We start from the raw sequence: 144,179 nt of genomic DNA on the forward strand, positions 1-144,179 counted from the left end.
GATGTGTGTATGTGTGTGTTATGCAAAAATCATGATGCAGGGGGAACTGTGAAACCAGCCAATGCCTCTACAGTACATAGCTCCATCCTGATTTCAGACATCATGATATATCAGTATATTGTGATGTTTATATGGTGATATATCACGATGCTGAAAACCAGATACTGCCTAGTTGTGTGTCACACAGAGGCTGAACCTGTACACTGGCCATCTGCAAAACATTACAAATGTTGAAGAAGTTTGTTGTCTCTAACTATTGCTGTAAGATAGAGCATGTGACTGTAAGATAGAGCATGTGTAAGATAGAGCAAGTAGACTAGACATTATGGGGTGGAAAGCCTGAACTTGATTTGAACCAGTGACTTAAACTGATCTTACATCCAGATACCCTGTTCTAACTGAGTGTGGACTGGGCTGTATATTTAGGTTTAAAGCCAATAAAATGTAATTAGCTGCAGACTGAACCTGACTATTAAACATCCCTAAAGTGTGTGTTTGATTGAAAGAGTATGTTTGACTTAACCTCGCACTAACACTGAAAAGCCACATTAAAGCCAGTCATAAACTTGTTATTTATTTTAGCCTGTAACATTGCATGCCAAACTTCCTCAGGTTTCATCTCAAGGAGGCAATAAGGCTTTTAAGGGTGATTCTTTTATGTAAAATCAGATACTTGTTCACATTTGTGAGATACCCTGAACTTTTAAAAAGTAAGCATTCAGAAAGGTAACAGTCTTGCTCTCCATTTCTGGCCATTTCAAGCTACAGGAGTTTTACCTTTCTCATCTCACTGAAGAGGGATATTGGCTACCTTCTATTCAGTTTAGAATAATGAGTGCTGGTAGTTTGGGAACTCTGGAAATTTTTAGTGAATTACTTTTGTTTCACATTGATATTTTTTTGTGTTCTAGGCAAAAAGGTTTGTCCAAGTTGCAGGGCGGAGAGTTCAAATCTCTCTCCATCTCTTCTTATCCCCCCACCCACTTCTCAGGCAGGAAAGGCAGCCTGATTCTACTACAATGATTGATTCATTGGGTGGCGTGGAGGTGGGCAGCTGTTGTGCTTAACTACCCGGCTGAAGAAGAAGGAGGAGGAGGAGGAGGAGGAATTTGGATTTGATATCCCGCTTTATCACTACCCGAAGGAGTCTCAAAGCGGCTAACTATCTCCTTTCCCTTCCTCCCCCACAACAAACACTCTGTGAGTGGGGCTGAGAGACTTCAAAGAAGTGTGACTGGCCCAAGGTCACCCAGCAGCTGCATGTGGAGGAGCAGAGTTGCGAACCCGGTTCCCCAGATTACGAGTCTACCGCTCTTAACCGCTACACCACACTGGCTCTCTAGAGGAGATAAGGAAGGGTTTTGCCTGGCAAGCTAGAATGTGCTCCTCTTTCCTACATGCTCCCCAACCAACTCCTGCTTTTACATATAGCTCCATCATTGGGTCACACATAATCTTGGAAACTGGCATTGTATAGAGAGATTTGAGTTAAACTTTAAAATGCCATCATTCTTTTCTCTCCCCATGTCCCTTATCTTTGTCCTCTATAAAAAAAAACTCATGTGCTCATGGGCATAGCCAGGATTTATTTGGGTGGGTGTGTTACATTGAGGGGGCAGAACTGAGTTATCTGCAACACAGTTGGTCAGTTAGTTAAATATTTCTATTTATTTACTTGATGGGAGGCAGCTGCCCCCCCTCTGGGTATGCCCAGGCATATGTTTCCTTTTCCCACTCTATCCTGTTTCGCTTGCTATTCCACATACTTCAGACTGCTTTTTTCTTGGCTATCATTTGACTCCTGTTGATGTGTACTCATTTTTAAAATACACCTGTCTTTTTCTTTTTAAAAAGCAACAACCCTTGGTTCTTCTCCCTTGTATTCTAAAACAGATCTTCCGTCTTTACATTTTGCATTTCCTTGTGTACCTAGACTTTTAGATTGTAATCCTGAGGGCAGTAGTTGAATCTTTTGCTTTATAGTAGGCACAGCATTTAGTTACTGCAAGCACACAAGAAATAATGTCTAAAACAGTGCCAGGTTAAGAGGTTCTGTAATGGATTTTCTGTGAGCTAGAGGTTCATCCATGCTTTTGCTTGACCCACATTCTGATTTATTACCCCATGTTTCTCTGTTCCACAGCTGCACCATAGGTTTCTTGCAAAAATCCAATCTTGCCAGATCTGCAGAAAATCCAAAAAGAGATTGGGCCTGCCTGATAAGCCGATTTTGGAGGGGCTCGTGAACAGCTTTCTCCAAAGTTTCCATGAATCTGCAGGTAGGGATGGTTTCCTTCCCTCCTTTCCATGCCACCCTCAATGGTCAGTTTTTCTTTACAATTTCCAGCTATTGAGCAGCACACTTCCAATTATTGCTTGGCTGGGACCAAGGATTTCCCACATGACCCTGTTAAAAGAACCCAGTCACACTCTGTTCTGATTACATCATATGTTAGCAGAATCACAAAACCTGTAATCTAAAAAATAAAAGGAGAGACAATGCAAAAGTTTCTCTTGGCAGCTGCAGAAAGAACAGAGTGAAAGAAAAACAGTAGCATATTCTCTGTTCTGAGCAATGCAAAAGTTAATCAAATGAACACAGGAATTTAATCCTCCCTGCTCCAATTTGCTGATAAACTTCTAGTAATTGTGCTGACTGCCCTATAATACTGAGTATTTACATGGAGGCTAATTATGACGATCATTTCAATCTTCTAAAAGAGATAAACTTTGAAGGGGTAAGCTGAGAAATAGCATGTTTTGCCATGTTAGAAACATAATTTCCCAGTTTTAAAATGAAAGTCCTTCAAGTAATCAATGTTTGCAGCTGTATTGAATCATGACAAATATAAATACTATCAGTGGATACTTTTATCTCTGTGAGTGTACTTTTCCCTCAGAACAAAGTATGTTGCATGATGCCTTCTGCACAACCAGCTTCTTTGGGTGAGACGGTTTATTTGGATATCAATGATGCCAACTTACCCTGCAACTTGCAAGGTGCATATTTTGAGGTGTTGAAGACAAGGGGTGGTTTGTGTGGCTATCAATTGGTTATTGATAGCATGAAAGAAACAGGTCCTAGGGAGACAAGGTTTCCATTTGTCAAACACGTTTCCAGATTTCAAACAGATAAGCAGCTATGTGATTTTTAAAAGACATCTGAAGGGAGCCCTCTTCAGGAAAGTTTTTAGTGTTTGATGTTATATTGTGTTTTTACTATTTTTTGTGGGAGCCACCCAGAGTGGCTGGGGCAACCCAATCAGATGGGCAGCAAATAAATAACAAATTGTTGTTGTTCCTGTTCCTGTTGTTAGCAGTGTTGTTTTTAGTGCAAGAAAAGAGGATTATTTCTTTCTGTGCCCTGTGTAAGCTGCCCTGCTGCCCTCAAGTGTGTTGGAAGATGCTGTCCTGTCACCACTGTTGAGGAAATATTCAACTGCCAGCCTAGGTGGACATGGAACGGGAGGAGAGTGCAGTCTTGTCCTTCATCTCATGCAGCATAAAGATTCAGGCTAGCTCTGTTCGGGTGCCAAAATAATGTGACCTGGCTCTTGGTCCTTTGCATCTTGACTGGAGAAGCCCAATTTTCTAATTCTCTTGTGGCCTAGCACTGTTCACATGGGAACCATCTGGGGAGACTTGTGCTGAGAGTACTGTACTTGAACAGAGACTCTGCAGAAACAGGTCAAGCTGTCTTCCAGGGAAACTTTGACTGTCATTACTATTCTTATTTGTTGAGGAACTACTAAGAGGCTGCCAAGAACCTTGCTAGACCATATTTTGAACAGCACTGCCTTAGCTTGAAAGCAGAGGAACGTTGTTCATTAAACTAGAAGGTGCCTGCGGGTTGGTGATTACCATGTTTCTTTTAATTAGGGCATGCATGCAGTCTTATGAATCATGATAGTGCCTGAAGATATGAGAAAATGTGGGAATTACTATACACAAGCATTGGTTTCTAAGATAAGGCAAGTAATTTAAAGAATGGTTTTTTGGGGGTGGGGTGATCCTTCCCTTACGTTGGTGCTTACTTAAGAGAGATTAGAGAGGATCATGACACACATGTAAGGCTTTAAAAAAACCACCACCTGCATCTTAAAAATTCTTGAACAGAAAATGTACTGAAATTAAAATACACAAACTATATGATGATGTCCTAACATAACCAATGATGACAAACACAGAAAAAGCATAACTGAATAGAATAGTTCAACTAAGCTTGCAATCACTTACCTGGGATGAAGCCCTATTAAACTCAACAGAACTTAGTTCTCAGTAGACAAATGTGTTCCTTTTTTTGAAAAAGGTGATGTACTCTGGTGATGTGAAGAAATAAGACACATGCAGAATACAGAATTGGGATTCAAGATGACCTTAACTGATTGGAGAACTAACAAAATGAGTTTCAGTATGGACAAATGCAAGGTTCTGCACTTAGGTGTCAGGCTTCTCTGACATTAGGCAGGAATAACCAGCTGCACAAATTTAGGATGGGGGAAACCTGGCTTACTAGTAGTGTATGTGAAAAGCATCTTAGGGGGCTTAGTGGACCACAAGTTTAACATGAGTTAACAGTGTGATGCAGCAGCATAAAAAGCTAATGCTATTCTAGACTGCATCAACAGAAGTATAGTGTCCAGGTAAAGGGAAGTAATAGTACCACTCTATTCTGCCTTAGTCAGATTACTCCTGGCATCCTGTGTCCAATTCTGGGCAACACAATTTAAGAAGGCTATCGAGAAGCTTCATGGTTCCCCTTCATGGATCACTGCCTTGCTGTGGCGAAGGGGCTTGAATAACTAAGAGAAGCTATGAGCTATGCCGTGCAGGGCCACCCAAGATGGACAGGTCATAGTGGAGAGTTTTGACCAAACGTGATCCACCTGGAGCAGGAACTGGCAAGCCACTCCAGTATCCCTGCCAAGAAAACTCCATGGACAAAGACAACAGGCATATAAAAGTTATGACGTTGGAAGATGAGCACCTCAGGTTGGAAGGCGTCCAACATGCTACTGAGGAAGAGCGGAGGACAAGTACAAGTAGATTCAGAGCTGATGAAGCGGCTGGGCCAAAGCCGAAAGGACGCTCAGTTGCGGATATGTCTGGAAGCGAAAGGAAAGTCCAATGCTGTAAAGAAAAATATTGCATAGGAACCTGGAATGTAAGAACCATGAACCTGGATAAGTTGGATGTGGTCAAAAATGAGATGGCAAGAATAAATATTGACATCCTGGGCATCAGTGAACTAAAATGGACGGGAATGGGCGAATTCAGTTCGCATGACCATCATATCTACTACTGTGAGCAAGAATCCCGTAAAAGAAATGAAGTGGCTCTCATAGTCAACAAAAGAGTGGTGAAAGCTGTACTGGGATGGAATCTCAAAAATGATAGAATGATCTTGATATGAATCCAAGGCAGACCTTTTAACATCAAAGTAATCCAAGTTTATGCACCAACCACGGGTGCTGAAGAAACTGAAATTGAGCAATTCTATGAAGACTTACAACACCAAAGAAGGATGTTCTTCTCATTATAGGGGATTGGAATGCTAAAGTAGGGAGTCAAGAGATAAAAGGAACAACTGGCAAGTTTGGCCTTGGAGTTCAAAACGAAGCAGGGCAAAGGCTAATAGAGTTCGGTCAAGAGAACAAGCTGGTCATCACAAACACTCTTTTCCAACAACATAAGAGACGACTCTACACATGGACATCATTATATTCTCTGCAGCCAAAGATGGAGAAGTTCTATACAGTCAGCAAAAACAAGACCTGGAGCTGACTGTGGCTCAGATCATCAGCTTCTTATAGCAAAATTCAAGCTTAAACTGAAGAAAGTAGGAAAAACCACTGGGCCGGTAAGATACAATCTAAGTCAAATCCCTTATGAATACACAGTGGAAGTGAGGAACAGGTTTAAGGATTTAGATTTGGTGGACAGAGTGCTTGAAGAACTATGGATGGAGGCTTGCAACATTATTCAGGAGGCAGCAACTAAAACCATCCCAACAAAAAGGAAATGCAAGAAAGCAAAGTGGCTGTTCAACAAGGCCTTACAAATAGCAGGGGAGAGAAGGCAAGCAAAATGCGAGGGAGATGGTGAAAGATACAGGAAATTGAATGCAGATTTCCAAAGAATAGCAAGGAGAGACAAGAAGACCTTCTTAAACGAGCAATGCAAAGAAATAGAGGAAAACAATAGAATGGGAAGAACCAGAGATCTGTTCAAGAAAATTGGAGATATGAAAGGAACATTTCGTACAAAGATTACCATAATAAAAGACAAAAGTGGAAAGGCCCTAACAGAAGCAGAAGACATCAAGAAGAGGTGGCAAGAATACACAGAGGAACTATACCAGAAAGAAATGGATGTCTCGTATACCCCAGGTAGTGTGGTTGCTGACCTTGAGCCAGACATCCTGGAGAGTGAAGTCAAATGGGCCTTAGAAAGCACTGCTAATAACAAGGCCAGTGGAAGTGATGATATTCCAGCTGAACTATTTAAAATTTTAAAAGATGATGCTGTTAAGGTGCTACACTCAATATGCCAGCAAATTTGGAAAACTCAGCAGTGGCCAGAGGATTGGAGAAGATCAGTCTACATCCCAATCCCCAAGAAGGGCAGTGTCAAAGAATGCTCCAACTACCGCACAATTGCGCTCATTTCACAAGCTAGCAACGTTATGCTTAAAATTCTACAAGGCAGGCTTAAGCAGTATGTGGACCGAGAACTCCCAGAAGTGCAAGCTGGATTTCGAAGGGGCAAAGGAACCAGAGACCAAATTGCAAACATGCGCTGGATTATGGAGAAAGCTAGAGAGTTCCAGAAAGACATCTACTTCTGCTTCATTGACTATGCAAAACCCTTTGACTGTGTCAACCACAGCAAACTATGGCAAGTTCTTAAAGAAATAGGAGTGCCTGATCACCTCATCTGTCTCCTGAGAAATCTCTATGTGGGACAAGAAGCTACAGTTAGAACTGGATATGGAACAACTGATTGGTTCAAAATTGGGAAAGGAGTGTGGCAAGGCTGTATATTGTCTCCCTGCTTATTTAACTTATATGCAGAATTCATCATGCGAAAGGCTGGGCTGGATGAATCCCTAGCCGGAATTAAGATCGCTGGAAGAAATATCAACAACCTCAGATATGCAGATGATACAACCTTGATGGCAGAAAGTGAAGAGGAGTTAAAGAACCTTTTAATGAGGGTGAAAGAGGAGAGCGCAAAATATCGTCTGAAGCTCAACATCAAAAAAACGAAGATCATGGCCACTGGGCCCATCACCTCCTGGCAAATAGAAGGGGAAGAAATGGAGGCAGTGAGAGATTTTACTTTCTTGTGCTCCATGATCACTGCAGATGGTGACAGCAATCACAAAATTAAAAGACACCTGCTCCTTGGGAGAAAGGTGATGGCAAACCTAGACAGCATCTTAAAAAGCAGAGACATCACCTTGCCAACAAAGGTCCGTATAGTTAAAGCCATGGTTTTCCCAGTAGTGATGTATGGAAGTGAGAGCTGGACCATAAAGAAGGCTGATCGCCGAAGAATTGATGCTTTTGAATTATGGTGCTGGAGGAGACTCTTGAGAGTCCCACGGACTGCAAGAAGATCCAACCTCTCCATTCTGAAGGAAATCAGCCCTGAGTGGTCACTGGAAGGACAGATCATGAAGCTGAGGCTCCAATACTTTGGCCACCTCATGAGAAGAGAAGACTCCCTGGAAAAGACCCTGATGTTGGGAAAGATTGAGGGCACAAGGAGAAGGGGACGACAGAGGACGAGATGGTTGGACAGTGTTCTCGAAGCCACAAACATGGGTCTGACGAAACTGCGGAAGGCAGTGGAAGACAGGAGTGCCTGGCATGCTCTGGTCCATGGGGTCACAAAGAGTCGGACACGACTAAACGACTAAACAACAACAACAACATTGAGAAGCTGAAACATGTTCAGAGGAGGGCAACCTAGTTTATCAAGTCTAGAAACCAAGCCTTATGAGGAATGGTTGAGGGAGTTGGGTATGTTTACCATGAAAAAGAGGAGACAGAGAGGCCATATGATAGCCATCTTCAAATATCTCATGGGCTGTCACATGATAGAGCAAGCTTGTTTTCTCCTGCTCCAGAGGGTAGGACCCAAGCCAATGGCTTCAAGTTACATGAAATAAGATTCTGGCTAAACGCCAGGAAGAACTTTCTGACGATAAGAGGATTTGCTACCTGGATTTGCTATCTGGATAGTCAGCTGGGAAGAATGGGCAGAAGAGAAGTAGCACACACACACACACACACACACACACACACACACGTCATTAGACTGTATTGAAAACGTTAACTGCAGAACAATCTCCCCTGCCAAACCCCAACAACAAAAATAGAAGTACACACTGATAAAACTGGAAGGTAATTAGCAAAATAAGGCCCAAGTGATATGGTACACAAAGCAAAGATAGATGCATCTCTGACTACACCGCTTAACAGCTTTTTAATGCTATGGAAACACTTTGTGTTTCTGCTTTTCCATTAAAAATTAAACCAGAAAATGAATAGGATGGACTGAGTCCCATCCCTTCTGAGAACTGAGATGGACTGGACTTTAATGGGTCTGTCCATCCCTAGGAGCAGGCACCTTAAAGCGGGAACTGTCCCCCAGTAAATAGGGATACAGTATTTTAATCATAGCGGGACGCAGGTGGCGCTGTGGGTAAAACCTCAGCGCCTAGGGCTTGCCGATCGAAAGGTCGGCGGTTCGAATCCCTGCGGCGGGGTGCGCTCCCGTCGTTCGGTCTCAGCGCCTGCCAACCTAGCAGTTCGAAAGCACCCCTGGGTGCAAGTAGATAAATAGGGACCGCTTACTAGCGGGAAGGTAAACGGCGTTTCCGTGTGCGGCTCTGGCTCTGGCTCTGGCCAGAGCAGCGATGTCACGCTGGCCACGTGACCCGGAAGTGTCTCCGGACAGCGCTGGCCCCTGGCCTCTTGAGTGAGATGGGCGCACCAACCCCAGAGTCTGTCAAGACTGGCCCGTACGGGCAGGGGTACCTTTACCTTTTTATTTTAATCATGTTAGCACTTTCTTATGAAAAATCAAAATTACTCTCACTGCAATGGAGAGCAAATGTGATTCAGCTGGGAAATGGTTAAATTTTAAAAGGCTTCTCTTGTGACTCTTATCGTGTTAGCACAGGGTGAGAGACCCCTTCTAAGAGCTTACTTTTCTTATGCACATTGCCTGCAAGTGTCAGAGACTCATGAATATGGAAATGTTTGTGAATAAGGCTTTCATTGACATTAATCCCTGACTTTGGAGCTGCAGTTGCAAGAGTCTTGAGGCAAGAAATCAGATTTCCACAATGGGCAGTCTCTCATTAGCCATGAAACACTCAATTTTATTTTATTTTTGAAAAATCTGATCGGTGTTTTGTTTTGATCACAGAGATGCATCTAACTCCAAAATCCACTGCAGCTTGCTGAGTGACTGCTCAGTCCTATTGACTGTCTAGTTAAAAGCAACTATGAGTGGACAGACATTTGATAATACAGTGGTACCTCTGGTTAGAAACTTAATTCGTTCTGGAGGTCCCTTCTTAACCTGAAACTGTTCTTAACCTGAGGTACCACTTTAGCTAATGGGGCCTCCTGCTGCAGCCGCACGATTTCTGTTCTCATCCTGAAGTAAAGTTCTTAACTCAAGGTACTACTTCTGGGTTAGCGGAGTCTGTAACCTGAAGTGTCTGTAACCCGAGGTACCACTGTATGGAAATGGAGTAGGCTACTTCTGTTTGTTTTTTGACTGTATACCTTTAGCACACCATAAAATGTCTAGTCGCTTGGTGGCTCAGGCAATGAATTATGATATCAGGTATTTCAAAAGTCAAAGCTCATATCTACCACAATCAGTTAGGTGGCCATAAATAAGCTGCTATCACTGTGACAATAATGGAGAGAATGCATGTGAATTGCTGTATAAATGCTAACATCTCTTCTGTTATTCTTAGTCCATGGAAATGGGACCCATGGTCTTCTAGATGTGGTCGTAGTCAATCTCCAACCAGCATAGCCAAGGGCAGGGAGCTGTGATTCAAAACCATATGGAGTGCATGAACTTGAGATTTTTATCTGTCTATAGCAGCAGGTGAGCTCCCGTTGCTCTGTCCCAGCTTCTGCCAACCTGGCAGTTCGAAAGCATGCCAGTGCAAGTAGATAAATAGGTACCACTGTGATGGGAAGGGAAATGGTGTTTCCATGTGCTTTGGTTTCCATCACGGTGTCCTGTTGTGCCAGAAGCGGTTTAGTCCTGCTGGCCACATGACCCGGAAAGTTGTCTGTGGACAAACACCCTTGGCCTGAAAGCAAGATGAGAGCCGCAACCCCACAGTCGCCTTTGACTGGACTTAACCATCCAGGGATCCTTTACCTTTTTTACCATACTGGTCCCGCTAGCTAGGGATGATGGGTGCTGTGGTCCAAAGACATCTGGGGACCCAAGGTTGAGAAAGGCTGTTCTGTAGGTTCTGTCAAAGCAACCCTTTCTGTCTATTCCATGAGGTCCTAGAGGAGAGCATAGAGGTCTTTTGATGTAAACATACCATCAGTTGCTCATTTGTGGATGCTGCAGCAAAGCAATCCACAAGCAGTGGCATAGGAAGGAGTGTGCGGGGTGTGTGCTGCCCAGGTGTCATTACTGAGGGGGTCACAAAATGGCAGCTCCCAGGCTGCTTCCTGGCCGGGGGGGGGGGAGCTGTGCTGCTTTGCCAGCGGCCTTCCCCCCTCCCACCTTCGTTTTGACTGCTCGGGGGAGGCTTGGGAGGCTCCCCCCCAGGAAGCAGCCCAGGAGCACGGGGCAAAGGTGCGCCACTGACCGCGACTCCCAAGCCTCCCCTCAGTGTCAAAACATGAGGCAGGCAGAGCCGAGCTTTTCAACACTGGAAAGAACTTCCTCGGGAGGAGGTGGTCTCTCCTTCCTTGGAGGTCTTAAACAGAGGCTAGATGGCCATCGGTCAGGGATGGTCTAGTTGAGATGCCTGCATTGCCCCAGGGGGGTTGCTAGATGACCCTCAGGGGTCCCTTCCAATTCTACAAATGTCTGGTGCAGGTTTGTGCAGATTTTTAGGTAACAAGTTGGATGCAAGGGGTGCATAGGATTGCAGCCCATCTTATGCACCGTCGGCTCGGGAAAAAGTCCCACTGATCACGATGAGACTCGAAGGTGAGTAGATTGCTGCTGTTCAGTCTTGCTTTTTAAATAAATGTTTTCCTTTTCAGATAATATAGAGCATGGTGAAATCACAATAAATATAACGTCCCCTTCAGTAGTTTCAAGCACTCCTACAGGTTCCACATACTATCTGTACTACATTGTTTGGTGAGGGAGCACCTGCACTTTGGAACTCCCAGCCTCTTGCAAAACAGTCTTTGCTAGACTCTTTTCAGGCACCTGCTAAAAGCATTCTTGTTTAGGAAAGCATACACAGATGTTTAGGAAATTGAAGTAATTTTAATCTGTTTAAATATTTAATTTAATCTGTTTAAATAGGGTTGTTAATTTTTCTTGATTTTACTGCTGTGGTTTTTTTGTTTCGGTAAACCACTTTGCAGGTTGTTTTTTAAAATAAATTTTATTAAATAAATAAACAATAAATAAAAATAAATTAACACAAGCCAAACCACAATCCATCCTGTAGATTTAAGTATCTTTCCACAGTCGCCTACTTGTTATCAGACACCCGGAATCCACATTCCTTTGTAAGAGAATAAGAAATAAAGTCAAACCATTTTTGCAGGCAAATGATAATGATAATGATAATAATATCAATGTTTGTGGCGGTGACAAGAAAATTTCAACACATGGTACCACCTGACCGTGCTATGCCACTGTCCACAAGTCTTGTAAATATGCCACTGAACATTCAGTGACGGAATGTTTTTTGGGGGTTTTGGAGTAGATTGTGGCTGAAGTGGGTAAAAGAAGGGAGTGTAAAAATAGAAATGACCAAGGGAAAATATAGGATTCCTGGGGCGGGGAAAACATTTCACCAATAGATTCCATGAGTCCTCCACCCATCACACCTCCAGGATTTTGAACCAGTCAGCTCTGCAGGGTTGAGACCCTTAAAGCCAGATATTTTTCTTAAGAAATAAAAGTAAGCCAGATCTAGAAATGTTTGCTCAGCATAATCCCTTACTTGTCAAAACATTTTCCTAATCAAGTACTGAATAAAATCAGCATTAGGATTTAGTCCAAATTGCTTATTTCATTTGAATAAGTGATTGACTGGGTTCTTGGGTGATTTATGCAGCTTGTCCAACTGCACAGGGAGGAAGAGGGTAAGGGAAGGGGAATCCATCATTTTCTCCTTCAAAAGACCATCAGTCTTTCTCATTTCTCTTTTCACATATGGGGTCATCTAAAAATTGGCAGTGTTTCTGAGCCAGTGGCATTTTTTTGGGTGCTTTGAGTGCTAAGACCTTGAGTGCTAAGACCTTCTTTGTGGCACATTATCTCAGGGGTGGGAAGCCATTTGTATCTGGCCTGACTCCTGTTAAATTGAAGCCAATATATAGTGAAACGGATTAATAGTCAGCAGAAAGATGTGAAGCTGCTTTAATCCTGAGTAAGGCCACAGGTCCATCTAGTCCAATGCTCCCTACCTGAATTGGAAGTGGCTTTCCAAGGTATTAGGCCAAGGTCTTTCATAGCCCATCAACTGGACACCATTTTTATTGGAACTGACAGGCATTTATCTCAGGATTTTGAGAACATAAGAAGAGATCTACTAGATCACTCTGTAGGCCCATTTGGTTCAGCCTTCTCTTTCCATAGTGGCCAACCAGATGCCTGTGGGAAGCCCAAAAGCAGGACCTGAGTGAAACAGCACTCTGCACACCTGCAGCTCCCAGCAATGGATATTCAGAGGCCTTCCACAGACAACTGAGCTATTGCACTGTCCCCACAAGGGAAAGTTCATGGACCGGTTAGTTCTACACTTTACCAACAGCTGGCTGGTGTTGTGCATGCTGACTCCCCACCTGAAATCTCTGGAGTCATCAGTGCTAACACATTAACATTGCATAGTCCTTTGGTCCTTATAAGCCTCTCTATTAGGATGATTCTGGGTTATTGGGTGGCAGGGGCAGCGGGGGGGGGGGGCAGGGGTAGCTAGGACAGTGGTAGTATTTTTCCAAGGCATATTTATTGGATAAACAACCATTTAATAGCATGAATTTTAATGCTGCTTTTTTGGCATTTAACAAGAGCTTCTATACTTTGTGCTGCTATTGATTATTTGTTCATTTGTTAAAAATGTGTATCTCGCCTTTCCAACAAGTGGAATGGTGTGATGTTATCTAAAACTGAAGTGTAGGAGACAAAATTCCATTTTTATATAATATCATTTCTCTCCTACATATGGATCCGTTTCAGAAGAAAAGAGTTTCCACTCCTTTGTTCTGTGATTGAAAATCAATCTCTTACAGCCCCCATGGAGTTGTAAAGTTTAGTTATGATTCCCCCCCGACACCCCCCTTGTGCTGTCCTGGGATCAATGCTCTGCTGGTAATATTGAGTACAGAACATCTCTATCATCAAGCTGGCAATGATTTCCTCCACTCTCCATAATTCCCAGTGTGCTGAGGTGCTTGCTATAAAGGAGGGGGTTGTTTGATATTTCATGAAGTTTAAAATCAACATGCAGCTGGTGAGGTTATTTTAAGCTCTAAAGTATGATGACACGTTATGATTTTCAAGGATTGCATTCCATTGCTTTTAAATCACGTGACTAGATCCAAACTTTAGCCGGTTCTTGAGAATGAGTAGAAAGTACTTTGCACCAGAGATGGGCAAATCTGGTTGCTTATTTCTTTCTTGCTTATTTCTTTCACTTTTCTCACCTTAAGTGTCATTCATGACATTTCTGCATCCATTTGCATTTTTTTAAAGGCTTCACAAAAAAATTGTCAGCATTTTAGCAAACGTTTCTCATAATATGCTCATTTTTGCAAGCCTAACCCCCAATATAAATCATTTGTATATGTTATTTTCATGAATATATATACACTTCCCTAATATATCCATTGCTCTACAGATTTTTGGGTTAGAGAACTGCAGTCCAAAATTTGAGGAAGTGCAAATTTTGAAAAATAGCTACATTTTGATGCAAGTATTGTTCTGGGAAGTGCAAATTAGGTAGATGTGCATGAAAATGTGAACTGAAATTAATTTTCCTCCATCCCTATTTTTGTAGTTATTTAACAAGTACTGAATTACTTCTCCATTCATTTTCAGATATTCTAATAATGCTCAGCTCAGATTGAAGTTGCACATTCCAGAGTGCATATGCTCCAAGCGCCCTGATCAGAGGTGAAGCTAGTTTCTCCGGCACCCGGAGTGGCGCACATGCTGTGTGTGAGGGCGGGGAGAGCGTTCCAGGGGGGCGGTGTGGCAATGTTACCCCCCCTCCGGGATGACACCTGGGGCAGACCACACCTACCACACCCACCTTCCTCCACCAGTGGCCCTGATAATACTCGGATAATCACAACCCCCTCTTAAGCCATCATGGCTTGCTCTTTCCCACAGAGTCCCAAATTCCCAAGGGGCCCTCCATTCAGTACAGTGTTCCAACTTGACTGGCAGTTCAAATGTGCGAGTCTCTCCAATACATTTCTTAGGTCTAAGCCTCCAGCTCTGTTTCCCTCACCATATGGTTTCACTTCCTGTCTTTATGAAAACGGATCCGGGTCACTTGAATGTCCCTTATTACTGTGTGTTGTTGTTGTTGTTACACCACCCATCTGGCTGGGTTTCCCCTGCTACTCTGGGCGACTTCCAGCACATAAAAACATCAAACATTAAACATCAAACATTAAAAACATCAAACATTAAAAACCTCCTGATACAGGGCTGCCTTGAGATGTCTTTCAAGACAGTTAATGTCTGGTTTGGGGGTTAGTCTCCCCACTTTTACCTCCTTCTTCATGGATTCCTTCTCACGCCCTAACATTCTATCTATCCAATCCCTTGTCTTCTCTGCTCCAATTTCTATTTATTTCCTCTTTAGGTCATTCATCTTGCTATGGTGTCTTCCCATTCTATGTAGCTATTAGTTATTTCTTCCAGCTTTGCCCCTCATTAATTACTTGGGCATCTTAGATGTTCCTAAGATGCCTGTCAGCAAAGCATCCATCATCCTGTTCATTCATCTATCTTTTGCAAAGAGCTCACCCACATTCAATTTCTCTTGTTTTCCAGCTTTTCTTTCTAAGATTTATATTTATTTCCCTTCAAGCCTAATCATCCAGTTAGTAGTAAGCATTAGAAGAAGAGATAGATACCCCAATATTTCTACCTAAGCACTCACTAAAACATGGACAGTGTATATCTTGCAGCCTACTAAGTAGAGGTTCCACTTAATGTGCCTTATTCAGGCATTCAGAAGACTGCATGAAAGCACAAACGGGGGGTGGTGTGGGGTGCCTCATGCTAGTCCGACTCCTAATCAGCTCTGCCCTCCACTCCTGATTTTTCTGCACTGGGTGTGAAGATCAAATGAATGAGTGTTCAGTTCATTCCCATGCTCCAGAATGCTGCACAACCAGAGTTCCTGATTATAGGAATGAATCTAGGTGTGCTCAGCAGAACATGTTTGGATTCCCCCTTTCAGGTCTTCCTGCTCATTGCGGGAATGTTGTGGGTAGTGTAAGCATCAGCACAGCACATGGGATGTTGTGGACAGGGCCAGTAGAGTGCCTCCACACCCCCAGCACATATTATTATTATTATTATTATTATTATTATTATTATTATTAACCTGTCCTTTACCCTAATGTCCCAAGGTGGGTTACAGCATTAACTTACAATATTAAAAAGTCACAAAAGTAAAGTGAGCCCTTAAAATTGAATAATAATAATAATAATAATAATAATAATAATAATAATAATAATTTATTATTTCTACTCCACCCATCTGGCTGGGTTTCCCCAGCCACTCTGGGCAGCTTCCAACAAAAGATTAAAAATAGACACCTCAAGTGTTGAAAGCTAGGGTAAAGTGTAGGGGTATCCTCATATGTTCTTTGAGTGCCTGAATGGAGTTATACAGTAAGTTCTACTGAAACTAAAAGAAACAAAAATCATGGGACACAGGTTTGTATATATGTTCCACAGTTAGAAAGTGTGACTAGATTTTCAGAGGATAAAGGGAATGTGAGTTGTGTAGAAGTCATCAAGCTTTCTGCTAAAGTTTCCAGTGAAAAGTCCTAATTAACGAGATAAGGGTTTTATGTTGGTAATACCTACTTGGAAACATTAATGAGAATGCATGTTCACAGTTCTGATGAAATGTTCCTGCTGGTTTATCCCTCTTCTTTAAATATGAGTCACACAGAATGTCATCTTAACTGTTGGTTTAGATCACTCAGCAGGTGTGAAATAACACCTACATGGTTCATTCTGCAACTTTTGAAGATGGTGGTGATGATGATAATAACAAAGTTGTAGCAACCTGGTTGTGGAACTCCTCCAGATGTTGTTGGATTGCAACTCTTGTCAGCCTTACCAGCATGGCCAAAGATGAGATGATGGCAGCTGCAGTCCAATAATATCTGGAGGGACACAGCATTTCTTCCTCTGACTTATACTTTAGAGCTATACAAGTTGAGTGGTGTGTGTGAAGAGTAGGGGAGGGGAGGGAGAATGCAAAGAGCCAACTACATAAAATAAGCCCTGGTCTTTAGCAGCAGTTTGCACACATCAACACCTTCTTATGACATCTCCCTCCACTACCAGAATCAGCTCCATGGTTAAGCACTGTGACATGCCCACTTCAAGCGGTACATTATGGGATATCATCAAAAGACAGCAAGAATAGTCAATTATCTAGTTGATTTTATTACTGCACCCCTAACCTCCCCCCAAAAAAACATTTCCCAAGCTGGTTAACACAGCAATTCTAAACAATATACATGTGAATATATATGAAAAACCAAGCACATTCAGCAAACAGCCTATGTGTAAAATCAAATAAAATCAATTTTAAATTAACTTAAACCTGACCTAAAACTTACCAGCAGTTGAGAGTATCCTAAAAGCAATTATCCCCCTTTGCCTTCAAAAATATAACCAAATAAAATTGTGTTTACCTGTTGTTGTGGGTTGCCATTTAGATTTTCTGCCTCAGGCACCAAAATGTCTTGGGCTGTCTCTAAGTAGTACTGTGTGTATGTGGGGGAAGTGAATGTCTGTTCATGACAGAATGTAATAATGCATCATTCATAAGAGAATCAATAGCATCAAATCAAGATACTTCAGAGCTAGTCCAGAAGGCAGCCAGGGACATTCAGACATTAAGCGCTTCCATTTGCTGGCATTAAAATCAAAGAGGAGCTACAGTTGTTAGAGATATGAATGAGAAATCCAAGTCTGGCAGCAGGAGAAAGAGAAACAGGGAAAAGGAAATCATAGAATTCTATCCTATCAAAGCAGTCTGTTTTGACATTTTCTTTTAACATCCTTATTACTGTGTGTTGGTAAGGGGTCTCCCAAAGCTCTTATTTCCCATCCTGCCCATAGAAGCCGTGACTCTTCTCTACCTCTTTCTGCATCAATTAACATCTCAGTCAACAAAAGTAGACAACGTGATATTTGAAGAGCCAATATTTTGAGATGAAAGGGAAGTCAAAAGTGAAAATCAAGCCACAAAATGTTTATTTTGTATTGAAAGATGGGTAGATGTTAGAGGGAGGAGCAGAGAGCCATCCCAGTGTCTAGATATGATGTGCTATGGGTTGTTCTAGTTTTATAGCTGACAATTTGGAGCTTCAACGACCTAAGACTTAATTTTGATCCATATCATACAAACATATGACGATCTCATACTGCTTCAGACCACTGGTCCACCACTCTGGCTGGTGATAACTTTCTGGCGTCTGATGTATCTTTCCTGGCCCTGCTGCCAGTGATTCTGTTTGGATAAAGATACTGCTCAGTATGTAGAATCAGAAATATTGTTCTTCTTGAGAAATTAATTATATGTCTTCTGAAATATGGTATGTGGCAATTGTTCTGCCTGCTTTCTTTCTAACAAGGCATCTCATAGCAGGAAGGGGGGGGGGATTTCTTCCACCTAACAATAAGTGGTAGCTTTTGTTAATTCAAGTATGAGTTATTGTCCTTCTGTAACTCAAAAAAATCACCTACCTTGAGGTTTTGGTAACACGCCAATTTATTTAAGTTTATCACTTAATAAACTGATAACTTAAAATGCAGATGATTAATCACCTAGCAATTCTTTAATTGGTTGAGAGTCCTACCACATGCTGACAGGGTCCTACAAGCCAGGAGCGTTTTGCATAATCCTTATGCAGTCCTAGACCTGCCAAAACACCTCCTTTAAAGTAATTTGGACGTTGGTCAGCTTCCTACTTGAAATGAAGGAGTAGACCTCAATGGTTTAGAACAAGTTGTCTGAGTTTGTTGGTAAATGAAAGACACATATGAGTAACATTCTTGTAACAGTGTGTGAGCTTCATTCCCAGAGTCACTGCTTTTCTGTAGGAACCACAACTCCATAACTCCATTTGGAAATTGGGAGCCCATTTGTCTGTAATGTGAACAAATGTGAATTGTAATGTGAACAAGGATGTGAACACTCAAGTATCATAGAACAAACACATGTTTAGGTGACAATTCTGTTTTTCAGATTTAAATGCCATTTCAATCACTACACCCATTTTCGAAAAGGGCAGGAAGAAAGGCTTATTTGATTGTTATTTTTAAGAGTTTTCTTTTGTACATCACATTGAAGTGGAACAGACTCCCTCAGAAGGTGGTGGACTCTCCTTTCTTGGAGGTTGTTAAGCAGAGGTTGGATAGCCATCTGTCTTGTATTATCTAGTCATGGACTTTGAAGATGCTCAAACTCAGGGAGAAAGGGAGAAACATGCTAAGAGGAAGGCGCATTTGGCAAATCCTCACGGTGATCAACTCCCACCTGGAAACCAATGTTCCCACTGTGGAAGGATGTGTGGATCCAGAATTGGCCTCCACAGTGACAGTCACTCACTGTTAAGATCGTGTTCATGGAAGACAATATTATTGGTTACGAGTGCTAGTCAAAAAAGAAGAATATTTTAGCAGGTCTCTGAAGTCTAATTCTATACAATATATGTCACATTCTAATTCTATATAAAACATGTCTTAAAATGGGTTATCTGGCAATCTAAGGTAAAGGTAAAGGTACCCCTGCCCGTACGGGCCAGTCTTGACAGACTCTGGGGTTGTGCGCCCATCTCACTCAAGAGGCCAGGGGCCAGCGTTGTCCGGAGACACTTCCGGGTCACGTGGCCAGCGTGACATCGCTGCTCTGGCAAGCCAGAGCCGCACACGGAAACGCCGTTTACCTTCCCGCTGGTAAGCGGTCCCTATTTATCTACTTGCACCCGGAGGTGCTTTCGAACTGCTAGGTTGACAGGCGCTGGGACCGAGCAGCGGGAGCGCACCCCGCCGCAGGGATTCGAACCGCCGACCTTTCGATCGGCAAGTCCTAGGCGCTGAGGCTTTAACCCACAGCGCCACCTGCGTCCCATCTGGCAATCTACACAAATCAATTTATTTTCCCCTAGTTCTCTCTGTACCTTAGGGAAGAAATGTTTGAGGAGTTAATGGAGATCATTTGGGGTTTATCTGAGAAACAGGTACTTCCAAGGACTTCTAAGGAGCTGTTATTTTTCCCAAAGTCCTGATAAAGCAGTAGTAATTTTCAACAGAGCTTGATGTTTATTCTCCGTCCCAGCTTCTTACCAAAAACAAGCAAACATTAAAACTGGAGGAATATACTACATTGATTGTTTTTATGGATGTTGTAAGCAAACTTGTCTAAAAATTTTAACTCCTAGTTTGACCACAGATTACTTTTTGTGCCATATGTTGAGCCTAAAATCACTACCTTTACAAATGAGCAAAATTAAGCATGACTAAGCCGCTTCTGGCGAAACCAGAGCAGCACACAGAAATGACGTTTACCTTCCCGCTGGAGTGGTACCTATTTATCTACTTGCACTTTGACGTGCTTTTGAACTGCTAGGTTGGCAGGAGCTGGGACCAAGCAACGGGGGCTCACCCCGTCATGGGGATCCGAACCGTTGACCTTCTGATCAGCAAGTCCTAGGCTCTGTAGTTTAACCCACAGCACCACCCGCACCCCCAGAACTAGATTATAGGTTCACAAAAGAGACCTGATGGATCAAAACAAAGGCGCGTCTTGTCCAGCATCCTGTTCTCACAATGGCTAACCATTGTGTAGTCTAGGCTGGTCTAGATGGACACATAGTCCAAGCTGGCATAACTCAGCCTCTGTTGTCCTTATGTGTAGCCTATTCCACTTTGACCCATTGTCTTCAGTGGGATCCACAAACAGCTAAGCCAGTTTCTATTGACATAGTCCTACTTCCTCAGCTGAATACTTCCACCCTGCAAGCAGTTTCTTTGGTGCGAAGCATCCTCTGTTGGTGGCACTTCTACAGATAGATTTGTGTAGCTGCTGCTTTGAATGTCAACCTATACGGCTAAATGAAGTGTTCCACATCCAAATCTGTCTCATTAAAGCACATGCAACTCTTGCTAACCCCTGTAGATCAACCAGTTACTGAGTGTACTATCCTGCTAGAAGTCCGAGAGCAGAAGAGGCAACCTGTCAGGCCCTGGTCCAAGGGGCCCAGTGGCGTAGCGTGGGTTGTCAGCACCCGGGGCAAGGCAAGTAATTTGCGCCCCCTAACCCTGGATTTGCGCCCCCTAACCCTATCCCTAACCCTAACCCCCAGATGTTGCGCCCGGTGCGGCCGGCCCCCCCTGCACCCCCCACGCTACGCCACTGAAGGGGCCAGAGCACCCATGTTGCTTGTTACTTTCAAATGTTGTTTGAATATCTCCAAAGGGTTGAGGTTGATAGTCAGGTCAATCTCAAATTATTTTAATGGAAGATGCAAGCAGCCCTCAGAAACATTTGTTTCTTCTGTTTGCTGTAGTAAAAAGAGAAAGAGTCATTTCCTTGAATTCTGATGGCACAGTCCAAAAAACACACCAACACAATTTAAGCTTTGATTTAATAATATAGAATTGCTCCCTTTTTCAGTGAAATGGCTTGGAGATATGAAGTATTACTTAGTTAATATTACTGTCTCATTTATAAATGACTAAGTGGAGTTATGCTTAAAGGCATTTTTATGTGTTTCTAAAAACAAATACATGCAACATCGTGAAATGAAGACTGCAATCTTTTCACCTGCTTACTTGGGATTAAGTCCTATTGGACTCAGTAGAATTGGCTTCTAGATAAATATGCATAGGCTTGAGTTTCTTTGAGGAGCATTGCTGACTTCGGAAAAATGGTTGGGAACTGGAAAAATTGCAACTGGATACCAGTCCTAATTCAATCGTTGTAATAAAATAAAAAATAAAAACATATGTGTTTAAGATTATGAATGATGTGGAGAAAATGAGTAGAGAGGGGTGTTGTTGTTTGTTTACTTCTCTCATAATTCTAAAACTTGATGTCCAATAAAGTGCGCGCTCTCGCTCGCTCGCGCTCTCTCTCTCTCTCTCTCTCTCTCTCTCTCTCTGATAAATTTCAAACTGATCCATTTTTATGTTTGCAGCTGATTGTTTATTTATTATGACAATAGTCAGAAACAGAGTTGTTTTTATTGACTGAATAGGTCACCTGTAACCTTTAAAAGAGTTTAATTTGGTGTCCTGTCTGTGCATATGACCTGGCCATGCTATACGAATCGACATGATGTTTTTAAGGATAGGTAGCTAAATGTTCAAATACTGAAGAGATACAAACAAGTTGCAACTCATTGTGTATCATGGTAGAAATAGGTTATTAAAAATATATACCTGCAAATTATTACATTTGACTGATTGGATGCTGACAAAGGATCTTCTGGGATCAAGGGTGGTCTAGAAATATAATAGTAAAAATAACAACCCAACAGTAATAATAATGCTCATTAGAACAGGAAAACTTAGATGATCTCAGCTTTATGTCACCAAGCACATGCTTTAATTTTACCTGTTACCTAACCTCAGTCACACGGGAGCCTGGGCAGTATCTGTCTTTTCCCATGCCATTCCAGTATGCTTGGATCAGGGGCACAATGGCCTTGCCGCCTGGAAACGATAGTGCCAGCAGCAGCCCTGCTGAGTACCTGGGTACTGGCAACTACCTGAGGATGATGAATGGTGATGCTAGGCCTGGTAGCCACCTAAATTTACCCCCTCAGTTGAATGTGTGAGTTGGTTTAATGCTTCAGAAGACAAGGAACAACCTTTTCCTCCCCTTCAAGAAAGTAATGCAGCACTTCTTACTTCAATTCAAAAACCTCCTCTCATGGGGAAGCTAAACTGCTCATAACCACCTTTGGAAACAAATGCTTTCTGTGAAGGTAGAAAATAATGTGTGAATTTTCAAATGAGCTTTGCCATTTATGTCATGCATCACACACATTCTGCACAGAACCTTGATACAACATGATGTTTATGTCTCCTGAAAGTAAGTATACTTGCACTTAGGAGGTTTGTGGATCATTGGCATTTAGCGCTTAATGTCAGCTCTTGCTTGTAGAGTTAATAAATACAAATACATTCTCAATAGACATGAATATTCAAGCATTAAGTAGGTGAACTTTATCTGTTTCGGCCATTAGTGTATGTCTCTTGATAAATTAGGCAAAAGATATCATACTATTGGAGGGTACAGGATATTTTTAATGGAGAGCAGCAGTGCAGACGTAATTTTCCTGAGGGCATCTTTTCTGAGCCATCAAATTCAAAGCCAGAATTTGATGGCTCAGAAAAGAAATACGGACATATACAGCTACAGAGAGCATGTAAATATGCATAGGTTAAAATTAAACTATATAAGTTAGAGTATGGTAAATAATGCAGATATAAAACAATTAAAATATGTAGGTTAAGACCTTAACTGCTAATTTAAAATATGCATGTTAAGATATTGGGCATTAGATTCATTCAGAGCTTGTCTCCTTAGTTTTATAGCAACAGCATGGAACTTGGTCACTTTTAAGGTAATCTCTGGTTTCCTGTCCTCTATTAGACATTTTAAGTAGTGGTCATCAGATCTGCTTGGGGTTCATTGCATGATTGGAGTGATAAATAATGAATGTACAGTATGTTCCTATAGTAATGAGAATATAATAGGACATGAGGAACACTTTAAACTTCCTTCAAACTGCATGGGCGTATTTGCTCTGAATATAGTTTACCTCCAAATCTGCCCTGCAGTAATGCAGATGGTAGGACACTGAATATGGCAAGGGTAAAAGATCTTCTAAATTTGAGTATATCTACCTTGGATAAATACCCACTGAAGTAAAGCCCCACCCATTCTCTTTGATTTCTGGGTACCTGGTCATTTCACACACATGGCATTGCAATTCAGCACCCCAAATATGTTGCTTAATTGTGGATTTGACTTTCTCATATCCACAGGTTATCACAGCCTAAGGTGGGAACCCTTGGCTTCTCAGTTTCTCTTGCAGTGAGGACTTCCACTTTGTTTGATGTGTATCTATTAGAGTTAAAGGGGCCAGACCTACTGAGAAGAAAATCAATTTTAGCCAATAGTGGATCTTCAGAATCTGTATACAGGACATAACTGGGATTTGTCCAACTTCCAGGTGAACTGCTACATTGGGCACACAGGATGGAATCCCCAACAAAGAACAATAAAATTTAATTTGTAAAATTTCAAAAGGAGCAGTGTTTTTATAATTGCATACCTGGGAGCCATATGTGAGTTGTGAAATAACTTTTGCTACAAATACCTGGGTGGCTGCAGGATTTTTGAGCCATCATACTTGTGTTCATTGGAATGTGATTTTCACTTAATTGACTATATATATATGACGCGCGTGGTGCTGTGGGTTAAACCACAGAGCCTAGGAATTGCCGATCAGAAGGTTGGCGGTTCGAATCCCAAGGTAAACGCCATTTTCGTGCACTGCTCTGGTTCGCCAGAAGCAGCTTAGTCATGCTGGCCACATGACCCGGAAGCTGTACGCCGGCTTCCTTGGCTAATGAAGCGAGATGAGCGCTGCAGCCCCAGAGTCGGCCATGACTGGACCTAATGGTCAGGGGTCCCTCTATCTATCTGTCTGTCTGTCTGTCTATCTATCTATCTATCTATCTATCTATCTATCATCTATCTATCTATCTATCTATCTATCTATCTATCTACCTACCTACCTATCATCTATCTATCTATCTATCTATCTATCTATCTATCTATCATCTATCTATCTATCTATCTATCTATCTATCTATCTATCTATCTATCATCTATCTATCTATCATCTATCTATCTTCTATCTATCATCTACCATCTACCAGCAAAAATATTTAAACCAGCAATGGTTTAAAGACAGAGTGGGGAGAGCAAGTAGTGAGCCTCTCCCCACTCTGTCTTTAAACCATTGAAATATGTTTAACAAACAGTAGATTAAATGAATAAACCTGACCGGGGAGGGGGGGGGGTTCAAAAAGGCTGTAGGGAAAACAGAATATAGAGTGCTGGCTGCATGAGGCTTTGGCTTCTTTCTCTGTTTGGTGTTGTTGCTGCTCCCTCAAGAGTAGACCCCACACTATTCTCTGCAGTGTAGAAAGCAGATGGGAGGTATCTTTGTCACATGCTAGTGTCTGAAACCAGATTGGAAGAAGGAGAGAGACGAGTGTGGCTCATCCTCCAAGAACTTCAGAAATGCTTTTGTGGGGATAAAACAGAAACATTCCAAAAAGCATGCCGTAAGGATAGATGGAGTTATAGAGGGCCCAAGATCACCCCGTAGGCTTCATGGCTGACTAATGATTTGGTTCTGTGGGCAACGTCCAGTATTATGTCCACTAGTATTCTAGTGGTTCTTTCTAAGACACCCAGACTTGCTTTGCTTGCATTGCTTTCAGCGGGATGGCATGTTGTGGGGAACTCTGTTTGAATGACTCTCTAACTTCAAACCACACCATGAGTGTTTGTCTCTTGCAGCAGAACCCCTTTCCTGCTACAGTACTTTGAAAAACTGCATTCATGGTATTATATAGTATGGGTGCAGAGTAAGTCTGAAGAAGAGACAATACTGGGCTAAATTGGATCAGTAATCGAACTCAGTATACGGAACTCCTTATGTAAGAGAAAGCAACAGTTTTAAAATGTAGTCTTGCTGTTCATAGAGCTAATAATCTGAGCTGTAGTAGGAAAAGAGGGAAGGTGAGCTCAGGACCTATGCCACCCTGACCCCCATATCCAACTCCTAGCAGCCTTGTTCCTATGCTTTGGAGACCAGGTTAAGACAGTCTGTTAAGGCATCTCTTTATCTAAACCCCCATTTCTCACTGAGTCTAGTTCTTCCATTAAATTGGCCACTATTACAAACTGAAACTTGGGCAGAACATCTTAGATAATCACATGGAAGCGTGATGGTGCTTTGTTCACGGGGCTATTTGTATGACCTTTGTTTTCCGCTCACAGAAATGGCTTTTTTCAAATGACTGGTTACGGACAGCTTGCCTAAAATCCTGGCAAGCTTCCATTCCTAAACTAGATTTTTTTAAAAAAGAAACCCCAAATGTGAATTGCCGACTGCCATTTCAGCAACACAGAAGACACCATTTCTATTATAGTAAGTGGCTATTTATAGATTTTGTGTGAGAGAGAATAAATTTAATTATGCATTTCTACTACTGAGGAAAACTGAAAGAACTAGGAGGGGAAAATCAGAGCAGTTCTTCAACATTATCTTGTATCATTTGAGTCTGTAGTATAATATAAATCAGTAGTATCAGAAATTTAAGTGGATGTGACTTAATTACTAGATATAGTTGGGTTTGATAGGACTCCTGCACAGGCATAAAGGGATGTTTTCCTTTAACCTACCAAAGACACATTTTCTGAACCATTTCATTAGTGCCTGATTTCTTCAGACTTGGATAGGTAGTTTATATAAAAGTCAAAAATCATAAAGAGAGTGAAAAACTGTGGGTTGCCAATTAGTCCTCTTTCCTTAGGATCCCACTCCTATATTTAACTGAGAGTAGTAAGTCATTTTTGTCCCACACTAACCCATGTCAGACTCAAAAGAATTATTTTTTACATGCTTACTTAATGCCTTCTGCAGATATACTTTTAACTTGGTTTTATTATGTTTTGTCTCTAAAAGTGAACAACTGAGTGAACAACTTTGCATGATTTTCACTGAATTTGTCGCCTGAAAATGTTGAACTAGGCTGATATATTTCCAAAGGCCACTCAAGTGGAAAACAACATCGTAGAGAGTTCTGAATGGTACAAAGGTAGCATAACTTTATCACTCATGTCACTCAAACTAAGCTACTCTAAGTTTTGAAGAGCTCATTCACAACTCAGAAATGGGTGAGATATTCTTTGTTGGGATTCTTCTTTTTTCAGATCAGGTCCTACCTCAGATCCACGGGCCAAGACCCTTGCCAGCCAGAAGCCTGCAAGGTTGCGCAGTGGTGCAGAGCCAGTGGATGTTTGATGGTCCCACAAAATGTTTTAGCAATAGCTATTTTGTTCTGAATTGTTTAATCTTATGGTACTTTGTTCTTCTGTAGTGTCTTGTTGTGCACAAAAAGTTGTATATAAATATTTTAATAAATAGATAAATAACATAAAAGCAAAATTCTTAATCTACTCTTCTCCTGTCTCTCTCCCAGCACTGTAGAGGCCCACATGTAAAATGGATTAAAGATTGCAAAATTGAATGAGCAGTGTGCTCTTCTGGGCTAAGAACAGACTCCTGCCTAAAGTGAGAGTATGATCAGTCACTTCCCCGAAGGCCCTTGAAAATGGGCCTCTCATACTGAATAGGAGAGATTGCCAGAGGATGAAGCAGTGCAGCCTTTCCCAACTTGGTGTGCTCCAGATGTTGTTGGACTACTATTCCCATCAGCCCCAGTCAGCATAGCTAATGGTCAGTGATGACGACAGCTGTAGTCTAACAACATCTAAAGAGCAGCAAGCTGGGGAAGAAGAAGAAGAAGAGTTTGGATTTGATATCCCGCTTTATCACTACCCTAAGCGGCTAACAATCTCCTTTTCCCTTCCTCCCTCACAACAAACACTCTGTGAGGTGAGTGGGGCTGAGAGACTTCAAAGAAGTGTGACTGGCCCAAGGCCACCCAGCAGCTGCAGTTGGAGGAGCGGGGAAGCGAACCCGGTTCACCAGATTACGAGTCTATCGCTCTTAACCACCACACCACACTGGGAAGGCTAAAGCTGTGCATCTCTGAGTGAGCAAGCCACAAGAAGCTAGTGTAAACCAAGTGGGTGTAAACTAAGCTGGTGAGACACTGCACCAGATCCAAGCTGCATTTAGCAGTGGGCCCAAGCCTGGCAGAGGGAAAATAAATATTTAATACAGTGTTCTACATCAGGTTGCCAGGTCACCTGACTGGGCTGATGGGCTTAGGATCCAGCCTAAATGGATCCTCGCTGGTCCCAACCCCACCATGCCCCTGAGCCATGGCTGCATTTGGGTGAGCAAGCTATGGTGGTGTATTTTTGGATGAGCTGGGGTCAGAGACTTAACACCGGCTGAGCCAGTGATCAGTCAGCTAAGACAGAGATTCACTGCATCCTAAGCTGCTCATCCAGATGGGTCTTGCCACACTTGAATGAAGGCGTAGGCACCAGCTCTATGGACTCTTTATTTGTTGGCAGTGGGCCAAGGCATCCCCCCATTGGCCTCCTCCTGATGATGTGTGTGTGTCTCATCCTGCTGCTGCAGCTGCAGACTGTGTCGTGTGCACAGCGGGAGGAGGCCCAGCGTGGAGCCCAGCATTGGACATTTGTGACATCACACATGCACATTACACTGGGCCCCCTAAATCTGTCGTGCATATCATATCAAGTAGAGGAAATCTGGGCTAAAGAGGACATAGCTAGCTATCTATCATCTATCTTTCTATCTAATCTCTTTATTTAACAAATTGTATACACCACTTACTCAAACAAAACCCCTGTAAATGCTTTACAAAAGTATATTTAAAATACTAATTAAAATACAATTAAAAGCAAATATTTAAAACAAGTTCCATTAAAAAATTAAAAATATAGAATAAAATCAGTAATTTCAAAACAATTATCTGTACTGAAATCACATGCTAAAGCTGCATGCTAAAACTACATGCCTGGCTAGGACTGCTGGGATTTATTTATTTTTAGCAGGCGCCAAAAGCAATGCAGCAAAGGTGTCTTGAAGGGCCTGTACATCTTCACCTGCTTTGTTTGTTTGTTGAATTTATATACCGCCCTATTCCCAGATGTCTCAGGATGGTTCACAGAAAAGGATCACAGTATATAAAATAAAAATAAAAGCAATAACCCAATAATTCCCCACCCCAAAAGAGCCACATTTTAATAGGGTATGTCAAGCACAGGCCTAGTTAAAAAGGAACATTTTTGCCTGGCCCCTAAAGGTGTATAATGAAGGCACCAGGTGAACTTCCTTGGGGAGAGCAATCCACAGATGGGGAGCCACTGCAGAGATCTTGCCATCCTCTGGACCTCTCGAGGAGGAGGCACATGAAGAAGGGCCTCAGAAGATGATCTCAGGGTCCAGGTAGGTTCATATGGAAAGAGATGGTCCTTGAGGTATTGCTGTCCTGAGCCATTGTTACTCCACATGTGAAGATATGTGCTCTTCCTGTTTTACTGTCAAACTTTCTAAACTTGGTTTTGAATGGAGGGAAAAGGGTAGTAACTTGGTTGCGACTCTAATTGTTCTGCTGTTTTTTAAATGTGAAATTACTCTTCCCAGTAAATTTCATGTCACTCAATTGTCACATATGAATGAGTAATATAATGACTAGTTTACAGCACAGAATTGGCAGAAAGCAAGTCACAGGTATTAATCATACCTCATAATGTTTGCCAGTGCAGGCTGACCTGCAGGCTGCTTGTGAGAGTTATCCTGTTACTCAAAAAAGAAACGCATGTCTTTTGGCAGGGTTTGCCATGCAAGAGACGAACCAGAAGCTCCATGTGGGGAAGCTGGTTTTATGATCCCCTTTATGATGCGGGTCGCACTGTGGTCTAAACCATTGAGCCATTGGCTTGCTGATCAAAAGATTGGCAGTTCAAATCCCCGCAATGGGGTGAGCTCCTGTTGCTCTGTCCCAGCTCCTGCCAACCTAGCAGTTCGAAAGCATGCCAAAAAGTGCAAGTAGATAAAAACCTCTGGCAGGAAGGTAAATGGCATTTCTGTGCGCTGCTCTGGTGATGGTGTTCCATTAGTTATGCTGGCCACATGACCTGCAAAAACTGTCTGCGGACAAACGCTGGCTCCCATCACTCATAAAGTGAGATGAGCGCCGCAACCCCAGAGTCATTCGTGACTGAACTTAACTGTCCACCCTCTCTTGCATATTTGGGTTAACTGCAGCTGTTGCTTTATGAAGGAAAATGCCATTTCCAGCGAAGGGAGTCAACAGACTGGCCACGAGTAAATGACCATTTACAGACTGATGTAGGTTTGAGCCATGTGCAGTACCTAAAATGGGTAATAAATGTGGTGTCCTCCAGATTTTGGGGGCTACAATTAGTTGACTATAATCAAAAACATATTGAAGAAGTTAAGAAATCAGGAGATTTTGAAGTTGATCAATTGTAACTTTGGGATGTGATAACATTTGCTAATCTTTTTGATACACTTTTACTTCTATGAAATATGCAGTGACTTTTCACTTTAGGTAAAGCTTTGTAGCAACATACGGATCCTTTGCTTCTTCCAAGAAGCTTATTTTTTGTCAGTGCTCTGTTGATAGCTTCAAAATTTCCTCTTCTTCCCCTACTCCCAAACAGGAACTAATAACTTTACTGGCAACTCTAATTGAGGGATCTAATGGAGCAAAACAGACTAACTGGCATTACAATATAAAGTATCACCACATTATTGCATGGGACTTGTGGCTAGGAATAGTGCTCATAAGAGTCTCTTCAGAAAGAGATGTGTGATCTCACTGCAGTGGGAATTGTACATGGGCCTTATACACAAAGCTCTTTCTGTCATGTTTCACCAGGAAGCTTTCAAAGGAAAATATGCTCTAAACAAGGTGCCAAGCTGTTCAACACATTGCCAAACACATTGCGCTCAGGATACTTTCTCTGTTTGTCCAGTCTGAACCAAAATTCAAGGTAATTCTTGGTTCTTGATATCTTAGTAACGATTGAACTAGAAACTTGGCAATTCATCCCAAAGGTCATGACTGCCCCCAGCTGTAGATGTGTTAATGGAGATTCCTCAAAATAGCATCGCCATTTGTGCACTATGATCTCAGTGCCTTCCTGAGTCTTCATGCCAGTACTTTAATGTCAGTTTCTTTGGAGTGCCTTCACAACCACTGTGAAGGATTCTGTAGGATATCTGAGGATATGCATGAATATGAACAGCTTTTCATGGATGAAAATAACTTGATGTGAATCCAGCCAGAATCAACACATCTGCTACAAACACTATAAACTGAAGCTAAGCACTATGAATGTGTTTTAGAGAAGACAACTGACTCAAAAGAAGATTCAAGGCTATATTTTGTTGTTGCTAAATTTGCAATTAGCATATGTTTTTCTTACCTCTCAATGCTTGCCTTGTTGGGAAATTTTCCAATTCCACTTTTGAACTCATTAATGCCTCTCAGTTCAACTGTGCTATTTTTGACCCTCATCCAGTTTTCCATTCTCTTGTCTGTTTTATTTCTATTTTTTTGATCTTGTCTGTTGAATATTTTTGCATGCTTAGGTGTGAATCAGCTTTATTTATTTTTTCCTGATGGTATTAAATGGTTCCAGTAAGGTCATCAGTCATGAAAGACAACTTTAGTTATTTATGTTTCCATTGGTGTCTGCCTCGAAACATATATATCACAAAATGCAACCCCTCAACAATTTCCTTTTAAATGCAGCCTCTATTTCAGGACTCCTCTTTGCCCCACCTAAAAGAGAGCTAATATTAAACCGTTGCAAAGATGTGATACTACTTAAGATCCACAGAAGATCTCCAACCCACAGAATGGGTTGGAGAATGTATTCTAGCCTGCTAATGGAATGCCTCTTCATAGCCAATACCTCTAAAGAGGTTGAAAGGTAACTAATCTTTGACAACTTTTATCTAACTCCTTTGCTTGAACTGTCAAGCAAAGGTTCAGCCATCGAACCAACACCCAGCACTGACCAAAAGGAGAAATTTCTGGGGAACCCCAGATAAATCTGCCTTATACTAGTATTGTTTATTCTTTTTAAATTCATGATTTCTTCCTCACCTTTCACCTGTATTCTTCTTTCATCTTATTTCTCCCGAATGCTTCTGGGCTCCACCCTCAATGTGCTGGTGGTGTGTCAAGAGCTGGAGGAGGAAGAGACATTTGTGGGAAAGAATCTGGCAACTGTCTGTCACTTATCCTTTCAGTCTCTGAAAGGGGAAAAGGTTGTGCTTGCCTAGGTGGGATGTGCACAAATGTTGGTTGGTTTTTCTTTTGGGGACCCAGCACTGAAAGGAGAAATGTGGTGACCTACCCCTGACAACTGCTCCTATTGCTCTCTTCCCCACCACCTGGGAAGTCCAAGATTGGACTTCATTGAAGGTGCCCAGGGGACGGCCAGAGCCACCATTGGCTCACCATGGACATGCTCAGGTGGGTGCTGTTTGGGGGAGTCCAGAGAGAACATTGTCCAGGGCTCCCTTGAACCTGACACCTGGCCTGGAATAATCTATAATTTAAAATTCAGTTTAAATATGTTTTAAATAAATGTTTCCAGAAACTGAGTTACCAGATACTGGATTTCAGATAAGGAATTATCTTCTCATTTGATTATTTACTCTTATATAGGTAGGAAATAAAAACTTCAGTCTGTATATTTATAGCTCTTCTAATACACTTTGGCAGTGATTTTTTCCTTTAAAAAATGTTTAGGGGTACTCTCATTTTGACTCAAGAAAATCACATTTTATAGTTCAAACTGGGAAAATTTAATACAGTAAATAGACAAAAGTACAAAGATTCACAAAATGTTTAGGGGTATGTGTCCCCCTGCGTCCCCTAAAGATTTTGTGAATCTTTGTACTTTTGTCCATTTACTGTATTTAAAGCACTGCATTTTGGTAACAAGCCATGTTTTTATACCAAAGCATCCAGTTCTATAGCTGCACCTGCACAAATAACAGCTTAGACTAACATTGTTACAAATCCATATCACCACAAATATCCCGTCTTCTTCTGGTTCATTTTAATGGTATATCCCAAAAGTTGGCATTTTGGATACTGTAAGTTTGTGTGCCTGTTTTTGATAAATTATAAACTCTTTGTATTCCCCCCCAATGTTATTTATTGATTTAACATTCTATAAGAATTGAACTACTGGTATTATAAAATATTTGTCAGATAACTTTTCTGCTGTTTGCCTTTTATCTTATTTATCAGTGCTGTATTGCACTTCTTTTGAATAGTCAGCGAGGCACAAATGACACTGAAATTTAAATTAAAGGCATGATCCAGTGCATGAAATATGAAAAAACAACTTACCTTGTACAATGAAGGAAACAGGAAAAAAAGATATTGCATGTTTATAGACACTACCAAATAAAATAATATTTTAAATGGATTTGCTACACATATTACTGTGATTTAATATATTTAATAAATGACTCCCAAACAGTGGAGAAATCTGAAAAATCTGAAAAATCCAAACAGTGGAGAAATCTGAAAAATGAGCATCACTTCTAGCCATTCAAATATTACCTGTTAATTACACTGATAGCAATGAACAGAACTTTTGAGCCAGTTATCTAGAGTACAGCATGACGTGTCTGTCCAGCGTTGAGCGATTACTAATCAAGCGGCTACCTAAATATGTATAATTATCTGTTTAAATATAAGATCCATGTTACCTTTATAAAAAATAGACAAAATACACTGTTTAGAGTACAGAATAACATTTTTACCTATAAGTGTATTACAGCCCTGCCAGAGGTGGATTTCGGAGAGTGTGACTGGTTCGGTTGAACTGGGCGCAGAGTCTTGGGGGCACTGCAGCAGATGCCACAACTATTACATGGAACGGAGCATGAGAGGCAGAGAGGTGCCCAATTTTGCCATCGCACGAGGCGCCCCAAGGTCTGCAACTTTTAGCGACTGGGCAGAGGAGGAATGGTGGAGACTGCCTCCCCCTCCAGAGCCCTCCAGGGAGGAGGTAAAGGAAGATAGTACAGTGGTACCTCAGTACTTAATTTGTTCCGGAGGTCCGTTCTTAACCTGAAACTGTTCTTAACCTGAAGCACCACTTTAGCTTAAGGGGGCCTCCAGCTGCCGCCGCACCGCCGGAGCCCGATTTCTGTTCTTATCCTGAAGCAAAGTTCTTAACCTGAAGCACTATTTCTGGGTTAGCGGAGTCTGTAACCTGAAGCGTATGTAACCCAAGGTACCACTGTACAGATTTACAACAGCTCAGAGGCAGATGAGGGGGAAAGTTGGGAAATAATGGGAGAACCAGGACAACACCCAGCTGACACATTCTCATTCCACACCCTCCCTCTCCCAGAACCCGACGAGCCTTAACAGTAGGAGAGCCTGGAGCTCGAAGACAGAGGGCAGCTAGCAGTACCTGTAGAGGAGATGATGACAATGACAAATGAGGAAGTGGAAGAGAAGGGTGGGGTGGAGATTCAATTGAGGCAACACCATTATCTAAGAGGCTGGGTTCTATAGCCTCTCTCTGTAAAGTTTGAAACACAAAAGGACTGTAATAAACTTTCCCTTGTCTTTATACTTTCCTGGGCAACCAGCCAGGAGCCACTGACAACCACTGGCCCCACCAGGGCAAGGGAGATCCTATTCTTGCAATGTGAGCCAAAGCACTGATGGAGGTTGATCTTTTAAGTCACTCATTTGACATACTGGGAGTGTTTTAGCTGGGAGGAGAGCAGAGCTCCAGACAAATGTTGCTTCCTCAATAGAAGAGTGCATGCATCTACTTGGTTGAGAGTATTTTGCTGCTGTAATTTCAGTTTGTGTGGAGTGATGGCAGGCCCAAGTATTTTGACTTTTTGTCTCATGTGAATTGTGTGCCATAGCAGCATATGTTGCAAAATCCCTCTTGTCTGGAGGCAAGCTGAGCTGGAAACGGGTCACCAAGTAAGAAGTTTAAAAACAAGTGGACTAAATAAATGAATTTCACTCACTGACAGGTGCTAATTTTATTGCATTGTGGAATGCCCACTAAACTCATGACAAGTGTCTTTAGGTTTTAGCTGGTGGTACCCAGATTCCTAATGGCATCCCCACAGCTGGCTTTTCTTTTTTCTTAGACAGCTGTGTGTTTCTTTAGCCTTTGATGACCTAGAAGCATATGGTAGCTCTGTATTTCTACCAAGTACCAGCAATCCTGAAGCAACTCAGTGAGCCATTCTTACTAAGTAAATTACAGTATTCCTAAAGCTGATTTAAGCTGCATTAGGAGGCAAACCGATTTCCCTGCTTGCTTCTGTGAAACTAGCACTCCAGATATGGATGTAAGCCAACAGCTTCAACATTTTGAGGGAGGGGGAGCAGCAAATATATAAACCACCTGCTGAGTGATAATTATTATATTTTTCTGCTGGCACTGGCTAACTGTTGAGAAAAAGAGTAGTGGTGGGATTGTTTTTAAAGATCAGAATTGCACTGGCTTTGATTAGGCATGAAAAGCTTTCCTTATCCCTTGGCATTCATAAATCTCCAAGGTCTCTTTACCCTAAAGAAGGACACAGTGTGCTGGTTTTTGAGGAAGGCTTTCTTTTCTTCATGCTTTGTGATTAATTCTCCTCTCCTCTAGCTTGTCTTGTGCTTGTAGCAAAGCTTGCTATCCACTGCTGTGATAAGGAAGTGAGGATGGGAACTAACTGGAGACATTTCTGCCACACCCAAAGGTATACAGCAAGTGTTGGTAGGAGGGCTGCCAGTTCTTATTCTAAAGGTAATTTCTCTAATGACTTTAAGGTAGTTCTTGCCATAGATTTGGAACTTTGTGCACACATGAAAATTGGATGTGCATCTTTTTAAATTACTCAGAAGTAACAATGGGTAAAGACTCAGGATTTTTTTAAAAAAGAGGTATGAGATATTTTCATGACAATTTATTTGCAAACAAGCTACCAAGAGTAAGTGGGTGGTAGATTTGCAGATAACATTCAGCCATGGCTTATTTAACAAACCAGAAGTTGTCCCACAGACTTTCAAACCATGCCCCCCCCCCAAGTTTTCAGCTGCTCTTGGCTGTGTAGTTTTTTGAGTGTCTGATGTAGTGTGCCCCCAACCCAACCCAACCCAACCCAACCCAACCCAAACCAAACCAAACCAAACCAAACCAAAATTGAGGAAGGGGGCTTCATTCACACATGATGCCAAGCCATATTAAAACTATGCAAGGTTCCTAAACCAACAAATTAGATTGTGTTTTGTTGGTATTAAGCAAACCATAGTTAAGGAATTTTGCAAAATTCACACATAAAACTAAGCCATGGTTTAATGAACCAGAGTTTAGCATTACAGTATGTACAAACCAAGCCAGAGCTGAACTATGTTTAAAGCCAACAAGGAATGAGAAGAGATGAGATGAGTGGAAGGAGAGAGTGACTGCATGCTTCTGACATTGGTCCTGATTTGGAAATCATGGGAAGCTATACAGTACTTGAGTGTGACTTCAACAGACTGTAGGATAGGAATCTCAACACACACACACACACACGTCTACCCAAATCAAAATGTTAAAAGAAAACCGGCCTGAAAATATTTTGCAAATACAGTACGTACATGAAAGGAAGTCTTGCAAGGCAAAATCTGGAGGGGAAAAATGACAAAAAAGGCTAGGAGAGATTTTAGTGTGGACTGTATTATAAAATGTACCTTCTGTTACATGTGCTATTCCAGTACCAATATTTTCATTTCAAAAATAATGATGAACTGAATGCTGCCCCCAATATGGATGTATGGATTGAAATTTAAATATAAATGTAACAAATAATAAAGATAGTAGTAATAAATAAAAATATTTTGGGAGAGAAAATGGTCCAGCACATCTGAATGTCATGGCTGCAAAAAAATAATGTTCCAAATGAAGCCAACCTGCATCTCGTGTGGGCAGAATTTTTAATACTGATAGGAACCAGTCATTGTTTACTTGTGCCAAAGAGGAAACAAAGCCCTCTCCTGGCTTCCTCTACTTGGGATGGAGCCATGTGATTGCATTGTGTTTCTTTCTCCTTTTTGTGTGTGTGGCATGCTGCCTTTTCTGCTGAAGAGCCTGGCATGCTGAAGTGCCAGAATGTATAATCCTTCAGACAGTGCTGTAATTTTGTTTCTGAATGAAACTGACAGACAATAGGTTCCCAGTGAGGGATATCCAGAGATTTCTAAGCTTTTAATGTACATCTGTCCTTGGGTGACACAGAAAGGGAAACTAGCTACAGCTAGAAAGAAAAGGGGTTTGTGCTTTCCCAATGTGTGAGTAGGATCCAATACTTCATATACATGTTACTATTAATTACATGGTTGCTTCCTCCTCTATGGTCACTGCCATATTCCTCTAGAGAATGAACAGAGACATGTTCTCCAGGTCAGTAGCAAATCAGGGCCTGAGAATCCAGCTGACTGCCACATACCTGAAAAATGGTGGCAGGAGGGCATGATTTTGAAGAGAAGAGGTGTCAGACAAAGGAATACGGGGAGCAGACCATTGATTCATCGACCTCAACCTTGTCTACGCTGACTGGCATTGGGTCTGCAGGGTTTCAGATGGGGCATGGCCAGGCTCACCTGGAGATTCCAGGGACTGATGCTTAACCCTTCTCTGCCAGCAGCCTCCCCCACTGGATTCACACGCTTGCTCCAGCTTGGAGAAAGTGGCCTGAGAAGATGGGACAAGGGACAGGCGTAAGTGTGGGAATTTCTAAACACTTGCTATCATCACTATCTTATCTCTCACTTCTTCGCTCCTCTCGCTGACAGGCTGGGATTTGCATTTTGCAGTGTGCACTGGAGCTGTTTGTGGTTTGTAAACCTATCCAGTGAGCAGAGCCTAGATGGAATCAGCAAACCGTCTGCCAGGCTCACAGGTCAAAGGGTGTGTGACTATTTTTTCTTTTTTTAAAAAGGAACACTTGTTGTGGGCGGCGGGGGGGGGGGTGTCACAAAAACTTTCAGTATCACAGTGGGGCAGCCAGTAATATATACCTGTATAAATATCTATATATTTGGTTTTGGTGTCCTCGGGTGTCTTCCCGTGTAAAAGTTGGGGTGTCTAGGCGACGTTTCGACGAGGTCTCACTCGTCATCTTCAGGCTGGTGCTTTCGGCTTCTTGTTACTGGAACAGAGCGGGATCTCAGTAACAAGAAGCCGAAAGCACCAGCCTGAAGATGACGAGTGAGACCTCGTCGAAACGTCGCCTAGACACCCCAACTTTTACACGGGAAGACACCCGAGGACACCAAAACCTGCATTCCTGTACCCGTGAAAATCTACGAAAGCAAATATCTATATATTTATGTATATATCTATGTACCTACATAAACTGGAGTGGGGAGACGAATTGGCACCCAGGGAAAAGAATCTGGTGGGGCTGTATGCTGGCCATGAATTAGCCACCTGTGTTCTAAGGCAATCTACCAGCAGTGGGGAAACAAGTCCACATTGCTATCTATAAAATAAGTGGTTTTGGAACATGCCCATGTCCAAATGAATAATAATTGCATCACAAAAAGCTTAATAGATAAAGTACCTTTTCAGTGGCTGAAAAAAAGTAAACTTCTGATGGTTAAATTCTCAGATGTTTACCAACTGAATGCATGGAATAGACAAAATCTGACAAAGGAACTGGATTAAAGTAAAATTGACCAGCAATCATGTCTTGGTGAGAGACAAGTGGTTCCTTTTTGGATCCAGGTAGTCAATAAATGAAACAGCAGCCTGATCTTAAACGGGGCTTATGCGCTAAGCAAGAACACAAAGCAAAGCACAAAACGCAGAGATCTTGGGGCCCTTGAGAGTTGCTGGGAAGGTCCCTCCAGAACAGCAGCACATCCTCCCACTCCTGCTGTCAAATTTGGTGTTGGAATCTCCATCTTAGGAAAGCCACTACACTACAGAGCTTTATACTATTGCGAATGTTTTATATTTATATATTGAAAGTAAACACACACACACAAACACTCAGAGGCAGATGGAGAGCATTGCTTATATTCTAACCTATCAACTCATTTGCCACCTGTAGCCACTGAGACCTCCAACATAGAATTGTGTTGGGACTCTCTTGGAAAGAGTCATTTCTATGACTGATGGGCACAGTCACTGTCAGCGGGAGAATCCTTTGCTTTATGGTTCCTCACATCAAATCAGACACTGGTAGATGCATTTCAAATATTCAACACTGCTGTGTTGTTGTGGGAGATAGAGTTCATAGTACTGACCTCACAGCATGTTTTCTTATCAATACAGACTACAGATAATGCTTCTCAAGCACATAACCCTCCATCAAAGTCTGTGCCTGCAATAAATTTGCAGTAATTGAAATCATGCAGTTGTTAAGCTTGGCCTGTAGAGTGCCTTTGTATCCATCCATAGGTGGGTTGACCTTTGAGATTTCAGCTAACAACAGAGCATCATCTCAGCTATATAGGAAACTTGGATACAAACTATATGCCTCCAAAGGTGGCAAGCCCCAATAAACATGCTCTTGTTGCCAAGGATTTAACATTTTTCTGAAATGCTATATCACAGCTAGATCTGAGGTACCGAAGTTGGAAGCCATCCAGGTGAGCAATATTGCCCCAGTAAGCATTACAATGAGTGGTGGATCTTTGTTGAGCAGAGTGTGATGCACTGCACTTCTACCCGGTGAACAGAACAGCAAAGAAGAGAGTTGATTTGTTTCCCCGTCTCGAGGTCTTATGCAAGTGCAGTATAGGACTACAAATATCAGCTATCTGCTTCACTTGTTGGTGCTCCTATGTGAAATAGTCAGAGCATCTGATATCACCATAGGATGCTGCCCAATTAATATTCCCCATGCTTAAACAATAACTATACATTCCATTCTTCTTTTGCTTCCTCCCTCCCTCCTTGTCTTTTTGTCTGTTATATATTGAATTTTTGTTTTGTTTTGTAAGTTTGTGTTTCTGGTTGAATCACATGTTATAGTTGCTGGCTAAACAGGTAAAATTATTGCTGAGGGTAAGGGTACTTTAAGGGAGGAGTGGGTTGGGGATATTGACTGGTGTCAATAATAATAATGAGTAATGACTCATTACTCTATTAAAAAAAAGAATAAAACTTTTAATAAACCATTGATTAGCCTGCCCATTAGTCTCTCTCCACACACACACACACACACACACACACACACACACACAGCATGGGCTCTGGTTTTGATGACAATTCTTTGCTTGAGGTTTTAAGCAGTCTAATTGTACGCAGGTTTGATTACAATACTTCCTGCAGAATTTTATATTCTATCCTCCACATTCTCTTCATGCATTTATTACAGCTAAAAATGCACACAGTGGGAAGAAGTGAGCATGTGCAATGAGCAAACCTGGCCAGGTTTCCTGGCTTCTGTCCAGTCCCAAATGGGACATTTAGAGCTTTTTTAAATCTACACACATCACCCATAAAAGTCCATTTTAAGAACAGGGTGGGGGTGGGGAATCTACCTTTGTTCTGTTGCTGGTTTTGTTATGTCCAGTTAAAATATCAGTCTTGAGTTCTGTTCTGTTCTGTTCTGTTCTGTTCTTTTCTTTACTTAAAAAAACCCCATTGGAAACCTTATTCAAAAAACAAATACTGACTTTTGTTAACCTGCCTGGCTATTCCACAGTTCCTCACACTTCTTTAGAATGATTTGAAAGGCAGAATAGCTCTTAAATTGCAATTAAAATCTCAGATGAAAACTCCTGGGGTCAACTAAACAGCAAATCATAATCACAATCACAGTTCTGAAGCCAATTCTGGCAGAGTCCCAGGACAGGTAGACTGGTAAAGAAAAAGCTATTTATATGCACTGTCTAGATCCAGCCCTGGACACATCAAAGAAGGATTTCAGTTTAAAGTGTTGTAAATTAAAACAGGGAAAGCAGGTAGAGAAAAACGGGACTCCACATCACCATCTGGTAGCACAATGTTATATCACATATACAACACATATATATCACTTTTTCATTACCAGTCTAGTTGAGTCGTAGATCCAGACCCAAAATAAGTTTGTAGCAAACAATTGTTCAGTTCATTACTGTGAATACTCAAAGGAGGTTTGTGTGGGCTACAGAGGGGGAATGTTTCATGAAAAGTGTGGGCAGAGGCTTTTTTTTTAGGGCTACCAACAGATTACTCATTTTTATTAACTAATCGTCTTTCTTTTAAGTGGTAATTTATTTATAGATTGAGCTTAAAAGAATGTGCAAAAGGCGGCTTTTTATTTAATGAACAACCACTACCAAACTTTGTTATAAGAAGGGGACATGTGTCCTAATGGCTGAACTGTATTTTAAAAACACCCTGATTGATCTCATATGTGAAATTCAAGAAGACCACGTACACTTTAGACACTTCCCCATATGCGCCCTTAAGCTTGTTACAATACTTGATATACCACAATATATTTTTCCTAGGATTTTGCAATATGTGGTGAGGCTTCTCAGGCATTTTGTACCATTTTGTGAATCATCTAGGTCCCCGGTTTTCCTTCTGCAAACACTAGAGTTCATTATTCATTAAATGGGACTTTCCCACCTCTCTCTTCTTTTGTGGCATATGATTTGGGGTGGGGGTTGCAGTGATGGTGTATTATATTTTAATTATTTTTTGTTGGAGCCACTGGGGCAACTCAGTCAGAGAGGCAGCACAGAAATCATAGAATCATAGAACTGTAGAGTTGGAAGGGACCCCAAGGTCCTCTAGTCCACCCCCTGCAATGCAGGAATCTCAGCTAGATTATCCATGACAGATGGACATCCAACCTCTGCTTCAAAACCTCCAGGGAAGGAGAGTCCATAACCTCCTGGGGGAGAGTGTTCCACTGTCAAACAGCTCTTACTATCAGAAAGTTTTTTCGTATGTCAAGGTCAGAATCTGTGTGCAGAGGAGGTCAACCAAGATGATCAAGGGCCTGGAAACCAAGCCTTAAGAGAAGTGCTTGAGGGTGTTGGGTATGCTTATCCTGGATAGGAGGAGACACAGAGGAGATATGACAGCCACCTTCAAATATCTCAAGGGCTGTCACATGGAGGATGGAACGAGCTTGTTTTCTCCTGCTCCAGAGGGTAGGACCCGGACCACTGGCTTTAAGTGGTCTTTAAGTGGCTTTAATGAGATTTGAACAATACATAAGGAAGAACTTTCTGAGCTGTTTGACAGTGAACATTCTCCCTCCGATGTTGGTTTTAAGTAGAGATTGGATGGTCCTCTGTCATGGATGCTTTAACTGAGATTCTAGGATTGCAGGGCATTGTACCAATTCTATGATTTATGCTTCTATGATTCTTTGAATGACGAAATGCAGGCAAGACTCCCATGTTCATTATGGCTTTTTTATGTTTGCACTCATGAAAATGGATCATCTGACTTGTTCTTCAAGAGCAGGACATGACATTTCACACACTACTATTACACTACCTCCTCAGAGCAGGTTTCAGCTGTGGGGTGCAAAATTACTTATGGTGAACAAATCATCTCTTTGCTGTGAACAGTAATATGTGCATTAATGAGGGGGAAGGGGAGGCCATCAACAATGGCCTTCAAAATGTGTATGCCAGGTGTGGGGCAGTGCAAGTGCTATTATGTACTGTGTATTTTGGGTCTATGGACCACATTAAAATTGTGTGCGTATTATGTCATCCTTTCCCTTGGATGTCTTGAGGGAGAGATGCGCAGCAGCAGCTCATGTTCTCTCATCACAGCAAGTTAGTCCTCAGTGAATGTTAAATAACAGCTTTCTTCTGAATGTGTTCAGTGCTGCTTTCTGTTGAAAATGGGCTTCTCAAACACTTTAGGATTATTTAAGGGAAATGATACTGTCACAACTGTTGTCCTTCATTATGTAAATTGAGATGAGGGCATTCTTTTTGTGTATGAATCATCCCCTTTGCAGAAAAAGCCTTCACATTACCTGACTGTATTTGCATATTGTTTTGTTAAAGAAAAAGTGAGGAGGCTGGGGATGTTTTGGTATTACTGACTTTAAAGAAGAAGTAAAGGTAGTCAGTTATTACAGGTGTGGCATTGCACATACCTAATTACTGCATTGTAAAAGAAAGTGATTGTGAGTCATTTGCTCAGATGTACCTGCCAAACTGACAGATTTGCCTTTAGATTATGTTTTTTTAAGGTTCCCTCAGTTTGAACACAGTAAGAAAAAACCAGACTGTGGGCCGGTAAAATACTGAACAATATGGATGTCAAAGTGGGCAAATGATTTTATATCTCCCTTGGCCTGAAAGCAGAGTTACCACACCCCATAATTGAATTTGACTGGACTTTACTGCTCTTACAATTCTACTAGAGCAAGAGTCCTAATACAACACTGATCCTTCCCTTGCCACAATGGTAATGGCAAAAGTCTGCATCATTATGGAATGAAGGAGGCCATTGCAGTTCCTTTCCATCCAATGGCAATGTCACCACCACTTCTAGAAACAAAGAGGCACTGGAGAATTTTTGGATAGTGTCAGGTTTGGAAGTGGTTGCTCATGAGTAACCAGGCAGGACTCTGACCTGTCTTTTACAGGTTTTATTGGTGCAAACTATTTACAGTGCAGAACCCCAAAGTTCATGTCCGTCTTAGTCACTTGCAGATTCTGGGAGTGGCCCCTTCCAGTTTCTTCCCCAACAAAAGAACTTAGACACCCCAAATCTCTGCCTCCCCTCCTTACGTTTCACCCCTCTGCGCAAGCTGGGTGACAGAAACGGTATGTCTGTTTCCTGGCCAGCCAGGCTAGGTGAAGTGCTTGGGCTCTCAGTCGCATCTTTGAGCCCTCCCCTCGCCTGGCTACCACCTTCCCCCTCTGCTCCACTGGAGATGTGGCTTCCCTCACCGGTGGACGAGGAGCTGCTCCTCAGCAGCATCAGAGGCTCTCTGTATTCACCTGTGCCCCTCCCCTGTTCCGATGGCAGTCCCCTGACAGATAGCTAATCATTGAGTAATAGGAATCTCATGAATCGGTAACTGGTTGAGAAACAGGAAGCAGAGAATAGGATTAAATGGAAAGTTCTCCCAATGTAGAGATTGTAGTTCTCTAAGAATCAGTATTTGGACCTGTGCTTTAAAACTTGTTCATTAAGAATCTAGTGTTAGAATTGAGCAGTGAGGTAGGAAATATTTGCTGACAATACCAGAATGTTCAAGATGGTTAGAACAAAAAGGGATTATGGTGGGTTCCAAAAGGATCTTTCTAAACTGCATGTATGGACAATACAATAGCAAATGCAATTTGCAATTCACTTTTAGCAAGTTCAGTGATATTTATTGGGACAAAAGTCCTTAATTTCACATGTATGCTTGTGGTGTCTAGCAGAGATGTTGACTGACTGGGAACAATACTGCATGAATTGGCAGTAAAATGGCAAATGCCATTCAGTGTAAACATACTGTATGTAAAGGGATGCACACTGAGCAGAAAAATCTTAAATTCACATGTATACTAATTAGGTCTAAACTGTCACTAATTGACCAAGAATGAAATATTGGGGTCATAGTTCATAGCTTGCTTAAGATGTTGACCCAGTCGCAGCTACAGTTGTGAAAAAGGAAAATTTCATGAGAAGGATAGTTGAAAATAAAATGGTCTAAATCATAATTTTGTTATACAAATCTGTGGTGAGACCACACAAGGAATATGTTGTACATTTCTGAACACCTAATCTCAGAAAGGATATTGCAGAGATGGAACAGGTTAAGAAAAGGGCAACTGAAATGATAAAGAGGCTTCTTAGTTTAGAGAAAAGGCAAGTGAAGGGGGCAGGGTAATGAGAAATATAAGAAAGTGCTGAGAAAGTAGAAACATTTTTCTTGTAATTCTAGAACCTGGACCCATCCAATGAAGCTGAACACTGGAAGGTTCAGGACAGACAAAAGAAAGTACTTCTTCTCACAGTGTGTTGTTAAACTATGGAATTTGCTACCACACGATTTCACCAACTTGGCTTTAAAAGATGGTTAGAAAAATTCCAGGAAGACAAAGTTTCAATAGCTACTACTAATTATGACTATGTTCTACCTTGGCTGTTGGAAGCCGTATGCATCTGGATACCAGTTGCAGGGAGTCACAATTAGAGGCTTTCAGGCTTCATCTGAATATCTGAAAGAATGCCTCCTTTCCAGCACATCCTCTCAGGTGTGAAGATCAGCAAAAGGGGCCCCTTTGGGGAGGTCCACTGCTCCCAGAAGTTCAGGGGAGGGAGCAGCAGCCCAGAAGATGGGAATCTCTGTGGCAGTCCCTAAACTGTGGAATTCCATCCCCACAGAGGTACATCTGACACTTTCATTATTGTGTTTTCATTATATGTTGAAAACACACCTCTTACCCTGGTCTTTAACATCTACATGCTAAGACTCACTCTAAGTCTCTTGATTTGTTTCAACTGTCTTTAATGTTGTATTTTAAAATGGTTGTAGCCCACTACAGGACCTGGGCGCTGAACTAGATTTTTTTCCTTTTGCTTGATCTAACCAGGGCTCTTCTGATATTCTTATCTTCTGGCATTTCCTTTGCAACAGAAGAAGGAGCCACCATTGAGCACAGAGGGCCTTTAGTCAGAGGTCAGTGTTAGAGCAGGTGCTTTTCACCCCAGGTCTGGACCTTTGATAGTGGAGCTGGAAAAGGACTTTATCTGAGACCAACCATGGAGATCAGTTGCCAACCGGAGTAGATATACTGGGGAAGATGAACCAATAAAGTAGGGTGCAGAGGTTTTTTTTGCTGATTAAATAAGAGGCTCTTAGCTAATGTGAAAGGGACCTTCAGTTGATGGCCTCATTCTGTGCTATAGGTACAACCATTCTCAATACACACATGAAGCAAGGGAAATTTCCATAATCTTTTTCAACAAAGAATAATTCTTTAGCTTTCTAGAAATGTCTCTCCTTCCCTATTTAACCTTTAAAAAGTCCTATGACAGTAAGCATATTCTACTAACTGAAATGGCTTTATCTTCATGGTTAGTCATTTCCCCCCTCCTGTTGTGTTCCTTCAATCTTTGATCATGGAAGTTGCTTGATAACATTCTATATTTGTTGCTTATCTTATAATTCTGCTATGCTCCAATGATAATGAGAAAGCAATTAGTCTTGATGACAGAGATCTTGAAAAAGGAGTGAAGCGTTCTCTAATAACTTCTTGTTGAGAAAGTATAAAAAATCAATTTTGATCCTTGAAATGGGTTCTTATATTCTGTTTGCACTTTCTCATTTCCCTCCTTAACTCTCTCTAATCTCATGGCAATGCCAATTTTATTTGACTTGCTTGCTTGATGCAGAATCATTAGTAGTCCAGCCAAATTTTGGAAATGGGAGGGAGAAAGGCTATATAAAACCTAGGAGTGTGCATCAGATTTGGAGGAATCCTGTATCCACAGCGGGTTCTATACAGACAACTCCATTCTTGAGACAGTGGTAATTTCAGACAGTTCTGGATAAAAACTTTCTCTTTGATTTCAGTGTTTTAGACTGCACTATAAAATGATCAATAGCTGACTTCATACTTATACTACAAATGACAAAGAAATTGTACTTAAGACTGTTTGATGGAGCCTTCCAGCAAATGGATGCTGCTAAGCACACAACAAGAGGGCATTTTGATGGAGTTCTAAGGAATCCAAGAAAATTTAGAGCAATCGGAGGATAAAAAGCTTGTGGTTTATTTGGAGCTGGTTTCTCTAATCTTCAAGAGTTCTATTTATAAGGGATTGTCTTTTGGGTACAGTTTATAAATAGATAACATATTTTTGTAACCAAGAAGTTGAAGACATCATCAAAGAGTCTGAAGCGAAATATTGTTTTCGATTAATATTTCCATTGAGACTGAAGAGACTTCAGCTGGTGGGATTGAAAACAGTGGTGACGAACACTGGTGCAGTAGGCAACCTACACACAATTGCCTCTTGGAAAAATATGTAAAACAATGATGCAAAAGCCAATTAAAAATTAGGGGTAGGGGAACAGAAACAACTTCAGTACTTTCTTATCAAACATCATTACAATATTAGTTGTATTTTCCACAATCTAGTTTTTTTGCATAAATAGTTGCTCAGGAAGGTAGATGTAGTCCAAAATTCTTTATCCTATTGAAGGAAACTCTTAGTGTATGTACATGGAAAATTCAACTTATGATACATGTGTAGGAGCCTCCTTATAAGCATGGACCTCCTCTGTTGCTTAGACCCCATTTTGGTGCTTCAAAAAACAAATGGCTTGGACTCATTTGGGGGCTGCCCAATTAACCTTGGATAGAAATCTAAACTGGGAAAACCAAAGCTTTGTGCCTTCTCATTGAAGGAAGTCAACAAATGGGGAAGTCAACAAATGTCTAAAACCTTTCCGCCTCCTATCAGAACTGATCCACATTTTCAGAAATAACAGTTGCTACTACAGTATGTGGATGAATCCTGCCAACTTCCAAGCAAATAGGCATAGGGGCTTTCATGTTTGAAACCACTAAATTTTGATTATTTTTTTAATGGAACATTTTAAAACTTTTAAAATATGTACGCAGAATTGGACAAAAGTTGCAGATGTTGGGAAATTATGGCAAAAGTACAGTCATTACTGGTGTGGGGGAAATAGTAGGCAAACCAAAGAACACAGTAAGACAAAGCTTATTTCATTCTGAAAATTACTTGTATGATCTTTCGCTTTTCAACCTGCCTGCGATTTACAACGGTTAAGGTGGCTAAATAGTAAGTGTGATGCCACTTCCTTTCCTTTCCTTTCCTTTCCTTTCCTTTCCTTTCCTTTCCTTTCCTTTGTGAATGTTTGATTTAAAATTAAAACTCCTGATCTAGCTTTGTGTTAAGTTTTGAATTCATTTAATTTTACTTTTCTTCTTTCATTTGTTCATGTTGTTTTTAGCGTGACACACTTTCCATCTTGGGGCTGCAGGTTTTTCTCAGTCCTGTTTTTATTCTTATTTACTTTCATTCCTATTTAGCCTCCTTGCTCCTAGTGACAATGTGGGGTGGGTTTGCGTTTTTTTTGCCAATTACATCAAAATGCTACATCTGAAACAGTGCCATAGACATCCATATACAAATTGTGCGATGCCACAGCCAATAAGATCAAATGATAGTGAAAGCTGATGAAGAAAGTATGGTTGAAGAAGAAGAATGAAGTGCATTGTATGAAACAGCAGCAGCAGTAGGGAAACAAAAGGGCACTCAAGAGCAGGGAGGAAACATAATCAAGATGGGGGGGTTCTTTGTGTGTGTGTGTGTGTGGGGGGGGGGAATTGCCTTAACTTCAGATATGCTCATTTTGAAGCAAATATAGAAATCAGTGAGCATTTGGTGCAGCATACGTTCTTACAATAGAGGCATTTTAGTTTTATATGATCATTTACAATGATAGTCTACAGTGAGGTTTACCATGGTGTTCATTATGTCTGATCATACTTGAGAATAATGCACCATGAAAGGCAGGTAGCCTCCTGCCCTTCAGAAGCAAATTGCCTGTGCTTCTTCAGAATGTGCTTACCTGTCTGTTGACATCTTGACATTTTAGCTATACATATAGACTTGCTATCACCGGGTGCTCATCTTTAAGAACCTTTAGTATAAAACTTGGTTTGTGAGTAAATGAATGAATGAATGAATTTTTATTCACTTTAGATTTCTGGTGTGTGCTGCTCTGCATGTGATGACTTTCCTTTCCACAAAGGAAGGCTAAATAAGGACTCTGCTACACAGCTGCAATTATAACGTTGTAAGTGCGTTATAAAAATGTGACACCAGATGGTGATGTAGAGCTCAATGGCAAATTACACGTGTAAGAAAAACATCTGCTCTATACAATGAAGACTGCAGTGCTCTTTTCTGGGGGGACGCAGGGGTATGCACACCCCTAAACATTTTGTGAATCTACGTTTGGCCTCATTGAGGGGCAGTATTTCAATATGAGTAGGAAGATGAGAGTACCCTTAAACATATTTTTTTGGGGGGGAGCGCTGGAAGACTATCAAAATATATCAAAATATAATCAAAATGTTGTCAGTGAGGGAGATAACAAAGCCCAGAGAGATAAGAACAAGAAGGCAGGGTAATAAGGGATAAATACAAATGCAATCATGTTGAGCTGAAATGCCTCATCTTTGCCAACCAGTTTGTAGCTGATGAGCATATTCCTGACTGCTGCTAGATGCTTCTTTTTTATTTTTCTTCAATTTGGGGCGAGGGCAGAAAACATTGTCTTCACTCTGATTTGTCTCCATAATGTGGTCATGACTAATGATGTCTGAACCTAAACCTTCAGGGCTTCACATCTGAGTATTCTGAGCAAAAGGGGGCAAAAGGTACCCAGATGCAGCCAGGAATGAGTGGCCTCTCACCAGGAACATGCAGTGCCCCAAAGGGAATGGACGGAGGGCACTGCTTTTGCAACCTCCATGCTCCCAAGTCAGTATGCATGGTATTGCACCCTAGGTCAGAAAGGAATTACCTTTCCTTTCTCTCCCAAAGAGTTCTCGTGTTGATCTGTTGTGCTAAAAAAATAAACACATAACCTGAATACTTATTTGTGAGTAATCCTATCAAACCCAGCAGGACTGCATGGCTTTGGGAATTCTAAATTGTGGTAGCTATGCTGGAAATTGAAGCAGGTCAGTCTTTGTTCCAGATTAGTTAATCCAGAACATTTTACCCCTGCTTTCATCAACCATCTGCTTTGGTTAGATAGATAATTCCTGAGGGAGTATAGTGTTCAACAGCAAAAAGATTCCCCAACCCTGTAATAAACAGAAGATGGTGAGGACAAGCAAAATACAAATGGCAGCAGGGGCTTTGTGGCTTTTTATAAGGACTATTACTGTTTGGGGGGGGGGGGATTAACAAACTCAATCCTCCTGCCAAACTGGGAATATCCCCTCACGGACGCAGTTTAGGACATTCCACACCTTTCCTCAGCAGAGTTTATTTTTCTTTGAGACAAATAAGTGGCTTGCATAAAAGCTTTAATAATAAAGAAAATTGTAACAAAACAACATGATGAGAGAAACTAAATACAACAACATGAGCCAAGTCTGAGGCAAGAAACAAGAAGAGAAAGTTGAGACTCAGCTATACAGCAGCAAATAAAACACTTTAAATGTATTGTATAGTGCAATATACAAATGTGACAGTAGATGGTGACAGTGAGCTATGCCAAATTCAATGTATTTTTTTTTTTTAAATTAAAAACATTCCACCTTGGTCCCTCTTAACGGAAACTTAAAGTAGCATCCTGAAGGGAGGGGCTGATTCCAGAGCAGAACACACAAGCCCCGCCCACCAGGTACCAAGCATTCTACTGATCAAATTAGGCCCCAGTGTAGACCACCTGCTTTGCAGGTACGTGGTCCCGAGGGCAGCCCTGTCATCTACAATTACATTATATCAAATATCTGGGCTTCAAGAGCCACTTTTAGGCTTGAAGGACTAATGCACTTAGTAAATGGCAGCGGCATATGTTCATCATATTTTTACCAGTTTGTGGGTGCCAGACCTCTAAATTCTGGATCCAGCAAGTGTTAGAATTTAATAAAGGCTTGGGGTTCTAAACTGTGTGCCAGACACTTCTAACCCCTATATCCAACGTGTTGCAAGCTAATCAAGCCTGCCTGGCCTCCTGAGTGATGTACTTAAGGTACTTAAGTGTGCAAAGGGTCAAAGGGCTCCTGCTAGATGGCAAATGGATGGAGCCCCCCCTCTCTCAACAGATAAAGGCAGAGTATTAGGACACAGTTTGCTGTGATGTGACCTAGAGAAAAAAGCTACAGCCTGGAAAAGCAGAGGGAGAGAGGGCCATGGCTGATTTCTGCTTGAATCCTAGGCTGTGGCTATAGCAGAAACAAGACATCTTTGAGGTGTTGACGCTGTGAACTCCTCCGTTGCAGGCTCAGGCTGCAGATATGTGTAAATAAACCATATATCTTAAAGACACCACAGTCTCTGCTGTGCTTCAATTCCCAAAGGAAACACAAACCCTGGGTAAGTGCCTAGAACCCCTGGAATCTCACACTGCTCAGAGATGGGGGTGTCATGAAACAATATGGTGATATAGAAACAGCATCAGCTGCTCCCAGTTCTAAGAAAAGGGATGCAAATTTGAATACCTGTCACTAGCAACAAGAAGCTTCTTCCGATTATACAAAACAAAATCTTCCTTCTCACGGGATCACAAATAATCAGGACTCATTTTTACTGTTGGCCTCAATTTTATTTTGCAATTTCATTTCTAGGCCCTTTTAGATATGAGAAATGTAAAACAGCTTTTGCAAAAGCACCTTGCACGAACTTCTAAGTATCCCTAGGTAGTTTGTCCTCCTCCACACTCCTTATCTCTACCAGTGGCAGCCAGGCCAGATCCCAGCTGTGGAGCTCTTGGCTGTAGGCCAAGGCTCTTTCAATCAGCACTAGCGTATCTGATGTTTTTGCATGTACTTTACCAAGTTTGTGCATGAAATACTAATGATAGGTGTCAGCTACTCTTATGGTTCCTTTTAACTGTGTTCAGACTTGCATATATATTGGCCCAATACATTGGTTCTTTGTTTTTTATTAAAAGTGAGAGAGAGCAGAAGGGAGACAATATATATATATTAGAGTAAAAAAAAAAAAGTACAAACATTTTTCTTTCCCCTTTTACCTGTATTTGTGATTGTTTTCCTAATAGCCGACAGGAAAAAGTTTTGATTCGGAAATGAAGAATAGATGGTCCATATAGTAAGGTTGCCATTTTTTTTTCAATGAATCCAGAGCCACTTTAAATACATACATACATACATACATACATACATAACTACATACATACACGTTCGGACGTTGATGCTGCAGCGATGGGGGTGGCAGAGGGGCGGCGGCCGCCTTGACCTCAACTGCCACATTTCCCCTTCCTCCAAGGCTTCTATCTTCTTTCTCCATGAGCCTGGGCAGCCCCTGAGTTGTTGGTTCTTTGGTGCTGGTGGTGGGGAAGCAGTGCGTGGCGGATCAGGCATGGAAGGCGGAGAAGGAGGGCCAAGAGCGGTGGTGGTGGCGAGGCTCGGGCAGCATGATGCCTCCCTTCCCATTGGAGCAGCCCCAATCGCACTCCTACTTGTGTGCAAGCAGGAGAGGGCGGGATCCCTCAGCTGGGAAGGGAGGCTTCCCATTGCCTTTTGGAGCAGCCCCATCCCAACTCCTACTTGCATGTGAGCAAGAGGGGGTAGGGATCTCTCAGGCAGCGCAATGCCTCCCTTCCCATTGGAGCAGCCCCAAACCCATTCCTACTTGCGTGCAAGCAGGAGAGGGCGGGATCCCTCAGCTGGGAAGGGAGACTTCCCATTGCCTAACTGAGAGATCCCCGCCCCGCTCCTGCTTGCACGAAAGTAGGAGTCGGGAGGTTGCTCCGATAGGCTGCATGAAGCCTCCCCTCACAGCTTAGTTGCTGGGTCAGAGAAGGTGGAGGCAGCCCAGAAGCTGCATCTTAGAGCCCCTGCACCACCATCATATGGGGACTTCTGAGCAGCTCCTGAAGCCAGCCAGAGCCAACTGCTCCGGGCTGCTGAGACTGCCACTGCTGCGTTTCCCAGGGACATGAGATGAAATCTGGGGACATTTCATCGATGGAATTTGTCCGAGGACTTATTTGCAAATCCAGGGATTGTCCCTGGGAAACAGGGATGTCTGGTAACGCTAAATTAGATTGCAATATAAAAAATGAAACTTGCACTCAGAAGAAATTGTAGGTGGCATGCTGCCACAACAGGTGCCTCTTTCACCTGATATTCTGGACATAACCTCAGTACATGTACCTTCCTCATGATGTTAGAAAAGCTATGCATAGATTTTACAGTTAGCAGCACATTATGATTAACAAGTAGAAATAGTATTAAGCATTTTGAAAACAAAAACTGAAAATACATTTTCTCTGCTTTTGCTTACTGAATTTCTAAAATGTTTTTTGGTAGATCATGTATATTTGCTGCTTCCCAGAACAAAATCCAAACAAGGGTATATATTTTATTTGCTGGCTAAAAATTATACCTCATAGAAGTATTCTCCCTCCCTACTCCAAAGTCTTTTATTTCAGTACCTTTAAATAACATTTTATTGTCCTGGTTTCATTCAGCCTCTGTAAGAATGGCTAACCAAAATGGCATTTTAAATCACTAAGAAACGTTGAAGATATGATATGCAAGGTCACAGCCGGCTTCTTTTTCTCTAAGTTATCTTCTCATCCTGCCTCTAATTCTTTGCTGATGTATGAACTTGGATCGGGGTGCACCTTAAACCCTCCGTGGGGAAAAAGCTTAATATGGAATTGATTCAAAAAAGCTTGTTTGGGCAGAAGACCTAAATTGGGTTTCTAATAAAGCAGGAAGGCTTGGCAGTGTAGCAGCAAGATAAAATGATAGTTGAATGATAGAATGAGTCTAGGAAGACGTTGGCAAAAATGGCAACAAGAACTTTAATAATAACAATTCCTTATGGCATACCTTAGTAGGTTAAGTGCCCAGCAAGTAAGTCAAGTGCCTAGCAAAGTTGAATTTATCTGCTTTTTTGATATCTACTAAGGCATGGCAATGCCCAAAACTTTAATTGTCACTTAGCTACAAGTTACATGATCACAGACCAAAACAAAAACGTACAAACTGTGTTATTTTAAATATAGCTGCTGCATTCCCCCACTCTCAGTTTTATTCCTAACAGTATTTGTGTTAAAAGCAAATTAGATGCTTTCACAATAATTAGCTCTCTGCTTCACCCAAGACCTCTCCTGGGAATGGCAATAAATGTCTGAAAGGGGGATGAAGAAGAAATCTGAGTTGGGGGGGGGTGCTTTTTTCAGCCTTATCAACTCATACTCACTTAATTATATTGTTTTATATGCTCTGCAGGAGAGGCCTCCTGCCAAGACCGTCTGTTCTGCAAACTGAAGGAAGAGGGTCTTTAGTGTTGTGGCACCTTCCCTTGGAATGCCCTTCAGACATTGTCTCTGTTGTCTTGTTGGCCCCTGCTGAAGATCTTCCTCTGTCAACAAACCTTTTAAAACAGTGATCTTTCCTTGTCTGCATCTGTATTGTGATTGGTTTTAGATGTTTTGATTGTTTTTGCACTTGCGTGTTTGCTGCCTTGGGCTCTTTTGGGAGGCAGGATAGGAAATAAATTAAATGAATGAACAAATGAATGAACGAATGAATATTGATAAACATTAAGGTGGGTATTACTGATGGAAAGAAGGAAGGCACATCTGGGAAAAAAGCTTGAATTGGGTTGACTTATTCCATTAAAAAAGTAGGTATGTCACTTTGGGGGGCTCCTGGGCCTGGCTTCGCTCTCAAAAAAAGAGGTAGTAGTTGCTGGCAGGGTTGTCCTTTACATTCTTTGACTAGCAGGCCAATGGCAGCCTTTTCTAGAGAAAACTGATATTTACACAATTGCATGGCTGGGTTGCTTTGCGATTGGACTGCTGTTATGAGCTGTATGTAAGACTGACCTTTAAGAGTGTTCAGAAACTGCAATTACTGCAAAATATGGCAACAAAGAGAGAGCTTAGTCATGCGTTGGATCAGTTGTGCTGACTTCCAGTAAGTTTCCCAGCACAATTCAAAGTGCTCATTTTCACCTAAAATGCCTGAGACCAGACTATCCAAAGGACTGCCTCCAGCCATGTGAACCTGCTGAGATAATTGGGAGGCACTCCACTCTGGATCCCTTTACCTTGTGAAATGGGGTTGTACAGTTGGGCCTTTTCTCAGTGGCAGCCATCAGAAGGTGGAAGAGAGAGCTAGCCAGTAGTAAAGGCCAGGAGGTTCAACTTGCTCCATCACTTAGCACGTTCAGGAAGAAAATGAAAACTGGAAAATGTTTTGTTCGAGTGTTGCTGTTGTTTTTGCAGAATTCAATGCTGTGCAGGATTGAGTTTAAATAATTATTGCTGTTTAACTTGTATGCTATATAGTGAATTAAGTTTTTATGATTGTGTGCAATTGTAAGCCCCTCTGGGAATCCCTGGTATCAAAAATGTATATTGAGCTGCTTTTGTAATTTATTCACTCTGCTGGGAATTTTAACCTGACTTATTTTGGCTGCTAAAACAATTGAGGAAAGGACAGACCCTCCAAGTGTCCCTATTTTCCAGGAATGTCCCTGATTTAGAGAAGCCATCCTGGTTTCTGATATGATCCCAGAATGTCTCACTTTTCCTTAGGATGTCCCTAGTTTCATTGCAGAAATGTTGGAGGACATGGAGTTATCTGACCCCCCCCCCCAAGCTGGATTGTCTGAAGGCAATCCTTTATAGGGTTAATTTTTAATATGTTTAATGTTTTATTATGTTTTTATATATGTTGGAAGCAGCCCAGAGTGGCTGGGGCAATGCAGTAAGATGTGTGGGGTATAAATAGTAAAATTATTGTTATGGAATGGGACGTCCCTATTTTCATCGGAGAAATGTTGGAGTGTATGAGAGGAAAACAGGAGTGTTCTATTGAATGGACCAATTAAACTATTGATTATCTTTGGTCACCCACTCGAGAAACTCCAAACTGGTTAAATGAGTATTTTGACCAGGCATTGAGCCTGGAAGTAGCAGCCACAGACTTTTGGGTTAGAGGGGTTTTCAACCAGTGTGCTGTGGCACCGCACCCTGGGGTGGCTTGAATGATGGTCGGGGTGCCACAGGCAACACTGGTCTCTGTCCCTCTTTACTTCCCTCACTCCTCTGATACCCTCTTGCATCTCTGCCTCCCAAAGGCTTGCACAGCTGTTAGTTGCAGCTGCCCTGGCTACAGCCTCCCCAGGCAAATGGTGCCTCTGGGGCTGGCCAGGATGTGCTTCCCAGGTCCCTGTGGGTCAGTGCAAGGAGACACCTGACTATGGGGCAGGGGGGCACCTCAAAGACCAGGGGTGGCAGTGTGGGAATGTTCAGGGATGCGGAAGAGGATAAATTGTTTGATTACAGCCTTTCCAACTTGTGTAAACAAGTTCACAATTTAGCAGAGTAACATTCCCCTTTCTAAACTCACAGCGGATGCGTTTGCTGAGTCTCGCTAAAGCCTCTATAATAACTGTTCTGGTATTTTTCCCTTATTCCCTCATAAAAGATAAGACACGACACAGTCTTCTATAAAAGTATAAAAAAGTTTACTCACTCACATTATGTTGACAATCGGATCCCAGAAGGCAGACTTATCTTAGAAAAGTAACATACACCTGGAAACTATCCCATAAAGAGACAGTCCCTTTGTCCTCTCTTGGCTGGAAGCCAAGAGAGCATCTTTGCCTAAGCAGATGTTGCTTCTTAGACGAAAATAGTCATAGAGAGAGAGATGGCTGCCCTGCTCTGTGCTTTTGTCATTACGTGCACAGGTGAGGCCATGCCCACTTTAGTCACATGCAGAGGAAATCTGTCCCAGCCCAGAAGAAAACAGGAAGTTTACCTGCTGGCTGGACAAACATTCCTCCCCATGTGTAAACATATTCACTCTAGGAATGTTGTACTTGACTGCTCTTGTGTTTCACATCCCACAGGCAGCAGTGGCTGACCAGCGGACTCCCAAGGAGAAGGGAAGGGGGAGAGGAGGCTGAAGGAACACTCCACAGGGAGGGTGTTCGAAAAAGGTGAGGGGCTGCCAGCTCTGCAGGCAAGGGGTGACCTAACTGGGTTCCTGAGCCCCACAGGGGTGCCACAGAAAGGATGTAGTTGGTCAAGGGAGCCGTGGACTCAAAAAGGTTGAAAACCTCTGGTAGGCTTTGCAAGCTCAGTAATGCTGACCTGGAAAGAATTGAAACTATGGACATGTGATCCTAGCACCTCTTTGGGTGCATAAATATGGAAGGAATCCTGCATAAATTCATATCTTCCAGCTCATATATGATGCCACATTCATATATTCATGAAATCTGGTCCCACTCCTCACTCCCAAATCACCTTTGAAACATGTTATTATATAGTAAAATAGCTGAATTAAGTTCTCAAACCCTAAGTGATTATGCCTACGCTTGCCTTTTTAGGGAGCAATCCTATGCACACGATGCTGGCATAAAGCAAAGTGGCATAAATTAAGGCTGCATAAGGTTACATCAGATCTAAACCCTGTTCAGCTGCGACTACTCTGCATAAGGCTGGCAGAAGGAAAATGAACCTTTCAAATAGTGTTCTGTGGCAGGTTGCCAGGTCATGTGACAAAGCTGAATTGGCTTAGGATCCAGCCTAAGTGCCTCCGTTCTGGTCCCGCCCCCACTATGGCTCCTGGAGCATCCTTTTCTGGGGACTTGCGCTGGCCTTGGCTCAGACAGCTTCAGCTCAGCAGCTGAGTCCCAACAGAGCCAGGATGAGGAAGTTACACTGGCATATTGTTGGCAGAGCCAGGGTTAGGGAGTTAATGGTGGCTAAGCTGGGTATCAGGCAGCTGAGCTGGAGATCTGCTGCATCCTAAGCTACTCATCCTGGTAGATCTTGCCATAGGATTCCCCCTTTAGTATGTTAACCCAAACAGCCAACATGGCTCTTCTGCAAACACGCAAGCAAAACCACACACCCCATGCTTGAGAACAGACAGAATGAATAAACCTCACACTCACTTGGTCTTCTGGCAGCAAATGTTCCCTCTATCACAGGATACCAGCCCCCCAAAATATAGAGGCAGTGCTGTCCATTTCCTGCATTTTATTTATGCATTTCTTTAATGAATCTATGCTCCACCCTTTAGCCGAAGAGCCTCTCATTGTGGCTTACAAAAATCAGCATTAAGTTGTTTATTGTGAAGCCCTCCTCTAAGTTGTGCCTGGCAGCCTGAGTGGCATAAGCAGCTGCATGTTTTGTAAGTGCTGATGAAATGAAGGACAACTTTAAACATGAAGATAAACCCAAGAGGGAGCTGAATGCAATATTAAGGCTACATTTTCCTGCTTTTAGTGCTAAAAGATTTGCTACAACTGCTTCCAGCTGATATTTGTTTATCCCTAAAGGCAGAAGCATCTAACCTGGGCATCTTCATGGATTTCATATTATATTTTGAAATGTGAATGTGATGTCTAAAAAACCTGCCTGGATGGCTTAGAAATTGGTAGCAAATGCCATCCTTGCTTACTTGAGGGCAAATCGGCATTAATCTGTGAATTTGTCCACACGAATTGTGTTCACTGCAATCATCATGATGATCTTGAGCACTGTTCTTTACTACAGTATGAACTGGAGATGGATTGAATTACATTTTAAAGAATGTTGAGCTACTGTAGGTTATGCACGTAAGCAGTGAAGTCCATCGTTCAAACACTGCCAACAGGGGGGAAGTTCTAAACTCACTCAAAGTTGATAACTCCCACTGAAGTCAGAGGGACTTATTTCTGAAAAATGAACTCCCAGTGACTTTTCATATGGTCTTAGGCAAGCCAGCATCCCCATCCACCAGCACTCACAGCATAAAAATGATTACTAGGCTGTTGTAAACATTACTGAGACAAGCACAAAACACTTGAAATAACTTTATAAAATTGCTAAGCATTCTTCTTATTTCCCAAATTCTGTTTGAAAACCGAAGCGTTCACTTCCAGGTTTCAAGGTAAAGGTAAAGGGACCCCTGACCATTAGGTCCAGTTGTGGCCGACTCTGGGGTTCATCTCACTTTACTGGCCGAGGGAGCCGGTGTACAGCTTCCGGGTCATGTGGCCAGCATGACTAAGCTGCTTCTGGCGAACCAGAGCAATGCGCGGAAACACCGTTTACCTTCCCGCTGGAGCGGTACCTATTTATCTACTTGCACTTTGACGTGCTTTTCAACTGCTAGGTTGGCAGGAGCAGGGACCGAGCAACGGGAGCTCCCCCCATCGTGGGGATTCGAACTGCCGACCTTCTGATCGACAAGTCCTAGGCTCTGTGGTTTAACCCACAGTGCCACCCGTGTTCAAAAACCGAAGTGTTCACTTCCAGGTTTATGGCATTCAAAAACTGAAATGTTCATCAACAGAGATGTTCTAAAACTGAGGTACCACTGTACACTCATATATAACTTTTAATAGATAAATATTTATTGGCCAAAACCACTCTTTCCAACTGCTTTGCTTTCTACAGGAAGAAGCCATTCTCCCGGAAATTCAACATGAGGACCTAATGCCTGGTACTGATATTATTAATGCCCACGGACTGAATCCTCAGCTATGCCCCCAATTTAACCAAGTGGACAACCCAATGCATCAAGGTAGTAAAGAGTGGATTTGGACCTCTTACCAGCTGCGGCTGAGGGGGGACCTGGCCAGGGGGTCCCTGGCAGTGTGGATTCCTCAACAGTCTTCCCAAATTTGCTGACTATTTGCATGCCCCACCCCCATGTATTTGTGGGAGGGAGGGGGCATTATTAGTTTGGTTTGTTCTTGTTCTTACTTTTATTATGTATGTTGTGTTTTTATCTTGTAACTTCATGCTGTGAACCACCCTGAGATCTATGGGTGAAGGGTGGCAGTTCTTTACTGCTTGTGTTTGGGCCACCGCTGTAGTGTATAGAAATATTTCTCTTAAGTTTTTCGGGATATCTTTACCAACAATGCTTAACAAAAATGCTTCTGGCTTTTTAAAAAATGTTCCAAAGATTTTTTTCAGCTCATCATAGACGAGGCCCCAGAATTCTCTTATTTTCCTACACGTCCACCACATGTGGTACATGAGGAGACAACAGTTTCTCATAGTCTCTCCTAAGCATCAGCTAACCAGCACTGGGTTTGGGGAAGCTTGACAACAAATTAGGGGCACGAGTCACAAACCAGTTGTTAAATAAAACTAAAAGGCTTTAGTTCCTAGCACATTGGTATCTTGTATTTTTATTCTGCAGTATGGGGGAATGTATATACACTCATTACTCCAGGTTGTATGGGGAGGCAAGTCAAAGGGTTGCAGGCAAATCATGGAAGTCAGCAAGTGAATCAAAGCCGGGAAGACTGGCATAGCATTCAAAGAATGTAACACATTTACATACAACAAATCACTGGACAAATATCGCCTTGTGATCTTCATTTCAAAGACTGCAGCAGACATGGTGTATGAGGAGGGAAATGAAATTATTTTGTAAATTGTGCTCTCGTCTGATGTTGCTTTAGCTATATAGGTGACAGCCTCTTACTCTTTTATAAGGCAGGGTCGATCTGGCTGCCAATTAGCTTCTGGGAACAAAGTGCTGCTCTTACCTTTTACAGTCCTAAACAATTCCCCCATCACACTGACCTCAATAATATTTGTATTAATTACTGGCTTTCAGAATATTGGCAAAATGCCCATTATGAAAGTCAGTCTCTCTCTCTCTCTCTCTCTTTCCCTCCCTCCCTCCCTCCCTCCTGTGTGCATAGGGCTGTATGTTACAATAATTCCTGGGAGGTGCAAAGTGTTTCTCCATGCATCCTCTGTGAATCCAAGATTACTGTTAGTGGCAGCTGGGGCTTCCATTGTCAGCACTGCAGGGCAGGTTTCGCCTCCACAGCAAAAGTGTTCAAGTGCAGCACTGCTTTTCTTCTCTATCTCTAGATAGAGGTGGCTGGAAAATAGTCACCTTAAGGACACAGGGTTGAAGTCTGACTCTGTTTCCCAGTGCCCTGACGGTCCCAGAAACACCAGCCATTGGAACTTGAGCTGGCTCCTATCTACGCAGCCCTTTCCTCATTTCTTCTTCTTCTTTTATATAGCCTTCTTCACATGTGAAGGTGCATCTCACAAAGAGAGGGCTCCTTGGTTCTGTCCCAGGGTCAAGTTTTCATTTTTTCCTCTGCTTAAAAATCTCCAAGGAAGGAGAGTCCACAACCTCCACTGCTGAACAGCTCTTCCTGTCAGAAAGTTTTTAGTTTAGTCAGAATCTCCTTTCTTGCAGCTTAGAAGAGACAATTGCTCCTGTGTGAATGGGAACCTGTGCACACTTTCTTGGGAGTCTGTTTCATTTAACTTAGAGGGATTCTGAGTAAACCTACATAGGACTGGATTGTAATGTGTATCATGTTGCCTTCCATCAATATTTTTCGTACAGATTTATAAAGTTTTTTTATATAAAAAACAGTCTACTGTTCCAATTCACTCGGTTGTTTTTAATTGATCAAATTGAAATCAATCAGCAATGCAGTCATATGCATTACTACTCAGAAGTAAGTCCTACTGAGTTCTATGGAACTTATTCTCTAAGTGTATAGGAATACATCCTAAGAATAAATGTTCTAGCAATAATAATGAAAATAAATAGCTACAAGCTCATTTTCCCAAATCCTTTGTACTATTCTCTGCCTCCCACACATTACTGTACATATAAATATCTTATGATACACATTCTTGGTGGACTCACCACAGATTTTAGGGGTCAGCTGAGTTCTTTTTGTTTTGTTTTATGCTCCAGGACAGGTTAAAGGACACCTATAATAGCTGTATGATTATGACCCCCTACATGCCCTACATTTTGTGAGTTCTAAAGATGGCAATCAGCCCAGAAGAGATTTTAAGACCCACTATGACCCTCATCACAGACAGGAGGCAGAGAATGCAGGATCCAGCGGGAGGGAGCAATGCATATTTCGAAGCTCTCTGGACTTTCAAAAAGACATTGGCCTTGTCTGAAGCAGCATGAATCCTCTTTCTTTCCTTTTTTGGAGGGCTTATCCGTGCCCTCACAATGAAGTAGAAAACTATTACACCAAGAAATAACCAATTCATTTCAATCAACATAGTATTTTGAAGAATGAGCGACTCATTTTCTTCTCTCTCAGGAATATTTCACTTGTAGCATTCTGAAAATCACATTTGTGCAAAGTTTCATATTTTGAAACAAAATATGTTCAGGGCAGGTAAGTGAAGTCCTGCAGGAGAAAATACCAAATTGTGATAGTTTACTTTGGAGTCCTAAAAGGGAAATAAGAATAAGGACAGAGAAAGCAGGAATTCTTCCAAAGAAGGCAATTTAGAATTTCATGCTTAAGCATTTTACAAGCAGAACACATACAGGTGCAAGGTAATTGAGCATCAGGAAACCTGTATCTGTTATCTATCCCCATAAAGTATATTTTAAAACAACCTGTCATCATTGTAAGTTATCAGCATGGCAGAGAGCTTAACGTAATTGAAAACAGATTATAGACATTTCTATGGCTACTGATGCATGTATATAAACCTTTATATACTCCTGTATATATATGTATGTATAAGCTGTCTGTGGACAAACCTTGGCTCCCTCGGCCTGAAGCGAGATGAGCACCACTCCCCATAGTTGCCTTTGACTGGACTTAACCATCCAAGGGTCCTTTACCTTTTTTACGTAAACATTTAACATGCAAAGTGGCATATATGAACTTCACTTTTCTTTTCTTTTCTGTACTTGGAACTGTACTTACTGTACTTGGAACTTGTAGAAGCAGTTAACCATATGTGCTGTACACTCATGATATGTGGGTCAGGACATCGCCAGCACTCCATGTAGCATGAGTGACCACATGCTTGAGGTGGTAGATGATGTTGTCTACGTGGGTTCCACCATAACCAGCAACCTCTCCATCAACAGTGAGCTGGACAAGCATATTCACAAGGTAGCTGTGGCAATGACTCGCCCCTCCAAAAGGGGATGGGAGAATGTGATGCTAATGACCAATACCAAGATGAAGATCTACCAGGCTTGCATGTTGAGCATGCTGCTTTATGGAAATGAGTTGTGGGTAACTTACAGTTACCAAGATTGACGCCTCAACATATTGCACATGTGCTGTGTCAGGAAGATTTTGGGCATCACGTGGAAGAACAGTCTCAAACAAGGATGTGCTCTCCCAAGACTATGTTTCCAGCTACACTGGTTTAATCACGTCCACAGAATAAAAGATGGCAGGATCCCAAAGTGCTTTATGGGGAGCTGGCTTCACATACCAGGCCCATTGGCAGACCTATTCTGTTACAAAGGTGTCTGCAAACATGGCATGAAGACTGGCAATATCAACTTTGCTGTGTGGAAAACCCATGCAAACAGAGGCACTGAGTTGGGATGCCATGTATGTGCCACGTGTGTGATGTCACACGTGCAATGCTGGGCTCATGCTCGTCCCAACGATGTGCATGTGATGTGGCATGTTGATGTCAGTAAAGTCAGCATTATGAATGGGCTTCTCCAAAGTGCTACTTCTGCAACATGAAATCCTAACATTCCAGTGTACTCCCTAGGCAAGAAAAACAGTATACTTGAAGGAGCGTCTCTTCCCCACTCATTCAGCCCAGACACAGAGATCCAGCACTGAGGGCCTTTTGGTGGTTCCCACACTGCAAGAAGTTAAGCTACAGGGAACCAGGCAGAGGGCCTTCTCAGTAGTGGCACCCATCCTGTGGAATGCCCTCCCATCAGATGTTAAGGAGAGGAGTATTTATATAACATTTAGAAAACATATGACGGCAGCACTGTATATAGAAGCTTTTTAAGGTTTAATGTTTTGTTATGTTTTTATATATGCTGGAAGCCACCCTGAGTGACAGGGGCAACCCTGTGAGATGGGTGGGGTACAAATAAATTATTATTATTATTATTATTATTATTATTATTATTATTATTATTATTATTATTTGACCCTGTCACCTGAGGAAAGAAGAAAGCATATGAGGAGATATATCTTCAAATAACTCAAAGACTGTCACTTGGAAGACGGAGCAAGCTTGTTTTCTCCTGCTCTGGAAGGTAGGACCTGAACCAATGGCTTCAAATTCCAAGAAAGGAGATGCTGAATAAACATCAGGAATAACTTTCTGACAGTAAGAGCTATTCAACAGTGGAACGGACTCCTTGGAAGGTGGTGAACCCTCCTTCCTTGGAGGTTTTTAAGCAGAGGTTGGGTGGCCTTCTGTCAAGGAAGCTTTAGTTGAGATACCTACAAGTGCAGGTGGTTGGACTAGAGGATTCTTGGAGTCACTTCTGACACTACAGTTCTGTGATTCCATGATATGCCATCTCCTCTTACACCTCCAGTCCCAGCTTCTACCTTAATCTGAGGCAGATCCTCTGAAGGCAAAGCTACAGAACCTGTTTCAACACAAGGGATCAGTTCTGGAATATGTGAAATAGTGGCAGTAACAGATGTAGTTGTGAGCATATGAAGAGAAAGTATCTGAGTGTACCATGCAGACGGGATTTTGGAAAACAGGGTTTCCATCTCTCCCTCCAAGCTGATTCTTAATATTTACTTAAAATTTTGCAGCCCTGAATAGGTACCTTGATTGTACAGCTCCATTATCTGTTTTGTGCTCTCTCTTAGTCATAGACAAGGAAGGAAAGAGAGGAGCTTTGGGGGTTCATAGTTTTGGTTTGCTGTGTGAAATGCCATTATGAAGCTTCACCAAATGGGAAATGTCTGCTATTCTCCCTAGAAATGATTAATTGTTCTTTTCCTTAAGATCAAATATGTTTTGGTGACAGTCGGGAAATTAATTATACCTCATTTAATTGAGGGAAATGGAAATTATCCCAATTATGTCAAAGCTTTCAATGAAACAAAGATGTAAAGTATTGTGCATACATCATTCCACAAGCGGGGTAGGACACAGGAGAGCCTAATTGAAAAATTACAGAACATCAGTTGACACAGATCATTGTCAATTTACAAGGCTGAACCCAGCCCCACCCCCCACAAAAACCGGTAGCATTATTTTTCATTTCTGCAGTAACAATGCCATTACACAGCACATGACTATCAAATAATGTAAGAAGCTCAATAGGAAAGAACCAACTTGTAAACAACTTGCTCTTAAGGTTTTCTTTGTTTTTAATTAAATCATTGCATCTGTAATTATAATTGAGGCATGCATTGCTACATTCAATGCTAAAGTGATAGAATCTGAACTGCTAATGCTCTGATTTTGACAGGGTACTGGGAAATTCACAAATTTTACCATAATTCCTAGGATGAAAGACTTTCGCCCTCTTCATATTTCGCCTACCTCCATTGCCGACTTGGGGCCCTTTCCCCCATTATGTTTCAGTGTAACCTACCTGTCAGGGTTGTTGTGAAGGTATGGGCCAACCCACCCATGAAGCAAGGGTGGCAAACTGTCCTGGCCAGCCCTGGAGAAGTTGGTTCATCATCCCATATACAGCGGTACCTCTAGTTACGAACTTAATTCGTTCCAGAGGTCTGTTCTTAACCTGAAACTGTTCTTAACTAGAGGCGTACTTTCGCTAATGGGACCTCTTGCTGCTGCTGCGCCACCGGCACACGATTTCCGTTCTCATCCCAGGGCAAAGTTCTCAACTCGAGGTAACTCTTCCAGATTAGCAGAATTTGTAACCTGAAGCATTTGTAACCTGAGTGTTTGTAACTCAAGGTACCACTGTACATTATCCTGAGTGCCTTGGAGAAAGGACTGCATATACAAATATGACAGGTAGAATTAAATGGCAATAAATAAATAAAAACTTCACTTCACTGAAGAAGAAACATCTTCAGATTTTGCAGTGTTGGAGGATCACATATAGCTGATATACCAGCAAGGACACTTTAACATGTACTGTGAATTACCTGTGTTAAATGGGGATTTTGCTGCCTCCATGCCCCTATTTCATTCTGGCTAGGAACTCACAGAATTGGAAACAGAATGCTGAACCAGATGGGTGTTGGGTCTGATCAAACCAAGTGCTTATGTTCTGACATGGATCTGGCCTGGAGTGAATGCAAATGTCTTTTACCACACAAAACAAAGCTCCATGTCCATCATCTCTACCACAACACTCACTCCCTTAGAGCCTCTGTGTTTCCGAGGTCTGAACCATTCAGCCAAAGTGGTTGTTGTTGTTTAGTCGTTTAGTTGTGTCCGACTCTTTGTGACCCCATGGACAAGAGCACGCCAGGCCAAAGTGGTAGGTTGGGCATATAGGCTGAATGCAGGCACACATGAATTCAGTTTTGTTATCACACAAAGCAGTTGTGTGCAGCTTTTGCCGCGCAGCCCAGCATGCAGTTTCCAATGAGAAACTGACTCCATGGGAAAACAAGTTAATCATTTCCCCCAAGTTTCTTTCCCACTACCCAACTCTGCACAGCAACTTCTGCATAAATATTTCCACAATTACCAGTCTGTATTCCTCTTAATATACAATAACTATTTGAGCATTGTTTGGGGAATTATCCTGGTGTGATACTGTGGCCTCCTTTTGAACTGGTTCAGTCTGGTGAAGCATTAGGTGGAACAGAGGGAAATGCCATAAGCAGCACTAAAGGGGTCATACAAATGAAAGGAACAACTCAGATGACCACAAAATCCACTGAGAAGCAACTCTGCAATGGCCTCATTAAAATGAATGTGATGTATGCATCCTGCTGGATAAAGCAAAGATCACCAAGTCAGTGAAGGAACATGAAGGAAGGCTGAAAAGCCCTGCATTTTATAGGCCATATGCCTACTGTTTGTGACTGAATAGCTACCTCTGTTCCAGGCAAAATTTCTACGATCTCTGCTGCAGGTACCCAACTGTGTCCCCTTCTAACATCTGTTAGAAGCTGGTGAATGCCCAATTTCAACTAAAGCATGGTGTGCTGCCCTAAAACATTGGCTCAGGATTTCAGTGTTTAATCTAGGGAAGGGTTTGTATCAACACCTGACCAATGAGGAGTTTGTCAGCAAATGGCAGAAAACCATGGCGAGAAAAGCCACCTCTATTGTTCCGTCACACCCCCCCCCCAACTTTATTACTTGGGTTATGAAGGTGGAGAGGAGTTCCCTACCAGGACACACTTTGCTCGTGTGCTCAAGACATCGATTCTATAAAACATATTTTGCTGCACTGTGCAAAATATGAGCAAGCCAGGGCTGAACTGATATTACCCTTGCTGGTAACTTTCCTGGGAAAATCAGAGGCTCACTATATCAGGTTCCTATTGGAAGACCGGACAAATGCTAGAACATTAGCAGTGGCCAAGTTTTTATCGGTGGTTGCAAGAACCAATGATCCCTATCTTTAAGTCTGAACAAAATGCTTGTTTAACCTGGAGGTAGGCTGTATGAATTGTGCATTGCTTTGTAACGATTTGTTGGGTCTCTGGACCGTAATAAAGATTGATTGATTGATTGATTTTTTTTAATTATTATTTTTTACAGCAAACAGCTGAAACCTAGGTGGTCTACTTCAGAGAGAAGGACATATGGCTTCTGAGAATTCTGTTGCTCCTTGACACAGTTAAACTAGCCCTGATGGGCTCTTGGGTGTAGGCCGGACCTGTATTCATGCATGCCAGGTGCAAATTACATTTACCAGTATTATCAAAAATTAAAAGCCTATGAAATTTTGGAGAGATGTGTTGTTGGTGCACCTGTGAGAAGCCTCAAATGCAATGTTCTTTTGTCACAGAAGAGGGGAGGGACTTTGTAACAATGATGGCTTGCATGTACTGACAAAAGCCATTTCATCAGCAGCATCAACTCTGCATCTCAGCAGCTAGACAAAAAATGCTTAGAATAAGATAAAATAAAACTGGACAAAAATGCCCAGTAACACTAATTATTAGGCATTCATGAAAATGGTTGAAAAATTAAATAACATCAGGGAAATGGAGATAAGTGAACATAATTGTCTCTGACTCAAGCACTGAGGCAATTATGGAGGAGCGTTATTATTACAATAACTGCTTCTGGACATGAACAACATGTTATCCTTCTGTTAAATAATTTGGGTGATTATGTATCTCCTCCCTTGTTACCTCCTTACAAGCTGTGAAGTGACTTTGAATGCAAATGCCCGCATGTATAGACAGGAGATGTGCCCCTTGCAAGAAAGTGTCGGCAGATGTATTATATTTGTACCATTTCTGATCCTTCTCTTTTGGAGCCATTCTTTTTAGATGGTGGTTTTTCAACATAGATGGCTAGAAGATGACAAGCAGTAATAATAATAAAAAAATGCACACTAACTCTGGACCCACATTTGCTGAGAGGTGATCTAACAGTAATTTGCTCACACTGCTTTTGGATGTTCTGAAATCCTAAGCAACAGAAAAAAACCAAAAAGCAGAGGTAGCTTTTCCAGCTCCACAGTCCACACCAGGGCACTGCCTTTATCAGTCCAAGGGAAATGTTATACTGTCCAAGCTTTGTGGGGTGGGGAGGGGGAAATTGGCTGGTTCTGGAAGCATGGGTGACACTATATTTCATCACAGCCTTGAGAGGAAATGTGGAAGGAAGTGTGCACTTTGCAATTGTAAGGTTGCAGATAGGGATGGATTTGAGGAAGTTGAAACATACAATGGCCGACCATCAACTTATCTTTTTTTAAAAAAAAGAAAACGTAAAAGGCAGGATTCAACTTATATATTTATTTATTGCATTTATAGCCACCTTTCCTTCAATGATCTCAAGGTGGCATGTTTGGTTTTCCCTGTCCCCATTTTAACCTCACAACAACCATACAAGGTAGGTTAGAATGAGAGATAGTGACTGGCCCACGGTCATCCAGTGAGCTTCATTACTGAGTGGGATTTGAATCCTGGTCTCTCAGATCTCAGTCCAACACTCTAACCAATCCACCACACTGGCTCTATGTGTCCTATCAGTGGAAGCCTGCAAAAGTCATTCTGCTTGCACAATGGGGTTTTCTCTGCTGTCCTCACCCCCCAGCACACCCACATGCCCCCTGAAATTGGCTCGGGGGGTTATGTCTGGAGGAAAGACCAGCAGACTTGTTCTGTGTGGTCCAGAGGTTGGTTAATCCTGACCAAGAAGGCACATCTCTGGAGCACACATTGACTAACTGTAACTGAATAACTAAACACTTTGAGGATAAAGTTGCTCAGCTCTACAGTGATTTAGAGACTGCCATTGTGTCAGTGCTTAAAATTCTACAAGGCAGGCTTAAGCAATATGTGGACCGAGAACTCCCAGAAGTGCAAGCTGGATTTTGAAGGGGCAGAGGAACCAGAGACCAAATTGCAAACATGCGCTGGATTATGGAGAAAGCTAGAGAGTTCCAGAAAGACATCTACTTCTGCTTCATTGACTATGCAAAAGCATTTGACTGTGCTGACCACAGCAAACTATGGTAAGTTCTTAAAGAAATGGGAGTGCCTGATCACCTCATCTGTCTCCTGAGAAATCTCTATGTGGGACAAGAAGCTACAGTTAGAACTGGATATGCAACAACTGATTGGTTCAAAATTGGGAAAGGAGTATGACAAGGCTGTATGTTGTCTCCCTGTTTATTTAACTTATATGCAGAATTCATCATGTGAAAGGCTGGGCTGGATGAATCCGAAGCCGGAATTAATATCAACAACCTCAGATATGCAGATGACACAACCTTGATGGCAGAAAGTGAAGAGGAGTTAAAGAACCTTTTAATGAGGGTGAAAGAGGAGAGCGCAAAATATGGTCTGAAGCTCAACATCAAAAAAACAAAGATCATGGCCACTGGGCCCACCACCTCCTGGCAAATAGAAGGGGGAGAAATGGAGGCAGTGAGAGATTTTACTTTCTTGGGCTCCATGATCACTGTAGATGGTGACAGCAGCCATGAAATTAAAAGACGCCTGATTCTTGGGAGAAAAGCAATGACAAACCTAGACAGCATCTTAAAAAGTAGAGACATCACCTTGCCGACAAAGGTCCTTATCGTTAAAGCTATGGTTTTCCCAGTAGTGATGTATGGAAGTGAGAGCTGGACCACAAAGAAGGCTGATTGTCGAAGAATTCATGGTTTTGAATTATGGTGGTGGAGGAGACTCTTGAGAGTCCCATGGACTGCAAGAAGAACAAATCTATCCATTCTTAAGGAAATCAGCCCTGAGTGGTCACTGGAAGGACAGATCCTGAAGCTGAGGCTCCAATACTTTGGCCACCTCATGATAAGAGAAGACTCCCTGGAAAAGACCCTGATGTTGGGAAATATGGAGGGCACAAGGAGAAGGGAATGAAGGAGGACAAGATGACCAAGCTGCAGGAGGCCGTGGAAGACAGGAGTGCCTGGCGTGCTCTGGTCCATGGGGTCATGAAGAGTCAAACATGACTAAACGACTAAACAACAACAAATTGTGCCAGTGCCAATTGAAGTGTCCACCGCAGTGCCAAGCCCAGTGTTGTGTGATAATGCAGCCTAATGCTGTCGGTAGAATACTTGCAGTGATGCACCCAACCACCTGCTCATCAGATCCTTGCCCATCCTGACTTTAAGAGATCTGAGTCCTCATCAGGGGATGAGTTTTTTGCGCGGTCAGGTCAGTGCTTGTATCACACCACCATTCTAGTCATCCTTCAGGAGTTAAAGGGCAAATCTATGAAGTGGACAGCTTCTTCTACTTGTGGGAACTCCCTGTGCTTCTGAGCTCCATGCAATCAGGATACTAGAACCTTCTGTATGAATCCTAAAATGAGCGCCCAGCACAGGCCCATCCCAAAATCCAATATATTGAGATCTCCCAGCACTGGAGACAGTCATATGATTCCGTTAAAAAAAATAAATCCAAACACATCCCCAACCTCTCCTGTAAATTCATTGTTTTTCCCTACTGGCCACTGATGTCAAATGTAAACAGTTTGAAAAACATATGTGACATTAATCAAATTTTACTTCTCATTTTCCAGGCTTCTAAACAGAACATATTGCATCAACTCTTCCTCTGAGTCCCATGGAACTTGCCTATGAACCACAGCACTAACAAAGTTGGACATCTGCCTGATCTGTAATGTCTCTGGCTTGATCTTGTTGGCTGAGCTAATTAAAAAAATATGCCTATTAGTATTTTATACTTGAGCAATGTAATTAGGATCTACTAGTAACTGTTTTTATTCCATTTTCCACCTCCATAGCACTTATACCACTTTGTATCGTCACTTTATAGTTGATTTTGTTTGGGGGAAGAAAATTTCAGAATAGGTGACTGCATGGGAAATTACCGTAGGTAAAGCGTTAATAATAATATAACTGCATTTAGAAGGCAGTAATAACTCTATACAGTTTTTTTTAGCCTGAAGGCAAACATTAAAAGCATATTATTCTTTCAAGTGTCTACTTGATCATATCTTCTGTTTGGTAGAAATACAACAATTAAAACAATAGCTTTTGTGCATGGGTACACTAGAAAACTAGTTAATTTACTTTTTCTGTACAGGGATTTTCTTTTAAAGAACGTTTAATTATAATAATTTCAGTAATAATGAGAGAAGGAACTGAAGACAGTATATGGCACTGCTGATCACATAGCTATCGTCGAGTTTTGCTCATATTTCTCATTCCATATTGTACATTTGGAATTAAATATTCAAGGCAAGCTTCACTTTATCTAATGGATGTAGAGTTTTTAATAAAATAAATATGAAAATTATTTGCTACCATATTCATGCAACAGATACTTTGTGGACAGCATTTTATGGAGAAAATGTTTAAATAGGAGAAAAATTAGTATCTGTGAGGACCCAGGCAATTTACTAATTTGAAGAGGCTTCAGAAGAGTGATAAGGCAGCTTGTTATACTGTATATTAGACCCACCATTAAGGTTGCTCAACATCTGCTGATAATGGATGCAAATGAAACCTACTGAAAAGCAAATTTGCCATGTGCCTGTAACTATCTCCATTGCTTCTGTGGATTTGTGTCTTAATTTGAATATAGCTTTACTTACTAGACATTTTTTTTAAAAAAACCAAATAAATGTACATTAGTTGATCTAGGCTAGGTCTATTCCCCCCCCCCCCCCCCGCAAGTGATTTTGCTCTGTATTCCAGTTTGGCTCAGAGAATGTCAAAAGTTCATTTCAGAAATGCTCCCTGAACATGAATTTCTTAAATTCCCCTAACAGGCAAGAGGATGTGAGCTGGACAGGGCTTGAAAAGCTAAAATACATTAGAAAGGATGCATTTTAAACAGCACATCAGAAGGCCAGTAAACATAATGCAACTTATAAGAGATATGAATGTAACAATATCAAAGAGAAATCACCAACAATTTATACATGAATGCATCTGGGGGCAGGAGGAAGGGAAATATATAATGAACAGCATGTGAAAACTTTGATCATATAGAAAACAAAATGGAATATGAATGTGCAATATAACTTGCAAACTTTACTGAGAGAAATAATATGCAACTTAACTATTGTAAACAATGATTATGGTGTGCAAAACTAATAATAGATTTTACTATTATGCAGCTCTACTTTGGTTTGCTCCCTCAAACTTTCACCAGTCCAAACTAATTAAAGCATATTACATTGTCCCAGTTGTTCCACCTACAGGGTTTCCTGAAGAAATAAAGTGATGCTTAAAAGTGATGTGTATACACACACACACACACACACACAAATATATATATATATATATATATATATATATATATATTTGCTTTCGTATATATATATATATAATATTTTTCTCTATTTACTGTGGCTTTTAAAATATTTTTGCATTTTTTATTATTTTATTTTATAATGTATATAAAACAGAGAGAACATTTATAGCAACAGAAAAAAATTAAAAGTTGAAAAAAACCTATAAAATAGGCCCATAGAATGAGTAGTTAGTTGCACGTGAGTTAAAATAATAAAGTCCAAGTTCCAGATTTGTCAGGCTTGTGATGAAGGTTATCTTGAAAATGATGGTTCCTCTGTACACGTCATAAAAGAATGCCAAATCATCTAAAAGGTGCCTGGAACTTCTAGTCCGTGTCAAAATCTCAAATTATGCCGTTAGCAATACTAAGCATCCAGTGTAAGATATTGGGTTGTTTTCCATTGACTTGCACTATTTGCACTAGCGGCAAGAAGGATTAGGGCATCCTTTCTGGGTAGTGCAAGTGCCAGACCCCAGGGATGCTGACTAGAAGGAATGTTCCTAAATTTTGACCATTGTAGATTTGGTCTGGTGCATTGACTTGCAATTTCTATCTATGCTGCCACAGTCATATACGAGACCAATTCTTTTGACAATATATTTACCTTGGTATCATGAAGAAAATGGTCAATAACTTAAATTTTGGACAGCAAACAATAGTAATATTTATCATCTCAGTCAAAGTTAGTTTCAAAAAATCTTGCACCAACCGACATTTCCCACCATAAATGATAATACATACCAAGTTTATTGCAATCCCTCCAACAATTAGGTGATAATGGAAGAAAATATTCTTAACATTTGCAAGGGAGTGCAATACACTTGTGTAATAATCTGAAGGTGTTTTCCTTAAGATTGCTTTTTAAATATTGAGATAAATATTTGCACAGAGTGTTCTGCTCTCTGTGGTCCTGGATGAGCACTATCGAAGCAACATAAAGTGCTTGGCAAGTGAATATCCTGAGATTATCCTGGAGAGCATGGGCCATGGGGAGAAGGGGGCTGCCAAAAGCTTAAATGAGGGGTAGACTTGAAGTGAGAGGCCAGCTGCATCACAGCTGCCTGGTACTGCAGAGGCCCAGTGGACACAGAAACGGCAGATGCAGAGTGGGAAAAAGAATCACACTTCATCCCTTTGAGAAAGTGCTCTGTATTCTCTCCAGAAAATTTGCAGAGTGTGCACAGGACTGCAGCCTTAAGGAACTTGGAATGCCAGGGGGCTAAGTAATGGATACATGCCTGCTAACAAAAATAATTCATTCCTCTGCCAATATATCCAGCCTGGTTCATTACCATTAATAATATTAAGCATATTTTAACTATACATCGTTCACCTGCATCGGCTTGTGAGTTGTTAATTAAAATGATATTTCACTTGGAGGAGTGTATAAGGACATTATTGGCTGTCCATAAATAAGCAGTTCCTAATGCACCTGATGGCATCTGTGAAGAAACTATTAAATACTAGGAGAAGATAATTAGGATGTGAGATTGGGAAGCACCACAAACCCACAGTGGTATCAAAGGTATGATAGTTAGTGTATGTTGAATACTAAGAGAGATTAAATTTGCATTTGGAACCAGCTTCTGTTGATGATCAGAATGCAGCATCCTAATCAAGGTTGTGTTAATAATGTCGGACGCAGTATGTTAAACAGCCCTATGCTGTTGTCCCAGACATTTCTTTTCTTTTTTTCCTTTTTTTGGTTTAAAAGAGCATGCAAGATAACTTCAGCAAATAATACATTATATATAATATTTGCAACAGTACATTTCATCTTGTAATGTCAAATTAGATTCTGTTGCAGTTGCTTTACACAACATACCATCATTTTCATTCTGTAAATGAATGAGTGGAACCATAAGAAACTGTAAAATTATTCTGCCATTGATACATTTTTATATACATTTTTTCTCATTCTAGTGTTAAACCTGAAGAGCCAACAATTTAATCATTAGAGCTTTTAGAGTGCCATCAAAGCTAAAGTTCCATTTTTAGTCCTTTATATTACAGCTTATTTCAGAAATCTCTTCTTCATTTAAGTTATGTAACATGCCTTTTTAAAGGATTCAGAGGGAAAAGAACAAGCCATAATTTCACACACACATTTTTAATGGTTTGCATAGTACAATTTCACCATGCAATTAAAATTTGTGCGTTGAAATTATATTGCAAGTAGAGAACTTCCTTTCCCTTTCCCATGGAACTTGAAAGATGGATCTGGGACGGACTGTGGTTGATGCAGTTGCTTTGAAACCCTGAGGTTCCTTATCAGGAGTCCCTCAGTTAAAGGTCAAGCATGCTAGACAAGCTTCCCTGAAAGAAAGATTGCTTATCACACAGAGAACAAATTTGGCCAGTGTCTTGTGTGTAGGGAATGCACTTTCCAGAACACATCCTCTGCAATACAGGGGACTACTATGGCAGATTCTTAGGGTGCCTGATAAATGAAATGAAAGGGATGGTAAAAAATACGGGAATGTCTCTGCTATGCCAACATTTATCACAAGCACACAAATTTCTAGTCTGAGCTGGGTAGCTCCAGCAGCAGCCTTCAGTAAATGACATGTCAATACGTTTGTTGTGTAATGTTTAATTGTTGTCATAATTTGGTACCATATGTGCCCTGCTTTGAGAATAGTTATTTAAAAGTTAGCTATAAATTTGGGGTATTTGAGAACAAACAAACAAACAAACAATCCCCACCTTGACTTGTTCAGGGGTTGTCACAATTTCTTTCAATCAGCTGTAATGGTCTGGTATTATTCCACCAGAAATAACAGTGCTGTTCTATGCAAGGAGCCTGTTTATTTCTGGGATTATCTAAATGGTGCCAATGCTCAGCTAATTGCCCTTTGTAAGCATTGATCACGGTGGCACTCACTTGCAAAGGCACAGGACTTTGCAGGCACCACTGATCAGCTGATTGGCAGTGCCTACAAACCTCACTTTCACCCCAGCTGCATCTTTACCTGCCCCACACTTGACATCATATACAATATCAGGTGTAGGCCAGAGCAAAATCAGGGATGTATTCAGTAAGTTCCCCAACTTCCACTGGAACAGTTGAAACCTCAAATTCAAGACCTTTTGAGAGTTAAGACACAATATGTGTTAACCCTGATTCTGAAATTTTACTTGGTAACAGAAGTATGGCTCTGCTGGATCAGAACAAGGGATCTAGCACTCATTCCAGCAACCAGCAGGCACTAGGTGACACACCCTCCTGAACAGCAGAGTGGTCTTGTACTGTAGATGAGATCAGCGATGCAAAAAGAGTTTTTGCAGAAAATGTTTCAGAAAATATGACTAAATGATGATGTAATAATTTCCCAGAGAGGGGAGGTGCATGAAAAACAATACTAAAGAGGCTGCTCAGCCTCAGGGTGTAAAGAAGCAGAGAGTTATGGTGAAAACTTACTTTCCTTCCTTCCTTCCTTCCTTCCTTCCTTCCTTTCTTCCTTCCTTCCTTCCTGTCAAAACAGTATAAGGTGGTATGCTCTGTTTGGAGAGAAATTGGGGAGAAATTAAAAATAATATTTTCCTCAGCCACAGCTCTGTTTTGCTTCTACTGGAAATAGGGGAAGAGCCCTTTCAATACTGGGAGTCCAGGGTCAGCCAGACAGACTTTATCCGAGCAACACCCAGTGCTATTTTTCTAGAACTCACCATGAATATAGTCTACATTCCACCTAAAGATGCCACTGCTTTGTCCTTCAGGAACAAGACCACTCCTTTATTTTCTTCACCTTGAAATCACCATTCCAGGAGCACCCTACTTTTTTGGGGAGTCATTGTAATCAGGAGCTCTAACTCTCTTAGGTTCCCTGATTTTCCAAAGTTCTTCCAGGACTCAACATCGCTCAAGCTCAGTCAGCCTGGCTCTTAAACTCCAGATTGTATACCCATTCTTGCACCTCTAAACCAGTGAACTCATGGTGATTCATTAAGAGGTGTTGCCAGGGCTTTTTTTCCAGCTGGAACTCACCACAACTAAGTTCCAGCACCTCTCAGGTAGGCACCATTGCCATTATAAGAGAACAAAGGAGACTTATTTTAAGGACATTCAATATCTCAGGACCCTCCATAGCCCACCAAAAGTTAATAAGGTGGTGCTTTGAGTAGATTAGGAATGGAAAAAGATTAAGCATTAACTATTTCAGAAGATCCCACAAAATACAGGATGTGGATGGGACTACTCCGTTGTCTCCAGCCTTCATTTCCAGACAAAGTGGAAACCTTTGGAATCAAGGGGCTTATGAAGCAACATGCAGTGGACGCTCGGCTTGCAAATGGGACCTGTGCAGGAGGCACGTTTGCAACCCGCAACGCCGCATCTGCACACATGCAGGTCACGATTCGGCGCTTTTTGCGCATGCGTGAGCACCGAAACCCATAAGTAACCCATTTTGGTACTTCCGGGTTTGGCGCGGTGCGCAGTCCGAAAACGCGCAGCCTGATGCATCTGTAGCCCGAGGTGTGACTGTGCTGGAATAGCGGCCAGCAGGTGCGGAAGGAAGGGCTGCCTCTGTCAAGAAGCCATTGAGTTGCCTCAGAAGCAGGACTTTATTTAACAGCAGGAGAAAGGAAAAAATTCTTAAATTTTATTTTTTTTCTTTGCTATATTTGCTTCACTATCTGTAACCATTTTTGCAGCTTTGTTGATTGCAGATTTGTTAAAAGTCGTTTTAATTCAAGGATACTTGTTAACCTTTTGGCTTTTCATTAATTTGACTTTGGAGTCATGTTCACTGATAACAATGCTATTTGCTGTATTACATTTTCATCACCATCATGTTCATTATCTTTAATTTTCTAATAAAGCATTTATTATAATGCCTTGTTTATTTTCACTCAGACGTTGGTGTGATGTGCCCTGGACGGCAGGCTTTTACCTGCAGGAGGCGCTGTCCTGAGTGATGCCTAAATGGTGCCTCTGCACTGAGGAAGACAAGAACACCAAGAGATCCTGCCGGATCAGGCCAACGGCCCACCTGGTCCAGCATCCTGTTCACACAGTGGCCATCCAAAGCTGGCTCCAAACCTCTCATGAAAATGGACTCTGAAATATAGAAGAAATTTAGATGGTAGACAGTGTGAGCTAGGAAACGATGGAAGGTAGATCGATTTCAAATTTATTTTAAGTGCAAGTTCAGTAGGGTACCTCTAACATAGCAGTGAACTGTGGACCCCCTCTAGAAGGTCACTTGGAATAGATTCTGGGCTGTGGGGAGAAGACTGCTTGAGCCATGCTTTCTTGGGTCACTTCAGCCATACCTTCTTCTGCTTATGCATTAACATTTTGGCAATATAATCTCAGGTTGTATATTTGCAGGAACAAAGAGTGTCAGTGCAGGTGGTATGTATTGTCTTTGGAAACATATCCAGGCCAGTCATTTAAGATTAGATGCAGGATGTGCTTGGGAGATGCATATTCTTTTAACAGCTTGCTAAACATGCCAGCCTCATCCTCTGTTGGACCATTATTATGTAGAAAAATTCCTTAGCATAAATTAACATATTGTTCATCCATGTAGCTCAGGGACGCCACTTGCATCATTGTCAAATATTAGGTCAGCTTCATCATACTGTAGCCCTGAAGACATATTTTCTATAATATTTTATCTTTGCCAGTTCATCCTTGTCAAACATGATTTCCCAACAGACAATGAATAGTTTGTCAAGGTAATGGGAGGCAGGTCAAGCTGCATATTTTTGTTTTCATGATTTTGCTATTAATTCTCTGATTATATTGCCTTGCTTTGAGTTACATGATTATTTTAATTTGAACAATTCACTTCAAGGGACTTCAAGAAATGCTACAAATATAAAAAGAGAAAATTAAAATAGCTGCATGCATATTGCTGCTGTGAGTATAATAGATCCTACTTATATTTCCTTTCAATCAGTTAGCTTTGCAAAATAAAAATAGCATAATGTCAGCACATACATACAAATTATTATTTGCTCCAACATGCAGTGCTGTTGTGGCATTTGTTTTACAAAACAATATTAAACTTGTGCATAAAAATAACCAAGAATCTTGTGCTATAGGAATTCCATTTTATTGAAATGGGATTTACTTCTTAGTAAATATGTATAGGATTAGTGAAACCTAATAATCAAATTTCAGAAAGACATGGATGCCTCTTGGTTTAAGCATTAGTACAGTTGATGTGCATCACCGTCATTTTTGTTGTGTACATAGCTTTTGCATTAACTTACCAGGCTTGCTGGATACCAACTCAAATGAGAAACGGCTACTTTTCTATCAAAAATATGTAACTTATCCCTAAGGCCAGCTTCCGTAGCTGAGGACTACTGGTCCCATGGAACTGTCAGGAGTTCAGCCTACACTCGAGTAGGAGCCTGGTAGAGACGCATGCCCGACTAGCATGCTCTCCCTCCTGGTCAACTGGGAGCTTCAAAAGCTTTCTTCTGCCCGAACATCACAGCGACCGATGCCAACCAACACCGGCACACTTTGAGATCCGCAGAGTGTTCGCAGTTTGTGTAACAGACCTCAGCAACTCTGCATTTTGGCTAATCTACTTTATTTACATATAAACACACACGGTGCACTGCAACATGGCTCCCTCTCTCTCTAGCATCAGATAGGAAAGAGAAAAAGAACAAAGAACAATAGTCCTACTTCGCGGAACACAGTAACACAAATATCCTGTCTCTGTCACTTCCCACTCTGTGGAGTCAAAACATATACCGTCATGTGAAAGACAACAACACCAGGACTGCAATCACGGAGCCAGGAATTCTAACAGGAACATCAAGCGGGATCTTGGAGATGACAGGTCACATAGCTTAATGCATGTTCTGGAAAAAACAAGTGGAAATCATGGCTTTTGTCATTAACCTTTTAGAGTTATTTGAGAGTGTAAACAAGGATTTGCAATGCTATCCATTTCACACTGAGTATTTAGACTTTTGAAAAGCTTTGATAATGTATCTGTACGAGGACTCCTGAGCTAGTTTAGCAAGTCATAGAGTAAGATGAGAGGCACTCTTGTGAATCAGTGACTGCTTAAGAAACAGGAAGTAGAACCTTCTGACACAGTGACCAGTAAATTTCAAAGTCAATGCAGTGTCGTCACAGTATGCTGCCAAATGTCACCCTACCTTTTCATGCCTTTTCAGTGAAAGAAAAAGAAAATGTACCATGCTAGTTTTTAGAAAATGAATTAACTAACCTTTACCAGTAAATATCAACATTCTCTAAGCAATGTTATGCACTAGATGCAATAATATCTGCCAAATAAATAAATAAAACTAATTTGCAGTCCTACCCCAATATTGATGGCTGGGGCATAGTGGGAGTGAATAGCTGGAGGCTCCTACTGTCAGCATTTATCCCACCAGTAGAATGCAGTTGAAATTCTCAAAACAGGGTGTTTGGGAGAGGGGAGAGGAAGGGGTTCTGCCAGAGGCTTTAGATTTGCTGGGTCCAAAGGCCAATCTCTCGCCTTCCATGATGTGCTGGGGCTTGGAATGTGCCAGTTGGTTCCCTTAGCTCTGTTGCTCCCTGGCCAGGCATTGTGCTGTGTCTCTAACACATGGCTATAAATGTAAAGATAGACAGATATCTGTTGTTTAAAATAACTAACGAATGTTAGAAGCCCAGCCCAAATGTGCCCCTGCCCGGAGTATGTCTAACTGTCATCTCAGCTGGCAGCCAGTAATAGGACGGAATTTGTTAATTGAGACTTGCTTACAGGTCCGTTTTCGGATAACAGGATCTGGCCCATCAGTGGAGCTCTTTCATAAATATACAGTACTTGCTGATCAGACTTTGAAACACTGCATAAAAAGAATGATTACCATTTGAAAGTTTTCCTGAACCCTGACAATTAAGTGTAGGAAATTTAGGAGGAGGAGTGAAGGCATATGTAAGAATCCCCACAACTCTGAGATCATGATCTAAATTAATTTTGCTTATTATTGTTTAATCATTTTTAACCGCAGGCACTAGAATAGTAATTTTAGCAGCACACAATAATAGTACATTTATTTTTTATAGCCCATAGCATGCTGGATGTTGCACAACTAACTGTGTAACTTAGCAATCATCTGAAAGATACTGGAATCCTTATATATGTTTATTCACAAGTTCCCCTGAGTTTATGCCCAAGAAAGGCATAAGTGCAGCATTTATTCTGTTTTTAAAAATTAACTAAAATGAAGAGTACAGAAAATCTTGTTCCAGTCTTTCTATTTATTAATGTATTTATCTTGTTATTACAAGGGCAGTCTGAGTATGGAATTAGGGATCTGCCCATGGATTGACCTGCTAGATATGGTTCATTTGGCACAGACGAGAGATACCCAGGGAGACTTTCTCAGTGGCTGCACCTCAGTGTTCAGATTCTCTTTGCCTAGAAACATCTTCTTGAAGCAGCATAAGCTGTTTTTAGTCAAACTTGCTTTGATTGGCTCAGTAGCAGGGTTGGGGCATGTTAGAATAATGATCTTACTGGACTGGGATGCATGTGGTATCTGGAAGCCCAAATGAGAAAAATAAATAAGACGATGCAGTACTTTTTAAAAAAACCACAGCAGCATCCAGCACCTGGTTCACATCAGAATAAATCACACCGAAGCCCATTGATTTCAATTCTGTCATGCCTGGCACTCTGATGGTTTCTTTTATCGTGATCATAAAATCATTGACTGAATAAATAGTTGGTACTGCCAGCTTTGGCATTGCAAAACATCAACCCTCCCTTGCTTGGGTGTGGGGTTGGACAGAGCTGTCCCTCTTTCCCAGCACTCAAGCGAACTATTGTGGACAAGCACTGCTCCAGTGGTGTGTCACCCCCCCCCCCTTTCCAAACACATGGGGTGGGTGGGATGCGTGCAAGCATTCATTGGCAGGTGGCCTTGAAACAGGTCATTTTGGAGGTGGGGAAGGGGATCCCAGGGGGTTGGAGCACCTCTTGGCTGGCACAGTGAACTTCTCATTGTTCATGTTCTGCCCTCACCATTCTGCGTGGCAAGGCTGTGGATGTGGGGGCCACCCTGCCATTTTGTAAAGCCCCACAGGGCAAAGGGTTTGCACTGAGGTCTAAGAAGCTGCAGGAGCTTGCTGAGCCAAAAGAAATTCCATAAATGTAACGAATACACCTACTTATTCTCTTCTTAACTTAGTGCTGTTGAAGCGGAAAACATGGGAATGAATGAGTCATTGGGGACATCTTCATATACACTAACTCGGTGTTTTTCTCTAGAAAAATAGGTGCTGGTATTCACCATGAAGTTGGGAGCCAGTGTGGTGCAGTGGTTAAGAGCGGTGGACTCGTAATCTGGGGAACCGGGTTCGCATCTCTGCTCCTCCACATGCAGCTGCTGGGTGACCTTGGGGCAGTCACACTTCTCTGAAGTCTCTCAGCCCCACTCACCTCACAGAGTGTTTGTTGTGGGGGAGGAAGGGAAAGGAGATTGTTAGCCGCTTTGAGACTCCTTCGGGTAGTGATAAAGCGGGATATCAAATCCAAACTCTTCTTCTTCTTCTTCTTGTTACAGTAAGTGCCACACTTTTTAACAACAAAAAAGGTACTGTGTACCCTTGAATACCCCCTGAAAAAAAAAGCACGGCACTTACTCCAGTTCTGTAGAGTGGGAATATTGTGATGAATATAATTAGGTTTATTCTCAATGCAAACCAAGTTTATGCTTTAAAAAACTCATTTAAGAAACAAATCATACAATTTTAATGCAGGTAAATATTTAGAGCAATGATGGATTTTTAAAATAAGTTTTAAATTCAGTAAATTATTGAAATGAGAGAAGGGTCAAACCAGACATGGTGTATGCACTCACTGTATTGAACACCTGTCATCTTCTTTCTTCATGAAAAGGAAGTCACAGGGGGACCCAGTTTGGACTGAGGCCAGGTCACCGGGGAGTGGAGTGGGTGGGTCTGACACCACATTGAAGTTCTAGAAATAAAATGAATAATTCATTTCAAAACTGTATTGGTTACAGACTGCAGATGGAAGATAACTTTTGGATGAATAAAAACGAAAGCTACGCTACTAGATATCTTCCCCTGAGGTAATTGTTTTTCCTGGGCACAATTTTTTTTTTTTACATGGGGGAACATTCAAATATGTGACTCCTCACTATAAGCAATCTTAAAAAACACACTCCCATTAACAATATTTAACATGATTGTAGATCAGCTCCAATGTGTGGAAATTTCACTTGGCAGGCTGCTTGTTTCACCCTGGTCACTCTGTGCGTTTGTTGCTCTGGCTTCTTTTTACAAAGCAATATTGGATTGAATTTTCACATCTTCTTGCAAAAATAAATTTAGTGAATGAGTATGGGATAAATATAAAAAACTTGCTGGAAAATAAACCACCAATGTGGCTTTAACCTACAGTATAGAGATTTGTTAATAGAGGTGGAGGTTAAATTAAAGAGGTTTGAAGAAATAACAGCGATAGTAACAAGCTGGTTACAATATTATCAACTTAATTAGCTATTTAAGTTAATAAAAGGAATGGTTTTACAAATCAAACCTCTCAGTTAGAAAAAGACCTGCTAAAGAATGATCAAAAAGTAATGTCTAAAATGTATAAAGTATTATTAGAATGGCAAACAAACTACCGGTACTAACAGGTCAAATAATTGATGATACATTGGGCAATGGATATAGGACATAATATTGAAATGGCAGCATGGGAAAGATTGTGGAATGTGGACTTCAAATTTACAGTGTTATGTGTTAAAAAAAAAATCATATGAAATGATGTATAGATGGTATTTGAACCCTAGTAAGCTAGCTAAAGTGTACAAGGTGGAATCAAGAAAAGGGAGATGCCTTTTTTCACATGTAGTGGTTGTTTAAGATAGCAAAAGTCTTGGAAATGGTTTATAATGAGTTGGGGGGGGAATGTTGAAAATAACATTTTTTTTTTTAAAAAAAGCTTTCCTTTTAAGTCTAATTGGTGGAGAGATACCTAAAGAACATGAAAACCCCTATTTTTGTATGCTGTCCTGGCTGCATGAATGGTATAGGCCCAGAGATGGAAAGACGAAGCACAGCTCCCCCGCCCAGGCTTCTTGCGACGCTTCAAGCGCCGCAGGTGCTTCCCCAATCCCGTCCAGGCACAGGAGGCCGCCCTGCCGGCTCGGAGGAGGCGGCCCAGAAAGGCGCCGGGGAGCAAGGCGCCGCCTTCTGCGCGCACACTCGCTTGCCGCTAGAAGCCCCGCGGAAAAGGCCGTCGGGTGCAGGAGCGGCGCCTCGCCCGGCATTGGCGCGCGTTTGGGCTGCGTGCGCCCCAGGAGGCCGGTGAGGGCGGGGAAGCGGGCGGCTCGCTCCTCCCGCGCGCCCTGAAGGGGCTTTAGTGGCGCTTCCCCCGCTGCTACGAAGTCCTAAGCACGGAGAAGGAAAGCGCCTCCCGAGCCTAGCACTGGAGGGTCTGAACTTTTCTGGGCGAGCACTCAACGTGTTGCAGATATGAAGCAGAACAAACGGCTCCTCATTGTCCACACCCATAAAAATATCCAAACTTTTACTGGCAGAACTCATTGAAATAAAGCAGAAAACATAAAAAAAGGAAAGAGGAAGCAGTTCCAGAGAAAGACCATGGGCAACTAAAACTGATGGAATATGCAGAGATTGCAAAACTTACCGGAAGAGAGACTTTTCTTTTTTAACAGAATGGAGAAAATTTATTGGATATATGAAGACAAATTGTAAATAATTGAAAATGTTAGCAGGATTGACATAAACACGAGCAGTAAGAAATAATTAAAAGGGAACATAAAGAAGAAATTTGTAAATAAATTTGAATTGGTTATGCAGTAAGAATATGACATAAAATAAGGAACCATGGAGGGGGGGTTTGGAATTTTAAGAAAATGGAGGCTGAATTTGTTTAGATTTTTGTTGTTAAAACATGGTAAAATGCAAGAATGAAAAATATTTTTAAATAAATAAATAAATTTAGTACATTGAAAGTGCAATATCTAGGAAGCACAATGTGCTTATTCACGAAACAAATGAACACCAGAATCCTAGCAAAAGCCAACAACTGCAATTGTCCCAAATAAAGATCAGTTATCCCCTCTACTTCCAGTGTTCAATGGTATCATTGCTCATATGCTGTCTGGCTTTGGGGATATGGTATTGAAATGGTTGGAAAGGGGAATGGAGTGGAAGATTCTGGAGGAACGTCTGGCTGACTGACTGCAACAGGGTGCAGGAACAATGAGACATTTTTTTGCATGTCTCCCTTTTGACCTTTTATATGGCATGCTCACAGAAAGTGTAAGATAAAGAGAAGAGAGAAATGTACAATTGTTGAATCGCCATCACAAGATGTCTTGTGAAGTAAATGTCCACCTCCTCAAAACTTCCAGTTTTATAGTTGAAGAAAATGAAACAATAAGGCTTTTTATGCTCATTACTTGTGCTTTATTGCTGTCCCTATATAAATGCATGAGACAATGGGAATATCAGCTTGCCAGAGGATAAATTATCATTCTGGAATGGGACATCCCTATTTGCATCAGAGAAACGTTGGAGGGTATGGGGTGAGCCATTGATTTTGAGCAGTCAAAATTTTCTGCACTGCTAAAAGAAAAAAGAAAAAAGAAAGTGCTTGGCATTTGTTAAGACTTTAGTTACAAGGTTTGGGTTGAATTCATTAGGATACTGATTTGGTTTGGAGTCAGCTTTGGTCTTTTGTAATTGGTACTTCGGCCCTTAAACTGGAGACCACTGTAGAAACAAAGTGGAGAATGATTGAATGAGGGTGGATTCAGGATCCATAGAATCTCTCTCATTAGCTAGGTGTGTTAGTCTGGTTTGGTTCTTGTGTGGTGTTCTTGTACAGACTGGTAAAGATATTGTTCAATATGGCCTTCCTCAATGAGTTGCATCTGTTTGTTATTCAATTGACAAAGTTCTCATATTTCCTTCAATAATGGGCACAAGTTACAAGTGGCGCGATTATTCCTCATAGAATTGTAGAATTGTAGAGTTGGAAGGGGCCATGAGGGTCATCTAGTTGAAGCCCTTGCAATGCAAGAATTTTTAACCCAATGTGGGGCTCAAACCCTTGACCCTGGAATTAAGAGCCTCATGCTCTACCAAACTAGTTATCATAAGTATTTCTAAGATGCATTATGCTGAGAAACCAACCAACCAACCAACCAACCAAACAAACAAAAACAACCCATAACAATTGCTCTTAAAATACTCTTGAGCATTCCTAACTGTGGGCCTTCAAGATATGCTGAGAACCTTGGCCACAAACTGAAATGACTTCTCCCCCTTCATCCTAGCCCAAAGTGTAAAATGTCCTCTCTGTTTGGGCATCACTATATGCTTCTGTAGGGGAAATTTACTGTGGAAGACTTTTATATTTCAAGCTGCCTATATTGAAGTTGAAGTGATACACCATTTTCATTTACTGGTTTAAAAAATACAATTATTCCTTAAAAAAGGGAATACAAATACAGCCTTAGCACATGTTTTGGAAAGGCTACAGCTCCACCCCAGCTATTCTTGTTTTCCTGAAATGCCTCAGAGGATGGAATAAAATGAAATAAAAAAGTTATTACTCTTCTCCTCTGTATGTCAGGACTATATCAATATCAGGTACATACATTGTAGTACTGACATCAGTGCTTTTGCAAAGGAGGAGTGTTTTTTGCTCAACAGCTCATGGATGTGCACAGTTTTTGTTATCCTTAATTTCACATGAAATGCATGCCTGAACCTTCAGGTCTTGTATGCCATTTCTTTTTCTGCTCAAATTCTCAGGAGTGCCTTTAAAATCAGAAGCTCTTTTCTGTGCTTGCTACTATGCAAAAATTTGACCATGTAAAAGAAAGGACATGTTCAGCTCTGCTTGATTTGCCTTATTCCAGTTCCACAGCATTTCTGAAATAACCTATCAATTGTGGAAGAGTTGCGGGTGGGGAAAAGGGGGCTGTGCAATTTCCATTAATAGAAAGAGAACAATACATCTTGGAGACAGTTCGTTGTTTTTTCCCCTCTGGGAGCATTTTCTTCTTGATCTGTGGCTTTGAGAAAAGATAATTTCAGGAAAGCACTTCCTAAGAAACTACAACTAGCTTAGCACTAAAAGCACAAGAGATACAAGAAGATTTCTAATTATTGCATCCCAAAAGGTCAGCTTAACAGAAATTTAAAGGGAGAATAAGACAGATGGCAGTCTTCTAATGTTATAGTCTGAGAATTTTCAATTTGTAAGTAGCCCTTACTTTTTGACTGTTCAGCAATCCAGTTTCCCTGACCTGATCGGTTGCTGCATACATATTTCCAGCCCCAAATTCCCCCCTTGTGGACTTTGACAGGGTGGGAGCATGTAAACATAGTCAGCTGCCTTATACTCTATTGGACCCTTATCTAGCCCACAGCTCTGACTGGCAGCAGGCCCAGCCCTACCATTTATGCAGAATAAGGCGGCCATATCAATCAGATAATTTGGGTGTCATGGAAGAGCAAGAAAGTGTTCATTACTGAATTTGTAGCCAAGGGCTAAAATAAAAACTCTGACACCAGTTGAACTGTAGGCCACATTATTATTAAATTCAAACACGAACAGAATCTGCAGAGGGAAAGCTATCAGTGCAGGACCTAAATAAACAAATTTCAGGAAAATGCCTGCAGCTGTAGGGTTTCTATTGGGATAAGAGCCGCCTCTACTGGGATAGGGGAGGCAAGTCCTCTTGCCCCCAACTCCAACTTCACCCTGAAGGTGAGTAGAGAGGCTTTCCTGCTTCATTACTTCCCAGGGCCTCAAAGCTCTGAGTGGATGTGGCAAAGCTCTGAGTGGATGTGCCCCCAAATAGTGGCCCAGATCCTGCCACAGATCTTATAACCCTCAATTACAAGACTCACCGCCCCTAAAGGTGATCTAACTGCCTAAGTGACCATTTAAACCATTCAACCTATTTAACAAACCATCATTCTGTCCCAGTAAGTGTGGAGCAGCTAAAAGGACCAGTCTTCCAGGTGTTACCTGGCTGGCTAGAAATTCCTACTTGGCCCAAAAGGCAACCAAGGTAGCCACACTATGAAACACGAAGAGTGGGTAGGTGCAACCCCTCAAAAGAGGAAAGTGGGTGGAAGAGTTTGCAACTACTGTGTATGAGGCACCCATTTGCCCAATGGGAAGGTGGCGGCTGGGGCTTCAACCCCAGAATGCAAAGTATTTTCCCACAATCCAATATGAGGTCAGGAGTGGTGACTATTATTGCTGTATTTTTATTCCTGTGAGCTTTTCTGTTCCAAGTGCCAATTTAACTTGGCTGGCTTTGGATACTATGCACCTTGTCTTGAAAGGGGGCACCATTTCTTGCTGCACCTAAGGCAGAAAAATGTCTTAGGCCAGCCCTGACTGGCATCACTTTTTCACAATACCTGGCAGGAGTATTACCGTGTCTTCTGCAGTACTTGAAATCATGAATCTCTAATAGGAAATTCAGCACAGGAAACTAAGGGCTGAACCACACTTGCTGGCAAAATCCTGGCTTTTGTTGTTCAGTGGTTTCCTGCTTGTACACTTTTTATTTTTGCCCTGGAACCTCTTCAGCAAACTTGTGCTTCTTTGTTTACTTTTGGGTTGTGCTTAGTCCATTTTTTTCCTGAATGTAACTGACTCTAATGAAAAAGTGACCATGGGGAGGGGAGTGTGGAAAGGAAGGGAGGAGGTGGGAGGATGCCTGTAGATCTGTGAAAAATTCAAAGAAAGCTGTTCATGAGGCCTTCCAAAATCAGTTTACCAAGTGGACCAAAACTCTCTTCACATTTTCCATGCAACTGGCAAGATTGGATTTTCATAAGAAACTTATGGCACAGCCACAGAACAATGTGAGAAGCTTTCAGAAACGAGGGAACGAATAGGTGCAAAAGCTGATCAAAATTTGGGCCAAGCAAGAGAATGGGAGGGCCCTGAAACAAAGGAATCTGACACATTGAAAGCATAACATCAGTGAACTGTAACCTTCCCTTAACCAGGTCAACAGAGGGACTAGAAAAGAATGAGAGTGAATGGAGCTGTGTGTGTTTAAGGTTCATTTGTGACAAGAAATAAAGGGTTATGTCATGGATATAAAATTATTAAACCATGATCGTGTGCTAAAGCTTGCTGTGATAGCAAACTTGGGTGATTTTGAACCGGATAAGCTTTTCTACATGGTCGATGTTCCGTGTAAATTTCATTCCCGGTATGGTGCTTCTAGCTCTTTCTCAGCGGACAATCCCACTTTGGCCTGCAGCCCAGATCTCAGTCTTGTTTCAAGGAACACCTCTCAGGCATCTTAGAAGTATTAAAAAGAATAGCTTGCAGAGAGGGTGCCCTTTCCCAAAGCACAATTTAGGACTATTATTGTAGCTCAAGGATTTTAAGTGACTGTCTTGTTTTCTCTTTGTCCTTTTTTAAAAAAGGACTAGGTCATGATGTTGAAATGTGTATGATGGGTGTCAGGTTATGATACTGTTCTCATTTTTTTAAAAAGCATTCTCTTTTACTTCCTTTTCATCTTTGACAGTATGTTTACATGTTCTATTAGCTCTGTAGAATCTGCTGGGAAATATTTTGTGTGCCAACAGTTGGTCCACGTGGAGGATGCAACAATGTAGATCCACATAGTGTGTGTATCTCTTGAATTTGATGGAACCTCAGTTTGCTAGGACCTGATTTTATGGTGCCATATGGTTTACATGCTAACTGTCTCTATATGTTTCAATTAAACAGGTAATGTGTGGAGCAACTATATAAGCCAATTGTTGCAATAGACCACTATAAGACCATGTAGTCTTTGGGATTTTCTTTTGCATGTTGTTTTTATTTATTGAGTGTTATAATGTATATGGAAGCTTTTGGTCTGAAGCACAGTAGTGGGGAGGGAATAGGTATAGGAGGTATGGGAGATGCATAGATAAGGAATACTTGCATGCAAGGCTGCATGAAAGAGGTGGGAGGGCTCCCAGGACTCCCAGATGCATGGTTGTGTGGGGATTATTGCTAAATTTGGAGGACTGTGGGGGGAGAGGGGAGCTAAGGATAATGGCATGAATTGCAGACCAACTGCTTGAAAGATGGCACTAGCCATCCTCTTCATTTAAAAGTGGGAGAAGCCCTAAGCTAAAACAATCTAGTGGGGAGAATCTTTTTCATCCTGAGGGCCACATTCTCTTGCACCACCTTCTGGGCATCACATCCCACTGGTGAGGGGAGGAAAAAGCAAAAGTGAATGGCATAATAGATTTAACTATTACCTTTAAACAGCAGACTGTGTTCTTGTCATGCAAAAGCCAGATATTTGCACACACACACCTCTCCATCCTCCATACAGAAAAGCCAGAAACATTATCACAAAACAGTGACACATTCCAGGCTGGCACAATTGCTGAAAGACAGACTGGCTCAGGGAAGGTGAGCAGCAGAGCCAAGGGAGTCCCAAAGCCCAGGTAGAGAGGCACAGGTGACCACATTCAGCTGGTGGGGTAGAGGCGCTTCATCCCATCCCTGCCCTAAGCAGAGGTGTAAGAGTGCTCTGCCTACAGAAGCCACCATTTTGACAGCTGGAGCAGTCATGCAGTTTTCTTCTCCATCAGTTTTCTGTGAACAGCAGCTATGAAAGATTTTAGCTTTATCATATCTGCTCGTGAGTCATTTATTGTATTTCTCTCCTCACTCAACAAGTTTCTTAGTGATTGATGTTTTTAAAACCACATTGCCAGAAAGAAAACCATGTACTTTTAAATATATATATATAACCATAGGACCTTCCCAGTGGTGGTTTATATTTATATTTCAAAAATTGATAGATATTTTAAGAGATTGGCATTAACCAAACATTGCTATGGAACAACATATTTTCGTAGTACTATAGGTAACTCCCTTTACACCTCTGATTTCCTATTTTCTGCTTTCCTGTAAAAAATAGGCAGTTATAGGTTAATTCCAAACAAGTTTACTCAGAAACAAATTTCACTGAGTTCAGTGTGTGCAACCGTATGCATGTTCACTTTTAAATAAGTATCAATGTGTTCACTGCAGCTTACTTCTTAGCAAGTGCAATTAGGATTGGAACCCTAAGGTTTCCTAAGATTACAGCTTTAAATTACAGTAATTTTACATTTGCATTCTCTTTTTAAAGGCTGATATCATTAATTTTTAAATCTAGTTTAACGAATCCCATGTTAGCTTCATTTTCGCTATGAGCCCACAAAATGTCACTTTATTAATTTCTATGCACAGAGTGTGTAGGGCATAGAGGTTCAGAGATACTTGTTAACACCTAAAATGACTCCCCAGTCCCTTCCTGGACCTTCCCAAAGGCCAAACTAGCTCTTGGTGCTCCCAGTATTCCACCCTCTACAGATTCCCCTATTCAATGTTCGTATAAAAAAGAACAAAAAGGAGGATCAATAATCTCAGGAGAGCAAGTCTAGTCAAACTTCGTGGACTATGCCCATGGCAGAGCAGAGCATGGGATAACAATTGAAAAGCAGAATGATCAAGGGGCTGGACCTACAACATTTGTGACATTTTAGTTTATTAAAAAACAACAACTCAGAAACAAATACAGTATAAGGAAGGATGTGATAGAGGTGTAGAAAATTATGCATGGTGTGAGGAAAGTGAGAGTAATATTAAAACCCCATTTTTTGCTACCTGAAGGTCAGTGGAGAGGAAGTGAGGAGCACAGTGAACATTAATATAAGCATGTGGGTATCCCTTGATGGATCTTCCTTGGCCACATCGTAGAATGTTTTTCTCATAAAGTTGGTTATTTTATTACAGCTTCGTAGTTACCTAACTCTTGGGCACAATGTATTTTGTAGTAAAAGTCAGACTTAGTGGTGTCGTTTATGGGTAGTTCTTTGACATTTATGCCACTGCTTAGTGAGTTTCTGACACTTACACTTTTGCCCAGTAAAACAGGATGACAGTAGAATACAGCGAAACAATAAAGTCTTAGCACAAAGACTTAGCACAACCATCACTTTAATTTTCTCTACCAGAGAGGGACAAAGACCTCACATTCCATCACGTGAAATGGACCAAAGAAGGAACCAAAGAAGAAAATCATGACCACGCTCACCTCATGAGGAGGAGTCACTGAAGGAGTACATCTGTGCGTGGTGGGAAAATGTTTCAGCTATTTGGTTAATATATGGCAAAGGATTCCCTCGGGGAAAACAAAGAGGGCAGCAATGCCACCGGGATCCTTGATTGTTTGAAGTCACTCCTGGTCTGAATTAGCAAGCAGATGACACAGCTTTCAAGTAGGTTTCTGCTACTATTGCCCTTATCATAATTTCTTTTTATTAGTATACCCTGGATGTTGAAGAGGTGGGATGATACATGTCTGTCTCCTTACTGATGCCGTTTTGTTTTTTTCTCCTTCAATTTGAATAGGTCATTCAAGATGCTTTAAAAATGTGGTAATAAGACAACATTCCTGAAATGCAATGGTCTTTTTTTGCACTTGGGGGAAAAGGTATCTGTTATCTAAACAATTAAAGAATAAAATAGCTCTGGAATGATTGACATTATCTATAATTATTCCTGCTTTTTCCTTATAAACTATCATTTTTTGCAATATTGATTGGTTTGTGCTGATCAATTGCAAAATTTCTACATGCTAAGGCCACAGCAGGCATATGTTAGTGATATGGAGCAGCGCAGTAGTAAATAGTCAATGAAACCTTTGAAATGATTAATACAGGGTGCTTGTATTTTGCAACCTGGTAAGTGCCCTGAAAGCCTCCTGCTCCTTGTGGTTAGGAGAAGTGGAAGGCAACACAGCATCTCCTTCTTCTGCCCCACTCCTGGCCATGATTTTGAAATAAGAAAATGTTCAATGTGTTTAATACAGTATGATGGGGGTGGGGACAGGGCCGGATTTAGTTCGATGAAGCCCTAAGCTACTGGAGGTAATGGGGCCCTTTATATGTCCAGCTGTCCTTTGTCAGCAACAAATTGGCACTGTTTTTTGTGTTGAATATATACTATATGGTAACTTATGGACCTAAATGGTGTTGCTGTATGTAGGTTTAATTTTATTTGGTTTTTTATCTTATATTTTGGAAATATACATCCAGGTTTTTTTCCTTTAATATTTTTGTGGTCCCCCAAGAGAGTGGGGCCCTAAGCTATAGCTTGTTTAGCTTATATGTAAATCTGGGACTGGTGGGGAGGAAGCTCTGGCCATGCGCAAGACTTACAGCCCATCCATGCTTCTGCTTATTCCATGACTAGAAAGCATGGGTCCAAGCAGTTCTCTGCTTGTTGCATGTTTTTTAGGCATGGGTCTGAGAGGTTTTGCCCTTGCACTGTCACTTAGCTTTGAGAACACTGTCCAACCATCTCATCCTCTGCCGTCCCCTTCTCCTTGTGCCCTCCATCTTTCCCAACATCAGGGTCTTTTCCAGGGAGTCTTCTCTTCTCATGAGGTGGCCAAAGTACTGGAGCCTCAGCTTCATGATCTGTCCTTCCAGAGAGCACTCAGGGCTGATTCCTTCAGAATGGGAGAGGTTTGATCTTCTTGCAGTCCATGGGACTCTCAAGAGTCTCCTCCAGCACCATAATTCAAAAGCATCCATTCTTCGGCCATCAGCCTTCTTTATGGTCCAGCTCTCACTTCCATACATCACTACTGGGAAAACCATTGCTTTAACTATACGGACCTTAGTTGGCAAGGGGGTGACTCTGCTTTTTAAGATGCTGTCTAGGTTTGTCATTGCTTTTTGGAACAAACAATGATCTCAGGAAAACTCGATTGCCATTTGTTCTGCTTCAGCTCTAAGCCGCAGTTTTTCCTGGGGGAAAGTGGCAGGGCAAAGAAAGGTGTGGATGAGCCTTATTTTAGCAGGAGGTGAGTAGGCTCAGGAGTGACACCAAGTGTCGCTCCCCCAACCTGCTGTGATAAAGGAGTGGCTGCTCCTTTACAACCACCAGTCCCATCCCCACAAATGGCTCAGGGCTGGATCTGTGTCAGGGGTGTGCGCACACCCCTATTGCAAGATTTGCTTTGACAGTGGCAGAGGAGAAGGCAGAGGAGAGACAAAAGAAACCAGGGATAAATCTGAGGAAAATTCAGCTGCGTGTGCTAAGGATTTCTTTCAATAAAAGATGAGGACTAAGCCATAAACACACACACACAAAGGGTGGGTTTTGAGCAGAGGGTTTTAGCGGGGGGGGGGGGGCACACAAAGAAATAAGGCAGCACCACAGGTGCAGTTTTTATTGACACGATTCTTTAATAGAGATGGATGAGACAATTTTCAGGCTGTGCCTCTTTCACATCTGTTCAATCACAGATCCATTCTGTCCTGTTTCCATATCATTATGGAATCAAAAAAACGAATTGCATTAAAAAATTTACCCCAACACAGGGGTTCCCAAACTGTGTTTTGTGGACCAGCAGAGGTCTGCAAGTTCTATTCATGTGGTCCACAGTGCGTCTGCAAAAATGCATTAAGAATCATACAGCATCTGGTTCAACACATTACACTTGCTAAAAGAGGCAGAAAAATTAAGACTCTCAGCAATTTTCAGGTTGTCTGTGGAGGGGTAGATTTTGGGAGCATATGCATTTGTGCACATGTTGAACCCTAAAAAACACATATTTGTACTTTAAATTTGTAATTTAAAACCTGCATTTCAAATGCATTTTGACACTTTTTTGAGATGCAAAATTCAGAGAAGTGTGAAAACTGAATGGTAATTGTGTTCCAATCTGCATATTACTCTGGACAGCTTAAATCTGGCCAATTTGCTTACAAATGCAGGCCAAACAAAATCCCAAAGCACCTCCATTCTTGTGTCTCTAGCAGCTATATGGAGGGCAGAAATCCATCAGGTGACATTTTTCTTAGTAGACAGAATGCACGAGTTAAAAGCACAGGGGTCCTTCCAGAAAGAAGCCAATGAAAACCATTGAAAATTTGATGTTTCCTAGACCATCTAAACTGTGATGAAACAAGCTGATTTTATCCATATGTAGGTAAGCATTTCCCACCTACTTAAATATACTGCTTATTGCTCCTTGCTTTCCGTGTTGCTCCGTGTCTCAAAGCCACTAGCTCAGTTGCTAGTTGTTCACAGAACAGCTAAGGAAAAAAACAAACAAACAAAAGGGATATCATGTTAGGTGACCCAGAGATTAATTCAAACTACTCTGGGGTAGGTAGAGGTGCCATTCAGTTTCAATCTGAGAGAAAATTCAATTTCAATTCAATCATATTATCCAGTGATTGGAGGGCTCTGTGGTGAACCCCCAGAGATCAATATTTCATCACTTTAGGCTTGTGTCTAGCTTCCTTTTATAAGAGAAAACACTGGATACCCTTTGTATGGGGGTTACGTCTTCAGATTACGGATGGAATTTAATGCTGTACCTTTAGTCAAGAAAGAAAAAGACCTTTAAAATCTCATGTTCACATTGGCTAAATTGACACCTTTCCCTTGTGCAATCAAATTAATTCTGTTCCAAAATCTAATCTGCATGGGAGGGGGGGTGTGTTAAAATTGTTATCTGCTGCTAAAGGAAAAAGTTGATAAAATCAATAAAGGGTGTTAAATTGACTGAAGCACAACTTGGTACTGGAAGGAATAATTGTTGTTGGGTTTTTTTTGGGGGGGGGCTGTTTGATTTACTGCTGCAGCTCTGCATGCACAATTGTTTGATGGCATTGCTTCCACAAGACAACTTTGGTTAGAATTCTAGAGAGTTTCAGGCTGGATCTACATACGCAGTGGTGTATGGTGAGCCATAGAGGGAAACCAAAAGGGAGCCAAGAGGGACTACAGAGAAGGGACAATGTGTAGGAGTGGTGGAAGCAGCACTGAGAGTGTGAGCATGGGAACGAGGCAAGTGTGCCTTACAGAATTGGCCCTAAAACTGTGCCCTGCTGTCACTTGATCCTTGCTGTGTCAGCAGCTCTGGGCATCTGTAGCAGTGCCACCACAGAGATCAGGCCCACAGCATCTCTTCCAGGACACACTTGCCTCTTTCCCAAAGCAAGTAAGCAAAGAAAGAAAGAAAGAAAGAAAGAAAGAAAGAAAGAAAGAAAGAAAGAAAGTCGGAGAAACCAAAATTGACTCCAGTTATACACGTCTGGAAACCAGCAACCTTCCATGGAAAACAACAAGTGAAGTACAGGCATGCCAGAGTTTACCACATCATTGTTACATATAGTAATGGAAGATGTGTCTTATGATGACAGACACAAGAGTTCCCATTATCAGATTTTGAGCTGAGCCCATGAGATCACCACCACTTGAGCATGCCAGCTGACAGAGGCAAGTTTAGGGGTGGAGCTGTGGGTGTGCGCGGCACAATTATGATGTAGAATGGAAGGTGAGAGGCAGGGGGAGGGGATTTTGGCATCACACAGTGCACAGCTGAAATTTGAGACCCAAAGGGCCAACACTGCAGTTGATTGAAATAGGATGCATTGAGAACTGGTTTCCCCCTGTGTCCCAGGGATTCTATATATGAGATCTATGATGCCTCTTTTCCAACCAATCAAACCCTCAAGCAGAAAAGGCTGCTGGAAGCTCTCTTAGGTTTGTTTCCCCCGCGCCATGTTTATTTTCAAAACCCTTAGACCAGGCTTCCTCAACCTTGGCACTCCAGATGTTTTGAGACTACAGTTCCCATCATCCTTGACCACTGCTCCTGCTAGCTAGGGATCATGGGAGTTGTAGGCCAAAAACATCTGGAGGGCCGAGGTTGAGGAAGCCAGCCTTAGATATTTGGAAAGACCCTGAGCTTTCTCTAGGAAAGCTAAGAAAAACAAGTTAATTATGAGATGCAGTCACCTATAAAACAGCAAGTATATGTTAATGAAATGAACAAGACAAATGAATGAACAGTGCCAATGGCCAGAATATCCCATTCTGTAGCAGTGCCTAAGAAACTTGCCTTTATGTATTGAAGTTGAAACTGCCAAGTATAAGCTCAGGACATCTTCAAGATGGAAGGATCGATATCTTTTCTCTCACCAGCTATCTTTAAAAAAATGCAAAAAGAAATCAAAGACCTCTCTCATTCCTCTGAAGCTTCCAGAGCAATGAATCTAAGGCAGGAGCTTTGGAATCTGGGGTTTACTTCAGGTTGCTTTCAATAGCTGTTAACTTTGAGTTTCAGAGCTGTTTCAGATACGACATGAGCTATAATTTGGCAAGTCTTTATATGGCTTTCAGAGCCCTGTGTAAGATCTGAGAGACTGGAGTGGAGGCACAGCCAGGCAGAAAGGTCATCTCTAAGAAAAGCAGCCAGAAAGTGGGGAAGCACTGGAGGTAGTGAGCAGCATCTGGAAGCAACTTACTCTTCTTCCTAAATGCACATTCTTCAGAATGAGGAGCCAGGCCAGAATCTGTGTCCTCAAAGGACCAAGTGATACTTTATTGTCCCTACCACCCCTGTCATCTGAAAGGTGCTAAGTAATCCGTGTTAAATTGTTTTGATTTTATTATAAAATGTAACACATTTGCCCTGAAGAAGAATTCTAACTCAAACAAAATATGTTGGGGCAGTAAAACATTTCCTTTCTTCTAGGTTGAAATATGATGTGAGAATATAGTTGTGAGAGGATTTACCTCACATCTCCGGCAACATCTCCTTACAACCAGATTTCTAAACCAGGGTAGTATGACATGTGGAAAGTCCCTGTGCTACTCTTGGAGGCAGCAGCACTTCTGCACAAACTTTCTACATCATTTGTCTCTCCCAAGCATCTTCATCTCATACATTGCTCAGGATGAGGCATGGGGTAGTCACACCAATAGTGCTTAGGTAATGCAGCATTTACCGGGCCTTTGATGTAGGCAAGGAAAATTAGCAGATAATGCATACCTTTGGGATACATAGCCATTCACATCTCACACATGTGTGTTGAGAAATGGTCCACAAACATCTTCAGGCTGTTTCAAATGTAACTTTCTGATCTATACGGTTTGTTCTCTTCTCTGCATCCATGTAGACAGTCATTCCACTTGTGGCCCTCTGATCCCACATGTACTATGTTAGGTGCACAGTGAAAAGCACTGTAAGTCTTATCTCCATGCTGAAAAGTCTCCTGGATGTATAGCCACATGGGAACTCCCTCCAGTTGGACCAGAACTAGGGTGGGGAGAGAGGGGCCCTTGACCTGATTCAAGATTCCTGATTCAAGGGGTGGGTTTCACCAAAATCATGTCACATACATTATTTACATAAATAACATTTATTTTAATAATGTGCTAGATGAGATTATGAGTTAAATCCTGCAGAAATTTCATCAGAAATTTAAGACTTCAGGTACTAGGCATTGTCAATTCTCTAAGTTGGCAACAAGTTTAGAACTCCTGAAAATAATCCATAAATATTGACTAATGGAGTCTCATCCAAATTTGGAAACATACTTGTCATTTTATTCCAATTGTTCATAATTTTCTATGTCATAAAATACATATGGAATTGGCGTAGGGACATGTTTCATGTTGTTTGCCTTAGCACCAGAATGCTGAGCTTTGCCTCTGCCCTCCAATCTAAGTTTGGTGATGTGGACTCTAAAAATGAATCCACAGAGCAATGATTGTGCATTACATGCTCATAAGGCTGCCCTGTTCAGGGAAGTTTTTAATATGTGACATTTCAGTGTATCTTTTATCTTTGTTGGAAGCCGCCCAGAGTGTCTGGGAAAACCCAACCAGATGGGCGGGGTACAAATAATAAATTATTATTATTATTATTATTATTATTATTATTATTATTATTATTATTATTATATTGCAGGCTATTTGGATCGTGTGGTCCACAATGTATTTCCTTTAGTTGTGAGTATTTTAAGCCAGCCCATTACATTGATGAGAATGCAAGCTAGTAAAAAAACAGTGGGGCTCCCTGTTTAATAGCTGGGACTCTTCTTCCATAGCATACTTACTGAAGTGGTTAATCCAGTGCTGGTTTGCCCAGAGGCCTATAATTGTGAAATCATTATGAAAACATGAGTCACACAGATCAATCAATGCCTTGGCTCTGTAATTCCTGGCAATGCATTTAGGTAAGTATTGGAAACCACCATTCTCGTATTAATGTATATTATAGCTCATGAGATGAAGAGCCTATTGATTAATATTTTTATTTTAATGGTTGTGCTGATGCAGCATTTATGAAAGTACAACTGCATTGCTACTTTGGAGATGCACACAAAGATTGGCTAACATAAGCCCTGCATGGGGCAAATCCATGTAGACAAGGATTTTCATCACCCATGTTGCCACCTTTTTTAAATTTTTTTTTTAAAAAAATATATTTGCATTTTCTATTTTTCTATTTTCTGAGTAGTCTCTTAGATTACTGAGACAGTCAGCCATGTGCCCAGTGGACGTATGTTGGGCCAGTCACTATATCTAAGAGAGGTCTCTCTTACCTTTCAGGGCTGTTGTGAAGAGAAAATGGCTATAAATACAACCTTGAGATCCTTTGACCACACTTGTGGCTTGTGACACATAGATTGCCAGACTGTCTGAAAAGATTAATCAATATGAAAATGCTGGTATTTTTGACAGAGAGCAACTAGTCCATAACATAGTTTTCCGAAGTACTTGGATGGAGGTGAGATGAGAGTTGGGCCACAGTGACTTAAGCAGACTTAATATACATCAGAAGGAGGCAAGGATAATTTGTATGATCATGTTCCACATGCCATAAATGTACCTGTTTTATGAGCTTTTATGTGAAACTCGTATGACAGATCAGCTATTGTATATGAACTTCTAAACAAATGTGGCCATCCAATACCAGTCAATGTAAGGCAAACTCATCTATCTACCTACAGTTCTCAAACACTTTAGCACAGGGAAAGGGAACTTGTTCAGTGCTATTTTTCTAGAAAAAGAGGCACTGGAACTCACCCCGAATGCCTCCCTCGTTCTCTTATCATGGCAATGGTGCCCACTTGAGAGGTGCTGGAACTGAGTTCCAGAGAGGTCTAGCTAAAAAAAAGCCCTGCCTGTGCCTCTCCAGCTGTTGCTGGGTTACATTTCCCTAAATAAACACATGAGACTTAACCGGCTGTGTTCTAAGATAAATAAGGTGTACTATTCATAGTATCAAATTGTAAATTTCCACAGAAGTAATTCATAAAGTTTAACAAACGAACAAAGCAGAAGACCCAGTGGATCAGATCATTCTATAGTCAGTTCATGCATAAGGTCCATCCGTGTGATGGTATCTATTCCATAGGTTGTTTTGTTGTTGTTTTGTTAGGGTTACATCTCCCATCATCTGTGGCCATTGGCCAAGTTGTCTGAAGCTGATGGGAGCTGAACATTTGGAGAGCCACAGGTTTTGCATGATTTAGCATGACCAAGAAACAGCTCAGGATGAAACTAGAAACAAGTGCCATATGCGCTAGACATTCAAAGTGGTATCATACCACTTTAAGCAGTCACAGCTTCCCACCAAAGATTCCTGGGAACTCTAGTTTGTTAAGGGGGCTGGGTGTTGTTAGGATACCCTATTCTCACAGTGTGATAACTCTCAGAGTAGTTTAACAGGCAATCCCTCTTCCCAGAAAACTGGAAATTGTAGCTTTGTGAGAGGAATAGATACAGGTTTGCAGCACAGCCAGAGGGATGTGGGGAAAATGCATAGAAAATATTTCTAGCATTGACAAAGACAAGCTACTTTGTACTTTTTGTGCCAAAGTACAAAGAAAGGCTTCTGTCTTGAAGTACAATAATCTTATGCTCTTGTCCCATCTGACCAGAATCAAAATGGAATTTGTCTGGAAAATATAGGCTTTAGTGTACAGATGTCTAGGAGAGAGAGCTATAATGGCCAAGGGACTGATGAGCTAAGGCAGGTTTGTCTCTTTCAGCCTCAGTTTCTCTCCTCACTCCACCCGCAGCCCCAGCCCCCCAATCTGCAATATGGGGGAATAACAGTCCTAACTTACCTTACAGGGTTGTGGTAAATGTTGCAGTTGGAAGATGCATGTGAAATGTTTTTATATCTAAAAGTGTTATATAAAGGCTGTTACTATTGTTACTGTTTCTTTACCACATAAACCAAATTCAAAGATTCTCCTCACAGTCTCCAGCATAACCCTGGATTCTGAATGCATTGGTTGGTCAGTTGAATGGAGATCTCAGTTCAGGAATCTCATTGGCATTAAAGAATTACAGCTCAATCCTAACCACGTTAACCACTGCTATTTCTCTAGAAAAAGAGGTGGAAGTGGTGCCCAACTGAGAGTTGCTGGAGCTGAGCTCCAGTGAGCTCTGGCTGGAAAAAAGCCCCGATGTTAACTAAGAAGTAAGGCAAGCAGCATTCAATAGAGCTTACTCCAAGGTAAGTGGAGTTTGGATTGCAGCTCTATTTAATTTAATGCTGGGGGGAATTTTACAGACAAATATCTGACAACATGCCCACCAGAAAACTTTTAAACTTGACTGATATGGTGACCTTAAAAATTAACAATCCATGCTACAAACACTAAAGTAGAGAAACAAGTTAAAGTCTTTGCTTTTATGCATTGCTGAGGTTTACCTTTTTCAATCCTGACACATTTCACTAGGGGTGTTTGGGGGGGAATTCATTATCTTTTGAAAACAGTATGCAATATTTTCTGTTGTTTCTATTTTATGTGAACCGCCCTGAAACCTTCAGGTATAGGGTGGTATAGAAATTAAACAAATAATAATAATAATAAAGTTCATTCTAATAGAACCAATTTTCCTTATGTGGTACACGATATGTAATATATATTGCTAACACAGCCGGTTGAAATGATTGCTAATTTTCCTTTTTGAGATCCAGTTATAACTTCTTAGCATTTTTGCTACAATTACTACTTACATACACAAATGTAAATTCAATTTGAATCAATAATAATTATGTAAAGGGAAAAGGGACCCCTGACCATTAGGTCCAGTCGTGATCGACTCTGGGGTTGCGGTGCTCATCTCGCTTTATTGGCCGAGGGAGCCGGCGTACAGCTTCCGGGTCATGTTGCCAGCATGACTAAGCCGCTTCTGGCGAACCAGAGCAGTGCACGGAAATGCCGTTTACCTTCCTGCTGGAGCGGTACCTATTTATCTACATGCGCTTTGACATGCTTTCGAACTGCTGGGTTGGCAGGAGCAGGGACTGAGCAACGGGAGCTCACCCCATCGCAGGGATTCGAACCACCGACCTTCTGATTGGCAAGTCCTAGGCTCTGTAGTTTAACCCACAGCGTCACCCGCGTCCCTAATAATTATGTACATGCGACTAAATCGAGGATTTCTTTCAGGCATGCAGTCTTGTTATACTGCTGCACTTGAATTTAAGTCAATTCATGGCCATTGCACATACAGTAACTATTTTAATATGTTCAGATGCTGTATAAATAGATTCCATATAAATCCAGCAGCACCTTTTCAAACCAAATAATTTTCAATACATCATGTGCTTCTATTATTTATTAGTATACAATAGGTTACCACACCAACCTCTTCAGATGCAAAAGTGGATTACAACCAGATAAAAGATTTGAAGTGCTTTGACCAAACTGCAGGGATGTTAAAAGATTGTTTACTCTCCACAATCCTTATTTCAAAAGAATTCCATGTGCATATTCTAACTTAGTCACTTCCTGGCACTGAACCTAGTTGTATCTGGGTGGAGTCAGGAGCTTCTAGTCGCTGTCTTGCTCTTAACGAAGAGAGACAATCAAATTAATGTCAAGAAGCTTACTGACTAGTATATTCTCCAAGCCTTCCATGACAGACTGTACAAGTACAAACAGCATGGGGAACAGAATCATAAATTCTTCTCTCAATCTTTATATAAAGGGAGAGGAATCTCCAGTTCCTGTTGTAATCCCTGGTTAATGCAGCTGTTTTTTGGTATTATTTGTAAAAAAAAAAATATTGCTCTTCATCAAAGTAAACATTTAAACATTGTATCAAAACCACATAGGTGTTCTTTTCTTTTTTAAAAAAACATTTTTACATTTTATTTTCATTGGATGAAATCCAACATTGCGCAAACAGATTTCTGTTCATATAACAGGATTTCCTCTTCCTTTGCTCCTCCCTGAGGCCCGCCCACCTGAACTCAAAAACTACCGTGGAGGTTTGGGGGACCCTCTAGTTGGGAGACTGCAGAGGAGAAGAGGAGGAAGATCCACTGCATGAGCGTAACTTGGAGAATTATTGTGTTAATTAAATGATTCAAATCTCCAGATAACCAAGTTCATGGACATAGTAGCCTCCCTCGTGCATCCTCATCTCCTATATGCCAAATAAAATTGAGGATGGCTTTTTAAATATATAAAATTGCCACTCCAAGAAGTCTGTAATACTCACTCACAGGTTTTATTATATTCTGCATTTACAGACACCTCTTCATTGTTGTTGGTAAATGTTTGTCTTGAGAGACAAAGGAGTGTGCCTATGGGGGTGAACTCAAACTGCTGAATTAGCAGCACTGAAGTGACTTCCTCAGAGTGCAAGCCTAGGCAGTGTGTCTGGAGGTCCTGGACTGCCCAGACAACAAGACCCACTTCTTGGCCTCACTGCTGTGGTCCAAAGGTAAGCAGAGCAATACATTTGGCACCAGCTTGGCTGCAGGGGTTGCCCGAAGGAGGTGTATAACTGTTTTAGGGACTCTGGATTTGTGTAGGGTTTACTCCTTCCCTCCCGCAAGGCAGCAGAGGTTTAGGATCCGAGATTTCCTTCTCCTAGATGGTTTGCATGTGCAGAAACTGCCTTATTGACTGTAGGACCCACTATTGGTCTCATCTGCTCAACCCGCCAGAGTCTATCTTCACATGAAGGGAAGTCCCTAACCCACCAAAGGTTTGAGGCCAATTGGCTACCCTCCCCTGATTCAGCTGAACAATGAAAGCCTGATACTCTGAACTGTCAAGCTGTGTGTGCCTGTAAGCTCCCAACTCTGATCTGTGAAGAAGGGAAACACTACCCACTGCCTTGAGGGGCATCTTCAGGAGAAGAAAAGGCTGAATAGTAAACCCTACACAAATCCAGAGTGGAGTCCTTAAGATGGTTGGATGGCACCTTGTACGCCTCCTTCCGGCAACTCCTGTAGCCAAACATATTGCTCTGCTTTTCTTTGGACCACATCAGTGAGGCCAAGAGGAGAATTCTTGTCATCTGGGCAGCCCAGAACCTCTACCCCCACCCCAACAGAGGTGCTTCATTTCTTGAGACCGATGGATGCCAAGAAAAAGGGGAACCTTGTTTACTTACATTGCAGCACGACAGAGGCAAGCATGTTAATGATGAACAATGAATAGTCTACCACTAGTTCTTTGGAAAATAGTAGACTGGCATACTGGTTTCCTTCCATCTTGGTATAGAGTCTCAGTAAGTAAATGCTCTTACCTGGCCACTTGCCTTGATTGCTGGCCAGTAGTTCCTGCTGACAGTTGTGCCACTGTGCAAAGATTGGGCCCAAAATAAGCAACTATTCTAAAATTCAATCCTACCTTCTGTTTGCACTGGATTTTTTGTGGGTATTTGCTGACAGATGTTCCAGCTGATTTATGGTATTATTATACTAGTGATATAACACAGTGGGGTGCACTGTGGTTGTCTGCGTGATTGATGCAGCAGATAAACATAAAGTGTTTGATTACAGAAAGTATTTTGATTTCAGAGAAATTTGAGAAGCAAGAAATTACTTAGAAAAAACTATAAGATTATACCTAACTAAAAGCACAACAATGTATTGTTTAAATGCATTTCTTCCACTAAATTGGCAATAGCTGTTCTGCCTATTTGAAGGCTGTGCGCGTGTATTTATACATGTGTGTGAGTGTGTTTTGGCATCCGTCTGTCTCAAGAGACAATGGAGTGCGCCTCTGGAGGTAAAGTCAAACTGCTGTGTTAGGAGCACCAGAGTGACCTTCCATGGTGCGCAAGTGTGGGCAGTGTGTATGGGGGTCCTGGGCTGCCCAGATGATAAGTCCCCTCTTGGCCTTGCCAATGTGGTCCAAAGAAAATCAGAGAAATCAGAGAAATACCTTGTGCACCAGCTGGGCGGCAGGAGTTACCAGAAGGAGGCATACAAGGCCCCATCCAACCCTCTAAGGGACTCCACTCTTGATTTAAGTAGGGTTTATTTCTTAGCCATTGATTCTCCCAACGATATCCCACAAGGTAGCAGAGGCTTAGGATCAGAATTTTCCTTCTCCTGGATTGGCCACCTTCCCAGGTTGATGAGCCCATCTGCCCCTCACTTCCCTCTACAGCACATGCAGAAACCACCTTCTTAACTGTTGGAACCACTGTTGGTCTCGTATGCTCAATCCACCAAAATCTGCCTTCACGTATATTTATATGGACAGGTGGCAGACCGTATTAGATAAATATGTATTTTACAAAGGAAGAGTGAAACTATTTAGAATCTACATGATCAGTGAAAAATGTCTCAAGGGGGTTTAAGATGTCCCTGAAATACAGATAATATGAGAAGTGTAGAACAGGTTTAAAAGCTTTGAAAGCAATCTTGCATTGTCCTTGCATTAAGAAACCTGGATTTGTGTCCCCCAGGATACCCATGAGAGCATCGTCTAAAAAAGGGACTCACAACAGTTCTTACTGCCCATCAACAGAAGCATAAAAGTTTTTATTGTTATGAAAGCTGGAGACCCTTCTTTTAATCTCTGTGGGATGGTTTTCAGAAAGTCAGAGACCACTTTGACCACTTTGTTTGTGTATGCCAATCAAATTATGAAGGCTTAGAAGAATAACAGTAACAAAACAAAGGAAGGCTAGATTTGTCTGCTTTGGGGGACCTTTTCCTCCAGATTTAGAGAAAAGGGGTGAACTGCCAGGCATAGAAAGAAGATGAGTGACGCTGCAATCTAGTTATTAATTCACAACAAACAATTTAAAGAAAAGTTAATATACTGCATGCTCTTATAAGGAATGCTTTTTTATCTGAATAAGCATGTGTGAGCCAGACATTAGTAACCACATATAACAGGAGTATACAACAAATTTTAATAATTAAATAATCCTTGCGCTTCTTGAAAGGTTTTCTGAAACTTAAACTTCCCTGAAACTCAGCTATCAGTCTCCTCTTATGATGTATTTTATGTCTTCTGGGGTGTTTTTTAATAAAGAGACCACAAAAGTGAGTCTCATGGTGAATGTTCAAGCTATAACACTTCTCCAAATTCTCTGGAATACTCAGAGATTTCAGGCCATTGCCCCAGCAGGGGATAGGGCATAGAAGGAAGACACTTCATCCATGCCAAGGGCCTGTGCTTTGGGGTGTGTGTGTGTGTGTGTGTGTGTGTTTGTGTGTGTATGCCAATCAAATTCTCTCTCTCTCTCTCTCTCTCTCTCACACACACACACACACACACACACAATGGCCCCAGGGACAGGGAACACTGTATGAAGGGCATTTTGTGTAGAAATACAAATCAGACAGGCAGAAACATGGCATAAAACAGTTCCCTAAGGAATCTAAAGGTACCAATCAATCCTCCATTAAAAAACAAAAACAAACCCCAGACAAGGCCCATTGGGAGCAGAGGACAGGACTCGGGTTACACGCTTGCACTGGTCCTAAAGAAATGATATTTGGGCCCTATCCATGGCAGGTGTGTGAGGATACCTCAGCAACAGACAAGTTCGTGCAGTAAAGATTTCCTGGAGGTTGACAATTTGAAAATCACTGGTCTTGTAGATACAATGTCCTTGCCAAGAAGTCTCAACGTTTGAGTACTGAACCTGCAAGTTGTAAACTTCACATTTGCTATGCAAGTGGTTTTGTTTTCGCTCCTAGGCATATTCTCTCTCCCTCTCTCATTTTACCAGAGTGCTTTGTCCCAGGTGTTGATTTTCTTATGATAAAAGAAACCTGGAAAGAAAATACAAGACAAAGACCATTAGAAAATGAGGAGCTTTCTGTTTTGATCTCCTTTGAGCTTAACAATTGTTTTCTGGAAGGGGAGTTTATGATGAGTGATTAATAGGTGCATATTTTACCATCCGGTGAACAGAAATCACACAAACCATGTTCTGCAAAAAAGATGATTGTGTGATCTTCTGTGTTAATATTTGTAATGGAAATGAATCAAATTACAAAGCTGATAAAGGTCAACTTGAGAAAAAGAAATATTCAGCTGTAATTTGTGTATTTCAGTAATGCCCCCCCCTCCCCATCTCCAGGCAGCCATCTTATTTCACTGTAAATACTGGATTGAGAGGGACAAAACACTGTTTCTGTAAGACCCCGTTGCGCTTTGCATTTAAAACAGTATCATCCTACTTTAAACAGCCAGGCTTCCTCCAAAGACCCCTGGGAACTGTAGTTTGTTAAGGGTGCTGAGAGCTGTAAAGAGACCCTTCCCCTCACAGACCTATAATTCTCAGTTTTCTGGAAAGAGGGATTCAGGAGGGGTAAGAGGAGTTATGCCTGTGAATTTCCTTAAAAATAACTCCAAAACTTCATTTTTTTGAGATTTTGGCTTTTAATGAAAGGGCTGGTGCCATGCTGTTTTTATTGTAATTATTTGTATGACTTTAAATATATTTCATACAGGTATACAGTTTTAATTGTTTTCTATGATTGTTTTTTCGATATTTTTAGCAGTTCTTATTTTTAACTGTAACCCACATTCAGTCTCATCAGGGAAAAGGGTGGGGTAAATAATAATAATAATAATAATAATAATAATAATAATAATAATAATAATAGACTCCTGACAACTCTCAGCACCCTTAACAAACTAAAGTTCCCAGGGGTCTTTGAGGAAAGCCATGGCTGTTTAAAATGGTATGTATAGTACAGGTTGTGCATATGATGGTAACTTTTAGACTTGAGTTGCCTTGGTTACACTACCTGATTTCGGCTGCTGCGTGAGCTTTGGCTGCTGGTGTTGGAATTTTGCCTACTCCCGACTGTGTTATCTCCAGCTCCCACAGATGAAGAGCCAATACTCCTTTGGACCTGGAGGACTGTTAAGGGTTGACCCTGGACAAACCGTGACTGGTGCCTACTGTGGAACGGATGTCAGCGCAACATAGATCCTGCACCAATCTTATTACACTGTGTCTTTTTCCCACCAGCACCACCAGCAGCTAATAACATGGAGTTCTTTCACACCTGTACCTTCTTATAGTGGCCACATATCTTTTGTTTTTATAGGTCCCTGGACAAACCTAGACAGTTTTAGAGAGAAATCTATTAATTGCTTTAAGGTTTACAAAGTTGTTATGCATCATTCTTCTTCAACTCATTTAACACTTGCCGACAATTTTTTATTATTTTATTTTCTGCTAGAGTTATTTTTAATTCATTTCTGCTTGTGGGGAATAAGTCGATGCTATATGTATGGTTGCAAGATTAATTTCATTTTAACTTCCTCATTCTGATTGTTAGCAATTCATTATGGCAAATTCTACTTAGAATTGGGAAGGTCCTATAAGTGGTTTCAGTTGGGATATTTTGTTTTCAGGTTGGAAGATGTCAAGTTTGGAGATAATTTTATGCAAAGGTTAGAACATTCTGTTCTTGAATACATAAAGCAGGGCTGCCATTCAACATTTCAGAATTCATATATAGAAATGTAGAGCAAATAAAAACTGTCATCTCATGTCTTTGAGGGAGAGATTTTTAATTTTTAAAAATGCAGTTAAACGATCCTGTTTTTGATGGTAAGCGTGATTACTCTGGAGTTCACCTATCTTTTCCTTTACATAATTTCACAAAACTTAAAACATATTTGTAGCTTGGTTCAGATTTTAAATGAATAAGGGAAAATCAAAAGTAGTGAGTCAGAGCAGAAAAAGACATTACTGTTTAAAAATAAAAAATGAAATTGCTACAGGAAACAGGAACACTATATTAATTTCCCCTTCCTCCTCCATATTGTAGCCTCCATATTCACAGTGAAATAAAAAAAGGAAATGCATCACCAAGGGCCTGCTGCATATTGGGTGGTTCTCAACACCACCTGCCCAGAGCAAGGCAGGCAGAGCAAGGCAAGGGCCATGGCAGGACCTGATCCAGCTGTCCCCTCCCACTGCCAAGGAGAGGGCCATCTTATCCGGCACTGTGGTGCAAAGCTCCCTCTGCCCCCCCCCCCCCGTTTCCCAGTTTTTTAGGGAGGACGGCTCTGCCGGCAGGGCTGGAGAAGGCGGGCAGTGGCTGGAGGGTGGTTCCTCTGGTGGGGAAGAGGAGGAGGCTGGATGAAGCCTCCCGGCTCAGCTGGCCACTTCGTGCCACGGTGGCCACAGCAGACGGACGCCCCTGGTTTGGCGCAGCATGGCGGAGGCAGGCAAGGGCAGAGAGCTGATGCCTGGAGATGCCACGTCCAGCCTCCACCTCTTCCCTGGCGCCCTCCAGAACTTGGCGCCGTGGCGCCCTGCGCCACTAGCCTCTATGGGTAAGATGATCCTGGCCAAGGAAATTGGAAACCTTTTGTAAGGACACCAGAGGACGAAGTAGGGTGAACTAAACCATATTGAGCGGGGGGGGGGGGGTTAGAAAAGGGGCTTCTGTTTCTTGTAGCAGCCAGCAACACCATCAGGACAAGGCTTTGGGGCAGAAATCTAGGTCCCATTCAGCAGAATGAGCAGGATGGCCCAACTTAGCACATCTTGGAACAAAACTTCAATGCATGTTTCTGCAAATTATTTTGTGAATTTAAGGGTCTACATACTTTAAGATGCAAACCTATACATGCTGACCTTGGGAAAAGACCCATCGGATTCCATCCCAGCTAGTCTTTATCAGAACTTTTGAAAATTTTAAGAACTGCTGCTTATGTTTGCTTTCTTCCTCTAGGAAACTTTTGAGCTGAAGGGTGGGTGAGTAGGGAGTAAAATGCTTAAATAAATAATATTGAGTGCGTTTGGTTTTCAGACCATTTCCCAGGAAGAACAGATTGTTTGGAAGCTTTGATTAGAATAATTAGCAACACCTTTACCCATTGCTGCTGATCTGTCCCTGAAATGCCTGACAAGAGAAATATTGTGTTTGTTTGTTTGTGTGTGTAGGGTCCTCTCTCAGGCCACTGTTGAGGAAGGTGAGGCTCCAACACTGTACTATAGCAACCTATTGACATGGGTGTAGCCAGGATTTTTCGTTGGGGAGGGGGGCAGCCAAAGTTGCTGAAGTTTTTTTAGGAAAACAAAGTTGTTGAAGTTTATTTGCCCCCTCTCCGGGCTATGCTCATGCATATTGTGCACCCCTTTATTTCTATGAAGTAAAGACAAACTTCAGTATTAAAAGTTTTGAAACATTGGTTATGAACCATGTCAAATATTAAATCGGCACACCAAGTACTTGTCAGCTATCAATGAAATGTCAAATATTTAATTCATATTACAATGGATATGAGGGACGTGGGTGGTGCTGTGGTCTAAACCACAGAGCCTAGGGCTTGCCAATCAGAAGGTCGGCGGTTCGAATCCCCGTGATGGGGTGAGCTCCCGTTGCTCAGTCCCAGCTCCTGCCAACCTAGCAGTTCGAAAGCACATCAAAAGTGCAAGTAGATAAATAGGTACTGCTCCGGCGGGAAGGTAAACGGCGTTTCCGTGCGCTGCTCTGGTTTGCCAGAAGCGGCTTAGTCATGCTGGCCATATGACCCAGAAGCTGTACGCCGGCTCCCTCGGCCAATAAAGCGAGATGAGCGTCGCAACCCCAGAGTTGTCTGCGACTGGAACTAATGGTCAGGGGTCCCTTTACCCTTTACCTTACAATGGATATCAAATACAGATACCCAATATTCAGAGAATATTTGACTATTGGAGCAGAGGTGGATTTAGGACCGTGCGACTGGTTCCCTCACACTGGGCGCTGAGCTGATGGAATTGTGGATAATCCCAGATGTTTACTCGGAAATAAAAATATACTCTCAATGGACAGATGAATTCAGAGGGTGTAAGTGCATTTACAGTGGTTCTGCATTGGACTGTTGCCAGAGTTCTTTAAGTTCCTATATTAACCCCCTGCAAAGCAGACATAATTGGTTTATTATTAATAACATGTTCCCAGTTACACAGGGTAAAGAACTAAGCCATGTTCCAGGCAAGTTAGGCATACGGAACAGCAGAACTGGAAAGTGAGTGTTGGTTAATATACAATATCCAGCATGATGTTAATTATACATATGATGACATAAGAATAGGATTGCACTTTATTACAATTATTATTCTCCCCTGTGCTAATGCCTAGATTACTGGAATAACATGTTTTTGTTTTGTGATATTCTTTTACCTTATCTTATTTTATTTCACGCATAGCCCCTCTTTCCTCCAAGAACTCAAAGTGGTGCAAATGGATCTCCCCCGATCCTCACCATCACACTGTGAGATAACTTAGGCTGACATATAGTGACTGAGCCAAGGACACCCAAGGAAGTTTCATGTCTGAGTGGAGATCTGAACCTGGGTCTCCTAGTCCAACGCCTTATCATTACGCCACATTGGCTTACTTAGGTAAGCTAACACATTTCTTTCCTTGGCATCCTGGCTTGAAGTGCATGCAGTTTCCCCCTTTGAACGGCAGTGCAGATTTTGTAAATCTGCTGGTGCCTAGTTGCTATCTCTCAGCTCAACCTCCCTCACAGTGTTCTTTTGAGCATAAGCTGCATATGACGTCTTGACATCAATGGAGGGAGACTGGAATACAAATGTGATGATGAAGGTAGCGCTTTGCACCACGCCCAGGCCTCTTTGGGCCCCAAGTGAGAGGGAAAGGGGGAAAACGGTAAAGGCTGAAATTTTGTATCTCAGAGAGCTTATGGCAACTGAAAGAAACAGCAGCAACAGCCTTGAGTCTCTTTCCCTTTAAACATAATGTGTGTCACAGCAAATGGACACCATTTTATTCTGCTGTTCCATGTTCCCTTTCAAACGGGATGTGGAAAAGCTACAGGAAAATGAAAAATGTGATTACTCTGCATCTTATTACAGTGACTTCTCTTTCATAGTCACTGAAATGTTTTGTATATGTGTTTTATGTAGCTAGAGAATTGGAAGAAGCAGATAAAGGCTTCCTTAATTTTATAAGTAATAATTTCATGGTTATGATGGCCCTCTGGTGGGAGATCAGATACGTCCAAAGACATGCAAGATAACTGCAACTGGGAAAACTGGGAGGGCACAATCCCCATGCACTTCAACCCATGTTCTCCCATGAGTCTGGGCCAGGAGGAAAGAAAATGGCCTTTAGTTTGAAGATTTTCCTAATTAGCTAGGAGCCCCTGGGGTTTTTCGGCCTTTGGCAGCTGCCTGTAGTACCCATTGGGTTGATCTCATCCTGCCTTTATGATTTTCATTAGTTATCTTGATGTCATTGTTGGTTTTGGGGGAACAAATAAATCTTTCCTTGCTGCTGACTATTGACAGGCAATTTCTTCCCAGGGTGCCTTATCCATCCTAAGATGCATTTTAGGTGTGAGTTTCCTGCTGTCTAGACTGATTGCCTGTTATTTTGCTTTGCTAATCTAGGAGCCATGAAGAGAAGTACATAAATAGGTATTCTCTCTGCATGTAGTTTTAAAGTGTTCTTTAAAAAAAAGGAAGGGGGGAATTGCATTTGCCTGAGGGCCCGAGAAAGCAAACTCTATCATCAAACCATCTATTTACATAACTGCTAGCACTTTACATTTTTCAATTTTACCTGACTATATATAAAATATATGTGTTTTTACTGCCAAGCTAACATGAAATGATAAAGAAATAAATTGGTGGTGGAAAATCAAGGTATTAAATTCTTCATCAGATGGCAGAAATAATGAAAAAGTCAGAGGAGAGTTTATTTTGTTTCCTTAAGGGATTTCAAAGAAGAAGAAAATAGAACTAACAGGCATGTTAGTTCTCCAGAGCATTTCAACTATTGGATCTAAAAAGATAACAGATTCATGTATAGTTTCAAATACATCCACTGGTGTAATTGGATGGACTTGCTGAACAACACAAGATCTTTAGGATCTTGACTGATTTCCATATGGTTATAATTTAGGGAAGATGTCATATTCCTTTTATGTGAATCTTGCAGCTACCGTAAGTGTCCCGAATTCTTTTACAGTTGTTGGTTGCAATAGAGGAATGCAGAGGGAAGGCTGCAAGAACAGGAAAACAGTGACTTCACAAACAAGGACAAACAAAGGGAAGAAGGGGATTTGCCAACTTGGCTCAGGAGCAAACTAGACATAAAGTTAACCCAGTGAATGCAATTAACACACCTCTCTTTTAAAATGTAAACATAAGATAATAGAAGAATAGAGTTGGAAGGGGTCGTGAGGATCATCTAGTACACCCCCCTGCAATGAAGGAATCTCGATACGCTGGTCCCCATCTAATTTGAACATACCACACTCGGCTTGGTTTTGCAAATATGCACCCTCTGCAGGTGCTGCAGAGAGTGATTTGGTATTTAGACCCTGGTGTGTGGGAAGACTCTGCTCTCCCAATGTCATGGTCCTAATGAAGCTGTCTTTGCCCTAGGAGGGAGGCAGCTTTTGGCTCTATTGCAGTGTTTCCCAACCTTTTTTGGGCAAAGGCACACTTGTTTCATGAAAAAAATCTCGAGGCACACCACCATTAGAAAATGTTTAAAAAATTAACTCTGTGCCTATATTGACTATATATAAAGTAACTCTCTTTAATAGGAATCAAATAAACACAAAGAAAGTATTTTATAATTACTTTATTATGAAATAGTAAGTAAACAGAAATATGAAAAATTATAAAATACTTTATTCAGTGCGCAACCTGGGCCTGTTTGGCTGAACACAAAGCTGATATTCTGGCTGGAATCGAAGAAAGACACACACGTAGCTCTTTGTCAACAGCTCTCAGTCTCTCTCTGTATTTAGTTTTTACAGCAATCATGCTTGAAAAGCTCAACTCACAGAGATATGTAGTGGAAAATGGGAGCAATGTCAAAATAGCTTTGTTTGCCAGAAGGGGGAACTCCTTGGCAGTTTCCAACCAAAAACTGTCCAAAGGTAGATCAGCAAATCTTAGCTTGAAACCACGATTTTGTCTCAGTTCAGTTAGTTCCTCCTGCTCCTGTAAAGTCATGTCCTTTCCACCAACTGATGCTGAGCTATAAGGGTCCCTAACCCAGTCAAGGCATTCAGCGGAGACTGAAGAGAAATAAAATGACAACTTCCCCTCGAGAGTTTTTAAATGTTTACCTATTATCTCACACAGTGCAGCAGTGTGAACACCTTGCCATTGCTTGGTGAGTGTGAACATTTCAAGATTGCCACTTTCCACGTGTTGATGCCAGAGTTGCACCTTTGAACGGAATCCATTTATTTTATCTGTACTTGTAAGCAGGTTTTCATTTCGGCCTTGCATTCGTGTGTTCAGTTCATTCAGATGATGAAATATATCTGCCAGGTATGCCAGCCTTGCACACCACTCATCACTTGCAAGCAGCTTTGCGTAATCTGACCTCTCATTTGTCAGAAACACTTTAAGTTCCTCCCGCAGCTCATACACACGAACCAAGACCTTGCCACGCGACAACCACCGGACCTCCATATGAAACAGCAAGGTTTTATGCTTCGCTCCCATCTCCTCACACAAAGCTGCAAATATGCGACTTTTCACGGGTCGTGACTTTACAAAGTTTACCATGCGCACAACATCATCCAACACATGAACTAGGTCTGCTGGTAAAGTCTTGGCTACGAGGGCCTCACGGTGCAAAAAACAATGCGTAACAATCACATCTGGATTTCTTTCCTTCACTCTGCTTACAAAGCCTTTGGTGTGCCCGACCATGGCTGCAGCTCCATCGGTGCAGACACTTGTGCAGTTTTCCCACTTAAGTCCTCCTTGTTCAAGGTATTCTGATGTGACCCGAAAAATTTCTTCTCCTGTTGCTTTTTCTGGCAATGCCTTGCAGAAAAATAAGTTTTCTCTAATTGCATCACCATCAGCAAAACGCACATTGGCCAAGAGTTGAGCATGTCCACTGATATCAGTAGACTCGTCAAGTTGTAATGCAAATTTCTCACTGCTATGGATCTTTTCCAAAACCACACTTTCAATGTCTGCAGACATGTCATTAATACGTCTGGAAATTGTGTTGTTTGAGAGAGGGACTTTGGCTATTTCCTTAGCTGCTTCAGGTCCGAGCATCTCCTCTACAATAGCTTTGCAGGCGGGAAGTATTAATGTCTCTGCCACAGTGTGCGACTTTTTTGACTTGGCTATAAGTTCAGCAACGTGATAGCTAGCTTTAAGACCTCTTTCATTTACCTTTGAGGTTTGTCTCATGAAAGTTGCCTGTTTCTCCGTGTTTTCACGCAGGCGAACAAAATAGTCCGCATTCTTGTTTTGAAGCGAAGGGTGTTTCGTTTGGAGATGGCGTTTAAGTTTGCTTGGGACCATAGCGCTGTTAGCTAGCTTTCCACCACACACAGTGGAGTTGGTTGGTTTGCATCTCCGGTGAAAGTAAATCCAAATGAAATATAGCTTTCGCAAGATTGCCTTGTGCCAGAGAATTTGCTTGAGCTAACCATCTTTGCTTTCTTTTCATGCCCACTCATACTTGGGCTCTCATCTGGCTCCAAATTTTGTCCAGTTCTTTTCTTTTCAAAAACTTTTCCATCACTGCAGTATCCGGCCATCCAATTGCCACTGACCATCGGATACAGACCCCTTTTTTTTACAGCACAGCTCGCACAAATGTACACGGAACACCCTTTTCAAATTAAAACACACAGTCTCACGAGAGCAAGGAGCAGTGATTTTATATTTTACGAAAAGAAGTCGCTAGTCCTCATGGTGACAGGGTGGAAAATATTTAAAAGCAGAACCACCTTGAGGAAGGTGGAGCCATATCACATCCTGGCAGGAGGCCTAAAATTGGTGGAACGCTCAGGCCCCGCCTATTCAAAGAGGACTATTAATTTGGAGAGCTGCTATCTTCCAAACTGTGAGACGACGAGGCAAAAGGGAAGCGTTTTTGTCTCAACGCCGGTCTCGCGCTGCCGCTTCCCGCGCTCTCAAGGACCCGGGAGGAGGAAGGCGTGAAGGGAATCCCGAAGGCGCGAAAACCTCGCGCATGCGCAGGCCTTCCGCCTGCGACAGCCCAGTAGGCCGGCCGAAGCGAGCGGCGATGGGATGTGGGAGGGAGCTCGCTCGCCGCCCCGCGCGTGCTCGCCGCCGCCGCCCCGCCTCCCTCCCACGGCACACCAGGCAACGTCTCGCGGCACACTAGTGTGCCGCGGAACACCGGTTGGGAAACACTGCTCTATTGGACCAAAAAGTGGTCTATAAGTGAGCCACAGAACAGCAGCTGGTGACAGTTTCCTGAAGGAGGACTGCTGCTACTGAGATCAGCACAGTGGAACAGAACTTGCCCATTTGCCAAGTATAGAAGCCGTTGTGAACTTCTATCTGTGCTTTGCATACGCACAAACACAGACACACCAGGACAGAAGAAGGCTTCTGTGGTTTTCATGTGAACTACCATTCAAATTCTTATCCCAAAAACTCCATTTGAAGTGAAATGGATGAGACGTCCTGCAATGACAGATATTTAGTCTTTCAAGATCTGTTCGCTTGGATCATGTTTTTATTGCTTAATTATAAATCTTTATTATATATATATATCAATATCATTCCAATAACAACCTCATTATAACAATTTTAATTTTATCCAATTAATACAATTATTAATGCCAATTATTCAAATGTCAAATTATACAATTTCATTAAACTGGCCCCCTCGCATGCTAGAGTTGATGAGTTCATTCTTCTACATTTTTTCTGCGTTCCAAAATTTTAATACTTTCCATTACATTACATTCAAATATAATAATCCCTTATATAACAGCTACAATCTTGTGATTTTAATATGTGTTGGTATAATAGGTAATTTATAAAGTTTCAAGTGGGGAACTTTAGGTGTGATCCTTATTCTTTACTGAGTGTGACAGTTTTTCCCCATGATGTTTTCCCATCTATATATCTGTATATCCTTTATTCCTGCAACTGTTGATGGTTCTCAACATGTCTCGGGAGAAGCTGTTATCCCACAGCTTCCAAATGTCACTTCATTGCTTCGTCCCATGATTCAGCTTCCAGTAAACAAACCATCTTCTCCATTTTTCCAGCCTAGGAAGAATGGTCTGACTCCAGACTGCAGATAGTTAATCCAAAAACTTCTGTTCTCGTAGCTGATAGACTCCTCCCTACCGCTGATTTATGGCCATTTTCCCTTATCTCAAATGCATTCCTTTGTGGATAACGGAGGTTAGGAAGGATTTTGCTCTATATTTTCAAAGCATAGCATTTCTTCCCCTCTTCCCTCTCTGTTCCTTTCTCTCACACATACACTTCCAATTTTGTTAAATTCCATATTATGTTCCATTTTTTTCCATCCTCACTTGTGCAGATATTTGTAAATAAAACTTGCATTTGGGGAGGGGAAGGGTGCCATATCATAAATGTGGAGAAAAACTTTAAGTAAGCAAACCATGGGCTCCCCTCGTCTCTTTCACCGAATGAAATATACTCTTAATCCAAACCTTTCACATCCTTGTAGCTGGGTTGTTTTTGCAGTTTCTTGTCTCTGGCACACGCCTGTAATTTACTCCAATTGAAGTCCAATTAACAGGATAACCTGTGCTTCCAGGAACGGGATTGTGGGTTGGTGGGGGGTGTCTCGGCAAACAGAGTGCTCCCTGCACCCAGTGCCTTTGCCTGCCCTCGCATTCCACAGGGAAGTGAATGCCAGACCGCCAGGCAAACTGGTTCATCTTCCAACTGAAGAGGAATGCAGATAATGAAATTCCCCCATCATGATCTGATTATCTCCACCTGTCTAATATCTCCTGAGGCTTATTGTTACCACTTTTTGAAAATAAATCATGATCTGGTTGGTTTGGGAGCAGGGAAATCATATTGTGTCATAACCAGCATAATTTAAAATTGCTCCAGTAAAAATTCCAAATTAACTATAGTTAAAAAAAAAGAGAGAAACCATATAAGCAATATGACAACTTCATCCATGCACAAAGAAAGCATATTTACTAATTAAAATGGCAATTATAATTCATAAATACACCATAAAATTAACCCATATGGTGGCAACATATCTATAAAATAAAAGTAAGTTTGCAACTGATTGACTCTAGGCATAGCCTATGTTTGGCACACATTCCTCCAACTAGCTCCATCAGCAATGCTGCTTCTGCATTAATCAACGATGTGGAGAGTGAAGCTGGAGAGTGAAGCACAGGATGGGTCAGAAGAAGAGGAGGGAGAGGCAGGTCAGGCAAGTGAAGGGCCAGGTGTTTCCCTGCACCACTGTCTCCCAGAACCAGGAGAGAATTGGAAAGGGATGTACAGAGAAAGTTTCCATGGAGGCAGAGTCTCAGGCTGCATGCACACAGTCCCAGAAACCATGACCAGATTGTTGCTGCTGTGAGTGCTGGAAGGAAGACCTGCTCCCTGCTGCAAAGCCCATTTCCACTAGGCCTAGGGGGTGAGACTTAGACTCACCTTGAACAGCTAAAAGAGGCTCTAGGGAGGCTGGAGGGACATTGCTGGAACAGCTCTTGGGTTGAGTCAACTGACTAAAATGTTTTAATCCATTTTTAATTTCTGGGGTTTAAAATTTTGGTTTCTCTGTTTTGTATTTGTTCGGTTGGGCTTAGTAAATGTTTAGTTGAAGGTGACAGTTATTTTAATTTGGCTATAACTGGTTTTTTACTATTAGTTTCTATTGATTTATTGGTTTATTTATAGTCTGTATGAGATATTTTGTTCTTAAGGGGAGAGGGTCAGGGCTGCCTAGGAGTGGGCCCTAGCCAATAGAATGGCTGGGGCAGGTTCCACAGGGGTGTGTGTGTGTGCATTGGGACTACGTCATTACCAAGGAGGCAGGTTTAGTCATTGTCTGCCTCTGGGTCTGGGTCCTGACCAGAAGGATACAGGTATCAACAAGGGTGTCTCATATAAGTTTAAGGTGCTGCTGTGCAATACCAGGTCAATGATTCACAAAACCACTGCAATCCAGGACTTGATTGTGGATGGAGGAATTGACCTGGCATGTGTAATAGAGACCTAATTGGACATGGCAGGTGGGCCTCTTCTTGCTGATGCTTGTCCACTGGGCTTCTCTTATGAGGAGGAACCCAGGTCCTGTGGGTTGCAGTGATTTTTAGGAAGTCCTTAGTTTTCACCAGGCATCCTATTAAGGAGACCCAGTTCTCTGAGTGCATGTTCTGGAAGTTGGGCAATAGGGGCAGTACAGGATTCTTTTTGGTGTACCAACCTCTCCACTGCACCAAGGATTCTCTGCCTGAGCTGCTTCAGGTTGTGTCAGATATTCTCCTGGAGACACCTAATCTGGTGGTCCATGCCAACACAACCCTACAAGGCGGCGCTTGGGACTTCGTGGAAAACATGGCCTCCATGGGACTGTCCCTGAATAAATCTGGTCCTACTTATAGTCGTGGTCATGCCTTAAATTTGGCGTATACTTCTAATGGACATTGGTGATTTAACATTAAGTTCCAGTACAACAAAAGAAGTGTCATGGTCAGATCACCTCCTGGTGTAACTAGACTGGTGCTCACCTTTAAAGCTCTAAATGGCTTTGGCACTGTATATCTGAAGGAGTGTCTCCACCACCACCATTCAACCCAGACACTGAAGTCCAGCTCCGGGGGCCTTCTGGCGGTTCCCTCACTGCAAGAAGTGAGGATACAGGGAACCAGGCAGAGGGCCTTCTCAGTAGTGGCGCCCGCCCCATCAGATGTCAAGGAAATAAACAACTACCTGACTTTTAGAAGACATCTGAAGGCAGCCTTGTTTTGGGAAGTTTTTAATGTTTGATTTTTTATCATGGTTTTAATAATCTGCTGGGAGCTGCCCAGAGTGGCTGGGGCAACCCAGTCAGATGGGAAGCATACAAATAAGATTATCATCATCATCATCATCATCACTATTTGGATTAGTTTTACTTTTTTTCTTGTCATAAGGACATGTGAGGCTCATCAAGTGAAAAGTTTAGGGTGCCAAAACAGTGATTCTGAGTAAAAAGAGGTTTAATTCCAGGAAGATGAATCTGTGGCCCTTCAGATATTGCTAGACTACAACTCCCACCATCCTTAACCATTCCTTGCTGGGGTTGATGGGAGTTTAAAAACATATGGAGGGCTGCAAGCTCCTTGTCCTGACTTACTTTACATATCTCACAAATCTTCCACAAATCTTTACATATCTCTACATATCTTCACAAATCTTCCAGGCGTGATATAGGAGTTAGTACTGATTAGCTGAACATTGCAAGCTGGGGGTATATATGGCAGAGCCCATTCCAGTCCCCTCTGATATTATTTTTAACCCACCCAAGGCATAGAAGTTAAATGATGCTCATGTAGTTAACTCAGCCCTTGGCCTTGAACTAAAAGGTGCACTAATTGCAGAGACATTTCTCCTGGCGTTATTTCATTTTTATACTTTTAATCTTTCCCAGTCCTTCAGACACATATAACAAGTGGGTCAAAAAGAGTTTAAAGCTATGTAAGATTTCTTTTCGAATGGAAATTTCAGAGACAAAACACTCACACTCTCTTTTTAAGTTCCTGCTTCAAATGCAGCGTTTGTCTTGGGACCTGTGTGTGATTGCCACTAAAGATGCATGAAGAAATTGATCTTTATTAATTCCTCAGTGAATTGACCTGGGCTGCATTCCTTGGAGTGATGTGTGGATGGGAACTTATTTATCCATCCAACTCACATTTAGACAGTTCTTAGCAGAAAGGCATATCAAAATGCTTCTCTGCACATTGTGGATGGTAAAATCTAGGAGGAGGAGGTTGACTAGATTGGTCCAGAGAGCAGTTAAAGCCTCACTATATGGGGAAATTCTCCTTGGTCTATCAGTAGATTTGACACCACTGGAATGACTCACGGTGGTATATTATGCTTGTTGGGAAAGCTCAGAAACAACATAAATGGGATCCATCACCAAAATTAAGCAGTTTAAATGTATAGGTATCAACTTCACTATTTTAGGATCCTTTAAAGCAGGGGTTGGTAAGCTTTCTAAGCTTGAGGGGCACATGCCATTGGTAGACGTGTTTAATGAGTGTTTCAGGGGTTTTGTGTTTTTTATTGTTGCAAAATATATTGGACATTGCAATGGATCATGATATTTATTTTAAGTGATGCCACTTTACTATTTCACTGTTGTATAACTGATGGCCTTTGGCTAAAGCAATAAAGATATGGATTTGGAAAAGTATTCAGCAACACGGCTGTGGGCAGGGTTCCTGCATTGCAAGGTTTGGACTAGATGAACCTTGGGGTCTCTTCCAGCTCTACAATTCTATGATTCTATTATATTATTCTATTCAAATGATGAATATTACTGTAAGAAAGTAATGATTAGATGGCACAAGTCACCAGATAATCTCAGAATCTGCCTTCAAATTCAGATAGAAGGACTGTTTGAGACTCCCTCTAGTCTTCCACTAAGCTTTGCTTTCATATTCTCCCTTCTACCTTGATATAGAATCATAGAATCATAGAAGACTTGGAAGAGACCACAAGGGCCATCGAGTCCAACCCCCTGCCAAGTAGGAAACACCATCAGAGCACTCCTGACATATGGTTGTCAAGCCTCTGCTTAAAGACCTCCAAAGAAGGAGACTCCACCACACTCCTTGGCAGCAAATTCCACTGTCGAACAGCTCTTACTCTCAGGAAGTTCTTCCTAATGTTTAGGTGGAATCTTCTTTCTTGTAGTTTGGATCCATTCCTCCATGTCTGCTTCTCTGGAGCAGCAGAAAACAACCTTTCTCCCTCCTCTATGTGACATCCTTTTATATATTTGAACATGGCTATCATATCACCCCTTAACCTCCTCTTCTCCAGGCTAAACATGCCCAGCTCCCTTAGCCGTTCCTCATAAGGCATCGTTTCCAGGCCTTTGACCATTTTGGTTGCCCTCCTCTGGACACGTTGCAGTTTGTCAGTGTCCTTCTTGAACTGTGGTGCCCAGAACTGGACACAGTACTCCAGGTGAGGTCTGATATAGACATTGAGGGTTTTCCTGCCCCTCTCCAAAGTATCCCACATTTGATCTATTCATTACTCATCTATTCATCTATTCATTATTCATTACTCATGCTTTTCCTTTGCATATGGTACCTTCTTCTGCCATATGTTCATGCCAAGATTGCACGGCCCTTTCAAGGTCCTGCAGACATGTAATTCCTTCAACCTTCATGCCCTTCCTCCTCATCCCAGTTTTCCATGACTATCTTTAGGAAATGATGTTATAAATTAGGTGTTCTCCCTTGGAGGTGATTTGGGGCCTACTGTATCTTCCTCAATTATTGTCCATATGCTTTCTTGTGCTGACTCTTTAAGGCACAGCTCCTGTGGCACCCATGCTAAGCTGCTTCTGAATGAGACGGGGAAATGGTGTTCTAATTCACATATAAGCTTCCATGTCAGCCTCTCTAATGGTTCCCTTGGTGACAGTAAGTTTGAATTTTCAATCAGTTCTCTGGCATGGTGCTTCAAAATTTGTTTAGATGATTGTTTAGCACAGACCTAATGAGCGCAGTCAGGCTTGTAATGGAAAAAAGAGTTTATTGAGCAGACAGATCTCATGAGTTGGAAGAGATTTTCTGGCCTTTGGTCAGGCCTTAACAGGTCAGGAAATGTTAGTTCCAACTATGATTGGGACGTATTTTGTTTCCCTTCCCTTTCACTTTCTATTTGCCGCACCACTGCAAAACAAATGTACCTGTATCCTGTATGATGTAATGTATCCTGCATGAATTGCAGCTGGGAGGGTCCAAAACCCAGAATTAGCTTGTTGGGGCCAACTATGGAGAAGGTAGCTGATCCCACTCAAGGATACCCCACTGCCACCCAGATTAAAAATATAGAAACAAGCAAAGTACGCAGAGCTAAAGGAAAATGGGCCTGATCTGTCTTCCTTAAACACCTCCCTCTCCTACTCTCACATGTATATAGGGAGCAGCATTCATCTCTGCAGGAGAGACTATCTGTCCCATGAAATTCACCAGTTGGCTAACTGGTGAATACCAGGAATAGGCGAATCTGTCAATTTAACATTCTCTCCATTTTGAATTTTTCCATTCTTAACTTATGTTTTTCACATTTTCACATTAGTTTGTGATTTTTTTTATGTCCTCATGAAAATTCATCAACATTCTAGTGCACTTTTCTCCTAATATACCATTTTTCTTAGGAATTGTTTTCAATCTAACATTTTTGCATTTTCCCTAATATAAAGCATTCTTGTGTGATATATTAATCTTGTGCCATACTTTATCCTAGTACAGGCATGGCCAAACTTGGCCCTCCAGCTGTTTTGGGACTACAATCCCATCATCCCTGACCACTGGTCCTGTTAGCTAGGGATGATGGGAGTTGTAGTCCCAAAACAGCTGGAGGGCCAAGTTTGGCCATTCCTGTCCTGATACATGCATCCTAGTACTCATTACTTGGCCTGAGAACCTGTTTGCAAATGTGAATTTCAAAGGATGATTGTGTTTCAGTTATCATTTTGTTTCTGAAAGTACAAATTAAGTAGTTTCACTTTTAAATGTGAACTGATTTGAAATCTTCCCCATCCCTAGTGGATACTGCTCAAAGGAAGCTGTGTGAGAGCAACCATTTCCAACTTAGTTGAATTATTGCTGGTGGTTCTCAGCATGTGAAGCCTTGACATGAGCCGACTCTCCACCCAGATGAAAGAATTGCAATATAACGTAATTATTTCAGCAGTTGCATAAGGTCCTAGAACTCTATAATTCTATGATTCTGTGGTGCAGGCTTCACTGGTTACATCCTTTAATCATTGTTTATTTACCTGTACTTTGTATCTGTACTCCTTAAGTCATTGATAAAAGAAACAATAGAAAACTATTTGTATAGTAACTACCCAACTCTGCCATTGCCTGTTCACTGTGAATTTGGCAATTAAAGGCCTGGGTGCAAGTGAAGCATGAACAGCAAGCTTTTTCTTTCATAAACTGACAGCATGAGCTCTCCCTCATCTAGAATGGGAACCTTGTCAGAGGTAAGAGGACACGGCTCCAATCAACACTGTCAAGACATCTTCAAAAAGCTTTTGATAAAGCCCTTCACCAAAGACTCCTATGTAAGCTTAGCATTCATGGGATAAGAGGACATGTCCTTTTATGGATCAGTAACTGGTTTCCCTTAAGGATGATCCAGGAATGTTGATGTATTAATTTGATCTACTGCATTGTAATGCATTTTGCATTTGTTTTACAGATATAATTTCATTCTTGATTTTGTGCTGTTCACTACCATGATTCCCCACCTCAAATATGGCAATATATATAGTTGCGCATCGAGGTCCCCAAGACACCCCCCAAAGAAAAACACAATTGACACTTGATTTTTTTTAAAGGTTTTTGGCATAATTTTGGCCACAACTTTATTCAAATTACAGCAATGTGAGTGGTTGCTTAGGCATTGGTAACACTAACTGACCCCGCCCGGGGACAGCTCTGACATTCGCACCCTCCGCGAAGTCAGGAAGGGTAAGTCACCTGGGGAGAGAGACGGGACTGGGAACAAAGCCTCACCTCTCCCCAGCATGCTCCCAGGGGCTTGCGTGGCCCTAGCCCCTTGCCAGGGGGTTTCGGACAAAAGCATGGGGAGCCCCTGGGTTCCTTTAACAGTAAAACCCTTCAGCACCACCAGCAGCATTTTGGAGGGGCAGGCACAGCCGAATCCATACCCCTCCACCAACCAATTCCAAGACCAATGCCTAACCGCAAACCTTACAAGTTGTGACGATTTGCTACGCAGTAGGCAAAAAACCAAGTGGCACACACTAACCAGCCAAATGGACAAAATTCCTACCGGGCCCCTGCCCCAAAGCAGACGACCCTATGACAGGCATAGCAAGGTCAAGCAAACAGCCTAAAATTAGGGAAGGGAGGGCGGGTGATCCGAAGCACACAACCAAAAGAGGAAGTTCGTCGCTGCGTGCATTATATTTAACAAATAGGGCTGTCAATCAACAAATGGCAACATCTAGATTTCCCCAGTAACAACCTGCCCCTGCTTAAAGGATGGCCAAACCATTTGCCTAGCAACAGTGAGGTGTCTCGTCAGCCCCGCCCGCAACCCGTGCTCTCCATGAGGGAGAACATGCTTTGTGCAAATAAAATTAATCAATAAAACCTTTCCCAGGTTGTATGTACACAATGCTGACTGGATCACCTCTGTCCATATGCTTGTTGATGCTCTCAGATAACCCTCCTACTGCTACCCCATCCCAGGTTTCTCAACTAGATCAGACCCAACATTATTTCAATTTGCAAATGAAAAGTTTTGATACATTTGATGAATGTAACATGGTGTCTGGCTTCTGTAGCAAGAATTGAAGAGGCCTCCTAGATAAGAATGTAAAATTAAACACCATTGTCAAAAATTCTTGTATGTCCACCACCGCATTTGAATATACATACCTGTGGCATCACACAGGATCTTAAGCACAAATTGGAACATGAGTTCTTAATACAAGAGATTTTTATTTTTTACAAGTGGTGTATCAGTTTTAGATTCTGGCACCTTCTATATGCTGAGATTGTTTTAAAAGATGTCTTTATCCACATAGGTGACCATTGGGACTGGATCTTTAGATGCAAAAGCTTCTCTGCAGCTGTTTGAAAAAGATCTCAATCTACTGACTCTGCAGCAGCCTAGGTCTGCAAGCTCTGTTCTCTCCTCCAATGTCATATTCCCTGGTTGCCTTGAAGAGCAGGGAGTAAATCATCCTTAGCCAGGTGCTAATTGCTTTCATGGTTTTCATTAGGCAGACACCAGTGAAGCTGGATTATTTCTAAGGGGACATTCCTATTTTATCAGATCCATAACACTCCTTTTCTGATTATGGGGAACTGTTGGCAGTAGAAAAGTACAACCTCATAAAGTATCTTTAATTTAGTGAGTTATGACCTGACATGGCTTGATTATGGTGGATATATGATGAATAAAAGTTAACATACTGTGTGGGTTATTTATTGCCATATATTTCAAGAAGAGCATACCAATGAAAAGAGGTTTTAAGGAAGGAAGGAATCTTCCATAATAAAATCAAAGCATCATTAGCATCTGCAAATCCTATTTCCTGGAAGCTAGCAGATCTGGAAAGTTAAAAGACTTTTTGATTAAGAGGTTTCTGTATCCATACAAATTCTTCCACGGCAAGACTAATAAAAATTACTTGAGCCAAATCAGTAGCCAGTTAAATCATGTGTGACCTGATATTGAAAGATGCTGAGCATACAGCACATTTTTTTACATATACCTTAAAGATAATGATAAATATGTTCCGTTTGGGTGCCATCTCTTACTGATGCACTGAAAGTAATGGTACCTGCAACAGCTCCTGCTCATTTTGCCCCAGCCCTCAGATCTGGCCCTGCTGCAGTGGCAAGATGTCTAGGTGAACCACACAACAGGTAAAGGCAAGGACTGGATTTTAGGACTAGGAAGGAAGGGGCATGAGGAACCATATTTGCATTATTTCATGTTTCATGATAAATTTATAGATACACATCTAGAATGGAAGCTCTAGGTTCAGCCCATGTTCTAAAGCAGTCATCAGTATGAGAATGAAGGAAAAAACATAAGAGCAGTTTAATGGGCAAGAGTTGACTGATTCACTATACAGGGCTTGTTCACATATGCCTGCAACCAACATGATTAGCATGTCAAATGATTTGTAAACGTGGATGGGCTACAGGAGATCAAACCCCACCAAGAGAACATTCTACCACATGAACTGCAATGATTTGCAGTTGATGCTTACAGGCATCAAATGATAAAATGATAAGTCACCTGGTATTTTTGTGAACTGACAAGAACAATTCAAGATAAGAATTTCAGCAGCTGTGCCATAAGATAATGCCTTGAGGCAAATATTCTCAGCTTCTGTTATAGGAGTGTTGTCATTTTTTAAATAGTATGTTATTTTTATCAGTCATGTGACTGTGGACAAAGTCATATACTCTGAAAAAAGCTAAAGGAGATACATATATTAGATCATGAAATTGTTTACTGTTGAATTGTCGTCAAACATGTCTGTGCAGAAGAACAATTTTTTAAAACAAACCAATACATTTTTTCATGTGCCCATTGATTTGGCCTTTTTAAAATCATTTTGTCAGATGGTATGTTTGATATTGTTTTTTAAAAAAATGATTTTTATTGAAAATTTTCAAATAAGTACCCATCATTGTAATCTTACATTCATTGACTTCCCTCCTTACCCTCCCATAGTTCTTTAAATTTTTCCTTAATTTCTGCATATTCTAAAAGAAAAAAGTCATTTAATTTAGTTTCGCCCCTGATTACTGTATGTTATACTGTTAGCATTTTCACTCATAAGCAAGTGACAGTTATTTTCCAAATACTCCACAAACATTTCCCACTCCTCTTTAGGCACTTGATCTTCTTGCTCTCTTATTCTGATGGTTAGGCCTGCTAACTCTGCACATTCTGTCATTTGAAGCTGCCATCCCTCTTTCTCCTTGTTTGATAGATTTTGACCAGAGGAGTAGAAGTAGAAAGATGTGATGACTTGTGAGACTCAACTACCGGGCAGTTTTCCACAACATGGCATTAACATGAACACTTTCCTACAGTTCTAAAGTGGGACGCAGGTGGCGCTGTGGGTTAAAGCCTCAGCGCCTAGGACTTGCCGATCGAAAGGTCGGCGGTTCGAATCCCTGCGGCGGGGTGCGCTCCCGCTGCTCGGTCCCAGCGCCTGCCAACCTAGCAGTTCGAAAGCACCTCCGGATGCAAGAAGATAAATAGGGACCGCTTACCAGCGGGAAGGTAAACGCCGTTTCCGTGTGCGGCTCTGGCTCGCCAGAGCAGCGATGTCACGCTGGCCACGTGACCCGGAAGTGTCTCCGGACAGCGCTGGCCCCTGGCCTCTTAAGTGAGATGGGCGCACAACCCCAGAGTCTGGCAAGACTGGCCCGTACGGGCAGGGGTACCTTTACCTTTACCTTTACAGTTCTAAAGAGTTAGATGTCATGCACTAATCTCAATTTGTGGACATACTTTAATGGGTTTCCAAATCTAAACCCCATTTTAACATCCATAAATGCCCCCTTTCTTGTGGTCATTGGTTCACACAGTGGATTTTGTTGTTCTGTTGCAAAGCCTCTGATATTTCAAATAAGCTTACAAATAAAATATATTTAAATGATAATTCTGCAAAATTTTGTAGAATACCTTAGGGTAATTGGAGGTGGTGGGATAATATTTTTTACCGCAATGGATCCTAGCTTTTATAACATCCTCTTTCAACCATTATTAGTGACTAGTGGTCTTCTTTGCAGGCTCACATCATTGCTCTCAATCTGCTTAATGGAAAAATCCAAGAAAGAGAGAGAAAGTAAAGAAAAACCAGGAGGTACATGAAGTTTAAATTAACCTTGTAAGCTTTGTGCTTTCCTCCGGTTCATTAATTTAAAAGCTACTGTAGGTCTGTTTCTAAAGAGAGAGCCAGTAACTTCCAGCAGTAACTATAAAAATGATCGCAAACTTGTAGTTTTAAAGTTTTTATTTTTTCCCCAGCATGAAAGCTTAATATAAAGGGAATTTGTTAATGTGAATGCCTGTAAAGGGATGACCAGTGAGCAGGCCAGGCCAGAAAAAGAATCCTCTCCAACGTTTCATGGCTGAAAATAGAGATGTTCTGGTAAACATATAACGCTTGCAATTCTCATCCAGATCTTTCCTTTCTCTCCTCGTGCATATTATGGATTGTTATTCTCTGCCTACTGTATTTGCTTGCTTGCTTGCTTGCTCTACAGCAGCTAGTTCTGGCTTCTCAAGCAGCAGGAGAGCATGTAGTTGACTTACCATAGGAGTTGCATTTTCTTTCTTTTTAATAAGAAAGTGTAATATTATGTGGAATCTCACAAAGGATGCTGTTGCATTCACGATTTAAAAACTGCCTCTTAAATTTATTTGACAATATTTTACAATTTGGTGGGGTGCAAAGAAAAATGAAGGGAAGCTGGATACTGACATTTGTGTTTAAAACTTCCAGAAAGAAGTAACATAGCAACAGTCTGGGTCCAGCCTAGGGATGGGGAAAACATGTAGTTCACATTTTAATCTAGATCACATCTATCTAGATCACACTTTCTGAGCTAATACATAAACTGAAAGACAGCTATCCTTTATAATGTACCCTTTGAATTCTGTGACACAATTATCCAACCAAAGATTTCATACAAATAAATGAATATGTTAGGGAGATCAGTAAAGCTGCCTGGTGGACATCATAATGAGGTCAGGAGAGTGGTAGCCACCCATCAATCAACGTTGGCCTAGGGAGGTGGTGGGGAGATAGGCACCAAGCAAAGACTGAGTTTGTTATACATCAGCTGCTGCGCACAGATTCAGTTCTGCTTTCTGCAAGGTGCAGTTGCACTCGCTTGTGTGCCTAAACAAAGCTGTTGCACAACCCATTCCAGTTTGCTCTGGCAAGTAGCAAATTACTTCCTCCACTGATGAGATGGGAGCTCAGCTCTGGTTTCAAACCATAGGCTGCAACTGTGTCTCTGCATTAGGGTTGCCATATTCCAAAGCCCCAAAACCTGGACACGTTTGGGGCACCCCCACCATCCCACGTGTCCCTCGCTTACCCCCTGCCTGCCACTGACCCCTTCCTCATCCACCTGCTGGCCCCCTCCTTCCCCATACCCTCCAACACTAAACATTTTTTTAAAAACCTTCCCTATACAGGATTGCATTCAGATGGCTTCGGGGGGCAGATAACTCCGTACCCTGCAACATTTCTCCAAAGAAAATAGGGACATCCTAAGGAAAAGTAAGACATTCCGGGATCAAATCAGAAACAGGGATGACTTTTCTAAATCAGGGATGTCCCTGGAAAATAGGGACACTTGGAGGGTCTGCTTCCCTCCCCTCTCTTCCCTTTGCTTTCTTCATCCTCCTGCCTTCTGGAAGATGGGAGGCCAAGCAGCCCCAGGAAGGCCATGGCAGGAAAGGCTGCTGGAATCTCCGCCAGGCTTAGGACTGCCCACATAAAAGAGAAAAATACTCCCGGAGGGGCATGCTGGCTCCCCAAAAGAGCACATGTCCAGGAAAACCCAGACGTATGGCAGCCCTACACATGCCTCATACTTGACATCACATGTGATACCAGGTGTGGGGCAGGTAGGCGTGGTTTCAGGGAAATGGCCTTGTGGCCCAAATGAAGAGGCATAGAATAATAGGATATTAGAGCTGGAAGGGACCACAAGGTTTATCTGGTCCAACCCCTGCAATGCAGCAATCTTGTTGCCCTACGTGGGGCTTGAACCTATGACCTTGAGATTAAGCTTCTCATTCTCTACCAACTGAACTATCCCTTCCTAGTTTATGGTGGGCCAAAGGTTCCCTAGCCCTGCTCAAGATTATGAAATACTCCTCCAGAGAGGTCCAGCTGCTCTCTTTATTGCTGGCCCTGAAGTAGTTACTGACAACTGTGTTGTTTCAGCAGACATTTTTATTTCAGTTTCCTACTCTTCTGTTTTTGTTTTTGTTTTATTGTTGGCAGTTTGTTGTTTGATCATACATCCTATTACAGATAGGTAGCCGTGTTGGTCTGCCATAGTCAAAACAAAAAAAAATTCCTTCCAGTAGCACCTTAAAGACCAACTAAGTCAGTTCTTGGTATGAGCTTTCGTGTGCATGCACACTTCTTCAGATACACTGAAACAGAAGTTTCCAGACCCTTCTATATAGTGAGAAGGTGGGGAGGGGTATTACTCAGAAGGGTGGTGGGAATGGGTGATTGGCAGATAGCTGTGATGAGCCTGTTGACGACTCTTAACGACTGCAATAGGTAGCTGTTTTACTACAAAGGAATTTCAGAAATAGACTGGAAAGAGAAGCTGCTGAATTACAACTTATCACCAAACTTAAAACCATGGAGAAACCTGGCCTGAACAAAGACCTTGGATTCTTATCTCATTATACATGACAAAGCCATTTTTCACCTTTTCACCCCTTGCTTCTTCCTGTAAGACCTATTGCAGTCATTAAGAGTCGTCAACAGGCTCATCACAGCTATCTGCCAATCACCCATTCCCACCACCCTTCTGAGTAATACCCCTCCCCACCTTCTCACTATATAGAAGGGTCTGGAAACTTCTGTTTCAGTGTATCTGAAGAAGTGTGCATGCACACGAAAGCTCATACCAAGAACTGACTTAGTTGGTCTTTAAGGTGCTACTGGAAGGAATTTTTTTTTTGTTTCATACATCCTATTGTTTGTGTTGTATCTTAAGATATGGTAAGTGATTTTTTGTAAGCATTTTTTTTCTAAAGGACAGGATATAAATGTTAATATAGGTAACTATTTATAATAGCAACCCCAGTGCACAGGTTGTGCTAACCCTGACAATTCCCCCCTCCACCAAAGCATAGGTAGGATCAAGCCGAAACAGAGATTTGCAAAGGAGATGAAGTAAAAATAGCATCTGTTCCTGATAAATAAGCATAGCTGAAATGTATGAAAATGGGGAAATACATAGAAAGACTTGTCTTCTGATGGGACAAGGCAGGAGAGAAGGAAGAAGAAATGTGAACCTTTTGAAAGCCAGTCCCTACAATATGGTTTTTTTTATTGTGTGATCTGTGCTGTGGCTTTATCTCATAATGAGGATTATTTTGTGTGCCTGGAGCTTGTTGCAGGCAAGTAATTCATATAAATAGGCTTCACTGCGGCTTGATCATAACTTAAAGTATGTTTATGACCCATGTAAAATGGTCCTGGAACACTATCTGAGCAAATTAAAGGTGTAATTCTCACTTACCTTATCCTTTGCTGAATCAGAAGACATCTTCAAGACTGGTGTGGTACTGCTCTCCACACAGGAAGCACTTTCTGGTGAAAGCCATTATTGTAAGAAGATTGTATAAAGACATTGAGATGGACTGTATTAAACACCTGGAGATTGGGCTGTTGCAGAGAAATGATGGCAAGCATTCTGTATTTTCAGAGTTGCATATACAAAACACCCACCAGCCTGATATAGGGCTCCCGTAAAATACTGCATCCTCATCTCAAATAGGCTCCTAAAAGCCAAAGAAATTAATTTACTTGGGATATATTGGATTTGGGCAAAGAAGAAGAATGTCTACAAAACATATTTTGAGGGACATTTGAAATGATCTGGGGCAGTTAACTGCATACAATTTGCATGTAAAAATTAAAACCTTTCTCCCCAAGCTTGCCATATAAGCAATACACCAGGCTGGATAGAGAGGGAAGGAAGAGCTCTCTTGCAACAGAAAGGTCAAACTTCCAAGAGAGAATGATTTTACTAGGGCTCTCCGCTAACTTTGCTTTAACCAAGGTGTATTGGCTTGCTCTTGTCTGTTCTCAGCCCTTTGCTAGTTCTGCTAGTGCGACTAGATGTTAGACATCCACATCCTTCTGCCACACACTCACTCCTGTCAAATCTTATTTCCTGTGACTTATGGTGCCACAGAAGCCTGAAACTGTGTTTGTCCATAACTCCCTAGCAACTGCACCCAACCTTCTGCACTTTTGAATATTAAACCCTCTGCCTCATGGTCCCATTCAGATGGTTCAAGCACTGGCAGGAGTATCTCAATCAGATGTACCAGCTTGCAGACCCTCCAAGTGTCCCTATTTTGCAGGGACAGCCCTGATTTAGAGAAGCCATCCCAGTTTCTGATTTCATCCTGGAATTCCTTAGGATGTCCCTATTTGAATCGGAGAAATGTTGGTGGGTATGGAGTTATCCAACCCCCCCGAGCCATTTGAAGGCAATCCTGTATAAGGAAGGGTTTTTTCCTATTGTTTCTAATATATATATTTATATATTTATATATGGTGGAAGCTGCCTAGAGTGCTAGGCTACCCCAGCAAGATGTGTGGGATATAAATAGTAAAATTATCATTAGGGAATGGGATGTTCCTATTTTCATTGGAGAAATGTTGGAGGGTTTGAGCTTGGCCCCATGACTGTGGGCACTCGGGGCCGAGGGTGCCATGCAGTGTTCATGGCCCTGGTGCTGAAATTTGTGAGTGCCTAGCAGGTGGCGCTGTGGTCTAAACCACTGAACCTCTTGGGCTTCCCAATCAGAAGGTCGGTGGTTCGAATCCCCATGACAGGGTGAGCTCCCATTGCTTGGTCCCAGCTCCTGCCAACCTAGCAGTTTGAAAGCATGTCGAAGTGCAAGTAGATAAATAGGTACCGCTCCGGCCGGAAGGTAAACGGCGTTTCCGTGCGCTGCTCTGTTTTTGCCAGAAGCGGCTTAGTCATGACCCGGAAAAACTGTCTGCGGACAAAGGCCGGCTCCCTCAGCCAGTAAAGTGAGATAAGCGCCGCAACCCCAGAGTCGTTCGCGACTGGACGTAACTGTCAGGGGTCCTTTATCTTTTAGCCCCTTAATGGGGAATTTTGTGGGTACTCGGGCACCCAGGGTCCCAGGAAGTCAGCACCTATGATCTCAATGCAACTCTTCAGAAATAGCCCCAAAGGTAGGAGCAGTAGCACTGTGACACAGTGCCCTCCCACCTCCCAACGCATGGAGCTGTTTTGGAATGATGTCATTGTCAATGATATTAAAAGCTGCTGAGAGGCCAAGGAGAAACAGGAAAGTTGTACTCTTTCTCTTTGTCTCCCAACATCTAGCAATGATTACCTACTTTGCTTCATTAATTTTCTTGATTGTGGAAATACAGGTATTCCAAGGTCCATTGTATTTGGTGTCAGAGTCACATCTAGAATGTAGTCTTGAGCACTTAAGCTCCCCTTTGTTTGCATTTCTCATGTGTAGCACAATACCATGTTGACTCAGGGGTGAGTGTTTCCTGCAACAGCTGTGTTACAGAAAACACTGTTGTCTGTAAAGAAACCCCAGCCTACAAATTCCTGCTCATGTGTCAGGATACCTGCACAACCACTTTTCTGCAGCCCCTAAATGCGTTGGCTTTTATTTACTTTTGACCATGTACAGTGCATGGTTCTTTAAAGAAGTGGTGATTCTGGGAGCAAGGTTAATAGTGTGTCACCACTCCACATGCTCATGCAAATAACACATGAATGGGGCTTTAGGGTCATTGAAATCAATCGCCAAAGCTGAGGTTCAAGCTGCATTTTGAACAAAAAGTGGAGGCTTTGCAGCACATAGGAAGTTGTTTTTTACTGATCGGGCAAGACCAGAAAATTAGGCACCTGGGATTTATTCTGACTAGTCTATAGACCTCATACAGCCTGCAAATCACTGTGGTCCCTCTCCTGTAGTAAGAATGATACTCAAAAGTTGCAACTTCTCCTCCCACTTTGCCTTCCGCAGCAGAGTTTTGGTTAGCATTCTATTGTTCCTTTATGATGGAACAAGAAAGGACAAGTAACTGGATACATCAGGTCAGTAGGGAGTCCCTGGACCCACTGTTAGCTATTTCTTCCTTCAATCCTTCTGTGGAGTTTATTTTATGGATCTGAAGACAAGTCTGTGCTTTTGTTGTTTGGATAAGATTTAAATATTACTGAAAACCCATTAGTAACAGAGACACCTTTCATAGCTTAAAAAAGTTAGCTGGATTTATGTGGAACAGGTCCTTAGCATCGTGTCAGTAATACAATAAAGGACATTTGAAGTTAGAAATATATTTATAGGGTGCATGGAGCAAACAAGGGCTAGCACAATGAAATGGGAAAGCTCTTAAGACTGTAGAATATTGTCAAAGTAATATATATATATATATAGGCAGAATTTGTGCCAGATTTTCTATAAGGCAGAAATTCAAACACCATCTGGTCAAGATTATTTTGCTACTTTGAGTTCTCTTATCGTTTATAATATGGACCTTGAGTTATATTAATAGGCTCAATCTGATGTTGAATGCACAAGCTTTCTCTGGTCACTTGTGTTAATGTAATTGTGGTCAGAGTTTCTATCTGAATTTCAGTTACAATTGCGGATATTTTATAGGCAGCCTAAAAGGTACCAGCTTTTCCATACGTTATTGGAATAACTATTAAGCAGAATTAGGAATGTGCCAGCTAAAGGCTTAAAGAGAGCCTACATTATGGAAAAGCACTAAGTGCAGAGGGATAGTTTATAGTATCGCATTATATTGGTCATCAGCAAATCCTTGCATGCAAATATTAGGGGACGAGCCAGCTGGAAGGAGTTGGTCTTCATCCTACTAGTGGTGGAGCATCAGCTAATGCAATAGAGTGATCTATTTCAGCATCTGGGCTACAGATAAGAAGAATAAATCAAGCGACCAGTGGTGTGAGGCACTAAACACCCCTGGAAAGATGGAACCCCAAGTATATATGTCATTAAAATACTTTATCTTGCTTGTAGCCTAGCATAAATGCTTTGAGTTGGATTTAACACTTCAGTATTTATTGGCACTGCAGCAACAGGCTACGAGAGGAACACAAACTTATCTGTAGCTACTGCTTTGCTGGGAGCATTTTTTCCCCAGAAGCAGAGATTAAGTAGACAGTTTGGATATTTTTAGAGCAGAACAATAATTTACAGAGAAAACTTAGGTTCCATGATGAGTCGTCCCCACTCTGTGGTTCAACTCGTCCCATGTCCTGACTTCATTGTGATTTGAATTCTCTTTGTTCCTGATGGGGCAACCATTCCTCTTGGGGAGCATGGCTAGTGAGGTGATTTACTAGGTGAAGCTTCCGGCTGCTATAATATTACAACAGAGGAGATGAGGCCTTCCCTTGATTCCTGGGGATGTGCAGGGCAGCCAGGGTAGAGTTGCCATATATTGAAGAGCAAAAAAGAGGACACATTTGCTGACTGCTAGGTCATACACTGACTCGCAGCAAATCCCCAGGGCTTCAAGCAGGGCTCTTTTCCCAGCCACATCAGGAGATGCTGGAGATTGGATCTGGGGCCTTCTGCATTCAGAGCAGATGCTCTGCCACTGAGCTCTGGCCGTAAAACAAAGAGAAGATCACATGAGCAGGGAGATGATGGACAAGCCCTGGATGAGGCTCCCAATCCCAGGAAGTCCCACACACACACACACACACACACAAACAAGCACGCCTGGGGGTGGGGTGGGCAGGGGAGCGCTTGTGCGCCAAGGAGTGGGGCTTGGAGGATGCTGAAGGGCAAGCTAGCACTCTTGACATGTTGCCACATTTCACAATTCTGCTCGGACATAAATTTTAAGCCTGAAAAAGAGGACATGTCCGGGGAAATCCAAACGTATGGCAACCCAAGGCTAGGGATGGGGAAGAAAATTGATTCAGTTCACATTTAAAGGTGAACCTTCCGAATTTACCCTTTTTTTTAACAATACATGAATTGAAGCAGACCCATCCTTTTCACATTAGCACTTCTCTGAATCTTGTGGTGTAGTTTTCCCATTAATGTGCATCGACATGCATATACTATGCCTAAAAATGTGTACATGACCCCCCCCCCCCCCAGCATGTGACAGCACTTTTAAAACTCATTAATTAAAACGAAAGAGTTTTACATATTTGCCAACAAACTTTAGTTTGTTTAATTTTGATTTTAATGTGTTTATGTCTGTTTTGGCACTGTACTCACTAGCCCCACAGCAAGATGGGTGGGGTATAAATATAATAATAATAATAATAATAATAATAATAATAATAATAATAATAATTGCTACTGGTATATGGTATCCAGTCTGCATGTAATCAAATGGTGTCAATTACTCTGCAAGTTCAATAGTATTTTGATATCTTCTTTCTACATAATGGAGAAAGATTAGCCTTGTTGCCATCACTTCATCCATTGACCAGATATAGACAGAGATATCTCATTAAGTTATAAGCAATACGTTTGCAAGCCTTACTAGAAATCTATGTCAATTTTTGGAGCCTTTTGGCCAAATGAGTGATTGAAGTAGAGCCATTAACACAGAGATTGAGAGATTCACTGGGGGTGTTCAATGCTTAAGGCCCTCAGGAAGGTGCTAAATGCATACAGTGGGTTCCCATGAGATCTATACCTTCCACAATATTTTGTTATTGAAATGTTGTTAGAATTGCATAGGATTCTGTCTCAGGGAAGCAGCAACTGCAGTGCTTTAATAAGCACTGTGCCTGGCAAATTACCACTGAACTTTCACCTGAATCATTCCACTGATCTACTGCTCACATCTTTTACTTGGTTTGGTTTTATATTTATATACAATGTTCTAATTGTTTTTAACTGCTGTTTATAATTCTAGCCATACTTGGAAGTTTATATGGCTATTATATTTCTTTAAATAATCTTCAAAGTATTTATATTCCTCCCTTATAGGGGACTTATCTTGGTTTCTTATCTTTGCTGTCATAGTAGCTAACTCCTCATATTTTATTAATTTATTTTGTCAGTCCTCTTTTGTAGCGATTCCTTTATCCTTCCATTTTTGTGCATAAATTATTCTAGCCACTGCAGTCACATAAAGAGTGACAAAATACTCTCTTGGGAATTTCACCATTTGTTATACCTAATAGTAAGCTCTCCGGTTTTTGGGGGAAAATGTCAGCCTTAACATCTTCTTTAGTTCTATATAAACAATTTCCCAGTATTCTTCAGCTTGCTTACATAACCACCACATATGTATAAAGCTTCCCTCTATCTCTTGGCATTTCCAACATAGTTTAGATCCTTTTTTTATATATTTTCACAAGTTTGCCTGAGGTGAGGTACCATCTATACATCATATATATATATATTTGTAAATTCTCCTTTAGAGTATAACATGCTGAAAAATTCATTGTTGTGTTCCACAGTCTCTCCCATGCTGTCATTTCTATATTGTGACCTATATCAGTTGCCCAATGAATCGTGGTTGCCTTTATCATTTCATCCTTGGTTTTGCACTCTAGCAGAATTTTATAAATTTTGGAGGTTAGTTTTTCTTTATTTCCTATAATGACTTTTTCAAATTCTGAGCCTTCTTCAGAAAACCCTTTTTCTTAATCTTTTAAAAATACTGAGGCATCTGACCAAGATCTGTATTATGAGGCATCTGATCAAGGCCTGTATTTTAAAATGAGCTTAAATATATATATATTTGCAGATGCTTGTGTGTTTTAATGCCAGGCAGAAGACCAGCTGTCTAAAAGACTGGCAGATGTTTATCTTCCTGGACAAGGGCCCCCTTGATTTATTGCAGGAGACGAGTACCTCAGGGTTGTAAAAGGGAATTACAGGCTGGGAGCAAAAGGTCACACTGACCATACAAATTACAGAATGCAATCAAGCTGTAAAAGCACTCATTGTTTAACAAAATATAATACCATGTGTCTTCCATTAGAGACTTGAGCCACAGGGTAAACGGCAAGAGCTAATGGAAACAGCAGATGGCTAGGGAAAGAGGCTTCTCTCTGAAGCTGCTTTGAAGCTTCAGAGAACTTAGAGAATTTAGCTTTTACTAAGTTCCCTTTTTACATAGAAAAGGCCTTTGCTTCTAAATTTATATATGTTAATGTATGAAATATATTGGCTTAAATGTAATTATGCAAAGGATTTAGAAAGTAAGAAATGTTAGATTCTTATGTTAGATTCTTATATCATAGAATCATATAGTTGGAAGAGACCACAGGGGCCATCGAGCCCAGCCCCCTGCCAGGCAGGAAACACCATCAGAGCACTCCTGATATATGGTTGTTAGGCCTCTGCTTAAAGACCTCCAAAGAAGGAGATCTTTCATTGATGGTGTGTGAGAATGTGAACCCAAGATCTCTGACATCTGTTTAAAATAAAAATTTAAAACCATTAACCATCTGTTTTGGAGGGCAATAGGGCAAGGAGGGCAAGAGGTGAGCTGGTAATTAAGGTGCCTTGTTGAGGCAAATGTAAGATATATGACTATTTATTTGCCATTTATAGATAGAAGGAAATATAGCTCTTTGTCTCCCATAAAAGGTAATAGGAAATGGGTGTATCTTTTATGATTGGTTCTAGCAAACAGCCAATAGGAATTTCAACCAGGCTGATTGGACAGAGGCAGCCAAAGGAGGAGCAAGGGGGCTGGGCTGAGGAAATATAAGTGCTGACCATCAGGGCTGGAGTGGGCAGAGCTTTGGTAATCATATACCACTGTGTCTCTCATTTATTTGTCTGACAAATAAATTATTATTTTAATTTCTCTATTGCTGCGTTGAATATTTCATTCCAGCTAAGCGTTAACCACAAGCAGGGTGCTACAATACCTCTTTCACCTGATAATATTGGAACCAACCCCTTCTCCACTGTGTATTTCATTAGTCTTTTATGACACATTTATTGTAGTTTGATTTTAGATATCTTGTTGGGAAATGCCCAGCATTACAATTTAATGAACAATTTATAATTCTAGTAAATAAACTACATGACTACCCAGCACCTCTGCCAGACATGATACAGGGAAAAGGATAGCTGCCATTGTGGGAAAATGGCCAATCTTTTCCCTCCCCCTGGAGTAGAGTTTCACTCAGTTTGCATTTTAAAGTGAAACAGCCTAATTCACATATCTCAGAGAATGAAGTTAGCAGACTGCTCGTCTCTGAATGCAGTTTCACTTCAAAAAATGTATGCAGAAATATATATTCTTAATGAGTAAAACAGTAGAGAGATACATGTAAAAAGCATGTAAATATATATATATATACATTAGATAAAGGGGTATACCAAGGTGTTTTTTTGAGCTGGAATATGCTGGGATGCAGTTCCAGCACCTCTCCAACTATCAAATCCACTTTCACCCAACAAAATCCACAGTTCCAGCTGTGATTCCACTGAGAACGTCAACTGCAGGGAGCCTGCATGTTCCTGCTCATGCACACACCGCCAGCCTAGGTGCACCCAGTAACACCTCTCGCTTCACGCACCTTTGTGTGCAGGCAGCCCAGCTGTGAGGGGTTTGCTGGCAGGAGGTGAAAAAGGGTTCCCTCTCTGCCTTGTACACAGACCTTGGGGGGAAGGACTGGCTGGGAGGCCGGTGGAGCCAGCTTAAGAAAGGAGGCAGCGGCAGCAAGGGAGGAAAAAGCTCCCAAGCACCTTGAAGCAGGGTGCGGCCAGTTGCATTTGGAGGGGTTTGGAATGGCTCCCCTAAACTAGCCTGCTGCCTTAAGTGAAGTGGAGGGTGCTCTCCTGCCACCATTGTCAAAGTTGGGGCAACCCAGTTGTGGGATATAAAGCTGTCAGTCAAGTCCAACATTCGGAGAGGACTAACTGCCTCTATGTGGCAGGCAGTTTTGTCGGTTGGTCGGTTGCTGCAAGGGGTGTTAACTGGTAACTGCTCAGATGCAGTCTTCTCATGATTCACTACTATATAGTATATAGTTTATCTATTATGTAACCTAAGCCTACCTTAAGGAACAACTCTGTAAACCTGAATGAATCTGATAGTAAAGTAGTTTATGTTAATATGATTGAGATTCATGTATGTTTTCTTTAAGAGGGACAGAAAGGGATTATCAACCAGGAAGGTATAATTCTTGATAGGACTCAAACGAGTAAGCAACCTGCTTGTCGCTGCATAAATTCAAACAGGGGATAGTTTAAACTCTGCTAAATTATATAAATGTTCCCACACCAGTCAGATGGGCAAGGTATAAATTATAAAAATATTACTATTATTAAGTCAAATTCAATTTGAATTGAAATTCATTGCAATTCAAATTCAGTTAGCTTTTGTATGTCAAATGGGGAAGGGCACAATCTTGTCCTTCCCCTCAGGTAGCAACAGCAAAATATCTTGGATTTGCCCAGGACGAAGAGTAATCAATTTCTGTTGCAAGTGATACTATGGAATGTCAATAGTTCTAAGAGCAGAATGTTTGACAGAGTTCTCTGTCTTCTGCTGCAGGTGCCAGAGTTTTATCATATGCTGTTCCAGTCATTTCCTTCTTTTTAATGTGTACTCCATACTTGATGTTTTAAAACCACGGGGAAAACTGAGTGAAATGTAATGTGTAAATCAGCCCTTTGAGAGGCTGATATAAAACTCTGGAAAAGAATGATAACATGCTAAGTACTTCCAGTCCCCAAATATGTCAGTGTGCATCACATCACAGAATAAAACTAGAAAAGCATCACACTAAGAGCCCGGATTCAAACTTCTCTTGCTTTTAATTGTCCTCTTGTTATGTTTCAAAGGTATATTTGAGAAATCTGATAGAAAGTGTTTGTATGTTTATTAGAATTAGTTGTGTGCTACAGCTCCAAGATTGGAGCAGGGAAGATATCACTCAGTTCATATTTAAAGGCACATTTTAAATTCGCACTTTACAAAGACTGAAACATATCCATCCATTGAAATGAACACTTCTCTGAATTTCATAATAGTTTCCAGACAAGTAATATGTGCAAAAATGCATATAGTAGGGTGAAGTGTGCATAAAATGCATAAGGTAAAAGGTAAAGGGACCCCTGACCATTAGGCCCAGTCGTGGCCGACTCTAGGGTTGCGGCACTCATCTCGCTTTATTGGCCGAGGGAGCCGGCGTACAGCTTCCAGGTCATGTGGCCAGCATGACTAAGCCGCTTCTGGCGAACCAGAGCAGCTCACGGAAACGCCGTTGATCTTCCCGCCGGAGCGGTACCTATTTATCTACTTGCACTTTGAGGTGCTTTCGAACTGCTAGGTTGGCAGGAGCTGGGACCGAGCAACGGGAGCTCACCCCATCGCAGGGATTCAAACCGCCGACCTTCTGATCGGCAAGTCCTAGGCTCTGTGGTTTAACCCACAGCGCCACCCATGTCTCTATAAAATGCATATATTAGTGCAAATATACAAAATGAATTATATTAGGGAAATTGTGCTTTACAAAAATGTGCTTATTAGTCAAAAAAGCGTGCAAAAATATGTTTAGTAAGGGAAATTCACATTCAAATGCTGATGAATTTTCACATGGATTCATTTTTATCTCAAAGAATGTGGGAATTGTCATGAGCCAGGAGTTAGCTTCACCTGCTGAGCAGCAGCCTGAAGGAGCAGAAGGCGAAGTGACTCTACCTGCTGCTGATCAGCCTTCTTGCTCCTGAGGTGAACTGGCTGGCTCTAGCTTTCTGAAGCAGGCTTTCCAGAGTAACGTGTTCTCCCCAGCAGAGACAACATGTTGCGGTGGGGGATACAAGCCACCCCAGTGTTGCTGGGCAGATTTGCGGAGTGACCCAGGCAGTGAATTGGTTAATTGGGTCGCCGGGGAGAATTGCTTGTTGCCAATTTTGAAGGAGGGATCAGAGGTTTTAAATATTGGATGCCCAACTTTGGGCGTCCTCTTGGCTGCTTGCACCAGATCACCTGGAGCACTTGGACCGTCTGGAGGACAGTGGAGCGATCTTCTCATTGTCTGGATACTTTTTTTTTATTTCCCCCTTCTTTTTAATCCTCTCTAGTCCCTTAATTAATTTAATTCCCCTTTTTTCTGTTTGATTTCCCACCCCACCCCTTACCCTGCCCTTTGGGAAGATTCTCCCTGTACCTGTGAGCGCTGCCTGGGCATAATCCTCCTTTGCTTGCTTTTCCCAATAGGGAGAGAGCCCCCATTTGGGGCGTTCTTTTGCAAAAAGGTTTTCCCCATTTTCGCCTGTTTGTTAATTGTGGGGCTAGTCAGGCTGTTCCCAGCTTAGTTGGAATCACTTTCGTTTATAGTATCCCCAAAGGTGGCTTTATTTTGGGTGTGTGCAGCGCTGTTGGCTGAATTTTAATCTAGCCTTGGGCAGGAGCACCATTTTGAGCTTCCTTTAATATTGCAATGAGTCAAAGATTCTTAAGAGCGGGACTTCCGGTCAGCGCCAGTGATTAATGGCGGACTTGCCTCCGAGCTCCGAGGGAAGTCTGCTCCACGGGTTCGGGTCCCGCAGCTACGGCGGAGCAGGGACCCCTAAAAGTCACAGGCGCGGAAGCCTGTGAACGCGGAGACCCGGCAGGCACCTTTTGCGCCCCCCCTAAACCGCAAAGGAGCCTTTTTAAAGGCTGCGGAGCGGTAGCGGGTGAGCGGCGCGGTGCTGAGGGTCGTCTGTCCAGCCTGCGGAGTGAAGCCGCATCGCCATGATCGGAGAGCGCTGATTTATTCCCAAGAATTCGGACCTAAAAGCAACTACTCGTGAGTAGGATTAATGGACTTATTTTGAATTAAATTGCAAGAATTTCGGCACTAGCACGGGAAAGGTACAAAAAGGAAGTCTGCCTTTCCGCCCTGCAGTTAATCTAAAGCAAAGTGACTGTAAGCTGTAACTTAAGAGGGAACTTTTTTTCTGAAGTTAGGAATCTATCGTTTGGAAGAATATTCCCCCCTCCCCCCCGTTTTGCAGGAGCGGTGGGGGGTGGAAATTGAACCTTATATGCCTGCAAGAAAGGATTGAATTTAAAAAGGACATCCGCTGCCCTGATCTCTGGAGTCGGACTGCCTTGATTGGGAAATTGAATGGTGGACTGTCAGCACATTGAGACTGTTTGTAGCATTAACTCTGTGTAAAGATACATTGTCTGTGGAGGGATTTTTATACAAAATAGCATTGAAGACAAATTGAAACTGTGGCTATTGGAGAAAAGGGGGTTTCTAAAGAGACATTGGCTAAAGAACTTTAAAGTGAAGTTGGAACTTTTCCCCCTAGTGAAAACTTTGTTGCAACAATAATAACTAAGCCACTTGAAGTAAGAGCCAGTGGAAAATTCCTTTTAAAACAAAGGCGCAGGTGTGGGACGTGACCTTGGCTCTGAATGAGAGTGTTATGGATAAAGAAAAAGGGAAAATAGAAGAAAAAAGCACAAGTTTAAGATTCAGTAGACAATACAAGACTGACTTTTCCCACCAGCGTAGAGCTTCAACAAGTGGAGGCACGGGAGCAGCCGCTGCCTCTCAAACAAAAGTAAGAGCAATGTCAACAGAGGACGCCCTGGCACAGGCACTTGGTAAAATTAATGCATCCTTGGAACATTTAACGAACCAGGGAATAGAAACAAGTAAACAAGTTGCGGAAACTAATAAACAAGTGGCTGAGGTCTCAGCAAAAATTGACCTGAACACGAAAAGTATTGACAAATTAGGAAGAAAGGTGAATTCTAATACAGAGATTATTGTAAGACTTTTGGAGGATTCGGCTACAACTCGAAAGATTGCTGAGGAAGCAAAGGAAATTGCTGTTGCCACACAGGAGAGGATACCACCGGTCATTAAGAAATTGGAGGACCACGATCTGACCTTGCCTATGATTGAATTACAACGGAAAGAGAGGAATTTAAGGATCAGATCAGTCCCGGAAAGTGAGAGAGATAACCTGGTGGACTTTCTAACAAAAGAATTTTTGGAATTTTGGCAACAGGGTCTAGAGAAGGAAGAATTTAAGATAGTGAGTGCATTTAGGCTCGGCGTAAGACAAAAGAAGAATAAGCCAAGAGATTGCTTGATAATATTAAGATCAAAAGAAGAAAGAGATAAAATTTTGAACCTGCACTACCAAAAAACCTTGGAGATTGAAAATTCCTATGTGGAGATTTTCAAAGATATTCCGAAGCACATCTTGGATGTAAGAACGTACTATAGAGACCTGGTTGTCCTACTGAAAAAAAACAAGATATTCTTCAGGTGGGAATTTCCACAAGGCCTATCTTTTAAATATAAAGGAAGAAAGATAAGAATAAGAACATTGAGTGATAAAGACAAGTTCTTGAGAGACCACGAAGAGGATCTACAGAAGGAAGTGAAATCGGGGGGGGGGGGGACTTGACGCCACCAGGAAAAGGAACACTGGACATATCAAATTTATCATTTGGATTGAAACTACCGACAGAAGAAGAACAACTACTTGGAGCAACAGGAGTGTCTGGGTTAAGTATAAAGATTTGCTGGAAAACAAAACTCCAAGGTGGTTGTCCCCAATGGAGGCAAAGGCTGTAAAAAAACTCAATATGGAATCTAAATGGCCGAAATACTGGGAGATTTTGGAACAAGAAGGGGATAAATTGAAATTGCAGAGTTACGAGAAATTGAAAGATAAAGTGCGAGATTGGCTTCATTATTATCAAATAATGGAGGTTTATAAGATGGACAGGAAAATTGGCTTCCAGGTGGAAAAATCAAAATTGGAAACAGAACTGTTAGAACCCAAAACTAAGAATTTGTCAAAAATGTCTAACTTGCTGTTGGAATGGAATACACAGGATGAAATAGTTAAATCAGCTATGATCAAGTGGGCACAAGATATTGGTCATAACATTATGTTTGAGGACTGGGAACGGTTGTGGACCACCGGTATTAAATTTATGGCATGCAATGCCCTAAAAGAAAATATTATGAAAATGATTTATAGGTGGTACATGACTCCAGTCAAGCTCGCAAAAATTTACCACTGGTAAACTTGTGTTGGAAATGTAAAGAAACTGAAGGTACATTCTTTCACCTTTGGTGGACATGCCCAAGGATTAAGACCTTCTGGGAGATGATTTATAATGAAATGAAAAAGGTATTTAAATATACCTTTCTGAAGAAACCAGAGGCCTTTCTCCTGGGCATGGTTGGCCAATTGGTGTCAAAGAAGGATAGAACTTTTTTTTATGTATGCTACAACAGCAG

General features: G+C 41.7%; 4 long non-coding RNA genes across 4 annotated transcripts; 1 reads left to right on the top strand and 3 right to left on the bottom strand.

The window, feature by feature from the left end:
- The first annotated feature begins 55,703 nt into the window (after nucleotides 1-55,703).
- LOC310844130 lies at nucleotides 55,704-70,842 on the top strand. The gene is made up of 4 exons (XR_014563968.1): nucleotides 55,704-55,897; nucleotides 58,350-58,476; nucleotides 66,360-66,496; nucleotides 69,831-70,842. It is a non-coding gene; the product is annotated as an uncharacterized lncRNA (long non-coding RNA).
- A 7,313-nt stretch (nucleotides 70,843-78,155) lies between these two features.
- LOC310842697 lies at nucleotides 78,156-79,816 on the bottom strand. Its single transcript, XR_014563306.1, has 3 exons — nucleotides 79,303-79,816; nucleotides 78,877-79,128; nucleotides 78,156-78,406 (listed from the first exon to the last, which is right to left on the bottom strand). It is a non-coding gene; the product is annotated as an uncharacterized lncRNA (long non-coding RNA).
- Nucleotides 79,817-79,945: 129 nt separating this feature from the next.
- Nucleotides 79,946-82,669, bottom strand: LOC310844121. Its single transcript, XR_014563957.1, has 3 exons — nucleotides 82,552-82,669; nucleotides 81,385-81,525; nucleotides 79,946-80,083 (listed from the first exon to the last, which is right to left on the bottom strand). It is a non-coding gene; the product is annotated as an uncharacterized lncRNA (long non-coding RNA).
- A 10,149-nt stretch (nucleotides 82,670-92,818) lies between these two features.
- Nucleotides 92,819-99,592, bottom strand: LOC310844126. Its single transcript, XR_014563962.1, has 3 exons — nucleotides 99,534-99,592; nucleotides 98,004-98,099; nucleotides 92,819-95,599 (listed from the first exon to the last, which is right to left on the bottom strand). It is a non-coding gene; the product is annotated as an uncharacterized lncRNA (long non-coding RNA).
- Between the last annotated feature and the right edge of the window lie 44,587 nt (nucleotides 99,593-144,179).

The sequence above is a fragment of the Podarcis gaigeae genome, assembly GCF_964106915.1.
Source record: "Podarcis gaigeae genome assembly, chromosome: 4".
Classification (NCBI taxonomy): Eukaryota; Metazoa; Chordata; class Lepidosauria; order Squamata; family Lacertidae; genus Podarcis; species Podarcis gaigeae.